Source organism: Pelophylax lessonae (genome assembly GCF_965119305.1).
Source record: "Pelophylax lessonae genome assembly, chromosome: 2".
NCBI lineage: Eukaryota > Metazoa > Chordata > Amphibia > Anura > Ranidae > Pelophylax > Pelophylax lessonae.
The window spans coordinates 371,741,256-371,882,808 of record NC_138769.1 but is presented as its reverse complement, the minus strand read 5'-3'; the positions used below and the strand labels follow the sequence as shown (position 1 = coordinate 371,882,808).

At 42.7% G+C, this 141,553-nt stretch overlaps 2 protein-coding genes across 3 annotated transcripts; one reads left to right on the top strand and one right to left on the bottom strand.

Moving 5' to 3' along the window:
* The first annotated feature begins 31,543 nt into the window (after positions 1-31,543).
* TMEM54 (transmembrane protein 54) lies at positions 31,544-87,268 on the top strand. The gene is made up of 6 exons (XM_082246565.1): positions 31,544-31,665; positions 54,604-54,785; positions 75,810-75,869; positions 77,961-78,149; positions 80,906-81,034; positions 86,908-87,268. Exons 1-6 carry the CDS (start codon positions 31,653-31,655, stop codon positions 86,992-86,994), a joined length of 660 nt encoding a protein of 219 aa, XP_082102691.1. The 5' UTR covers positions 31,544-31,652; the 3' UTR covers positions 86,995-87,268.
* A 4,626-nt stretch (positions 87,269-91,894) lies between these two features.
* On the bottom strand, positions 91,895-138,583 carry HPCA (hippocalcin). 2 transcript variants are annotated; one of them, XM_082245844.1, is made up of 4 exons: positions 138,267-138,583; positions 103,457-103,837; positions 93,288-93,393; positions 91,895-93,123 (listed from the first exon to the last, which is right to left on the bottom strand). In XM_082245844.1, the coding sequence occupies exons 2-4, from the start codon at positions 103,832-103,834 to the stop codon at positions 93,026-93,028; spliced, it is 582 nt and encodes a 193-aa protein (XP_082101970.1). In that variant the 5' UTR covers positions 103,835-103,837; positions 138,267-138,583; the 3' UTR covers positions 91,895-93,025. The 2 variants fall into 2 exon arrangements, with proteins under 2 accessions (XP_082101970.1, XP_082101969.1); XM_082245843.1 differs by having other exon boundaries at positions 138,256-138,581.
* Between the last annotated feature and the right edge of the window lie 2,970 nt (positions 138,584-141,553).

The following is a 141,553-nucleotide window of genomic DNA, read 5'->3' as shown; positions in this document are numbered from 1 at the left end:
ATGAAGCCCAGCTTCTGGTGATGTCTATGCATTCCAGACTTCAGGCTGTAATTGACTGCAAAGGATTTCCAACCAAGTATTAAAAAGTGAAAGTTTGATTTATGATTGTTATGCTGTCCCATTACTTTTGGTCCCTTAAAAGTGGGAGGCACATATACAAACTGTTGTAATTCCTACACCTTTCACCTGATTTGGATGTAAATACCCTCAAATTAAAGCTGAAAGTCTGCAATTAAAGCACATCTTGTTTGTTTCATTTCAAATCATTTGTGGTGGTGTATAGAGCCAAAAAGATTAGAATTGTGTCGATGTCCAAATATTTATGGACTTGACTGTATAGCAGAAAGTGAAAATGTTTTTTTTTTTTTTCCAGAATTGTCGCTATTTTTTTGTTTATAGCGCAAAAATAAAAATCGCAACAGGCGATCAAATACCACCAAAAGAAAGCTCTGTTTGTGGGAAAATAAGGACATAAATTTTATTTAGGTATAGCGTCACACGACCACGCAATTGTCTGTTAAAGTAACGCAGTGCCGAATCGCAAAATATGGCCTGGTCATTAAGGTGGAAAATCTTCCGGTCCAGAAGTGGTTAATAGCATCTTATCACAGTACAATAAGAGCATACAAAAGGAATTTTCAGAAACAGAGGCATAGGGAAAGAACTGTGTGAAGGATTAGAAAGATAAAGAGCGAGAGCAGAATTGGTTTTCTTCTGGACTTCTGTAGATACAATAGTTCTTTGACATCGCCTGACCTTCCTTTTTTTCCCTGCCTGAAGGTCTCTTTTTTTGTTCTCTATCTTGACTAGTAATCTTTTTATGCAGTAAAAAAAAAAGAAACTACATTCCACAGATGTCTGCCTTTACATATAACCAAAATATGTTCTGTAAAAACTGACATCACATATCTAATGCAAGAATGGCGGAAGCGCTAGGTAAACATTCATTTTTTTTCTATGTTATACATTAAACACTAAAGAATGTGGAATAGTAAACTGATTCTTTCTTGGATCTACATACATAATTTGAATTACAAACTGCACAAGAGGTCTACTACTATATTCATACGAGCAAAAAACTAAATTCAATTGGCAAAGAAAAGCCCCTTGTATAGGGAAAAAAGATTGCACTAGCCCAGCCTTTTTCAACAAGGGAATCATGGCACCCTGGTGTGCATCCTGGGTTCTTCAGGGGTGCCTAAAAATTGCAACCGATTGAAACGGTTTTTTACATTGCAGCGTTACAATCCTGGGCACCATGCGGATCAAGCCACTGGCATCCTGACAACCAGTGACATGATGAGAAGAATGAAGGGTGCTTGCAAAGATCCTTCTTTACTTCTCTTCCCCTCTCCATCAGCATTGGGGTCACATTAGCATGTAGAAAAAGAGAAACTAAGGGAGAAAAGAAACGCTAGAATACTAGTCAGTACCAGTTTGCAATAGTGGAAGAAAAAATCACTTTGGATGGCCCATGTGTATGGATGTTGCTGCTATATGTATTATTACTATTATTTATTTATTTATTTTTTTACATTTCCGAATTTTAAAGGGTGCCGACGGTTGAGAAACACTGCACTAGCCAACAGAGTGAGTTGAATTTAAAGTAGTATTAAACCTCAAAACAAGAATTAAATTTTTTCCTTAGTTCACCTGGTGATCCAGCCAGGAATACACTTCCTATCTTAACCACTTGCCGACCAGTCACGTTGACTGTACTTCGGCAAAGTGGTTCGTTATCGTCCAGCGACGTAGACCTACGCCGCTGGACTCCTCCCCCTGTAGGCGGCGCTCACTCCCGCTGTTTTCAGTCACGGCGGGAGTCGGGCCAGGGGAGGAGCGGCGGCGATCGCCGCCGCTCTTCCCCGATCGTCGGGGAATCGAGTTTGGAGATCCGCCCGCTTGTGTAAAAAGAGCGAGCGGCTCTCCTGAGTGACAAGGAGTGACAGATTGCAGTGTTCAGCGTAGCTGAAAATGCGATCTGTCCCTGTCTCACTCAGTCACCTCCCCCCACACACGTTAGTAAGCACCAGGCATACATTAACCGCTCCCTCTCCAAAAAAAAAAAAACCCCTTCCCTGCCAGTGTCATTTTTACAGTAACAGTGCATATATATATAGCACTGATTACTGCAGTAATGTCACTGGTACCCCCAAAAGTGTCAAAAATGTCAGTCAAGGGTCCGATCTGTCCGCCGCAATGTCGCAGTCCCGCAAAAAAAATCGCAGATCGCCGCCATTACTCGTTAAAAAAAAAAACACCAAAAATGACAGAAATCTTTCCCTTAGTTAGTAAACGCAATAACTTTTGCGCAGCCAAACAAAATACGCTTATTGTGATTTTTTTTTACTAAACATAGGTAGCAGAAAACAAATTGGCCAAAAATGTAAAAAAATTTTGATTTTTACATTTTTTTGGGGGGAATTTCATATAAAAAAATGTTAAAGTTATTTTTTCAAAATAAACGCTCTTTTTTTGTTTATAGTGCAAAAAGTAAAAATCGCACAGGTGATCAAATACCACCAAAAGAAAGCGCTGTTTGTGGGAAAAAAAGGACGTAAATTTAGTTTGGGTACGGCGTCGCACGACCGCGCAATTGTCAGTTAAAGTCGCACAGCGCCGAATAGCAAAAAGTGGCCCAGGCGTAAGACAGCAAAATCCTCCGGTGGTAAAGTGGTTAAAGTGTTACTAAACCCAGAACTCTGCATTCACTATATCTGGTCTCCCACAGTACACAGGACATGGAAATTATTTTAGTAAAAATAAATGGATGAATACCTTTTCTCATCACCACTATATTCTAGTTTTATGAGTTCCTAGTAAAGCTTGTAGGAGGAGTTTTCATTCTCCCCTGACCCTCTGTCTGGACAGTGCTGATTGGCCCTGGGCTGATCACAGGCACTCTCCCAAGGAAAAAAACCTCTCTAGCAATACACACCAAACTGAGCATGTGAAGCCCGTCCCCTGGCTCTGTAAATATCAGGTTATTTTTTGGAGACAGTGGAAAAAGGGGAGGATCAGTGTAGACAGGATCCACCAGCCTTTTATACACAATGCAAAGGATTAACCCCTTAGGTTCCACAGTAAGTATAACAAGCATGCTTTACTGCATATACAGACTGATTTTACTGTTGTGGGTTTAGTAACACTTTAAGTTGGCCATAGAGGGCGAGATGGATGAAAGAATTTGAATGTGCTATTGTATTCTGATAGAATACACTGATCAGCTCTGCAGCTGATTATTTACATTCACTGATCAGATAAAATTTTTCTAACATCTTGTTTGAGAGAAGCCGATCATTAGTTCAACTTTTCTTAAAGTGGTAGTAAACTCTGTTTTACCACTTCTACCTACAGGTAAGCCTATAACAAGGCTTATCTGTAGATACTGTGAAAATCTTCTAAACCTGCACTGTTTAGGAGATATTCAGAGAGTGCATGCAGCTTGTGACGTCACCGGTGCATGCACACTGATGGTTCGGCATACCGTGCCAAACCTTCAGAGCCTGCACCATAAACAGCAGCTCCCACAAGGTCATCGCGCCCCCGGCCACTCATGTAGCTGGAGCACACAAACTGCCACATTATGACATTGCCTTGCAGGGAATTTGTTTTTTTTCTTCAACTGTGATTTACTGCCACTTTACGTGGGACCAGCCATAGGTGGAATGAAATTCAACCAGTCGCTGCTAAAAAGAAAACACGATGTGTTGCCCATAGTAAGCAATCACGTACTTAATTCTATTTTCTCAGGTCCTCTTGAAAATTGAACCTGATTTCATTTTTTCCTTCTTTCAGTTTTTATGAACGTTGCCCAGTGAGGGTGGCTATTTTCCAATCTTAGTGTCGAAAGTATGCAAAGAGCACCTTCCTGGGACAGGAAAAAAAGGAATTTTATGGCATTTTTTTTATAGATAAAAAGGCACTCTATATAACATGAACCATCCCTTGCTCCAAAGAAAGCAAGTTAGCAAAAAAACAATGTTGTATGGATTAAGGTGTGATATATTAATACTGTAGTCATGGGGGGCCAAGGGGGGGGGGGACAAGTGCCCCCCCCCCCCCCGGAATCTCAACTTCCCCTTAAAAGTGGTTGTTAAGCCACTTTATACCATCCTGTCTGGTCTGTTTAATAATCCTGTGTGCCCATGCCCCTGTGTCTTTGTGTGTGTTTTTAAAAAATAAGCCGTTCTTTACCAGTTTTTAGAGCGCAGATCGCCGCTCACGTGACCCGCCAGCTCTCTCCTCTCCCTGTCTGACAGCTGCTTGCAGCGGGCGAGGCTGAGGATTCTTTGCTGACATCAATCGGGAGGGAAGGGAGAGGGGAGGAGGAGAGGCCGAGAGGAGGAGAGAGGCAGTGGGTCACGTGAGCGGCGATCAGCGCTCTGAAAACTGGTAAAAAGCAGCTTATTTTTCCCCTTTAAAAATAAATATTTGCGAGTCACGGCTTACGTGGTGACTGACATCAGCAGCCACACAGACCACTGTCCTCCGCTCCAGGCCCCGGTGCTATCATTCCAGGAGAGGAGGAGCCTGGGGCAAGGAAATTGACGAGATTTGTGGCCCAGTGCACAGAGGCACAGCACATGACTTCACAGCTGCCTGCACGAACCCAAAACAGAGAGGGTCAGCTTTGCTTTTGCATCAGGTTTCTTAAACCTTTGAATGTCTGCGCTTTATGTGATAATGACTAAGCCCCTCCTCTTCATGACATTGTTGAAAAGGTGTGAAGCATGGCTGACCTTAAAATGATGCCCCCCCTGGAAAAAGTTCTGCGGACGCCCATGACTGTAGTACAGACCTGGTACTCTAATGACCACTGGCAAGCAGATAGTTACAGGAGTTCTAGCAGGAGCAAGAATTCGGCAGGATTACTTCTTACGGAAAAAAACTGCGCAGACACCCAGCAGCTTAGCTAGTGACTGGTGTGGCACACCGCAGGAATGTAGATCCAAAGCTCTAAAAAGCTAAAGAAGCAGGGTGTGGAAAAAATGTCACAAAAAAAAAAAAAACGTAGTACTTGATAATACTGGCTACTGAATATGTGTCATAATTTTCTGAAATGTTTTTTGATTTTCTGAAATGTTTTTTTTTTTTGAGGAAAAATAAAACTGTGAGCCCATTGCCTACCACAATGGTGCCCTTTTTATCTATTAACCACTTTACGTCTGCTCGCGGTAATACTACTGCGGCAGAGTGGTTCGTTATCGTCTGACGACGTAGTATTAACGTCGTCAGACACTCCCCCTTCTGGGCGGCGCTTGCGCGCCGCCGGAGGCTCGCTCCCGCTGTTTTCATTCACAGCGGGAGTCGGGCCAGGGGAGGAGCAGCGGCGATCGCCGCTGCTCTGCCCCGATCGCCGGGGATCTAGTGTGGAGATCCGCCCGCCTGTGTAAACACAAGCGGACGGATCTCCATAGTGACAGGGAGTGACAGATCGGACTGTTCAGCATAGCTGGACATCCGATCTGTCCATGACTCACTCAGTCACCTCCCCCCCTACACGTCAGTAAGCACCAGGCATACATTAACCCCTCCCTCTCCAATAAAATTAACCCCTTCCCTGCCAGTGTCATTTTTACAGTAACAGTGCATATATATAGCACTGATTACTGCAGTAATGTCACTGGTACCCCCAAAAGTGTCAAAAATGTCAGTCAAGGGTCCGATCTGTCCGCCGCAATGTCGCAGTCCCACAAAAAAAATTGCAGATCGCCGCCATTACGCGTTAAAAAAAAAAACACCAAAAATGACAGAAATCTTTCCCTTTGTTAGTAAACGCAATAACTTTTGCGCAAACCAATCAAAATACGCTTATTGCGATTTTTTTTACCAAACATAGGTAGCAGAAAACAAATTGGCCAAACATTTTTTAAAAAATTGTTTTTTACATCTTTTTTGGGGGGAATTTCATATAAAAAAATGTTAAAAATATTGTTATTTTTTCAAAATAAACGCTATTTTTTTTGTTTATAGTGCAAAAAGTAAAAATCGCACAGGTGATCAAATACCACCAAAAGAAAGCTCTGTTTGTGGGAAAAAAAGGACGTAAATTTCGTTTGGGTACGGCGTCGCACGACCGCGCAATTGTCAGTTGAAGTCGCACAGCGCCGAATCGCAAAAAGTGGCCTGGACGGAAGACAGCAAAATCCTCCGGTGGTAAAGTGGTTAAAAACAGCAAGGATGGCTATTACCCTGTTATTGGCTGCAAAGTGAGTGTGCTGCCCTCCTACCACTAGATGGTGCCCTTTGCACCTTCTAAGTAAGGTTGATTACCATAGTGCAAAGCACACGATTTCGTGTCGAACAGCGCACTCACTGACTTTTTTAACCTTTACAGAATAAAATAAATAAATAAAGGGAATGTACTGCTAACCACAGGATGGTGCACTGTAATCGCTAAGCTTACTGGGCAGGTACAAAGGGCACTATCTTGTAAATGCAGCACTCTTACTGATTCTTTTGTTAACTCAGCATATGGAACAAGAGAAGTGGTCCATACACACAGAATAAGAACAGATACTGAGAATTACACTCGGCATACAGGACAAGAGCCTGGCAGTGTAAATTAACAGTGTGAGTGCCGTGTGCAGCCGCTGACTGACAGAAATCAACTGCATGGTCAGGTGTCCCTTCTCTGCTGTCGGCTACACATGGCACCAGCGACAAGCAGCACAGCAGTGACACAATACAGTTGATTTTTGTCAGGATGCTCGTGGGGGGGTTTGAACACCCCTTACCCCCCTCTTATCTACGTCCCTGTCCCTTAGACAGCAGCATTGTGAGTCAGAGGTAAAGGTAGTGTTAAATTAGCAGATTTAGGCTAGGTACACAATTATAGTTTTTTTCATTGAACCAGTGGGTTAAACTTAAAAAAACTGATCAATCACTTCATCAACTCAAGCGATGTTGATGCAGCGATCTCTCCCACATGAGACATTTTATTTTGATAGGGGAGCTCCCCCCTGCCAGAATACACTGATCAGCACTCGTAGCCATTGGCTGCAAGCACTGATCCAATGCTGGTTTTCCAACTTGCCCTTCTGACACAAGACAGTCGTTGCACTAGCTTCTGTAGATCAGAAAGCTATACACATGGACCGAAAGTCAGCTGGTTCCTGCTGAACAGCCTAATTTTCAGCCCCTGTGTACCAGGTTTTAGCTGGACTTGACTAAAGGGCCATAAACACTATAAGATTTTCTGAAGACTTTTTCCTTCAGATTTACCTTTTCTATGTAGTGCAAGGGCCTGCCAGATTGCATACAAATTGAAAGTGTTTAGTTTTGACCTCATTATATGGTTTTGGTAAGTCTAAAGGAAAAAGTCTTCAGAAAATCTTATAGTGTGTATGGCCCATAACAAATTGAAGCTGAACTCCAGCTAACACTTCATAAGCACTTATAGATATACCCTGAGGAAGTCACATTTCTAGTGAAATAACGTGTCAGGCGGAGTTGGGTTATGTCTTTTTCCAGTGGAGATCAAAACCGGAAGTAGCAGTGGAATGCCATTTTTAAAGCGATGTTTGAGCCTATTTGACTCTTGGCGGTATTCCCGAGTGTGGCTCTGGGTTAACTTTCAGTACCAAAAGCGGTAACCCCGAGCCACACTTGGGATTACCCGCAATGTTTCTCACCTTCCCTGCGCTCCCCCGCCGTCCTCCCCGCCGTCCTTACACACACTCCCCGCTCTGTGCATGGCCGATTGCTGGCACTTGCCTTCCGGTTCCCTTCCCTGCAAGCGTTTTGGTGCAGGGGGGTGGAACCAACGGCAAATTTAAAAAAGTAAATACACAAATGACATGATAGAAAGCTGTGATCCTAACGGATCACACTGTATAATGCCATTTCATCACAGGATTGCACCTGGTCGCTATTCCAGTGCCCTGCCTGTGCTTTTCCAGTGCTTTGTGCCTGTAAAATTTGGAACGACCATGGTGTCCAAAAAGCGTTGTTTTTGAGCAAAAGCGCCTTTAGACAAACTGGAAAACGGCGACAACGAAACTGAGTTACTTGAGTGATAGCGATTCGTGGGAAAATTCATCATCAGGTTCGGAAAGTGAAGACAGCCACTATTGATGTCTCTTTCTAGCACATAGCATGTGGAATTTGGGAAGTATATCAAATGATTCTTCCGAATTTCCAATGGAGCGATGTGCCAGAAAGAGACATCAGAATCGTCGCTGTCGTCACTTTCCGAACCTGATGACGAATTTTCCCACTAATCACTATCGCTCAGTTCTTCAAGTAACTCAGTTTCGCTGTTTTCCAGTTTGTCTAAAAGCACTTTTGCGCAAAAGGAACGCTTTTTGGACGCCATGGTCGTTCTCAATTTTCCAGGCACAAAGAACTGGAAAAGCACAGGCAGGGCAATGGAAAAGTCACCAGGTACATTCCTGTGATGAAATGGCATGATGCAGTGTAATCCGTTAGGATCACAACTTTGTATCGTCATTTAGTGTATTTACATTTTTTAAATTGCCGCCGGTTCCACCCCACTGCATCGCAACGCTCGCAGGGAAGGGAATGAGAAGACAGGTGACGGCATCGGCCGAGCACACAGCGGGAGGACGGCAAGGGATCGCAAGGGAAGGTGAGTTTTAAAATGTAAAACAACAGATTTCCATGCAAAAGAATATACTGCTTTTAGCACAGAAATCTGGACATAATCAGACCGCCAGGGAGGTTATTTAGAGTGCGATCTTTAGTAATTTCACAAAATGCTATACTATTGTGGGACCTTTCTCCTGTCTAAGATTTACAGTAGACTAGAAAAGTGGATATCTTTCAGCCTCCTAAACACACACACACACACACACACACACACACACACACACCATTCCGTAATGGGACTGTTTCTTGAAGATTATATACAGTATATTCACATCACTATTGATTTATGGCACTTTGAATATTAACATATGTCATTTGCTAAATATTTCTTTATTACAGTAGTTGAATGGTGTAATTAGTTGTGATTAAGGGCAGCACAACACTGTATTCTTAGATATATCGTTTTTATTTTTGGAACCCTGAAAGGTAATGTCATAAATATGTTAAACTTACCTGAAAACAATGCCTTCCAATGACGCACTGTCACCGCTGTAGGCGCTCCCATTTTTACCCGGTCTGCCTTCGGCTGTGTGACTGGCTGGAGCCACAATGACGTCACTCCCACACATGCGCACTGGAGCCCCCAATTATGGCACTCAGGATTCTGAAGAAACGACCCGGGTGGCCATTCCTTCAGATCGAATGCACCGGTGACGCCACCAGCGGTATGTGCAAGAAGGCCTCATGCACACTGCTGCTGTTAAACTCAAGTTTTTGTGAGCTTGGGCATTTTTTTTTTTTTTTTTACAGCCCTTAATCTCCCCTTTATGTTATCCTATGTCTCCATGCACACAGGGACGTTTTTAGCAGTTTATCAGCAGGGGAGTTTATGGGCTGTTGTCTGCATGCCCTAAAATCACGTTCAAGAGCAGTTCCTCTGACCACAATAAACGCTGAAAAAAGCTCATAAACCCACAAACTCTAGGCATGTTTAGCACCTCAGTGTTTATCTATTTCAGTGGCTATAATAAATTAAAATTCTGCCCAATGAAATAAATAAACTCCCAAACTCTGATAAACTCTTTTGAAAAAATGCAGCTTAGGTGAGTTTATAACGCTGGTTCTCTCCAGTCAGGGTAAATAACGTTTACAAGAAACCAGTTTGCATGAGGCCTAAATATCTCCTTAATAGTGCACAGTTAGGAGATACTTACAGTACCTATGGGTAAGCCTTATTATAGGCTTACCTATAGGTAAGAGTCAGAGATGGGCGTTTACTCTCACTTAAAATTCTTCATCTTAGGTTTACAACTACTAAAACACCTCCCTCCTACAGCGAGTAAAACAACTAGATTTCCTCTAGCCTTGTAGAACAAATACAAACTATTTCTTATGGGCATTTAAATTTGGACTTTCAGATGTCAATGGCTACAAAAAACTAAGCAAGGTCTAAGCAAAGACTTATGGCAAGTATGAAAAATGGTGCCTTTCCCTCCACTCCAGTACATTAGAAGAGACCCTCAGAAAGAAATGTTTCTATATACACAGGTAAACCACAGCATATGTAAGCAATGGGAGAATGACATAGACTTTCTTTCAACTCCTGTCCTCAGGACCCACTAACAGGCCAGATTTTAAGTATTACCTTGGGGAGATGCAGACTAGAATACTGCAATCACTGAGCCCCATATGATATCACCTGGGATGTATTTCAGTTATCTTGCAAACCTGGCCTGTTGGTGGGTCCTGAGGACAGGAGTTGAGAACCACAGCACTAGAGGGTACTACCACCAGGGTTCTCTAAAGCATCAGAAACATCATTTCTTTATTCTGGCATCAACCAGATTGACCATTGCAAAACTCTCAGACAAAAAGAAAACCTGATCTCACACTAACAATGGTTTATAATAAGACTGCCTGCCACCTCCAGCTTTACCATAAATTATGTCCAAGGGAGGATCCCTAATGTGTAATGTGATATTATGAAACTGTATCTCACTATGAATGTTTTGCAATCTCTTTCATTATTGCTACATGCTGTAAAGATTTGTTGTAAATTGTTGGTTAAGGTCCCTTTCACACTTGTGCAACTTGTCATGCAACTTTGGACATCAGAGTTGCACGACATGTCGTTTGCCATGTTTTCCAATGATACCCATTTATATATGCGCAACTTAAAGTTGCAGCAACTTCAAAGTAGTTCCTGCACTACTTTGGCCCGATTTTTATGCGTTTTGAGGTCCAAAGACATAGACATTGCTTCAAGTCCAGTCAAAATCACGGCAACAAAATCGTGGTAAAATTGCGCGACTTTCAAGTTACACAAGTGTGAAAGGGGCCTAACACTATATAAATAATAATTTTAAAGTGAACCTCTTACACGTATCAACATTATCAAATCTATTCAGGCAATCCTATTAGGACTTTTTATAATATGCTAATTCTGACTTGCTCGACAGTCAAGGCCTGCCTTTTCAACGGAAATAACTAATATTCTCCTTCTGGTCTCACTAGCAACTGCAGTGTCACAAGATTTCATTCAGGCAGCTCTAGAACACATTTTGATGTCTCTCTTGCTTTCAAGGCTTCATCGATGTAAAGATCAAAATGCAAACCTTTCTGTAGATCCTCATCTTGCCTTGCCTAGAGTCCAATGTTTGCACCCTGTGGCTTCAGGAAGCTAGACATACACAGATAGTGTGGATGGACAAATCTTCCCTGCTGGCTATTGTATTTTACAATAGTGAATGATACAGTATATGGCCAGTTTTAGTCTTGTTACCATACCTTTACATGTACTAACAATGACATCTTTGTGGGACCAACCTGAATGGATATACTTTAAATGGAGAGCTTTGGTAAATCTAAAGGAGAACGTACAATCAGATTGTACTGTGCATGGTAACCTCAGCCCCTTCCCGCCTGGCCTGTTGTAAAATGACAGTCGGGCGGGAGCACTGTTGTTCTGGGAGGACGTCATGTGACTGGCTGTGCTCCGGAGCAATCCGCTAAGTCCACTAATGACAGATGACTGTACCGGCCCCCTGCTGGTACCATGTGACCACTGTGGCCAATCACAGCAGGTCACATGACAGTTGTACACAATAAAAGGCTTTGATTCATGCTTTTCATTGTGTAGCATTGTAATGAGCTATGTGATTGGTCACAGTCATCACATTGTACAGATAGGGCCAATCACAGTCTCTCTGTACCATGTGATTAACTGTGGCTAATCACAGCTAATCACAAAAGTAATCAATAAACCATTTTCATTGAAAAAAAAATGGTTGCTAATAACTGTAAAATTCACAAGTGTTAAAAAAATAAATAAACAATGATCACCTCCGCAGAGTAGTAGACTGTTACTATGGTACCCCTGTATTCCTCTGGTCAGTGTATGTAGAAAAAAATGTAATAATAAAAAAAAATATTTTAGAAAGTTGAAGCCTGCTGCTATGACAAGAAAATTATAGGAAGAAATTGAATGGTAAGCTAACAACATAAGAACCGAAAACCCATTAACTAATAACCCAGCACCTTGAGACAATAGGAGGCTCCCCCCAAACCAAAACAAGGGAGGGAGGGTGGGAGAAACTGCCTGATGCTGTGATGAGCTCCGACATGATCCCCCCTCCTCTCTACCCACTACAGGACATACCCTCTGCCTTGAACTCTTCAATCTGCTAAACAGAATGCATCATTCTAAGTCACCCCACTAATACTCTGCCTCTTCTGCAAGTCCCAGTCATGCTGGCCCTCCTCCTAGTTTCCCTCAGCTCCAGGCCATATACTGGACTTTCAACTACGAGAGGAACACATGACCTCCCCAAAGTGACGGGGCTTAGGCCCGAGAGGCCACTCACCAGGCCTCATTACTTTGACATGGGGGTGCCACAACATCACCCCCCTGTCTAAGCTTCAACACTAGTCAACATTGGAGCTTTCACACTTTAACACGCTATGTTTTACTGCACCTTTAAGCATTTCAAAAACCCAAAAGCAAACATTTATTATTTTGCAGCTTACCAATTCTTAGATGTGATGGCTGCATTCCTTTTCTTTTGTAGGGTTTCTTTCTTCTATTTTTATCTGATGATCAGCCAGGAAGTCTGTTGTTTTTCAAAAGAACAAGCTCTCCAGAATGTATCAGTTACAGAGATAGAACAAAGCATTTACCACTGACAGGGGTGCTTAAAATGATCAGCTTTTCTTTCTTTCTTTCTTTCTTTCTTTCTTTCTTTCTTTCTTTCTTTCTTTCTTTCTTTCTTTCTTTCTTTCTTTCTTTCTTTCTTTCTTTCTTTCTTTCTTTCTTTCTTTCTTTCTTTCTTTCTTTCTTTCTTTCTTTCTTTCTTTCTCACAAAAGGAAAATAACTATTTTGTTTAACTGCTTATAAAGAATTAGCTGGAGTTTGGCTTCAATTTGTTAGTGTATTTAAATCTGTTAGTACATCTAGCAACCCCCCCCCCCCCTCCAGGATAACAATGCTCCTTCATCCAGAGTTGGGGCAATCTAATACAGGAGGTGTGTTACTGACCATATCCCCAGGTCACCAGGAAGACTGTTCACCCGAAGACAGCATCTTCTTTAATAAGATGTACTACATATGTTGAAAACATAGACAAGATGCTTGTTTATTTTTTATGTCATTATCTATGGGTAAGAAGCCAGGACAGGAGTCTCCAAACTTTCTAAACTTTAGGGGAACCGGACTGTCAGTGGGAGCAAAAAATGTTCTGGCGTCAGTGGGAGTAAACAATGCCCTGTCATTGGTATTAGCGAGAGTAATAGCGCCCCATCATTGGGGTAAGTGGGAGGAATAATGCCCCATCATTGGTATCAGTGGGAGGAATAGTGCCCCATCATTGGTATCAGTGGGAGGAATAGTGCCCCATCCTTGGGGTCAGTGGGAGGAATAGTGCCCCATCATTAGTATCAGGGGAGGAATAGTGCCCCATCATTAGTATCAGTAGGAGGAATAATGCCCCATCATTGGTATCAGTGGGAGGAATAGTGCCCCATCATTGGTATCAGTGGGAGGAATAGTGCCCCATCATTGGTATCAGTGGGAGGAATAGTGCCCCATCCTTGGGGTCAGTGGGAGAAATAGTGCCCCATCATTAGTATCAGGGGGAGGAATAGTGCCCCATCATTGGTATCAGTAGGAGGATGTAAGATTCTGGTACCTCCGGTACCCTTAATCACCACTTTCTCTGTAATGCGTCCCACCTTTCTCTTCAGGTGGTACGCATATACCTTTAAGAACGATGATGTCACTGCTGAGCGCCGCAGAGCGGCTATTTCAACCGCCGGCGGTCTCACTCACATTGTTCGTTCAACCTGCCTTGTTATCCACATGCTTTCAAGCCTGTCTCTCGATCGGAACCTCCAGCTATTCCCTTTACCTGGAGCAGACCGGAACCTCGCTACTGATCCCTGTATCTCGCTACCGGATCATTCCTTATCTACTGGACCTCTCTAAACTACTAACATTACAAGTGATAAGTACCCCGCAGGGGAACCCTCCATAACCTTATTGCACTATCTACCTATGCACATTAAGGACTGTTACTACCTATCCATACTATCCTATCATCTGCACTGTTACATAGATTGCTAGCTCTTGAGCCTACTACCATCTATCATCTGCACTGCTGCATAGATTGCTAGCTCTCCTGTCTACTACTATCTATCCTTGCACTGGGTTAGTCTATCCTGTATTTGTCATCTGCTGTCCTCACCACCTGTTAGCATACTCGATACTAACCTATCTGCATTCCTAAATACCATCTTGAACTCTCCTATACAAACCTATCTGCATTCCTAAATACCATCTTGAACTCTCCTATACAAACCTATCAAGTGATTACCATCCTTGTCACTGTTCACACCTGTCCCTTCAGCACATCACCTTCATACTATCATATACATCCTATCACTCCAGGAACATCTCATTGAGTGTGTATTTATCTGTATGTTGAAGCTGACAGGCCCACGGTGATGAGTCCTGGAGAGTTGGATCTGGTATTCAACACATCTCTACATGACTACTGAGTGGAGATTTTGCAGCTGCAAATCCAGCCTATACTAAAAACGCAGGAGCGTTACAGAGGAATAGTGCCCCATCATTGGTATCAGTAGGAGGAATAGTGCCCCATCATTGGTATCAGTAAGAGGAATAGTGCCCCATCATTGGTGTTAGTGGGAGGAATAGTGCCCCATCATTGGTATCAATAGGAGGAATAGTGCCCCATCATTGGTGTCAGAGGGAGGGATAGTGGGAGGGATAGTGCCCCATCTTTGGAGTCAGAGGGAGGAATAGTGCCCCATCATTAGTATCAGGAGGAGGAATAATGCTCCATCATTAGTATCAATAGGAGGAATAGTGTCCCATCATTAGTATTGTAGCACCCTCCTAGGTAGGTGCTAGGCAGATAAAGTATAGTTGCTCTGTCTGCTTATCAGGAGAGCCTGATTAATAGTTAGGCCTGCACAGTGTGCTATTCGTGTGGGCGTGTCCCCACTGTATCCATTGAGGAGGTTCATTGGACAGTGGAGGAAACCTGGCCAATGACACACAGGCTTTTTTAACTCCCAGTGGGTTGGCACAGAGAGGTGCATCCTGGGATAGGGTATAAAAGCCAAGAGCACATGAGGCAGGGGGGTCTTTGGGCGGAAAGCCAAGTCCCAGAAGGAGGGTGATGGCTGTCTCCTCTTCAGCAGCTGTGAGGGTGGTCGTAGGCCTAGTGAACCAGTGGTGTGGCTTAACCCAGAGGTCCAGTGAAGCTGACTGTGGAGGTGAAGGCAGAGCAACTCTGGAAAAACAGTGTCCGTGAGTACAGGGGAGCTTGCCAAAGGGTCTGTCCAGGAAGGGGACCACTCCAGTGGCTAGAGTCAGTGGACGGGTGTCAGCACAAAGTCAGTGAGAGAAAAGGGGGTGCCAAGTTGCTAACCCTAAAGAGAATATTCAAAACGGGAATGGTCAATTTAACTTTACTTTAGTGGCAGGGTGAAGCAGTGGCCTTGCCGCATTCTACAGTCATTTGTCCTCAGAATTGTGCATAGTTACTAGTTGGAGTATCCCCCTAATCCCTTCTCCCATCCCAGTTCTAAAATAAAACACAAGAATCAAATCCCCTGGACTGATTATTGTCTGAGCCAAGAACTTTTAATGTCGTGTATCTGCTGTCAGTTTCTAATGGTAATCCAGGGGAACCCAAGAAATTTAATTCTCAGCAGCTCTCTAGGGGGAAGTGCTACAGTATCAATAGGAGGAATAGTGCCCCAATGATTGGTATTAATAGGAGGAATAGTGCCCCATCATTGGTATCAATAGTAGGAATAGTGCCCAAACATTGGTGTCAGTGGGAGGAATAGTTTCCCATCATTGGTATCAATAGGAGGAATAATGCCCCATCATTGGTGTCAGTGGGAGGAATAGTGCCCCATCATTGGTGTCAGTGGGAGGAATAGTGCCCCATCATTGGTGTCAGTGGGAGGAATAGTGCCCCATCATTGGTGTCAGTGGAAGGAATAATGCCCATCATTGGTGTCAGTAGGAGGAACAGTGCCCCATCATTGGTGTCAGTGGGAGGAATAGTGCCCCATCATTGCTGCCACTCAAAATAATAGTGCCTCATCATTGGTTTCATTGGGAGGAAAAGTACCCCATCATTGGTATCGGGGGCAAGAATAGTGCCTCATTGTTGGTGTCAGTGAGAGAACTGGTACCCCATTGTCAGTGTCAGTGCCAAGAACTACACCCCACTGTTTCTGACATTTGGGGAAATAATGCCCCAAGGGCCTGATAAAAGCAAGTAAAGGGCCACACCTGGCCCCCGGGCCACAGTTTGGAGACAACTGCACAAGGAGATTAAAAATTTGACCAGCAGGTTTAGATTTGGCTAACAAATTAAAGCATAACTCCAGCTAACACTTAGTTACAGAAAGTTTTTTTTTTTCCTTTTGGGATAAAGATTTTAAATAAATAAATAAAAGATGATCATTGTATGAACCCCTGTCAGTGGTAAATGGTCTTTCTCAACCCTCCAATTGCCTCCTTTGCTGGCAGTTGAAAAATAACAGGCTTACTGGCTGGAGTGAAAATAAAGTAAAAAAAAAAAGAAACTAATGCAGCCATCACATTTAGACTCGGTCCACACTAGTGCGACTTGTCAGGCGACTTGTCAGCCTGACAAGTCGAGCTCCCTGGCGGTCCATTGACAGCTACAGGAGCCGTTCTAATAGGAGCGACACAAGTCGCTCCGACTTAGAAAAAGGGTCCTGTACTACTTCGGGGCGACCTTGGAGCGACTTGCATAGACTTCCATTATGTGAAGTCCATGCAAGTCGCTCCGAAGTCATGGTGCATGGGAATGCATAAGTCGTCCCTGAAGTAGTACAGAGTCGTGTCGCCCCAGTGTGAACCGACTCTAAAGAACGGGTAGCTAAAGTATAATAAATACATTTTTGGGTTTTGTTACTGCTTTAAGGGTTTCATTTTTTAAGGTTGGCATTGGCATATGCAGCATGCTCGGTGCATTGGATTCCACTTCCATCCATATACAATTTTACCTCAACGCATGTGCATTGCAGCTCATAACCCACAGATGAAATTGGTGTACTGTGGTGCAGTACATTGAAAAAAAAAAAAAAAGAAACATACAGAATCTGTTCTTTTTGTGCATTGTGGGCCATTCAAAATGAATGGGCTATTTTAATGTAACACATAAAATAAAATACTGCACATTATTGTTTATCCTGCATTCCACCACAACACACTGAAGAGGTGGGAGGGGGCCCTAAATGAATGATTTGCATCATCTTTCTGTTGTCTTTAGGCTATTTTCACACAATACTATGCTGACAGTAATTTAAACCAACAGATCTATAGTGTTAACGCATGTTTTTGAGGTGTTTAAAGCACATCAAACAATAACTCTTGCCCTCCAAGAGATGTATTTTGATTTAAAAAGGGGGAAATGCTATAGACGAAGCAATTTTTGTTCCCGCAACCACTGACTATGTTTGCCGTCCCTGCCCAGCTGCTAGCAATAATCACATGTAAAATCTGGCAGGCTGGTTGTACTCAAGTTGATCAATTGATCGATCAACTTGGATATATTCAGCCAGCCCATACATGGTTTGAATCTCGGCAGATGCCTGCTAAAGCAGCTGAGGTTCTAACTTCTAACCATCTACGACCGACTTAACTTTAGACCTAGAGGCCTAGACTTAAAGTGATTTTAAAGTCTTGTTTTTTTTTTTTAAAACAAACATGTTATACTTACCTCCTCTGTGCAGTGATTTTGCACAGAGCAGTCCGGATCCTCCTCTTCTCGGGTCCCTCTTCACTATTACTGGCCCCTCCCTCCCGTTGAGTACCCCCATAGCAAACATCTTGCTATGGGGGCACCCAAGCCGAGCCTCAGCTCCCTGTGTCCATTCAGACATGGAGCTGCTGTTCAGCCCCGGCCCCTCTCTCTCCTGATTGGGTAACTGACTTTCATTGACAGCCGCGGGAGCCAGTGGTGCCGCAGTTGTGTCTCAGCCAATCAGGAGGGAGAGTCCCATGCATAGAATGTATTAAGATAAAAAAACCTTCTGCTTTTACAATTCCTTTAAGCCTCGTACATACGATCAGATTATTGGACAAATTTTCTTTCGTTTTTTGTTGCATGCTAGTCTCATATGGAAAGTGAAGAGGTTACTTTCAAACAAAAATTCTCGTACCACAGAATTTAACTTCAGAAGTGATGTCATGTGTTGAATTGTTTTGTATGTATTCTTTCGTTTCCGGGCATGCCTAGTCTTGCTCTTACGATTTTTTTTTGTGCGAAAACTGTACTAATTAAATTAAAATCAGACTTTCACGCGTACGATAAAAATTTTATAGCCTGCACATTCAGTTTTTGTCATCTGAAAATTAGTAATCGGCTGTCGAAAGCACTGTACTAACAATTCAAAAATCGGCAGTACGTTCGTCGGACGAAATTTTACTTCCGATTTTCTTATCGTATGTATGGGCCTTTATTCCCTGTACACACAATCAGAAAATCAGACTAAAAATACCGCTACCGCTGATCGTTGAATCTGACCACTAGTAGATAGCTTTCGAGAGCCGATCACGACAGTTCATCCGTGACAAGCACAAACAGTTTTCTCATACGATTCTAGATTGTATGATTTTCGTTCAATCAGTACAGTTGTCATTGGAAAATACAATACAAATACAATACAACACATTACATCACTTCCGAATTTTTATTCTGTCATATGAGAATTTTAGTCATTTTAATAAACACTTCATTTTCGATATGAGACTAGCAACCCAAAAAAAAAACAGACGGTCTGTCATACGATTTTGAATCGTATGTGTACAGGCCATTAGGCTAGATTTTGCAAATAAAATTCTGTTACAATATTGTCATTATTTAGATAATATTATTTATATAGTAATTAATTTACATAAATGATATAGTTTATATATATTTATAAGTACATCAATTTTATAGTATATGATTAGGGTATAATATTAGTAGCAAATAAATAATAATAATAAGAAATAATAATTAGTAAATAAGTAACGAGGTGACTTTTTGTACAATCTATAATCTCCTCTATCATTTAGTAGTGTATTCCAGGATATTATATTTTTCCAGCATTTTTTTTTCACCTCACTGATATTTTATAAACGCTTGTCAAACACGCTGTGAATGCAATGTAAAAGCTAAAGGTGCGTTTACGGGAGCGCACTGCTCTGCAAATCACATGCGATGTCTGTGTGATGCGAATTCAGCCATACAGATTGTATGGCTTAATTCACATCGCATTTGGACCAAACTCGCACAGGACTCTTTTTTGGGGTCCGCACCAGAATCGGATCGCATGGGTGTTCACACCTATGCGATCCGATTCATCTCCAAACTGACAGTTAGCACTGCAATATGTGAACTGATCTGGGGGGTGTCCTTAACCCTGTATTGACACCCCCAGCGATTTGCATATGGCAGTGTGAACTGCCTGGGAGTTGAGAGCGATACGGGAACCCGCAGTGGATTCGCAGGGTTCTCGCATCGCATATGTGTGAACCAGGATTTAGTAAACACTTCATTTTTGATATAAGACTAGCAACCCCAAAACACGGACGATCTGTTGTACAATTTTCGGGCCGTATGTGTACGGGCCATTAGGCTAGATTTTGCAAAATAAATTCTGTTACAATAATGTCATTAAATAGATAATATTAATTATATAGTAATTAATTTATATAAATTATATATATATAGAATAAAAATGTAGTAGCGCCAAAACACTATAAAAATGTATAACATTCACATAAAGTCCCAAAAGTCCATAAAGAGTGGAGGAGATAGTGTAGACCAGTTCACAAACTCCAACTGTGCAGAAATGGAAAGCCGACACCCAGACGTGGAATCACACCAGCTGCTTACCAGATAATATGTAATTATGAGCGATGGATAGGACACAAATACGGCATCAATCAAAGGATCAATCTCGCCTTATGGTCACATCAGCCCCATTCAAATAAACAGCCACAATGTTGGGATAACGATATGGGTAGGGTCAAACCACCAGATGGAGTATATGGTCACATCAACTCCGATTTACCTCGATAAAAAAGGCAGGACGATAGTGCAGACCGTATGGATAGTTTATTCATTCATAAAATAAAATAATACTCACATTGAAGTGGATAGGTAAAAGCATTTAAATGAACCGCGGTATAGGATGGCGTGCTGCTCGTGTGTCGGGTCGCCTGACGCGTGTCGTCAAAACCATGACATCATCAGAGGCGGACCCGACTCCAGACGGCAGCACGCTTAAAAGTACCTCAGCCGGAAATGGCGTAGGCGGAAACTAGCCGCCGTTTGCGTTCCACTCGATCACAAAGCGGAACCGGAAGTGACGCGGGCGGAACAATCCGTCCCTGCGTCCTATCAGGCCCCATGTTAAAACCGGAAGAAGCACAGAGGAGACTTAATAGGTCGTAACTATCCGAAAGGTGGTTAGTTAGTCTCCCCCGGCAAAAGCAACTGATTGAATCAGATCGCTATTCAACCGATAATCATAAGATAACATACCAAGAACGGGTGGAATGCAAATAAAACATAATATTCATGCTAAAAAACATAATATCAATGTGATGTTAACTAAGGCTACAAATTTAACCACTTAAGGTCAAAGAGGAGCCCATACACAATTAGACAATTAAAACAAAAAAACAAAAACAAGACAAGTGTTAATGATGTCACAATTGACGGAAAAATTGTGTACACATCATACACACAAGTCCTCTTGATGATACACTCTGAAAACATTATAAAAACATATTCCATATGACATAAAAAGGAATATAAAAAAAATTGATACAAAAAATGTAACATAAAGGCCTGCTTTAGCTATTGTTGATATAACAGTTCACATCCCACTCGACGTTCAACCCCCATGGGGCATAGGTTTTCATATTAAAAATCCAACGAGTTTCCAAACGGGAAATCTCCCGATGGATATGACTGCCCCTCCAATGGGGGGTGAACTTATCGATCCCCCAAATTTTCGTGCCCTTAGGATTTTTATCGTGACAACTAGCATAGTGTCTAGAGACGCTATGATTAGGAAAAGCTTTCCTAATATTTTTTATGTGCTCCCTCACCCTCACTGTCAAAGTCCTTTTAGTGCGGCCTATATATTGTAGGCCACACGGACATTGCAGGAGATAGACAACATTGGTGGAGGAGCATCCAATAAAGGGTTTAATAGGATGTATCCTGGAGGTGGCTGTAGATGTAACCTCGCAGAATTTCCTGCCTACAAGGGAGTTGACCTTACAAACCGAACACCTTCTACACGGATAATATCCGGTTAGGGTGTGAAAGAAGGGTAATTGTTCCGGTTTATCCAAAACGTTCGGAGCAATCTGAAGACGTAACGGCTCCACACCCCTGAACACTACCGGTGGAACTTCAGGGAGTTGGGGGCCCAGCACCTTATCATTTTGGAGGATATTCCAATGTTTTTTAAAAATGCGTTTAACATCCCTATACTGCTTCGAATAAGTAGTGATAAAGGAGAAACCAAAACGATTCGAATCATCTTGTTCTTTGGGCTGCTTCTGTAACAAGATAGACCTATCAATGTTCTCCACTTCCTGCAACACCATATTCAGGTCAACCTCATCATACCCTTTGTCAAGGAATTTATCTTTCAAGATCAGAGCCTGGTTGTGATAAGTATCTGTACTGGTACAGTTGCGACGTAGACGTAAGAACTGGCTCCTGGGTACAGAGCGCAGCCAGGAAGGGTGGTGACAACTTCCCTGCTCGATGTACCCATTCCGATCAGTCGGTTTAAAAAATGTACTAGTCACAACTGCACCATCCTTGATCTCTATGGTTAGGTCAAGGAAGTTGATCTTATTCTCACTAACCTCATGCTGAAGTACAATTCCCAGCATGTTGGAATTGAGTTCATTGATAAAACTATCCAAAGACCCTCTATCACCATCCCATAGGAGGAGGACGTCATCGATATAACGCCTCCAGAGAACCAATTGGGGTCTCGGTCGGCCATAGATGACGTCCTCCTCCCACTTGGCCATAAAAAGATTCGCCATGGACGGTGCATATTTGGCACCCATGGCGACTCCCCTCTTTTGCAAGAAAAAGGAGCCGCCAAACCAAAAGTAGTTATGTTGCATGGCGAAACTGAGTAATGAAAGGATGAACTCCCTTTGTGATGAAATCAGGGAGTCATCTCTTTCCAAAAAGGTCTGAACAGCTTGATGGCCATGTTCATGGGAGATGATAGTGTAGAGGGAGGTGACGTCCGCTGTGGCCAGCAGATATCCCTCCCTCCATTCAACCCGTTCCAAAATATTCAAAACTTGAGTGGAATCTCTTAAGTAAGAAGGGGTATTGGTAACGATCGGCTGTAGGTACCCGTCTATATACCTCCCAACCCTACTAGTGACGGAGTCTATTCCGCTCACTATAGGGCGTCCAGGCGGATTGAGGGCGTTCTTATGCACCTTTGGGAGGTAATATAGAACGGGCACCCTCGGAGCCACAGGTACCAAAAACGACCTCTCTTTTTTGTTGATAATATTGTCCTGATACCCCTGATCAATAAGAGTTGATAAATCCTTTTTGTACCGGTTTGTAGGATTAAACAGGAGTGGACTATAAGTGTCCGTATCAGAGAGTAACCTATTCATTTCTGCATAATAGGAGGATTTGTCCAGAACGACAATACCCCCCCCTTTGTCAGCAGGCCTGACAACGATGTCATTTCTTTTCTTGAGGGATTTGAGACCCTCATTGAACCGAAATTCATTCCTGTCTTTCCTAATTTGTAAAGCCTCTACATCCTTAAGGACCAAGTCCTTAAACACCCCTATAGATGGAGCCATGAAACCAGGGGGGTTAAAGAGTGAGGCATTGGAAAGTCCTGAGTGTCTAATCCCCCCGTTGACAAGTCTATTATCTCTGATAGGCTTAGACATGACATACCTTTTAATGTTCATTTTACGGATGTACTTATGTACATCCATAAAAAGTCCAAACCTATCTAAAGGTTTGGTAGGGGCATACTTCAGGCCGTGTCCAAGAACCAATTTTTCATTATCGGAGAGGTCAGCAGAACTCAGGTTAAAAATCCCTGCATCCCTCAATGCATTTTTCTTTTTTTGCCTGGTCCGCCTCCCCCCTCTGGTCCCTCTCTTTGTTTTCCGTCCTGTTGTCTGTATTGACTGGGATTGTGAAAATCCCCCTGTGGTCTTTGTTGTTGTGCCCCACGTCCACCACCATTCCACTGATGTTGTGGATGATTAGTGATGTACCTATCATCATAATAATCGTCTCCTTGATCCAATGGAGCGAAACGATTATATGATGCCCTATCATCTCTACGTGGTGAACCATAATGAGTGTGACTCTGGCGATAATCATTCTGTTCATGGTAATAATCATCGCGTTGGTACTCCGTCACTTGGGAATTGTTTGGGGGTCTGGCACCTTTGCCCCTCTTATTTTTACCACGTCCTCTACCCCTTCCTGGGATTTGCACCCATTCACGTCGTGTAGGCGTCAGGGGTGTACGCGGTGATGCTACTGTGGGAAAAACTGTTTGAGAGAGGGGAACAGGCAATGGTGCAGTGGGTTGACTCGCTGCCTCAGCCTGCATCTCCTCCTGTTTTTTCTGCCATTTGAAGATTAAATTGGACTTATAATCACCTAAGTCCCTAAGGTACTTCTTTTTCTTTTTGGTTTTCTGGTCAGATTCTTCCTTTTCAAGAACCTTTTTCAGGGCGTTGGATCTGTTGACAAATTCCAAACTTTCAATGGAAGAGGCCATAGAAGTTTTCAAGGCCAGGATTTCCTCATCCAATCTGACCAGTTTAACCTTTTTTCTGCTGACTAAGAACCTAAGCATGTTCAATCCAGCGTCATTGAAATACTTAGCCCAAACCATTGTATCTTTTTCATCCTCCTGTGGGCTGACCTCCCACCTGAGGCTACGCGGGACCATGCCCAATTCTAGATATTTGTCAAGAAGGGCTATGTCCCATTTTGTGTGTATTTCGGAAATCATGATGTTCTTCAATCTAAGGAAGGACCCCCCTAAATCCGTCACAGAGGGTTCCTCCAAATCATTGAAGACATCACTGGCATCAACAACACATTTACTTCTAAATGTGAAAATATCCATATTGCCGTCCAGCTGCAAATAATTGGGTAATCAGATAACAATACGAAAAAAAATGTGGAAGAATCTGCGCTCAGACAGCTAGATCAAGAACATTGAAGTCCAAACAAAGTAATAAGTGTAGGCAGCCAACTAAATAGCAGATTACAGGCTGAAATAGGCATAGAATAAAAATGTAGTAGCGCCAAAACACTATAAAAATGTATAACATTCACATAAAGTCCCAAAAGTCCATAAAGAGTGGAGGAGATAGTGTAGACCAGTTCACAAACTCCAACTGTGCAGAAATGGAAAGCCGACACCCAGACGTGGAATCACACCAGCTGCTTACCAGATAATATGTAATTATGAGCGATGGATAGGACACAAATACGGCATCAATCAAAGGATCAATCTCGCCTTATGGTCACATCAGCCCCATTCAAATAAACAGCCACAATGTTGGGATAACGATATGGGTAGGGTCAAACCACCAGATGGAGTATATGGTCACATCAACTCCGATTTACCTCGATAAAAAAGGCAGGACGATAGTGCAGACCGTATGGATAGTTTATTCATTCATAAAATAAAATAATACTCACATTGAAGTGGATAGGTAAAAGCATTTAAATGAACCGCGGTATAGGATGGCGTGCTGCTCGTGTGTCGGGTCGCCTGACGCGTGTCGTCAAAACCATGACATCATCAGAGGCGGACCCGACTCCAGACGGCAGCACGCTTAAAAGTACCTCAGCCGGAAATGGCGTAGGCGGAAACTAGCCGCCGTTTGCGTTCCACTCGATCACAAAGCGGAACCGGAAGTGACGCGGGCGGAACAATCCGTCCCTGCGTCCTATCAGGCCCCATGTTAAAACCGGAAGAAGCACAGAGGAGACTTAATAGGTCGTAACTATCCGAAAGGTGGTTAGTTAGTCTCCCCCGGCAAAAGCAACTGATTGAATCAGATCGCTATTCAACCGATAATCATAAGATAACATACCAAGAACGGGTGGAATGCAAATAAAACATAATATTCATGCTAAAAAACATAATATCAATGTGATGTTAACTAAGGCTACAAATATTGTAGCCTTAGTTAACATCACATTGATATTATGTTTTTTAGCATGAATATTATGTTTTATTTGCATTCCACCCGTTCTTGGTATGTTATCTTATGATTATCGGTTGAATAGCGATCTGATTCAATCAGTTGCTTTTGCCGGGGGAGACTAACTAACCACCTTTCGGATAGTTACGACCTATTAAGTCTCCTCTGTGCTTCTTCCGGTTTTAACATGGGGCCTGATAGGACGCAGGGACGGATTGTTCCGCCCGCGTCACTTCCGGTTCCGCTTTGTGATCGAGTGGAACGCAAACGGCGGCTAGTTTCCGCCTACGCCATTTCCGGCTGAGGTACTTTTAAGCGTGCTGCCGTCTGGAGTCGGGTCCGCCTCTGATGATGTCATGGTTTTGACGACACGCGTCAGGCGACCCGACACACGAGCAGCACGCCATCCTATACCGCGGTTCATTTAAATGCTTTTACCTATCCACTTCAATGTGAGTATTATTTTATTTTATGAATGAATAAACTATCCATACGGTCTGCACTATCGTCCTGCCTTTTTTATCGAGGTAAATCGGAGTTGATGTGACCATATACTCCATCTGGTGGTTTGACCCTACCCATATCGTTATCCCAACATTGTGGCTGTTTATTTGAATGGGGCTGATGTGACCATAAGGCGAGATTGATCCTTTGATTGATGCCGTATTTGTGTCCTATCCATCGCTCATAATTACATATTATCTGGTAAGCAGCTGGTGTGATTCCACGTCTGGGTGTCGGCTTTCCATTTCTGCACAGTTGGAGTTTGTGAACTGGTCTACACTATCTCCTCCACTCTTTATGGACTTTTGGCACTTTATGTGAATGTTATACATTTTTATAGTGTTTTGGCGCTACTACATTTTTATTCTATGCCTATTTTAGCCTGTAATCTGCTATTTAGTTGGCTGCCTACACTTATTACTTTGTTTGGACTTCAATGTTCTTGATCTAGCTGTCTGAGCGCAGATTCTTCCACATTTTTTTTTATATAAATTATATAGTTTATATACATTTATAAGTACATACATTATATAGTATTTAATTAGGGTATCACTAGTAAAAAATAAATTAAAATAAATGTACAATACATGATCTCCTCTATCATTTAGCAGTGTATTCTCGGATATTATATTCCTCTAGCATTGTTTTCACCTCACTGATATTTTATAAAAGCTAAAAGTGCATTTACAGCGGATTACCACACACATAAATAAAAGCAGTTAACAAGTTTCAATGCCTTCCAGACATCCCATTTAGGGCCATGGGCGCCTCCCCCCCCCCCCCCCCCGGAATCTCAACTTCCATTTTTAAGTGGTTGTTAAGCCACTTTATACTATTCTGTCTGGTCTGTTTAATAATCCTGTGTGTCTGTGTATGTGTTTTTAAAAAATAAGCCGTTCTTTACCAGTTTTCAGAGGGCCGAGCACCGCTCACGTGACCCGTCAGCCTCCCTTCTCCCCATCTAACAGCTGCCTGCAGTGTTGGGCATGTAAGTTAAAAAAAGTAATTTGTTATAGTTACTAGTTACTTCTCACAAAAAGTAACTGAGTTACATCAGTAAAAAAGTAACTAATTACCAGGGAAAGTAACTATTGCGTTACTTTTAAAAAATAATCAAATATGTCAAATAACTTGGATGCCCCCAATATTAAATATGTTAAATGATGGAAATATACACTAAATAGAAGCAATTATTATTATAAAACATTGTACAGTAATCTACACTATTTTAATGTTGCTGTGGGAAAATGAGACACCTATGTGGTGAGTTGAATCCAACCAACTGCGTGGTACACTGGTACGGTACCTGAGTGGTATTTGCTAAGTGGCACTGGTGGTACCTGAGTTTTATTTGCTGAGTGGTACTGGCTGGCTGCGTGGTACACTGGCAGTGGGTAAGTGAGTGGTATTTGCTGAGTGGTACCGAGTGGTATTTGCTGAGTGGTACCGGCTGGCTGCCTGGTGGTGGGGGTACACTTGCACTGGCAGTGGTACCTGACCTGAGACATCCTGAGTAGCTCCTGATGGTGTTTTTTTTTACTCGAGTGGTACCTGCTGCTGGTGGTGTGGCACTGGTGGGGGTACTGGCAGTGTGGTACGGTGGTACCTGACCCCCTGAGTCCATACCAGTCCTGACTGTGGTATTTTATGGGGTTTTTTTTTGGTACCTGCTGGCTAGTGGTGGTGTGGCACACTGGTGGGGTCTGAGACCTGAGTCCTGACTGTGGTAACCGTATTTTGTTTCTTTTTGTTTTTTGGTACCTGCTGGCTGGTGGCTGGTGGATAGTGGTGTGGCCTGGCCAGGCACACTGGTGGGGTCCGTCTGGCTCCGTCCTCCAGGCTGTCTGTCTGCCTGTGCTGCTGTCCCTCCTGTTGTGACTGTCTCCAGTGGCTGTGCCTGACTGTGGACGATGGTGGTATTATACAGTGGGTACGGAAAGTATTCAGACCCCCTTACATTTTTCACTCTTTGTTATATTGCAGCCATTTGCTAAAATCATTTAAGTTCATTCTTCTTCCTCATGAATGTACACATAGCATCCCATACTGACAGAAAAACACAGAATTGTTGACATTGTTGCAGATTTATTAAAAAAGAAAAACTGAAATATCACATGGTCCTAAGTATTCAGACCCTTTGCTGTGACACTCATATATTTAACTCAGGTGCTTTCCATTTCTTCTGATCATCCTTGAGATGGTTCTATACCTTCATTTGAGTCCAGCTGTGTTTGATTATACTGATTGGACTTGATTAGGAAAGCCACACACCTGTCTATATAAGACCTTCCAGATCACAATGCATGTCAGAGCAAATGAGAATCATGAGGTCAAAGGAACTGCCTGAAGAGCTCAGAGAAAGAATTGTGGCAAGGCACAGATCTGGCCAAGGTTACAAAAAGATTTCTGCTGCACTTAAGGTTCCTAAGAGCACAGTGGCCTCCATAATCCTCAAATGGAAGAAGTTTGGGACGACCAGAACCCTTCCTAGAGCTGGCCGTCCGGCCAAACTGAGCTATCGGGGGAGAAGAGCCTTGGTGAGAGAGGTAAAGAAGAACCCAAAGATCACTGTGGCTGAGCTCCAGAGATGCAGTCAGGAGATGGGAGAAAGTTGTAGAAAGTCAACCATCACTGCAGCCCTCCACCAGTCGGGGCTTTATGGCAGAGTGGCCCGACTGAAGCCTCTCCTTAGTGTAAGACACATGAAAGCCCGCATGGAGTTTGCTAAAAAAACACCTGAAGGACTCCAAGATGGTGAGAAATAAGATTCTCTGGTCTGATGAGACCAAAATAGAACTTTTTGGCCTTAATTCTAAGCGGTATGTGTGGAGAAAACCAGGCACTGCTCATAACCTGTCCAATACAGTCCCAACAGTGAAGCATGGTGGTGGCAGCATCATGCTGTGGGGGTGTTTTTCAGCTGCAGGGACAGGACGACTGGTTGCAATCGAGGGAAAGATGAATGCGGCCAAGTACAGGGATATCCTAGACAAAAACCTTCTCCAGAGTGCTCTGGACCTCAGACTGGGCCGAAGGTTTACCTTCCAACAAGACAATGACCCTAAGCACACAGCTAAAATAACAAAGGAGTGGCTTCACAACAACTCCGTGACTGTTCTTGAATGGCCCAGCCAGAGCCCTGACTTAAACCCAATTGAGCATCTCTGGAGAGACCTAAAAATGGCTGTCCACCAACGTTTACCATCCAACCTGACAGAACTGGAGAGGATCTGCAAGGAGGAATGGCAGAGGATCCCCAAATCCAGGTGTGAAAGACTTGTTGCATCTTTCCCAAAAAGACTCCTGTCTGTATTAGATCAAAAGGGGGCTTCTAATAAATACTGAGCAAAGGGTCTGAATACTTAGGACCATGTGATATTTCAGTTTTTCTTTTTTAATAAATCTGCAACAATGTCAACAATTCTGTGTTTTTCTGTCAGTATGGGGTGCTATGTGTACATTCATGAGGAAGAAGAATGAACTTAAATGATTTTAGCAAATGGCTGCAATATAACAAAGAGTGAAAAATTTAAGGGGGTCTGAATACTTTCCGTACCCACTGTATATAATATTTATTTATTTATATTTATATTATTTATATATGGCCTGGCACGCTGTAACTCCGCTGTAGCCTGGCTGCGACTCTCGATCCACTCCACTCTCGCACAGGCCACAGTACCACGGACAGTTCCGGTGTAGCATGAAGATGAGGCAGCTTAGTAAAATTAACCACTTACATGCCGAGTGGTCAGCAGGGCACACAGGACCAGGCTTGAATGGCGGCACAACCGACCCCCCCATCCCATTAACTAATGCCCCCCAATACCAGACTCCCACCACCCCAAACTACTGACCAGCCACTCCTCACTGACAGATGCCTATCCCACTAACTAGTGCCCCCCACTACCAGACCCCACCAACCCCAACCACTGCCCCCCCCCCCCCCACTACCAGAACCCCCTCAACTACTTCAACTCCCCACTAACAGACCCTTATCTCACCAACTAATGCCCTACACTACCAGACCCTCACTGACAGACTACCACTCCATCAATTAAGCCCCCCCACACAACTACTGCCCCCCCACTCCCCACCAACAAAGCCCCTGTCCCCCACTGATAGATTCCCACTCTTCCAACTACTCATCACAGCCCCAAACTGATGGACGAGCGGCACTGACCATTCGGCATTCAATTGGTAATCCAGCCCGTGTACTTACATGTGGAGTCGCAGCAGGGGATAATGTATTTTATGGGATACCCATCTTGCTGCTACACCTGGTCCTGTGTGCCCCGCCGACCACTCTGCATGTAAGCGGTTAATTTTACAAAGCTGCCTCATCAGTGGCATCATCTCCGCACTCGGCTTGTTTCTCTTCATGCTGCACCGGCAGGGTCACAGAGGAGGGAGGAGGAGTTACACTACTGCCATCTAGTGGTAGTAGATGTAATTGCTGTAACGCTGCTTATGTAATGGGAACGGCATTACCACCGGGGGGGGGGGGGGAGTAATCAATTTGATTACTAGTTACCTGCAAAAGTAACGGCGTTAGTAACTCAGTTTACTTTTAACGCCGTTATTCCCATCACTGGCTGCCTGCAGCGGGCGGGGCTGAGGATTCCTCACTGATGTCAGTCGGGAGGGGAGGAGGAGGGGAGGGGGAGAGGAGGAGAGAGGTGACGGGTCACGTGAGCGGTGAGTGGCGCTCTGAAAACTTGTAAAGAATAGCTTATTTTTATAAAACACAGACACAGGGGCACACAGTATTATTAAACAGACTGTAGACAGGATATGAAACATTAAATGAAACTACAGCAGCAGGAGGGGAGGATGCGGGCACTGACACAGGAGCAGACAGGCAGGGAGGGAGGGGGGAGAGAGGACAGAGGAGGACAGGGGGGCTGCGGATGATGGAAGCACGTAAACTGACCATGGCGTCAGGGCTCAGCAGCCATGATATACCATGGTCAGTTTACAGAGGGAGGGACATAGCCAGGCAGGATCAGCCAGGTATTTTAGGTGATAGAAGGGGCCAAATTACACTGCACAAGTACTGTGCTGTATAACATGCTTTAAGAGAACAGGATCCATTATTATTTTTTATTATTTTTAAGTTAACAAATGCTTTAAAAATAATGCTGCTGTTTGCTCTTTAAAAATAAATACTTAAAATAAGTATGACTAAGCCCCTCCCCTTCATGACATTGTTGAAAAGGGGCGGAGCATGGGTGACTTTAAAATGATGCCCCCCCTGAAAAAAGTTCTGCGGACTCCCATGTTTAGGGCTGTGTTTGCCGCAAACCGCCACCAAGCGACGCTAGCACTACATCATTTTTAAATGTGAAGCTCTGTCCGCTGTCTATTCATACTGTACATTGTAGGCTGTGTTTGTAAGGCATCCAGGCACTGTCGAAAAAGCGCCCTAAATGCTTATTCCTAATGCCAATGTGAATGAGGCCATAATGAGGACAAAATGTTTTCGCTTTCTAAGTACTTGCAATGTCCCATTTCATGGAAGAGTGCCTTTTGCCTCCTATTGGCCTATTTCAGTATAATTTTAATGGTTGTATTGTCACTTATAATACTGCTGATAGCACAGAAACATCCTGCTGTGCTGATAAAAAAAAAAAAAAAAGAAGCCAGAATCCAGGTGGAGCCTACAAACCAGTCTGACTGGTTGGAATTTGGAGCCGCCCATAGTGGATCCTACCGAGAGAAATTTAGAAACAAGGGACATGGATTCGAAGAGAAAACTGTGAGAAAACATCAACAAAAGCCATGTGTGGACCCAGTAAGTTTCCCTTTTATTGATAATGACATCATCATCTATTAATGCTGATTTAATGAGATAGAATGAAGAGAGGAATGTGATAGAAATATGTTAGGTTACACTCCCAGACGCATACTTATGAAAATGTCAGTGAATGATGCTGTAACACGTATACTGCGTCTTGTTTTAATTATTTATTTTACTCGATTCTGCTTCACCCTATTATTGGATGTTGTACTTTAATATTAAGAAGCTCAGGATTCGTCTTTGGCTTGGTGGTTATTGGTGACCATGCGGAAGCATCGCACACAGGCGAAGGGGTTAAAAGGGTGAGAGGTTGAGAATTTCTCATCTGAGTGGTTATCGGCCTTCATACAGATTTCTCATTATTCCTTGCTCTCTGTAAAAAAAAAAAACCTTTATAGATCATTGACAAGCCAAACTGTTAAAATGTGCTGACAGGATCTGACCGTCAGGGATCTGTGCTGGGCAGGTGGTATACTCATGTGACACCCGTCTTGTTTAGTGCCAGTTTAGGAGACGGTATATACTGTGTATTTTATTGGGATTTTTTGTGATAGACCAACACAAAGTGGCACATAATTGGGAAATCGAAGGAAAACTAATGTTTTTCAAAATTTTTTTACATATATATATACGTGAAAAGTGTGGCGTGCATTTTTTATCAGCCCCCCTGAGTCAATACTTCGTAGAACCACCTTTCGCTGCAACTACAGCTACAAGACTATTTGGGTATGTCTCTACCAGCTTTGCACATCTAATTTTTGCCCATTCTTCTTTGCAATCTGTCAGATTGGATGGAGAGCGTTTGTGAAAAGCAATTTTCAAGTCTTGTCACAGATTCTCAATTGGATTTAGGTCTGGACTTTGACTGGGCCCTTCTAACACATGAATATGTTTTGAGCTAAACCATTGCATTGTAGCTCTGGCTGTATGCTTAGAGTTGTTGTCCTGGTGGAAGGTGAACCTCAGCCCCATTCTGAAGTCTTTTGCAGACTCTAACAGGTTTTCTTCTAAGATTGCCCTTTATTTGGCTCCATTAATTTTCCCATCAACTCTGGCCAGCTTCCCTGTCTCTGCTGAAGAAAATCATCCCCACAACATGATGCTGCCACCACCATGTTTCACGGTGAGGATTGTGTGTGTTGGGGTGATTAAAGGCACAGAGGTAGAATGGACGCCCAGCACATAGCACAACGGCTGCAAAGGCGTTCAATGTGTCTCCTCACTAGTATACATCAATAACAAACAAAATGGCCCTTGCCCCCACCTATAACTGGCCTTCACAGCAAAGAGCACATGAAAGGGCAACGCATGCAAGACAAAACCAGAAAAATTCCCAACTCAATTCACCAACCAGTTTGCTTACATGCTTCATGATGCTGTATGTTCACTAAGGTTCTCTTAGGCTGGCCATACATTATACAATTTTCTGTACAATTTTCTTGAAATTTACCTTGAAATATGTAGTACAAAGGCCTGCCTAATTGGATACAAGTGAAAGTGTTGTTTAGCTTTCACCTCAAACTATGTGGTTTGTGGTAAATCTAACAGAAAATTGTAGAAGGAAATTGAACATGTATGGCCAGCCTAACAGACATCTGAGGGCTTCACAGAACAGCAGTATTTATACTGAGATTAAATTACACACAGTTGGACTCTATTTTCTAATTAGGTGACTTCTGAAGGCAATTTGTTCCACCAGATTTTGGTTAGGGGTATCAAATTAAAGCCCCTTTCACACACAGAGTCCATCAGGCGGACTCAGTTTTTCTCAGCGGTGGATGGATCTGCCGATCCCCACTGAGCAGGTGGATGACAGCTGTCTCTATGACATTCTTCTCTATGGGGGAATCGGATGGGAACGGACCATCTGTCTGTTCTCATCCGATCCGATCGGCCAGACGGATGGAAAATAGGGTTTCCATCCGTCCGGTTTTGACGGATCGGATTGGATTGGATCAGACATGTCTCCACTGAACTGATGCCCCATAGAGATGCATGGCGTGTCCGTTCAGATCCACCAAAAAAACTGACAGGCGGATCTGAACGCACTCCCTGTGTGAAAGGGACCTAAAGGGGGCTGAATACAAGATGCTAAATACAATGCATGCCACACTTTTCAGATATTTATTTGTGAAAAAGTTTGAAAACCATTTCTCATTTTCCTTTCACTTCACACTTATGTGTCACTTTGTGTTGGTCTATCACATAAAATCCCCAAAAAATACAATGTTTTTGGTTGTAACCTGACATAATGTGGAAAAAGTTCAGGGGGTATAAATACTTTTTCAAGGCACTGTAGTACTGATTGGACAGGGTTTGCTAATGTTATGGCTGACCATACTCTATATAATCTGATTGTGCAATCTCCTTTAGATTTACACCAATCATGTAGTGTATGAGCCTACCTGATTTGGTATTAAAATAACAGATTGTTTTGATTTTCCCTCATATTACATAGTTTTGTTATACTGTATCTAAAAGAAATTGTACAGAGATTGCACAATTAGGTTGTATACACTGCTCAAAAATGAAAGGAACATCTTAAAAACACATCAGATCTCAATGGAGAAAAATATCATGCTGGATATCTATACTGATATGGATTGCGTAATGTGTTAGGAACAAAAGGATGCCACATCGTTTGATGGAAATGAAAATTATCAACCTACAGAGGGCTGAATTCAAAGATACCCCAAAAATCAAAGTGAAAAAATGATGCAGCAGGCTAGTCAATTTTGCTGAAATTTCATTGCAGCAACTTAAAATGGTACACAGTAGTTTGTATGGCCCCCACGTGCTTGTATGCATGTCTGACAACATCGGGGCATGCTCCTAATGAGACAATGGATGGTGTCCTGGGGTATTTCCTCCCAGATCTGGACTAGGACATCACGAGCTCCTGAACAGACTGAGGTGCAACCTGGCAGCGTCGGATGGACCAAAACCTAATGTCCTAGAGTTCTACTGAATTTAGGTCAGGCAAGTATGGGGGCCAATCATTGGTATGAAGTCCTTCATCCTTCCGAAACTGGCTCTCGGCGCATGAGGCTGGCATTGTCGTGCACCAGGAGGATCCTAGGACCCACGGCATCAGTGTAGGGTCTGACAATGGGTCCAAGGATTTCATCCCGATACCTAATGACAGTCAGGGTGCCATTATCTAGCCTGTAGAGGTCTGTGTTTACCTACATGGATATGCCTCCCAAGACACTCACTGACCCACCACCAAACCAGTCATGCTAAACAATGTTACAGGGAGCATAATGTTCTCCACAGCTTCTCCAGACCCTTTCACGTCTGTCATATGTGCTCAGGGTGAACCTGCTACCATCAGTGAAAAGCAAAGGGTGTACCTGCCAATTCTGGTGTTCAATAGCAAATGTCAATCGAGCTTCACAGTGCCGGGCAGTGAGCACAGGAACTATTAGAGGACATGGGGCCCTCAGGCTACCCTCATGAAGTCTGTTTCTGATTGTTTAGTCAGAGACATTCACACTAGTGGCCTGCTGGAGGTCATTCTGTAGGGCTCAGGCAGTGCTTATCCTGTTCCTCCTTGCACAACAGAGCAGATACTGGTCCTGTTGATGGGTTAAGGATCTTCTACGGCCCTGTCCAGCTCTCCTAAAGTAACTGCCTGTCTTCTGGAATCTTCTCCATGCACTTGATACTGTGGTGGGAGACACAACAAACCTTCTGGCAATGGCACGTATTGAGTGCCATCCTGGAGGAGTTGGACTGCCTGTACAAACTCTATAGGGTCCAGGTATCACCTCATGCTACCAGTAGTGACACTGACCCTAGCCAAATGCAAAATTAGTGAAAAACAGTCAGAAAGAATGAGTAGGGAAAAAAAAATGTCAGTGGCCTCAATCTGTAAAATTATTCCTGTTTTGAAAGTTGTCTCGTTGTTGCCTCTCTAGCTGTGGCGGTCGGTGCATTGGGGGCACAGGGGCGCCGCCCCCCCTATCCATGTGTCCGGCCCCCTAATCTGCATGCGGGGCGCTGGACGCATGGAGCTCAATGGGTTTTTTTGTTTTTTTAATCACCTGATTAGAGCCAGAGGCTCTAATAGGCTTCAGCAAAGGGTGGACCCGGGGCGCAGAGCAGTGCGCCCTGAGCCAACCCATTGTGTGACATTGTCACACGGATCCTCCTCCTGGCCAATCAGGAAGCGGGTCCTAGACCCACTTCCTGATTGGCCGAAAGGCAAACCCCATGCCATTGGCCAAGGAGGAGGCGGGAGGATTCGAGGAGATGCCGGGGGACTGAGGAGAAGCCGCCGCCGCTGCAGGTAAGTGCACTGGTCTCGGGGGGGGGGGGCATGATGATCTCTGCATTGAAGGGGGCACACTGATCTCTCTCTGCATTATAGGAGGCACACTGATCTCTCTCTGCATTAAAGGGGGCACACTGATCTCTCTCTGCATTAAAGGGGGCACACTGATCTCTCTCTGCATTGAAGGGGGCACACTGATCTCTCTCTGCATTAAAGGGGGCACACTGATCTCTCTCTGCATTAAAGGTGGCACACTGATCTCTCTCTGCATTAAAGGGGGCACACTGATCTCTCTCTGCATTGAAGGGGCACACTGATCTCTCTCTGCATTAAAGGGGGCACACTGATCTCTCTCTGCATTGAGGGGGGCACACTGATCTCTCTCTGCATTGAAGGGGGCACACTGATCTCTCTCTCTGCATTAAAGGGGGCACACTGATCTCTCTCTGCATTAAAGGGGGCACACTGATCTCTCTCTGCATTAAAGGGGGCACACTGATCTCTCTCTGCATTGAAGGGGGCACACTGATCTCTCTCTGCATTGAAGGGGGCACACTGATCTCTCTGCATTGAAAGGGGCACACTGATCTCTCTGCATTGAAAGGGGCATACTGATCTCTCTGCATTGAAAGGGGCACACTCATCTCTCTGCATTGAAGAGGGCACACTCATCTCTCTGCATTGAATGGGGGCACGATGATCTCTCCGCATTGAAAGGGGGAACGCTGGTCATTCTGCATTGAAAGGGGGCACACTGGTCATTCTGCATTAAAAGGGGGCAAGCTGGTCTGTCTGCATTGAAAGGAGGCTTGCTGTTCATTCTGCATTGAATAGGGGCACGCTGGTCATTCTGCACTGAATGGGGTCACCCTGGTCTGTCTGCATTGAATAGAGGCACGCTGGTCACTCTGCATTGAAAGGGGGCAAGCTGGTCATTCTGCATTGAATTGGGGCACGCTGGTCATTCTGCATTGAATGGGGGCACGCTGGTTTGTCTGCATTGAATGGGGGCATGCTGGTTTGTCTGCATTGAATAGGGGCAAGCTGGTCTGTCTGCATTGAAAGGGGGCACGCTGGTCACTCTGCATCGAAAGGGGGCACGCTGGTCATTCTGCACACTATACCTTGATTACTGAAGGCCCCTTTCACACTTTTGTGACCTCAAAGTCACGCAATTTTTTCCAGCGTTTTTTGCCGCAAAGCAATGCCTATTACATTTTTCTGTTTGCGCCCCCCCCCCTCCCCCCAAAAAAATTCTGAGCACCAGCCGCCACTGCTCTCTAGTGTACTTGTTGTTAATTTAATTAACATCAAAGCAGCTGAAACTGATTATCAACTCCCACTGCTACTTAACTGACCAGATAATTATCCCAGAAGTTTAATTGACTTGATGCTATACCCTGATTAAAAAGTGTTCCTTTGATTTGTTTGAGCAGTGTAGTTGTCCGCCAACCTGTGTTGTCTGCAAGTGCTCTCTAGACATTGGATCATTGCCCAGTCTATTTGTAAATGAGACTGTCACCTAAATGTGTACAGGAACCTTAAGGTCCAATTTTTTCAAATATTTTATTTAGAAAGGCAGAACAGTGAAAATAAAACATAAGTCAGTCTTTGACAGAAAGATACACCAATCACAAAGTGTAAGCACCATCAGTACAAAATAAACAGTCAAAACAGTTTTAAAATAATTGCAAGAAAAAAACGTAAAACTGGCCCCCACGTCCGGGAAAAAGCCCGCGAACCGTGTCCGGAACCCATCAGAATAAGGCACCTGAAATACTATAAAAATATCAGCAGGGTAACAAAACTTTTCCAACTGTCACTACCCAACCTTTTTAAGGTGTCAGGGACACAAAAGAAAGGAAATCAGAGCGCAGAGCGGAAATTCAAAGGGAAAACAAAGAATGCAGGAAACAGAGAGGAGCAAAAAAAAGGGGGGGGGGAGGGGGGGGGCAGGAGGAGAAGGGGGAGGCATGGGGAGACCTCGACATGGACGACACCGCGAGCCACCCAGGCCCTGTCTCTAGGCATAGGTCGGGGACTTCACCTTGTCAGATAAGGCGAAGACGTTCCAGTAACCCCAGATCTTTTCATAACGATCCCGTCTGTGCTGCGCCGTAAGGGTAAGGTCTTCCATCCAGTTAATTTCCTCCATCTTACGCATGCAATCTTTAATAGTGGGGGCCCAAGTCGATTTCCAAAACATCGAGATGCAAGATTTAGCTGCACAAAGCACCAGAGAAGGTCCAATTTTTAATACGGGGCATACTTACAAAGAAGTTAATCTGACAGTAACCGAACATTCACTGCAGGTAAAACTTATCTAGAAACATGCCCCATTTACAGTATGTGTTGTGTTCAAGAATATTTAAGCTCAGTTGCAGCCCTACCTATTTTTTAGTTTTTTTCAGTCAGGCAGCATACCAAGTAAAGAATATGGCATTTTAATTACCGGCAAAAATGTGTCTGTTCTACCAGGGAAAAGGTTAGGCATATAACAAACAATGCTAAAGAAGTGTCTTAGTGGGCAGTACATGCAGGAGAGTAATATGAAAGGTATGTCATTGGGAAGTATGTGAAGCAGAAGAATGTGTGACAGTGGGCAGTATATGCAGGAGAGGAGCATGGTGGGTATGACAACAGGCATTATGTGCAGGAATGAAGAGTATGACAGGGGGAGGTATATGAAGGAGAGAAGCATGGTGGGTATGACAACAGGCATTATAGGCAGGAATGAAGGGCATGACAGGAGTAGGTATGTGCAGGAGAGGAGTGCAGTGGGTATGGCAAGGGCCAGTATGTGCAGGAATAAACTGAATGACAGGGGGAGGTATATGCAGAAGAGGAGTGGTTGAGTTGATTAGCAAAAGGCACTGGCAGGGGTGACTACTCTCAATCCACAAAAAAACTATGCATGGGAGCTGAGTGCACTTCTGGCAAGTCAATATGTTTTATCTGTACTTTCAGGATCTTTAACACCTAGGCTAAAGTGGAGTTCCACCCTATTTTTTCACTTTACAGTGCTGAGAGCGCTGCCCGATATGTTCTGGCGGGGAGTCCCCTTCACCAAAGCACCCCCCCATGTTGAGGGCACAGGATCTCGTATGGTTCAGGAAGGGGGTGTCACTCGCTCGCCCCCTCCCCCACCCACCCCCCTTTCCTGGCCTGCCTGGCTCCAAGCTCAGATAAGGGTCTGGTATGGATTTGGGGCAGCTGATGAGTCACTCGTTGTTAGGGACACGGCGGCCAGCTTCCTGGCCTGCTCCTAATACCACCAGCTTATATTAAAGACACTGGTGGCTGCCGGCTCGAAAAATTAGCATCTTAACCAGATCTAAATTGTAGCTGAGTCGCTAAACAGCTGCTTTAGAAATTTGCAGTGAAAATGGAGGGGAAATTTGCATCGAACATGTGTGAACCTAGCCTAATTGTGAATGGTCCCTGAGACATTACTGATTCAAAGTCTAAGCCTAATTTTACTTACTTCATATGTATTCTAAATATAAATACATACATATACTTTTTTACCTTTCCCTACTCAGTTTAGGATATTATGATACTGTGTACATAATCATATGAGAAATTACTATTTTTACTTATGCTGATGAAGGTGATTGAAATGCATGGCGAATAGTTATACAGGGAAAAGCTGCCTCTTTTCTTTGGCCACCTATGAACAATGTCTGCTGGGCTCAACGGTATATCCAGCCCTGGCTATAATATTGAAAAATGAGCAGATATTTACAGGGTTTTGGGTAATTTGGTGGAAAAAGCATTGATGATGTTCATAGTAAGGGAACCTTACATAAAGACAGACAAATTTCATAATTTTTGGGCCTCAAAAGTCCCAAAAATTGGGGAATTTGTCTGTTGTTATGTATTGAATTACAGGGATGTGGTACCCAGCTGAGTACTGTCACCTTGAGTCTTTGTAATAGTAAGGGAACATTACACCAACCAATCAAATTTCACTTTACCAAAGTTAGCTCAGTGAAAGATTATGGTTCTGTGTTATGGGTAACTGCAGTTTACATATAGTAATTAAAATTAAAAATTAAAATAAATTAAAAAGCTCCTAAAAAGCTAAAGAAGTGCAAAAACCCTGGCAATATCATATCATATGCAAATGTGGCTTGAAGGTAGTCTGCAGTAAGGCAATTATTAAAACACTTATTTAACTAATTAAAACAAACAGCAGTGACAATGCTGTTCTGCACTAACCACCGTGAGGCTTAGCTCTGAAAAAATAATTTCTGGCTGGCTTCTTGGAACTAGTTATGAAACCAATTTCTGATTGCAGTTTGGTCTTTTTATTTTTTTATTTTTTATTGAGGGCAGTGATGTGCAAATTCTTACTGCAAATCTACTGCTAGATATGTTTTGTCTAGCTGAATGAGGCAAAATGTTTGCTTGATGTACCTACTATAATGAAAAAGTGTTTATATGCCTTGTAGTACTTATCGCGCATTAAACTTAACACACGCCTGTGGCTAAATTATTCTACTGGGCAGCATAAACCCTTTACCATTACAGTACTCTTTGTTTACTCTTTCCATTTAGTTTTTTGTTCCACTCATTTTTCCCATTAAAACATTAGTGAAGTGTTGTAACAAAAGGCGATGAGCTTGTTGGAATTGTGCAGTTACGTACTGAGTTTGTTATTTTTTTTTTATTTATATTTGGTACCACTTTACAGTAGGATATGCAATATATATATATATATATATATATATACATACGGAATATTAATACCAACCTTAATATATAAAGAGACCAGAAGGCTATTTGTTCCTTAGATCTTACAAGCTGATTGATTCAGATTACATTTATTTACATTACCTTGGGCAGCATCAGTTCAAAATTCAGTGTATATACTGTATATGTTCAAAAATAATTTGTTTGTGTGTTTCCAAGTTAAAAAACCTGATAACTAGGTCATTAAATGTCATTGATCCATATTGTTACTATTAGCAATATCTAGGGATGTAAAGCATTCTCTTAGGAAACCCATCTCCGTGCAGATGGCAGTTAAACAAATATCCCATTAGTTAACAGTCATGGCCTTGAACGGAACAGATTGTTAATAATTACAATCTGTTTGCTTTAAAGTTAAATATAATTGAAACCCTGTACCTTTAGAAAAGACTCTTTACTAGTCCCACCATGCACATATATACTGAACCTATATCAGCTGATGATTCATAAATCATTTTGCCAAATTGACTCTTTATCCTTCAAAGGAAACCTGTCACAAGAAATGTAGCCTGCCAATGAAGACTTTTCTTTCTAAGAATGGCAATTACCTGAGAGTCATGTGGATCCTGACTTTTCTCTGACATTTATTTGCTTTATGATTGTTGTCCTGAGCAGTGTTGTAGCTGGACACATTCGGGGCACTAATATTTTCAGAAGAAGATCACCAGTGTCCTATTTTTTATTTTTTTTTGATGGGTGTACTTTCAAGTAATAGATATGAATTATTTAACCACATGCCTACGGGCACTTTCACCCCCTTCCTGCCCAGTCCAGTTTTCAGCTTTCAGCGCTGTTGCATTTTTAATGACAATTGTGCGTTCATCATCTGAAATTTTAATAAATCTTTTGAGACAGATAGAAGCCTTCTTTTGGTGGTATTTATTTACCACTGGGTTTTTTATTTTTTGCTAAACAAACTAAAAAAGCCTGAAAAGTTTGTTTCTGTTATAATATTTTGCAAATAAGTAACTTTTCTTCTTCTTCCTAATGTGTGCTGATGAGGCTGCACTGATAGGCTGCACTGATGTGCTCTGATGAGGCTGCACTGATGTGCTCTGATGAGGCTGCACTGATGTGCGCTGATGAGGCTGCACTGATGTGCGCTGATGAGGCTGCACTGATGTGCTCTGATGAGGCTGCACTGATGATCATTGATGGGCTACACTGATGGTCACTGATAGGCTGCACTGTTGGTCACTGATGAGGTTACACTAATAGGCCACACTGATGGGCACTGATATGCTGCACTGATGAACACTGATATGCTGCACTGATGGTCACTGATGGTCACTGATTATCAGGGCCCTGATTATCCATGTAAATGTCCCTGTCACAGGATCACCGGTTATCACCTTTTCTTTCCTCAGACAGTGACAACGCTGAGGAAATGAAATGCCGATAACCAGCGTTTGTATACATGTGATGAGCTGTGATTGGACACAGCTGATCACATGGTAAAGGGCCGCTGTGATTGGCCTTTTACCTCAATCTGCGATCAGCTGTGTCCTAAGGATCACAGAGTGGACCCGATGCACTCCCCAAGGGCATGTCGGGGGAGGGGGGAGAGTGGGGATATGGGAGGACATCAACAGACGCCCTCCCAGAACTGGAAGACTGAGCTATAGCCAGATGATGGCTACAGCGTGGCCGGTAAGTGGTTAAAGTATTTTTGTAACAAGCAGTTAATGAACTTAAAGTGGAATTCTGGGCTTATACTAAATAATCTTAAAACTGCTTCCACCCCCCTTCTAACACCTATACTAACACTACCTTGTGGAAGAAAGAACCGTATACTTACCTATTCCCAGGCTGCTTCGGTCTGGTCACGTGATCGGCTTTCCATCAGCTATCACCAGATTCAGGGGAGAGGAGGGAGCACTGACAACGGTTGGCCCATAGTAAGCTCTTGTTTGGATGCCATCACCACTCAGACATTCTAGCTGATATTGGAAGGGTCTCTACCGTCCCCTGTAGCCAATGCTGGCTGACACAGGGGAGATCATGTGACCAGACTGGAGCAGCCTGAAAATGGGTGTGAATATGCATCTATCTTCCACAAGATAGTATTGGTGTTAAAAGGTGGGTGAGAGCAGTTTTAACATTATTGTAAGCCTGGAATTCCATTTTAAAGCAAGTCCATACTTACCTCTGTAGCTCTAAGCACTGTGCAACAAGTTCTCTCTGCAGCCCTGCTCAGCCTACTTGTGCTGTGCTGTGCTGATGCTACAGTGTAGGTTGAGGACCTGGCTGTGCAGTTTTTCATAGGTATCTGGATTGGCTGCTCTAAATGACAAAACTTTTGGTGGTGAGAAATACCCATATATGTATTTAGTATTTAGCTGTGGTAAGTGCTGCAATCAGTCTATGCTGTTTATAATTTTTTTTGCTGTTGGTCTAAACTTTTAACCACTTAAGCCCCGGAAGATTTTACCCCCTTCCTGACCAGGGCCTATTTTGCGTTTCTGCACTGCGTGATTTTAACGGACAATTGCGCGGTCGTGCGTGACCGAGCGAGAGCGCGCATCCGGCGGCACGCGCTCGCTCCCAAAACCCTTACGTCGCTCTGCCTGTGAGGGGCTGACTGCCGACGTAAATAGTCGTGCGGCAGTCGGCAAGTGGTTAAGTTGCCCATAAATTGATCAAAGTTCAGCAGGGAGCGGATGAATTTTGAACTGTCTATAGCCATCCATGTCTAATAATCCACTCCTTTCGAATAGGACTGTTGGTATATTCTCATTAGATCAGTGTGTGTGTGTGGGGTCATCTGCGTCTGTGCACGCGGGGTACATTTCGTGCAGAGCTTGCTTATCAATGCCCGGGACCAGAAGGAGACTGTGGTAGATTCTTCACATTAATATTAAGACAGTTCCCCAACTTAGAGATGAGCTTTCATTGTGTGCAGTAAAAAAGTGCAGAGTTCCCCTAAAAAATGACTTGTCCCATGTCAGTGCACACTGTAACATGGAAGATGTTGCATTAGGAGGGACATGCTGAGCCTGCGCTCATTCCACCAGTGAGCGTAGGCGTAGCAGCGTACCTCTGTTATCTCACTCCCAGTAATGGAAAGTAGACCCACTGAGTACCTAGTACAGAACGCATGCATGCCCTCCCTTAACTTCTTCCTTCCCGTACCTTGTGACCAGGCCATAGATCTCTGTGACATGGGTTTGGTTCTTGAGAGGAAGGAGCAAGATTACTGACCCCTTTACTACCAGAGAGCCTGTCACCTATACCAGGTACCACGCCGGTTGCTTTGTGTCTTAAACTTGTGCTTGGTTACTCTTAACAACCACACTGCAGTGGTGTTACTTTATACCTCATAGTGCAATTACAGACCCTGGTTCTTTGTATATACCAGATCCAACATGCACCCCTTTGAATAAATACGACCAGTCTCATAACCGTTAATGTAACTTACCTGAACAAATGTGGCATAACCGTTCAATATGAACAATGTCCTTTCCCTAACAACAACTAGAATAGTGTAGTGGCCAATGCATACCTCGGAGAGGCTAGAGTCCATAATGGCATTGTCCATGGCTGGATGTCTTCCAAAACCCCTGGCGTCCTTAGCAGCTTTAAACGATTCCACTCATAGGCAGCCTGGAACCCACTGGACCCCAAGAACCCCCAGACCTAAGCCATCCCACTATTTATAGCACAAGTGGGCTAGCTAGGACCAAAAGCCCGGGAACTGAGCTTGTAACATTTAACCCTTTCTCCAGCCTGGGCCAGTTACTGATTCACTAAACACAGTTCAACATTCCTACAAGTTTATTCTGCCAGCAGAGGAGTCCCACTGTCAAAAACAATTGCACAACAGGGTGGATTCCCTCATCCACCTCGAATGTGTGGCTGATTTTAAAAAAAAAATCCAATCTTAAAGTTCACAGTGCCAGAAATATTCAGATGCTAATGTAAAACTCAAGAAAAAAAAAGCTGTTTCACCTGCCAAAAGTTAAAACTTTTGTTCATGCAGTCCAGAGATTTCCTCAGCTTTTCTAAGCATGATAGTCTGATGACCTAAGTATTTTCTACTGCATACACTGTTATAAAAGAAAGCTAGGTCATCTACTTTACACCAGTCTGCGACTGGACAGCAATTGAGCATCAGCAGTCCATGCCACTGGCTTTCTGCTCTCTTCTCCAGTTAGCATGTTCCCAACACACATGTATATAACACACTGGATTGATTCCTAGAACTGCCATCCCTCTCCTAGCCTACTGCTGTTGCTGTACAGATGCTGATATAGTGGTATACGTGGTGGGAAGTCACATCAACGTACTCGAATGGTCAATAGGTAGAGATCTTAAACCAATAGATTCCTAAAGTTTAGATTAATCCAGACCAACCACACATCCTCCAGATATGCTCTCAATGAATGAAATGTTCAGACAGACTGACAGAATGATTCCCAGCCTATCTAATCAAAACACTCTTAAGTGTATCAGACAGATATCCCAGACTAAGTCACCACTTACTTATAGTGGAAGCTTATTCAGCAGTATTCTATTCATTTATGGAACAGGTTTCTTCTAATTAACTCAAAAGCAGGAAGCTATGTGATGGGTATTTAAATATATAATCAGCTTCGGGTGTGGTGTGTTTATGACACATGAAGGAAATATTAAATAAATCAGAGCATATGATGTTCATTATATGTGGGAGTATTTAAAGTGTACCCACTGAAAGGCACCGTTTTTGATCGTAAATATACCTTTGCTAATGTGTATGCTCCGAATTTGCACCAGCTTCCCTTCCTAGATAAGGCCCTGGAGACGCTTTCCTCTTTTAGGGAAGGTCATCTAGACTTGGGGGTGAGATTTTAATATTTGTCCTGAACCTTGTGTTGACACCTCTACAGGCTGTTCTTTTCACTCCTTTGAGTTCCTCAAACACGTTAAAAAATGCTTCATGACCATCGTCTAGTCGACTACTTTAGCTACTTTTCGGCTATCCACTGTGTTTTTACCCGTACTGATATACTGTTTATGGAGACTGAATGAGAACTTACTAGATGACTCTGCGGTACAGTCTTGAGTGACAGATTTTTTCCCCCATTATTTCTGGGAGAATACTCTGGGCTAGTTGGGGTGAGATTCTGTTTGGGGAAGGACATGAAGTGGTGGTCAGAGGGTAGCTCATTTCTTAAGAAGCCAGGTTCAAGCGTGAGCAGGGGACATGCATAGGCTCCTTGGGCAGGTACAGTCTGCTGAACGTAGACATAAGTGTCGAGATGCTCCGGTGGTTGATTCAGAACTTAAACTTCGGCGAACAGAGCTATCCTCTCTACTTCGGACTTGCTTTAGAGCCTCGTTATGTAATATCTCCCACAAATTTTAGGAACATGGGGACAAGTGCAGCAAGTTGTTTGCCAGGGCATTGCGACGTCAACGAACCTCTATGCATGTCTACAAGCTGCAGTCGACTTCAGGAGCTTCGACGGTACACTCTTCTAAAATTGCTGAGGCATTTCAGGACTATTATGCTCAATTTTATAATCTGCCGGACACTATGCCTTGAGTCTTCGATTCCGCAAAAATGTCTTGTGAATACTTGCCTGAGGTCCAATTTCCTAGGCTGACCAGACAAGTTTTGGGTAAGTTGGATCCTATCACCCCGGAGGAACTTGGAGCGGTCATTAAGGAGTTACCTAAGGGAAAGAGTTCTGGCCCTGATGGTTTCTCGAATGCTTATTATAAAACATTTTTGCTGTTACTTACCTCCCCCATGTGCATATATTTCAATGCACTAGCAATGGGTACTCGTATTCCTAAAGAAGTTTTAACTGCACATATCATGGTTTTGCCCAAGGAGGGAAGGGATCACACTCTACCGCAGAACTACAGACCTGTTTCTCTCTTGAATACGGATATCAAAATCCTGGCCAAAGTATTGGCAAACTGCTTGAAACCTGTTATTCCTGTGGTTATACACCTGGATCAAAGGGGTTTGTACAGGAAGGGAGGCAAGGGACAACTCTAATAGGGACAATCAGATTATACACTGGGTACGTGCGTGGGATGTCCAGTAACCCTGTCTTTTTCTCTCCAGAAACGCTAAAAAAGTGTTTGACAGGGTAGACTGGACATACCTACGGGTAGTCCTTAATAATTTATGGCTGGGGCCTCATATGCTTAAGTGGATAGCGGCACTTTATGACTCTCCAGAAGCACAGGTGAAGGTTAACGGTACCCTCTCATGCCCCTTTCCTATTGGGAATGGGATGCAACAGGATTGTCTCCTATCCCTTCTCAGTTTTGCCCTGACCTTGGAACCCTTGCTAAGTAAAATACGCTTAAACCCGAATATCAGGGGAATGAGTGTGGGCACTGCCGAACATAAACTTTCTGCCTATGCAGACGATGTCTTGTTTTATGTTTCTGATCCTTTGACATCCTTGTTGAACATTATGGCCGAAATACAAACCTTTAATAGCCTCTCCCATTTCAAGAATAATGATTGCAAATCGAAAATAATGCTGCTTACACAGTTGCAGAGTTCTTTTTCTTTTTCCTGTACCAGAGGTCCCTGAGGTATCTGGGTTTTTGTACATACAGTAATTTGACCCCAAAGCTTTGTTCCCCATCTACCCTTTGAGAAGATATGTGCTGACAGTACCCTGGTACCCCACTCTGAACTGTATAAAATGCTTCAGTTTACACGTCACCCACCAACATAGGTGTGCGCAGCCTATGGTATTAGGGTGTGCACCTCAAACCAAAGCTCAAACGCATGTGCGTGTGTGTGTGTGTATGTGTATATATATATATATATATATATATATATATATATATATATATATATATATATATACACACACTTTTAAAAATAAATGTGAACAAACATTTTAAGCGGTATTAAAACATTTTTAATTAAATAAACAATTATCAATGTAATATATATATATATATATAAATAAATAAACAGACACACGCTTTTTTAGGCCAACCTAGGGTTCATATTGATTTGAATTGGCAGGCAGCCCTGCTCAGTGTTCAGTCTCGCACACTGACACTGCTCACCTCTAGCTGCCACCCGCCTGCCGCTATCCTCTGCTGCTTCTGCCAAACTTCCAAAACGGGGCTAGACAGGCCAGAGGGGAGACAGAGTGCAGCTGTATATCACTTCGCCGACGCCGACGGGACCTGCAGTCGGAACTATAGAAGCCGCATCGGAAAATGCGGCTGAAATTACTCGGCGGCTGTGGTCCCCTAGTCCCTGAACAAACACCTCCGACCTCCCACTCGCAGCACAGGCAGCTGTTTTTGCCAGCCTGCACCTGACCACAGTTAGTTATTGGTAATACTGGCACATGTTGTAGCACCAGCTCTAGCACCAGCAGGCAGCAGTGAAAGCACAGACAGGGCACGAGGGTGATTAGGGTGTGCCTGGGCACACCTGGGAAACACCCCGTGTGCAAACCTATGCCCACCAAACCCTTTTAAATTTGTGAGTGGGAGAGAGACTTGCACTATGATTTTCCTGAGGCTCAGCCTGATCATCTTCATCAGCTGACCCATTCCAGCTCTGTTTATATGGGAATGCAAAAATCTAACTGCTGTACAAGCTATTAACATGCTGATACAGGGTGCCATCTAAACTGGCAATGATATATCCTTTACAGTCCATGGTACTTTTTACACATTTGGTGGGAGTGGGCAAGGTTATGTCCCTTCTGGTCTGATCTTAGAAACCAAATCAATCTTAACCTAGATACACACTATACAATTATCTTTAGATTTTTTTTGTTTAGATTTACCAAAACCATATAATATGAGGTCAAACTTAAACACTTTCAAATTGTATGCACTCAGGCTGATTATGACTACATAGTTACATAGTTACATAGTTAGTGAGGTTGAAAAAAGACATCTGTCCATCCAGTTCAACTTATGATGTGTGTGTGTGTTTGCTGTTAACCGTACATTATATACCCCTCTATGTTGTGGTCTTTAAGGTGCCCATCTAATAGTTTTTTGAAACTATCGATGCTCCCTGCTGATACGACTGCTTGTGGAAGAGAATTCCACATCCTTACTGCTCTTAAAGTGAAGAACCCCCTACATACTTTAAGGTTAAACCGCCTTTCCTTTAGTTTTAGTGAGTGGCCATGTGTCTTATTGTATTCCCTTTCTCTGAATAGTTTGTTCCTTATGCTAGGGTCGCCAGTACAGTATTTGTACATTGATATCATATCCCCCCCTCAATCGTCTCTTCTCCAGAGAGAATAAGTTTAGTGCTTGTAGTCTTTCCTCATAGCTGATGTCCTCCATTCCCCTAATTATTTTTGTTGCCCTTCTCTGGACTCTCTCCAGTTCCAGCACATCCTTCCTGAGGACCGGTGCCCAGAACTGGACAGCATACACCAGATGTGGCCGGACCAGAGTCTTGTAGAGAGGGAGAATAATCTCTTTATTTCTGGAGTAAATCCCCTTTTTTATGCATCCCAGCATTCTGTTGGCTTTGCTTGCAGCGGCTTGGCATTGCATGCCACTGCAAAGCCTGTTGTCTACCAGTACCCCCAGATCCTTTTCCATCCTAGACTCACCCTAGTGAGTAGCTTGCTTTCTGGTTTCTGGCACCCAAGTGCATTACTTTACATTTTTCAACATTAAACCTCATCTGCCATGTAGTTGCCCACCCCATTATTTTGTTCAGGTCCGCTTGTAAGGTTTCCACATCCTGCATAGAAGATATTGGCATGTTTAGTTTAGTATCATCTGCAAATACTGAGATTGTACTAGATATCCCCTCCTCTAGATCATTTATGAATAAATTAAACAGGATTGGTCCCAGGACAGAACCCTGGGGGACCCCACTTTTCACACCCACCCAATCCGAGTACTCCCCATTAATCACCACCCTTTGCACTCTCCCCTGGAGCCAGTTCTCTATTCAGGTACTCACCTTATGGTCCATACCTACCTTCCTTAGTTTGAACAGTAAGCGTTTGTGGGGAACGGTGTCAAAGGCCTTTGCAAAGTCCAGATACACCACATCCACAGGCTTACCTTTATCTAGGTGGCAGCTCACTTCATCGTAGAAGGTTAATAGATTGGTTTGGCAAGAACGATTTTTTATGAATCCATGCTGATTACTACTAATAATACAATTTTCATTACTAAAGTCTTGTATGTGGTCCCTTAACATCCCCTCCAAAATCTTGCAGACTACTGATGTTAGGCTGACCGGCCTATAGTTACCCGGGATAAATATCGGCCCTTTTTTAAATATTGGTACCATGTTGGCTTTTTTCCAATCAGCTGGCACCATACCCGTCTGTAAGCTATCCTTAAAGATCAAGAATAATGGTCTGGCAATCACCTGGCTGAGCTCTTTAAGAACCCTCGGGTGCAAGCCATCTGGTGATTTATTTATGTTAAGTTTCTCTAGTTTGGTTCTAAGTCTATCTTCTGTTAGCCATGGCGGTACTTCCTGAGGTGTATTATTTAGTTTGGCCTTACAAGCTGGGTTAGTGTAGCCCCCCAATTCTTTTGTGAAGACTGAAGAGAAGAAATTATTTAACACTTCCGCCTTTTCTCTGTCCTCTGTGGCCATATCTCCTTTGTCATCTTTTATGGGGCCAATGTGTTCTGGCCTCGCTTTTTTTACTGTTTATTTACTTAAAGAATTTTTTGGGGTTCTTTTTACTCTCTTACGATATATGTCTCTCGTGTTGTATTTTAGCCGCCTTGATTTTGTCTTTACATTTCTTATTACACTCTTTGTAATGTTTGAATGCTGCCAATGACCCCTCAGTCTTGTATTTTTTGAAGGCCTTTTCTTTAGCACTAATATGCATTTTTATGTTGGAGTTTAGCCACCCAGGGTTTAGTTTTGCTCTTTTAAATTTATTTCCCTTTGGAATGCACTGGCCAATCCCTTTGTTCAGTATGCTCTTGAAGCACTCCCATTTTTCCTCCGTGTTCTTTGTTCTCAGGGTTCTATCCCATTTGATATTTTCTAGCAGCGAGCGCAGTTTTGGGAAATTGGCTCTTTTGAAATTCAGTTTTCTTATATTACCCTTATGTCTCCTATTACTATGATTAATACTGAAACTAATTGACCTATGGTCACTGTTTCCTAAGTTGCCCCGTATTTCTATATCCGTAAGCAGGTCTGTATTGTTGGTAATCAGTAGGTCAAGTACTGCATTGTTTCTTGTCGGTGCATTCACATCTGACCCATGAAATTGTCCTGCAAAACATTTAGGAACTGCCGAGCCATGGCTGAATGCGCGGTTCCTTCTGCCCAGTCTATATCTGGATAATTAAAGTCCCCCATTATAATGACATTTCCCATCCTTGCTGCCAATCCTATCTGTAAAAGGAGGTCCGCCTCCCCCTCCTCCCTCTGGTTGGGGGGCCTATAGCATACGCCCAATATTACCTTCCCCACAGTGCCTTCCCTTTTAAGTTCTACCCAGAGGGATTCTACCTTGTCCATAGCTCCATTATTAATATCATCCCTCATATTTACCTGTGCACTGTTCTTAATATACAGACATACCCCTCCCCCTTTTTTACCTTCTTTATCTCTGTGATAAAGTGAGTACCCCTGAATGGTCGCCATCCAGTCATGAGAGCTGTCAAACCAAGTCTCTGTTATCCCCACAAAATCTAAGTCCTCCTCAAAAATCAGTAGCTCCAGTTCTCCCATGTTGTTGGCCAGGCTTCTGGCATTGGTATATAAACCTCTTAATTTTGACCGGTTGCATATATTCCCATTTGATGTTTTTAGGCTGCTCTTGAGATTTTTCCCCATACCCACCCTGGGTTTAGGAGCTCTGAACACCCTACCGCTAATGTCCCCATTTGTGCCCTCTGAATCTTGCTTTCCACTGGCTAATTCTACATCTGTACCCTCCCCCCATCACATTGTGTTGTCTGCACCCTTTGAGAAAATTGACATGTGCCTTTTTTTTGAGGGTGCCTTTTTCTTTTGGTTCTCATTGTATGCTTTTATTTCATTATGCATAAATAAAGATTACATAAAATAAAAAAAAGTAAAAAAAGGGTATCCATAAAACAAAACATTTAAATGTAACTTTGGTTTTTGGAGTGGTGCGGATTTAGAACCACTGTTGCTTTCTGTGACTGCTTTATATGTCCCTGGTTATGGTTTCTGGTGGTCCTCCCTGGCTTGGCTTGGTAAATCTGCCTGCTGTTTCTAGGAGCTTTAATCCCTTTTTCAGTCAATCATATGATGACATTTGCCTAATTGTCCTCAGTTGTTTGGGGGTTTATTCTGTAAGCTTCCTCCAATCAGAGTGTCACAGAGACTCTGTACAATAATGTCATGCCTCTGAAACAGGAAATAAGTTTTTTACATGGAGGCATGGTGGGGAAAGGAGGGGGCAGCACTAAGGCCAGAGTGTCCATAATTCTATCCTTAGTGCATGTTCAGCTCCAGAGCTGCACAGCATCACTGGTTACTGGGGGCTGTCAGCTACATAACATCACTGGTTGCTAGTACGCTGTCAGCTGTGTAGCCGGCAGCATCATAGCAACCAGTGATGTTGTGTAGCTTACAGCAACCTAGCAACCATTGACATGGAGTTGTTCTTAATAACCTCTGGTTTCTTTACTCACCTATTGGAGGTAAATTCTTTTTAACTTGTCACGGGGTACTTCCTGTGTGTATGTGATCATCTATACCTTCAGTACGTCCATAGTCTCCAGGACCAGCCGCAAAGATTTAAAAGTTCCTATCCCGCAGCTGATGGAGGAGACCCTGTTGAGACAGCAGATATTCCTGGAAGGGTATGGCCAATTGGTCTAATGACTATTGGTATTGATCAATATGCAGGGAGGACATAGTGGCTTGCAAAGGGGCACAGATGGGTTTGATCGCCAGTAGGGACTCTGCAATGCAGTGCCTGGATACCATGTAGAGGTTCGCTATGATCATGCAGTTCGATAGCGGAATAGAGGTTTGCTCCCAGGTTAACTAGCTGGACCAGCACCTTACCTCAGTGGACCTTGGACAGGGTTTGGGCTGTTCTCCTGAAACCTTGAGGACTCTACAAGATTATATAATAAAGGTAGCCCCATGGAGCTTCCTGTGGATCCCAATAGGTGATAACCAGATAACATCTTGATAGGTAGACATCAGTAACTTTTGCTTAAATTGTGTGTGGATGGCACCGACTTGTTCAGTCTACTGTCTATCTTCTCTGCTGTAGGCCTAGTAGGCCCGAATCACATTGAGCCATATGGCCCGCAAGCCACACCCTCGTTTGTGCCCACAGAACTTCTTGACCTCTGTCAACAAGCGGGTCTAGATCTTTCAGAACATTCATGCTCAAGATAATGGGTACCAAGGAATTCACCAGACTACAGGTAAACTTGACCACAACCATCATTCTACCACTTGGTCAAATACCTGAACCATCACCTAGGTGGTGGAATCAGCGCTAAGGCTGTTCTCAACGGTGCCATGGTGGACCCTGCATCCCCCTCCATGCCAACCACCGTGTGTGGTATATCCTGCTGACTTACGCTAAGTTGTGGGTGGGGCCAGCTAGTTGCTGCCCAACATGGAGTAACTGCCCAAGACATGGGGCATGTTGTATTAGAAAAATTTTGTATTTTAACAAAGTAAAAAACAAATTACACTTGGTACAAGCAGCACAAGCTCTCTTAGTAGTTCCGATAAGGGCCTAAATATCACAGCCAATCCAGTATAATAGTTCCTTCCTGTAGGACTGTTACAGCATGGTCTCTATGCAGTAGAATACACAAGAGCAAGCCTACGATACTGACAAGATCTGTTGAAGGAGGTGGCTGAGAGACAAGAGTGGCGGCAAGAGCATTTGTGGAGGCAAAAGGTAGTTTGATCACCAACCCAACTGAGTATATTGGTTGGCAGAAACAGGCGTGAAGTCCCTGCTCCCCATCCCCACTGGAACTTTCCCTGCTCTAGACACACTGTTCCTCATCAGCTGGTTCCTGTCCCTAACCTAGTAACCTAGCAACTTTGTAAAAGCACATCACCTGCAGTGCATTGCCCTTACTAAAGATGGCCACGGAAGTCATTTAGTTCAGCAGCATCCAATCAGATGGCTGCTTCCCTGATAACACCTATGGAGGCCTCAGAGGAACAAAAGCTCCCCCTTAGCCTTCCTTATATCTGCATAGCGGCTGCTGAAAGGCTAAACTGCACCTGCCTACATACTTTTCATTCATAATAAAGTATTCACAGCTTGTGTGCTCTAATTTTTACATCAGTTCTAGTACTGGTTCTAGTTATTTTTTATCAGACAATATGATTTTGTTCTGTAAAGCAATTCTAGCATTTGTGATCTATACACAATTTTTTAAGCAAGGTCCATAAAGACATGGATGAGCAAGTTTGCGGTGGAGGAACTTGACTTTCCTGCACTCCTGACCTCAACCCGATAGAACATCTTGGGATGAATTAGAGTGGAGCCTGCAAGCCGGGCCTTCCCGTCCAACATCAGTGCCTCACCTCACAAATGCGCTTCTGGAAGAATGGTCAAACATTCCCATAGACACACTCCTAAACCTTGTGGACAGCCTTCCCAGAAGAGTTGATGCTGTTATAGCTGCAAAGGGTGGGCAAACTCAATATTGAACCTTAAGGACTAAGACTGGGATGCCATTAAAGTTTATGTGCGTGTAAAGGCAGACGTCCCAATACTTTTGAAAATCTAGTGTAAATGGTTTTATCCTTAATATTCAGATGGGATACCTCAATTATTACATATCATTACCCTCTTGGGTTATATCTGACCTGACAGTAATCTATAGCTTTAGGCAATACGTGATAGAAATAAGAACTAAAAAGTATTTTTAAGAAATTTTTATAAATTTGTGCTTCATTTTAATCTATATACCCTTATTTATGTGTTACTTTTGCTTACCTTGCTTTGCAGAAGCCCTGGATAATGCCCAGTATGGAAAGATTCTGATGAAAGTTGGTCTTGCACTGATTGTGGTTGGACACCTGAATTTTATTGTGGGGGCTATTGTACATGGATTAGTGCTGAGACACGTTGGACGGAAGTCGCTACATTATTCTGTCACCAACATCATTGCTGTGACAACTGCGATTGTGGTAGGTGCAAAAATTTATATGTACAAATATTGGTATGCATGGTGTGATTATACCAACACTAATTGTACTATATAACACTGTCTATTAAAAATCTATTGCCTCTTTATTTTTCCAGCAAACAAGAAAAGACAGATGTTTCCTGAACTATAAGGCCCCTTGCATATGGGCACCTTAGCTCCAGTGCATCCCTCCTAGCACTTTAGAATGCCTATGAGGGACAGGTACATTGTCCAGCCCCGCTGCAGACAGCCTATCAAAGTCTATTGCAGGCTGTGGCTGAACGCTGTCCCGAGTGGTATCGCCATTTATGGCCCTGTCCATTCAGAAATAAAAGCACTGGGAGGGACGCACTGCAGCTAAACAGCCCCATGTGCAGGGGACCTAAAGAGTCTTCTGACACATCTACACATCTCCTGTAGACTATGGATGTCTACCAATTTTATACCCGTAATATACTCTGTTTGCTTTCTCTCCTTAAAGAAAGATGCTTCTCATGATTCGGGCTCCCATTGAATCTCCTGGGTCGCATTAATATCATGAAAATTATTCTTCTGCCTAAATGTACGTACCTATTTAGGAACTGCCCAGTATGGTTCCCAGCCTCTTTCTTTCAGGACACGGACTGATGTGTTGTTTCTTTTTTTTGGAATGGAGCCCTTCCTCGTCTGGCCAAATCCACACTTCACCTTCCCGTGCAAATGAGTGGCTTGGCCCTACCCAACGTCCTGGTGTATTATTGGGTGGCGGCGTTGGTTACGATGTACTGGTGGTTTGAGGGCTCATGCTCTAATGCTGCGGTAGGTGTGGAGGCTGCCTGTTTGTGTTCTCCGTTAGACCTACAAAACTTTGTTTATAGGGGTACAGGGGCATATGTGGCAGTTCTGGGTCCTATTATGGTGACACTGCGGGTCTGGACTGCAGCCAGGCATCAATTTTTCCAAGAGGGACGTTGGTCTCCTGTTCAGCCTCTCTGAGGGAGTCCCAAACTGGCTCACTTTTGGTTGATCCCAGGTCCCCATGTGTGGGCTCGCTATGACATTAGGACCCTAAGAGACATTATGCCCTAGGGAATATTGTTGACCTTTCCCCAGCTTTCTCGGTTGTTCCGGCTGCCGGGTTGGATGTTTTTCAGCTATGCCAGGGCCCAATTTCCCACTCCTCCAGTTAGATCCTGTTGAGGAACTACTGTCTCAGAAGGATCTTGAGAAGCCTCTGTCTGCTCTCTATGGGACCCTGCTTGTTATTGACCCCCCTAAAATAGACTAATTGTGGGACTTATGGAAAAGGGACATTCCCTCTCTAGACAGAGAGGACTGGGAAGACTGTCTTAAGCATTGCACTAAACTGGTAATTTCCTCTAGGGATAAGCTAATACAAATTAAGTTTCTTCATAGTGTTTACTATACCCGGAGACTCCAAAGAATATACCCAGATAGAGACCCTCACTGTCAACGCTGCTTGACACAGTTGCTTAATCTTAGGCTACAGTTATCAGTCCCTATGTCTCTGGAATTGGCCCTGTTAGGGGTCCACAATAATGCTCATAGGTCCCACTATAGTAAACTATTGATTTTGTATCTGCTTTTCTTTGCAAAAAAGAAATTCTCTGTATTTGGTCCTCCCCTACTCCTCCTGCTCTGTCGTCCTGGGAAGCCATGATTGATGCTGCGTTGCCTCTTTACAGGTTGAAGTACATTAGTAGTGGCTTCCCTTGGAAATCCGACAAGGTTAGGCTGTTGTGGACCTCCCAGTAGAGTGAATTTATGGTGCCCCCCCCCCCCCGATAAGTAGGCAGCAGTGCTCTGTGGCCCCTCCTTTTCCCCTCCCCCCTCAGTTTGGATTCACTCTCCCCTGGGATGCTATGGACTATTGTTTTCTGTAAAGGTTGGGATCGGTCCAAAGGGAATTTAATATATTTTCAAACATATTTGTCCATTTGATGTGCTGCTGGATTATTGTTTGGATTTTGTCTACCATTTTCTCGTATTGACCTCACTGTGTTACACCATGTTATTCAGTTTTGTGTTTCTTTGTTTCTCTATATATACTGTATTGCTGTTCTTTCAATAAAGCAATCCTGATTGTTAAAAAAGAAAAAAAAAATCACATCTTTAGACAACTCCCTTTAATCTTGCTGCACTATGTAAATAAAGTCCTGTATATACGAATAAATAGAAACTTGTCTTTTCATGATCGCCGCTGCCTGGTGTTCCCAGGAACTTAAAGCGTAACTAACCCATGAACAAATACTGATAGTTTTGAAGCTAACCAGTCCTTAGATGTGGGGGTTGGATTAATTTTCTTTTTTCACACTTTTTTCCTTTGATTTAATTGCGTAGTAAACCACTGGCTTTTTTTTAAACCTGCAAGGCAAAGTCATAATGTGCTAGTGTGCATCACTCACTAGCACATTATGTGAAACTTACCTTAAAACGCTGTCACTGCTAAAGGCGCTTCCATCTTCACCCGGTCTTCCTTTCAGGTTCGCAGACTCCAGCTGTGTGAGTGTCCGGAACCACAATGACGTTACGCGCATGCGCGCAGGAGACACCGTTTAAGGCACAGGACTCTGAAGGAACGGCATGGGCGTGCCATTCCTTCAGAGTGTATGCGCCTGTGCCAGTGACGTCACTGGCTGCATCTACAGTAAATGTCTCCTAAATGGTGCAAGTTTAGGACATATTTACAGTACTTATAGGTAAGCCTTATTATAGGTAGAAATCATACATGTGAGTGTAATAGAGCTGGATAGTGAAATGAGGCCTGGTTCTGATGGTTTTACAATAGAGTGCGTTTTCATTAAACCGTTTGCCGACCGCCGCAAGTAAATTTACTGCGGCGGTCAGCCCCTGCCAGGCAGAGTGACGTTAATTAACGTCACAAGCCTGGCAGGGTCTGGGGAGCGAGCGCGCGCCCGCGGAGGCGCGCTCCCGCTCCCGCGCGGTCACGGACCCCCCCGCGCATGTGACTGGCGGACCCGATGTCTGCCGGTCACTCGGCGATCGCCGGGGGAGAGGGAGAAAGTCAGGCGGCTTGTGTAAACAAGCCACCTGTCATTCTCCTTGGTGTAAAAACACTGATCAGACGGATCTACTATGTAGATCCGTTGATCAGTGTCCTTACACCTCAAGCCACAGCCAATCACAGTAGAAAGCACGCCCCCTAGGGACACACACAGCCCCTCCCTCCCAAATAAAATTAACCCCTTTATTACCAGTGTATTTTTACAGTAACAGTGCATATATATAGCACTGATTACTGTAGAAATGTCACTGGTAACCCTAAAAGTGTCAAAAATTTCAGTCAAGGGTCCGATCTGTCCGCCGCAATGTCGCAGTACCGCAAAAAAAATCGCAGATCGCCGCCATTACGCGTTAAAAAAAAAAACAACAAAAATGACAAAAATCTTTCCCTTTGTTAGTAAACGCGATAACTTTTGCGCAAACCAATAAAAATATGCTTTTTGCGATTTTTTTTTACCAAACATAGGTAGGATAAAACAAATTGGCCGAAAATGTTAAAAAATTTTGATTTTTACATTTTTTTTGGGGGGAATTTCATATAAAAAAATGTGAAAAATATTGTTATTTTTGCAAAATGTACGCTCTTTTTTTGTTTATAGCGCAAAAAGTAAAAATCGCACAGGTGATCAAATACCACCAAAATAAAGCTCTGTTTGTGGGAAAAAAAGGACATCAAATTCGTTTAGGTACAGCGTTGCACGACCGCGCAATTGTCCGTTAAAGTCACGCAGTGCCGAATCGCAAAATACCCCCTGGTCGTTTAGCAGGAAAATCCTCCGGGGCTTAAGTGGTTAAAGGAACTGATCTGTAATGAAGGCATACTGTAGGTCAGGGGTCTTCAAACTATGTTCAGGAACTACAATTCCCATCCTGCCTAGTCATGTGTGTGCATGTCAGAGTTTTACAATGCCTCATGGGATGTGTAGTTCTGCAACAGCTGGAGGGCCGTAGTTTGTGGAACCCTGGTGTAGGTGGACCTTGTTCTGGTCCTAGGCTGCTACTCAACAGATGATACTGGAGAGTGCCTAGTACAAAAAATGATATCACTCAGAAGTCTTTGTGAAATGTTTATTGGTTAAGAGGATCAAATAAAGGGTAAAGGCCCCCCTCTTCCTCAGGGCTTGAGCAGTGGATGTTTTTAGAATCCCATCACTATGAGATACAATAGGAGACCTATGTTAGGATTTGATGAAGATTGTCAAATCGTACCCACTTAAGTTCGCCCACCATACATGTACTGCGGTAGGGCGGCTCTTAAGCTCAAAATCACGTACATATACATGATTTTGCTTTAAGTCTCTAGGGGGCACGCTGCCGCCGGAGCCACGCTCCTGCTGTGATTAGACACAGCGGCAGGAGACTGACAGAGCGGCCATCTGCCTATGTAAATAAGGCTGTTCTGTCAAACAAGAAGGGAGAGATTGTGTGTCCCTACTAATCAGGAACACCGATCTCTCTCTTCCTGCAGTCAGTCCATTCCCCCCACAGTTAGAAAACCTTCCCTAGGAGCACACTTAACCCCTTTATCGCCCCTGATGTTAACCCCTTCCCTTCCAGTGTCATTTATACATTAACAGTGCATATTTTTTAGCACTGATCACTGCACTGTATTGGTGTCACTGGTCCCCAAAAAGGGTCATTTAGTGTTAGATTTGTCCACCGCAATGTCGCAGTCCCGCTAAAAATCGCTGATCCCTGCCATTACTAATAAAAACAATAAAAAGCATAAAAAGTCCATAAATCTATCCCATAGTTTGTAAAAACTATAACTTTTGGGCAAACCAATTAATATACGCTTTTTGGATTTTTTTTTTTACCAAAAATATGTAGCAGAATACAAATTAGCCTAAACTGATAAAGAAATTTAGATTTTTTTATTGGATGTGTTTTATAGCAGAAAGTAAAAAATATTGTTTTTTTTCTTTTTTTAATTTGTCAGACTTTTTTTGTTTATAGCACAAAAAATAAAAACAGCAGAGGTGATCAAATACTACCAAAAAGAAAGCTTTATTTGTGGGGAAAAAAAGGATATCAATTTTATTTGGGTACAGCGTCACAGTAAAATTTTCAGTAAAAGCAACGCAGTGCTCTATCGTAAAAAATGGCCTGCCTGATCATTAAGGGGGTGAAAAAAAAAAATTATTGTTGGTGTTTACATACACTTAAGGACAAGATTATCTGGTTTTAACAAGTAGACTATTCACCTGTGAGGTTTGAACTAGGAAATGGTTGCTGTTCGGACATGCACAAAAATTAGAAAGTATGAGAGAAAGAAATCAGTGGAGATATAGGATTTGTTGCTGTGAACATTCAATGGCTAGAAAGTAACTGAATACTTTCCTAGTGTATCCTGTGGAGTAAACTGTGTACTGTATAATTCTTGCACTTTACTTCTGTAAGGAAATAAATAAAAATAAAAAATACATGATATATATATATAATATTCCCTAAAGTGCAAGCCTTTCTTAAAAAGGATATCGGGGAACTTGAGAAAGTACAGAGAAGGGCAACCAAACTGATAAGAGGTATGGAGGAGCTCAGCTATGAGGAACTGAATTTATTCTCTCTTGAGAAAAGGAGATTAAAGGGGGATATAATCAACATGTATAAATACATAAGGGGTCCAAATAGAGAACTTGGTGTTGAGTTATTCACTTTAAGGTCAACACAGAGGACAAGGGGGCACTCTTTACGTTTAGAGGAAATCAGATTTCATCTCCAAATACGGAAAGGTTTCTTCACCGTAAGAGCTGTGAAAATGTGGAATAGACTCCCTCCAGAGGTGGTTCTGGCCAGCTCAGTAATTTACTTGAAAAAGGCCTGGATTCTTTCCTGGGTGTACATAATATAAATGGGTACTAATATTTATAGGTAAAGTTGATCCAGGGAATATCCGATTGCCTCTCAGGGGATCAGGAAGGTATTTTTTCCCCTGCTGTAGCAAATTGGATCATGCTTTGCTGGTTTTTTTTTGCCCCAGCAAAGCATGATTTGCTTTTTTTACAGTCCCATATACACAATTGTAGGATTGTGTGGTTGGGTTTTCTTTACTGTTTTTTTTTTTTTTTTTTGGTTGAGCCAGATGGACTTTTTTTTTTTTCAACCTGACTAACTATGTAAGCCAATGATGGGTCCTATCTTCTATGTAACTTGTTTAAACTGTTGTATATATATCACAGTTTGTGTATCTACTATATATCCTGCTGTAAAACACTTTAGATGATGAAGGTGTGAAAATATTGATAACCTCAATCTGTAGCTAACCAGCTCAAAAAAACTCACCCCCTAGATCATACCACTTTACTAATGTTTTATTGGGTAAAATGAGTTAAGCAAAAAATAAATGGAAAACATATACAAAGAGCAGGGTAATGATAAAATGTTACATTGCCACTCTTATAGCCGTAGGCATGTGTTGTTTAAAGCATGATAAGCACTCTGCATATAAATACGCTTTTACTATAGTAAGTACATGAACCACATTAGATTGAAATAAAGAGGTCTGCTTTTAGGTTCTGTATACTCACATAACCTATCACTGCCTTGCAAACAGTATATACAGTATCTCACAAAAGTGAGTACACCCCTTGCATTTTTGTAAATATTTTATTATATGTTTTCATGTGACAACACTGAAGAAATGACACTTTGCTACAATGTAAAGCAGTGAGTGTACAGCTTGTATAACAGTGTAAATTTGCTGTCCCCTCAAAATAACTCAACACACAGCCATTAATGTCTAAACCGCTGGCAACAAAAGTGAGTACACCCCTAAGTAAAAATGTCCAAATTGGGCCCAAAGTGTCAATATTTTGTGTGGTCACCATTATTTTCCAGCACTGCCTTAACCCTCTTGGGCATGGAGCTTCACCAGAGCTTCACAGGTTGCCACTGGAGTCCTCTTCCACTCCTCCATGACAATATCAGAGCTGGTGGATGTCCCAGACCTTGCGCCCTTCCACCTTCTATTTGAGGATACCAAACAGATGCTTAATAGGGTTTAGGTCTGAAGACATGCTTGGCCAGTCCATCTTCTTTACCCCCAGCTTCTTTAGCAAAGCAGTGGTCATCTTGGAGGTGTGTTTGGGGTCGTTATCATGTTGGAATACTGCCCTGCGGCCCAGTCTCAGAAGGGAGGGGATCACACTCTGCTTCAGTATGTCACAGTACAGGTTGGCATTCATGGTTCCCTCAATGAACTGTAGCTCCCCAGTGGCGGCAGCACTCATGCAGCCCCAGACCAAGACACTCCCACCACCATGCTTGTACTCCTCACCTGGTTGCTGCCACACACACTCGACAACATCTGAACCATATAAGTTTATCTTGGTCTCATCAGAACACAGGACATGGTTCCAGTAATCCATGTCCTTAGTCTGCTTGTCTTCAGCAAACTATTTGCGGGCTTTCTTGTGCATCATCTTTAGAATTCCTTCTGGGACGACAGCCATGCAGACCAATTTGATGCAGGGTGCGGCGTATGGTCTAAGCACTGACAGGCTGACCCCCCACCCCTTCAACCTTGCAGCAATGCTGGCAGCACTCATATGTCTATTTCCAAAAGACAACCTCTGGATATGACTCTGAGCACGTGCACTAAACTTCTTTGGTCAACCATGGGGAGGCCTGTTTTGAGTGGAACCTGTCCTGTTAAACCGCTGTATGGTCTTGGCCACCATGCTGCAGCCAGTGGTGTATTTAGGTTTTGTGCTGCCCTAGGCCTGACTAAACTCATGCACCCCCTCATTTAAATATAACCCTCCCCTTCCTGCCAAGGCCACACCCGTTCCTGTTTAAGACCCCCCCTCTTGTCATTTGCAAACCCCACCCTTTCCTCTTAAGGCTTCACCAATGCAGTGACTGGTGTGAATGGACCCTAAGCTGCGTTGAGAGGCTTTTGCATTCTTCAAATAGGTTTTCCATACCTATGCAAGTCTATTGGAATGCAAAATCTGCATTAAGCACCAGTAAATGCAGATCAAAAGGAGGTCAAGTGCACCTGTCAATGAATTATGAATGATCACTGAAACATCTCAAACTGATGTCAGAAACAAATGCCAGTGTTAAGAGATAAAAAAAAGGACTTCCAGTGGTGGAAGTGCTCATATTCACCTGCTAAAATACCCCTAAATGACATTACATTGGGCCAGCAGATAGGGTTGGGCTAAATCCATATTTGTGGATTATTGGACATACAATGCTGATCTGACAACACAGGTTCTGCTCTTGGCTGCCAGTGTTTACTTATCCCAGGAGGAACACTGCCCAACTACGGTTCCATTTGAAGGTGGTCATGTGACATTCACAAACCAGCTTAATAGTCAATGTATTAGGACTCAATCAGGCCAAAAATTACCCCAAAATATGTCAACACACAGACTGAAAAATCTTTTACCTGTGTATATTTAATTACAATACATTTTGCTAAATAAAACAGGATTAACTGGCATTAACAACCTAAGACAAATCAATAGGTTGCAAAAACCATGAGCAAAAAAAAGTTTATGTTCCAGCATTACTTCTCATCCAGAAGAATACAAAAGCCTGGTATGCTGCAAAGGAGGATAGGCAGAGCTAAGACCTGCTGCCCGTGCCACACTTACTAGTTGTAAGCCATCAGTTGTATTAAGTGCGGCTGCTGGTCTGTTCAAACATCAGGCCAGTCATCGGCCACCGGCCAGTATTATCATACTGACAGCAGTGCGGCCGCTTTATGGGGGCGACAGACCGATTTGCCTCCTAGGCCCAGCCACCCGAGTCATAAGACTGGCACTACACTAAAAGTGTAGTGCAAGCGGTAGGACTCTTTTTGTGCAGGAGTTGAGAGGAGGCTTCTTTTTTCATGCAGGGCAGGCTTTTTTGCCACCCCTCTGCAAAGTGCAGCCCTAGGCCTGGGCCAAGATACAGCATTGGCTGCAGCTCAGTTTCAGGGTCTTGGCAATTTTCCTATAGCCTAGGCCCTTTTTATGCAGAGCAATTTTTTTTCTTTTTTTCAGATCCTCAGAGAGTTCTTTGCTATGAGGTGCCATATTGAACTTCCAGTGATCAGTATGAGACAGTGAAAGCGATAACACCAAATTTAACACACCTACTCCCCATTCACACCTGAGACCTTGTAACACTAACGAGTCACATGACATCAGAGAGGGAAAATGGCTAATTGGGCCCAATTTGGATATTTTCACTTAGGGGTGTACTCACTTTTGTTGCCAGCAGTTTAGACATTAATGGCTGTGTTGAGTTTTTTCGAGGGGACAGAAAATTGACCCTGTTATACAAGCTGCACACTCACTACTTTACATTGTAGCAAAGTGTCATTTCTTCAGTGTTGTCACATGAAAAAAAAAATATATATATATATTTACAAAATGTGAGGGGTGTACTCACTTTTGTGAGATACTAATATACAGTGGGTACGGAAAGTATTCAGACCCCCTTAAATTTTTCACTCTGTTATATTGCAGCCATTTGCTAAAATCATTTAAGTTCATTCTTCTTCCTCATGAATGTACACATAGCACCCCATACTGACAGAAAAACACAGAATTGTTGACATTGTTGCAGATTTATTAAAAAAGAAAAACTGAAATATCACATGGTCCTAAGTATTCAGACCCTTTGCTCAGTATTTAGTAGAAGCCCCCTTTTGATCTAATACAGCCAGGAGTCTTTTTGGGAAAGATGCAACAAGTCTTTCACACCTGGATTTGGGGATCCTCTGCCATTCCTCCTTGCAGATCCTCTCCAGTTCTGTCAGGTTGGATGGTAAATGTTAGTGGACAGCCATTTTTAGGTCTCTCCAGAGATGCTCAATTGGGTTTAAGTCAGGGCTCTGGCTGGGCCATTCAAAAACAGTCACGGAGTTGTTGTGAAGCCACTCCTTCGTTATTTTAGCTGTGTGCTTAGGGTCATTAGCAAACAATCAGGGAAAGAATGAACCGCTCCGGTTAGAAAGCAATCCCACAGCACATCCAACACAGGTGCAGGCGAGGATCCGCAATCCAGGTAGTGGTAGTGTGAGAGTACAAAAAGCCGCACTACTGTTGAAGATGTGAAATGTTAAAATCCAGATTTATTGAAGTCCAAAAGATAAAAACATGCAAAATAGTACCATAACAGTCAGAGACATGGGGAAAAAAGCACAGCAGTTAACGCGTTTCACAGAAACGTCCGCTTAGTCGTAACCATGGTTACGACTAAGCGGACGTTTCGGTGAAACGCGTTAACCGCTGTGCTTTTTTCCCCATGTCTCTGACTGTTGTGGTACTATTTTGCATGTTTTTATCTTTTGGACTTCAATAAATCTGGATTTTAACATTTCACATCTTCAACCAGTAGTGCGGCTTTTCGTACTCTCACACTGCTTAGGGTCATTGTCTTGTTGGAAGGTAAACCTTCGGCCCAGTCTGAGGTCCAGAGCACTCTGGAGAAGGTTTTTGTCCAGGATACCCCGGTACTTGGCCGCATTCATCTTTCCCTCGATTGCAACCAGTCGTCCTGTCCCTGCAGCTGAAAAACACCCCCACAGCATAATGCTGCCACCACCATGCTTCACTGTTGGGACTGTATTGGACAGGTGATGAGCAGTGCCTGGTTTTCTCCACACATACCGCTTAGAATTAAGGACAAAAAGTTCTATTTTGGTCTCATCAGACCAGAGAATCTTATTTCTCACCATCTTGGAGTCCTTCAGGTGTTTTTTAGCAAACTCCATGCGGGCTTTCATGTGTCTTACACTGAGGAGAGGCTTCCGTCGGGCCACTCTGCCATAAAGCCCCGACTGGTGGAGGGCTGCAGTGATGGTTGACTTTCTACAACTTTCTCCCATCTCCTGACTGCATCTCTGGAGCTCAGCCACAGTGATCTTTGGGTTCTTCTTTACCTCTCTCACCAAGGCTCTTCTCCCCCGATAGCTCAGTTTGGCCGGACGGCCAGCTCTAGAAAGGGTTCTGGTCGTCCCAAACGTCTTCCATTTGAGGATTATGGAGGTCACTGTGCTCTTAGGAACCTTAAGTGCAGCAGAAATCTTTTTGTAACCTTGGCCAGATCTGTGCCTTGCCACAATTCTGTCTCTGAGCTCTTCAGGCAGTTCCTTTGACCTCATGATTCCCATTTGCTCTGACATGCATTGTGATCTGGAAGGTCTTATATAGACAGGTGTGTGGCTTTCCTAATCAAGTCCAATCAGTATAATGAAACACAGCTGGACTCAAATGAAGGTGTAGAACCATCTCAAGGATGATCAGAAGAAATGGAAAGCACCTGAGTTAAATATATGAGTGTCACAGCAAAGGGTCTGAATACTTAGGACCATGTGATATTTCAGTTTTTCTTTTTTAATAAATCTGCAACAATGTCAACATTTCTGTGTTTTTCTGTCAGTATGGGGTGCTATGTGTACATTCATGAGGAAGAAGAATGAACTTAAATGATTTTAGCAAATGGCTGCAATATAACAAAGAGTGAAAAATTTAAGGGGGTCTGAATACTTTCCGTACCCACTGTATATATATATATATATATATATATATATATATATATATATATATATATATATATAAAAATATATACACACTGGATATATGTTTTGGGTTTTTTTTTTTGCATGTACATTTTTATTAAAATTTCTTGAGTTGGAGTGTGTGCTTTTGTACATACAACATAGCTAAAAGGTTGTGCAAACCATTGATCTAACACACTTATGTAAAGATGTACAATTTCCTAAGAAATATCATATTACAGTGCAAAGAGCACCAGGAAATAACTATCCCTGTCAAAGGCTAGTAACAATATGATTCCTCTACACCCTCGTTTCTGCCTCCTTTTGTCCCTAAGCAGCCCTGGTGCACAGTATTCCAGGCAAGTCTTCAGATTTTCTGAAATTATATACAGGGGGGAAGGGAGGGGTTCCCACCACTAGAGATTAAAAACCATATATAAGTCTCTGACATGTCAGGCTACCGTCAGAAGTCCTGAATAGATGCATTACCAGCTTACACCAATCATTATTATTTTTATTTTTTTTTACCTTATATTGGCTTTTCAAAATAACAAATGTAGTGATATAGAGGTTGGATAAAACATTTAGTGCAGCATAACACTTTTGGTAGTAAAAACAAAAGTACATTTTGTATAGAGATATACATATTAGATCAAAAAGGGGGACAAATGAGGCTGCCAGAGGGACAGAGGGCTTTGGTCTCAAAAGACATACAGTCTCACTAAATGAGTGACAGTTAGGAGCAACGTCCATCAGGACTACTACCCCCAAAATACTTCTAGCTTGCATACAGTTCGTCAAAGGCGTACCAAGTTTTTCAAAGGCATACCAAGTTGTGTGACTAAAAAAATATCTTGTAATATATCTTAAAAGTTAGTCCAAACCTTGAAAAATTTCTCAATATGTTTGTTCTTCTGTTGACTCGTGTAATTAATTCATAGGAATTTAATGATATAGCACAGTTCTAATATCAGATCAGGTTGGGGAGACGGATTGTAACCAGGGCCGGCCCTACCATAGGTCCCACTGGGTCCATTGGACCCAGGCAGCACTTTGAGAGGAGCAGCAAATTGATGCCCAAGATTTTTTGTTCCAGCAGTTTTGTGTGTCATCAGTTTGCGGCGCGTTACGGACGGCATTTCCCCATCTCCTACTGCCACCTGTAGTGTGCAAACTGATGAATATGAGGAGGCGGAGGGTTCCTTATGTGATTGTGGTGTGCGCAATCATGTTAGACATTCAGACAAACAAAATAATACTGGAGTTTGTGGTTTTGAATTGAACATAATGGTATGTCATATAATTGTGCATGTAGACAAGATGCTGTTGCATATAAATCTGACTTCCTGATACATCATCTTTATTTTTAATTATCATGATATAAAATAAAAATTGTGTGGGCCTTTTGGTGAGCATGATTTTTTTTTTTTTTGGGGGGGGGGGGGGGGGGGCAGCATTTCATTTTTGGACCCAGACAGCACAATGTCTTGGGCCAGCCCTGATTGTAACCATCTATTTAGGATGCACATTTTAATGTCTTATATACAGTACATATGTGATTCCATCTTGTCAGATGCGAAGGTTGGTCTTCCTGAGATTGCGCTATATGATGTAATAGTCCCATCCGAGGTTCGAGGACCCTACATTTATTGGTCACTGTGTTCAAATAATCAACAAAACTCTTTCAAAATGCTGCTTTGACCAGCCATTGTCACATAAGGTGGACCAAGTTAGGTGAAAAAAGTTTGCACTTTGGGCAGTCAGTTATCCAACCCAGGGGTTAGTTTCTAAGCTGCATATTCTAGGATTCATAGGCTCTATGTACAATTTTAAGCTGAATCTCTTTCCAGTTCTTGCGAATTGTTGCATGTCTCATAGCATTCCCACCCATTTATTTTATGTCCACAGTATCCTCCAAGAGCTTGCCTAACATATGTGCCCATTTTTGAATGCCAGAATAGGTGGATACATTGTGTCCTTACCTATAAGACTTTGGATAAATATATAATTTGTATATTGATTTCCTTTGCTGAGGGGGCAAAGTAGGTTGTATAGTTTCGTTTGTTAAGGAAAGGTTGTTCCAAGTGTTAGGAAGGTAAACCAAAGCGCAAAGTGAGAGATCCGAGTTTTACTGCCCGAATTTGATATGCTTTTACAGCATATTGTTGTCCTGGGGAGAACCCCCAGTAGTCAAAATAGCTTTCTAAGTTCACTCCACATTATAATTGTTTTATCTAAGTAACATGTTTTTCTCAATATGATTAGGAAAATGACACATGGAGGTATGCAAGGTCACTAGCAGTGACCAGGGCATGAAAAACTGCAGTTTGGTAATTGTGTAAATGAAGGCCTCTGGATCCCTTTAGGGAAAGAGAGCCTTGACTGCTGGGGGCATGGGATTGGAGTTTTGGTTATGGGGTTGGGCCTGAGCTCAGTTAAATACTTTCCCCAAGGGAATTCTGGGTCTTTAAGAAGAACGTGGTTGAAGAGCTGCCCACCCCCCCGCCCCAATTTTCGGTCGGTATGTCACAGCTGTAGTGGCAGTTTTGACCTTGCCAGTAATGGGTTATGCCCTTATTTGTAAATTGGGGGGTACGCTGTCTGTCCTGCACTGATGGTAACGACAGACCCCCCCCCCCTTTCACCTTTTGGTATTTAAGTTGTTGATGACTAAGAGTGCTCGCAGTACAACTGTGACTGGCACTGGTCTAAAGTGTACTTGTTTGGTATTGGAAACTAAATAAAAGCTGTGGCCTTGCCCTTTCCAACTTAATCGTTGTAAGTCTGGTTTTTATGGGGAGGGGGCAAGCGGGACTGGTTATTATGGTAACATGGTTACTGGACCTATGCACCTCAGCAGTAAAGTAGGTACAGTATTAATAATGCAGTCCCTCACATGTCAGGCTAAGCTTGCCAAATTGTACAGTTGGATATCTGGGAAAATGACCTATTTGCAGTATGACGCTGCTCAGTTTACCTAGGGAGATTTTAGCTTTTTTCCCTTTGCAAATAAAGGTCGGAAAAGCCAGTTCAAGCCTTTATACATTCTTTTGCTTCAGCAGGAAAGGCAGATGGGCATGGGCTATAATAATTAAACAAAACTGAACATTTTGATCTGTAAGCACCTGTCCATGGTAGACAGTTCCCTTTCAATTTGGTAATAGTAGGACCAAAGTTTCTATTGCTGGGGAATAACCATGCCTAGATAGGTGATAGTGTCCGATTGTATCTTGAATCTATACCGAGACAACCCATCCCTGAACACGCCAGGCACCTCTTTATTGTATTTATATACAATCCTGAGAAGGACACAAACAACTCTAGATGGGAAATTAAGGTGGGTATGTTCATCTGAGGTTGAAAAAGCAAGAGAATAACATCATTCACAAAGAGCTCAGATTTGGCCTCCTGGTTGCAACACCTTTCGGCCTCGAGAGAGGCTCCAGAGATGAAGTATAGAGAGGATGCAGGCAACTTTGTTTTTTCCCTTTTTACGGTGAGAAATAATCCAATAGAGTGTTGGAAATAAAGATTTGAGGAGTAGAATTATAGAGCATTAACAGTTTTATTTGTGAAGCCCATATGCTTTAACCACTTTACCACCGGAGGATTTTGCTGTCTTACGTCCAGGCCACTTTATGCAATTCGGCGCTGTGCGACTTTAACTGACAATTGCGGGGTCGTGCGACGCCGTACCCAAACGAAATTTACGTCCTTTTTTTCACACAAACAGAGCTTTCTTTTGGTGGTATTTGATCACCTGTGCGATTTTTACTTTTTGTACCTAGTACCATCCTGAGTTGCTGCAATAGAATTTCAGCAAAATTGACTGGCTTGCTGCATTATTTTTTCACTTTGATTTTCGAGGTGTCTTTGTATTCAACCCTCTGTAAGTTGATCATTTTAATTTCAGTCAAATTATGTGGCATCCTTTCCTTCCTAACACATTACCCAGTCCAAATCAGTATAGTTATCCAGCATGATTCTTTTCCCCATTGAGATGTGTTTTCAAAGTGTTCCTTTAATTTTGTTGAGCAGTGCATATGTAAATGAAATATTGTCTGGGGTTTAGCTTTTCCTACAGGGGTTGGCACTATTATATAGGATTTATGTAGTGCCAATAGTTTGTGCAGCGCATTACAACATGAGGGCAGACAGAATAGTTACAATACAATTAAATACAGGAGAAATCAGAGGACCCTGCTCGTTAAAGCTTACAATCTAAAAGGGAGGGTCAAGTGATACAAAAGGTAATAACTGTGGGGGATAAGCTGATAGAGAAAGTGGAAATACAGTTGTTAGATGGAGGTGGGATAGGCTTCTATGAAAAAGGTTTCAGGGATCATCTAAAAGTGGACTAGAGTAGAAGATAGCTGGACAGATTGGGGTAGGTAGTTCCACAGGATGGGAGAGGCTTGGGAAAAATCCTGGAGGCAAGCATGGGAGGAAGTGACTGTAGTATGGTAAGCAACGGGTTAAGTTGCTGTCTGCAAAATGTTACAATAGTGAATAAAGAAGCAACCTGTACAGCTTGTCTGTGTTAATACACTACAGTGACAAGGGAGCTAGAGAGCAGGAGATCTTGGGGGTAACGAACAGAATGATTTGGTATTTTGAGACTAGGTTAGTTATATAGCTGTTATGGATTGCTTTGTTAGTTATTATTAGCATTTTGAATTTAATTTGTTGGGTGAGTGGCAGTCAATGGAGGGCTTGGCAGAGAGGAGTAGCAGACGCTGAATGGTTGGTAAGGTGGACGAGTCTGGCAGCAGCATTCATGATGGATTGAACAGGAGATTGCTTATGTAAATATAATCCAATGGGGAGGGAGATGATGTCCTTCTAAAAATGTTAGCTACCTGGCTGCTATGTGACCGTATCTCTGCTGTCACTAGGGAAATCAGCCAGAACATCTGCCTTAGAATGTATGGAGTGGCTACCAGGTTTTGCGTGGCCCTGTAGGATTCTGATCAGAGGCTTAACTTGAACCTTCAGGGCCCCGATGCAAAAAAACATGAAGGGCCCTCAGGACCCCTGGTTGGGGCCCTTCCCTTCAAGCCTGGGGCTCTATCCACTGGTCCTGGGGCCCTTTACTCTCATTGGCGGGCCCTTTATTACAGTTCCACAGCGGGATCCTTTCACGTGGGGCCCCCTTCCTGCCATCTTGGGGCCTCCCCACGGTGGTGGAATGCCAGGGCCCGGTCGCAAGTGTGGCCCTTGCGATCCTGGAAGTTCACCCACTGGTGTCAGTCGTTTTTATTTTTTGGTATTTTAATTGTATTATTTTTTGTAATTTTATTTAATTTTTTTACAATGTCACTGACTATGACTGTCCATTCAGAAAAGGAAGGAGCTGGTAAATTACATATTTACTGACCCCTTTCTGGTTCTCTATTGTGACACATCCCCTGCAGCAGCCAGCAGGAGAGGGAAGGGAGCACAGTGTGTGTGTGTGTGGGGGGGGGGGGGACCAGGGGAGCACACAGGGGCCCAGAGACAGCAGAACACAAGTGAACTGGATAGGAGGAGTGGCGGGGGAAACATACAGAGGAACCAATCTCCTCCATTTTCCTCCTGCAGCTACAGGAGGAAAAAGGAGGACAGTGGTTTCTCTACATGCTGCCCCCACCGCCCCTCCTATCCAGGTGTACAGGGGAGCCTCATAGGCCCCCTGGAGCATGGGGCCTGGTTGCGATTGCAACCCCTGCATCCCCTGTAGTTACCCCCCTGACTCTGATCAAAACAAACATGTCTGTGGGTGCCTCTTGTTCATTTTATAAACCTACTGATCTTTTGCATGCAATTCAGTCTTGACTTTGATCAGAGTACTTTGCTGTAATGCTGTGCAACTGACATGGAACAAGCATGGAAATAAGGAAAGCCAGAATAAAGGTAGAAGTCCTCATCTCATGCTTGTTCTAGGTTAGTTACGCGTTGTAAAAAAAGAGTCAGCATAACAACTAGGAAAATGGTCCCCATTTTTCTCTCAGAAAAGGTATCCTTTAATATGAAATTCCATGGAAGAATGTCTATACAGCCAGTTAATGCAATGCTACATACATACTATGTGTGTGTAAATGTACCAATATTGGACTGCCTATTCTCCAGCTATAAAACATAAAAATAACTTACAAAGTTAAAAATTAAAAAAACATCCCTAAAGTTCAACGGAACTTTCAGTTTAATTGTCTAAATACATTTCAGGTGCAACAAAACAAAAACCTCTCCTTTTGTTTTCTTTAGAAAACAGTCACAGCATGGGTAGAAAAATCTCTTCTTGAATGCTACAGAATAGAACCCTTGTTCTCTTGGTGGAAGCAGTGGTCTCTCTGCAGGAGTCTGATAAACTCAAAACGGGGTCAAAGCTAAAGCTCTGCAGTCAACAGGGAGCATGAGCTTTGCTAAATGCTGAGCTATAGATCTGAATGAGCAGGGGGCATGTTGGACCTCTGCAGAGAGACTACTGTTTCCACAAAGAGCAAGGATACTTCTCTTCAGCCTGCTGGCAAGAGGCAGGTTGTGGCTGCTTTCTAAAGAAAATAAATTTGCACACCTTATTTTGATGCATTGAAATGTATTGAGCTGATTTAGGTCCCATTTCCACTTTGGTATCTTTTTGCTCTGTGTTAAGGCAGCCCATTCAAATGAATGTGCTGCCAATGAACCAGAGTGTTCAACAAATCGGACATGGCCCCATTTTGTGCAAAGCAGCACATCACAATGCATAATAGTTGTGCTACATCTCATGTGTATTGCCTTAGTGCAGGGATCCTCAAAGTACGGCCCTCCAGCTGTTGCGGAACTACACATCCCATGAGGCATTGTAAAACTCTGATATTCACAGACATGACTAGGCATGATGGGAATTGTAATTCCAGAACAGCTGGAGGGCCATAGTTTGAAGACCCCTGCAGTGCATTGGGATGCGTTGGGAAGGCAACGCACCAGAGAATGTGCATTGACGCGTGTTGCAGTAATGTGTGTGGTCACAATGCGTGTGAACAGGCCCTTAAACTGCATTGGGATTTAAGAATGCTTGGATATGACATTGAAAACGGATTCCTCTTGTATAATGTTGTCAAATATTTCAAAAATGATTACCAGTTTTGTAATTAACAGAATGCAATGTGAATTAAAGGCATCTGCTAAATCCACTAGTTCTTTAAAACGTACACATTGAATGGACACACATTTATTGTTCCACATTAAATATTTTGTATAGTGTTCAAATAAAATACATTAGGGTCACTTTAATCACTTGCCGTCTGCCCTATAAGTTTCACTGCTACAGGGCAGCCGCGCTGCGCAGGATCACGTATGTATACGTGATCCTGCACTTCTGGGTATCAAGCATGTATATGTGATCCTGCACTTCTGCAAAGCAGAAACATAGATCAATGCCTTCCCCTAGTTATAGCACCTTCCACACAGTTAGAAAATGCTTGCTAGGCACACAGTTAACCCTTTGGTCGCCCCTGATGTTTAACCCCTTCCCAGCCAGTGTCATTAGTACATTGACAGTGCATAGTTTAAGCACTGATCACTGTATTCGTGTCACTGGTCCCCACAAAGTGTCAAAAGTGTCAGTTAATGTCCCAGCTGCAACTGCAATATCCCAAAACCGCTATAAGATGCTGATCACCGCCATTACTAGTAAAAAAATAAATAACAAATAAATAAAAATATCCCATAGTTTGTAGACGCTATAACTTTTGCGCAAACCAATCAATATAAGCTTATTGGGATCTTTTTTTTACCAAAAATATGTAGCAGAATACACATTTTGTCATTTTTTTTATTGGATATGTTTTATAGCAGAAAGTAAAAAATATTGTTTTTTTTTCAAGCATTATTAAGCTAGACAAGCAATTTACTGTTAAATGGGGTAACTACTACTTTTTCATTTTGGATAGTGTAAGGGAGGGTTATAACGTGTCAGGATTTTTTGCCATCTGTGCCCTAGTAGGCCCTATTCACACCTGAGCATATTTCAGCTCGTAAAACGATCATCTCTGAAGTCTCAAAAACGCCAAACAAACAAAATCCTATTCATTTCAATGGCCCCTGTTCCCATCTGAGCGTTTTGTCGCCTGAAGCTCAAAAAAAGTACATGAGCTTATTTTTTGACAGATTACAAGCATTTTTGTTAGATGTCAATGCCTGCCTCCAAACACCTGCAAAAAACGTCTGAAAAAAAGCCAGAAAGAACACCTGAAAACTATACGCTCAGGTGTGAATTGGGCCTTAGGGAGATTCCCCTTTACTTCCTGTCCCATAGCCACCACAGGATTTGAGAGGAAATACCATGAAGTGAGATAATCCCTGGTTGTCACAAGGGTCACCAGTGTCCCTGTTGGAAGATATCCCCTCTGTTACTTTTCTGAGGACAACCCAAATTAAGGGTTTTCTTTTTTTTTCTCTTTTGATGATAATGGTAAACATGACAAATAGAAGAGGGTGAGTCTATTTAATGGAGGCACAGACATCATTAAAACACAACAGGTATTCTATTCCTTCTCAACTCTGTCCAAAACTAAAAATCAGTTTTGCATTAAGTTACACTTAGCATAACATATGCATCTATAGAAAATAGCCCAATTTTACTATCAGCCGTGTGCAGCAGTATTGTTATTTTTACAATTTAAAGACCAATTTCAGGACCACATTAAAATGCCGATTCCCTTTCCACCCTACTTTTTTTCACACCTTGCTGCAATGTTTTTAAAACTACTTTGCATTCTACTTTCCTGTAAATGTCCTTTTTAAAGTAGTGGTTTATGTGACTTTGCCAGTATGAGTAGCCTTCCATCCAATGACGTCCTGTGGACATCCCACAGCAGTATGGCAAAGTGGCCCTCAACCCTGAGAGTAAAAGAAAATCTCACATTTTGAGCAGTTACCAGACCACCAGGGATTTCCCTTACTTTGGAGAGATGCTCTTTATGAAACTTATTCATCTCTCTTTAAAGTCAATGCTTTTTCTGAACACATGGTGTGTGAGGTGATTGACAGAAATGCCAACACAACAATTCCAGAAGTTAGGCTACAAAGCACATGGACATTTGGAGGCCTAAAAATATGCCTAGCCCATCCAGGGAGCCACAGGTGAAATATACAGCTTCCAAGGAATGAATCCTGTTGTGCATCGGCGTAAACATGTGCCTGCACATATGGCAAATTCCCCCAAATGCAGAATATCTGCTTTTGGGGAATACGCCACAGGCGCATGCATGTGTTTACTCCAATGCATGAAATCATTTGTGTTTACCCCAATACAGCCGCATTCACTTCTATGGCCAGCAGTATGCACCACCTTTGACACCCCAGGTGCGTAAAAACACTGGGACTTCATGCTAGGCCAGGTTTAGCCCCAAGATATTTGGGTGCAAGATGCCTTACTTTATATCTGTTTAATTAATATGTATTAATTAATATATATTTTTTTTATAAAAATTTTATACAAGTAATGTTTATCACAGTTTTTTCTTTTTTGTCCCTTAGAGTATATCCTGTGGAATAGTTGCTATTGTTCTTTCACGATACCTCAAACAAACTACACTGGTAAGCAAGAGCATGTGACCTTAGGATAATGCTGGCAATGGATAAAATACAGGATCTCACAAAAGTGAGTACACGCCTCACATTTTTGTAAATATTTTATTATATCTTTTCATGTGACAACACTGAAGAAATTACACTTTGCTACAATGTAAAGCAGTGAGTGTACAGCTTGTATAACAGTGCAAATTTGCTGTCTTCTCAAAATAACTCAACAAACAGCCATTATTGTCTAAGCCGCTGGCAACAAAAGTAAGTACACCCTTACGTCAAAATGTCCAAATTTGGCCCAAAGTGTCAATTGTGGCCACCATAATTTTCCAGCACTGCCTTAACCCTCTTGGTGAAGGAGTTCACAAGAGCTTCAGAGGTTGCCACTGGAGTCCTCTTCCCCTCCTTCATGAAGACATCACTGAGCTGGTTGAGACCTTACACTCCTCCAACTTCAGTTTGAGGATGTCCCACAGATGCTCAATAGGGTTTAGGGCTGGAGACATGCTTGGCTAGTCCATCACCTTTACCCTCAGCTTTAGCAAGGCAGTGGTAGTCTTGGAGATGTGTTTGGGGTTGTTATAATGTTGAAATACTGCCCTGCGGCTCAGTCTCCAAAGGGAGTGGATTGTGCTTTTCTTCAGAATGTCACAGTACATGTTGGCATTCATGGTTCCCTCAATGAACTGTAGCTCCCCAGTACTGGCAGCACTCATGCAGCCCCAGACCATAACACTCCCACCATCATGACTGTAGGCAAGACACTCTTGTATTTGTACTCCTCTCCTGGTTGCCACCACACACGCTTGACACCATCTGAACCAAATACGTTTATCTTGGTCTCATCAGACCACAGGACATGGTTTTTCAGTAATCCATGTCCTTAGTCTGCTTGTCTTCAGCAAACTGTTTTGCAGGCTTTCTTGTGCATCATCTTTAGAAGAGGCTTCCTTCTGGGATGGCAGCCATGCAGACCAATTTGATGCAGTGTGCTGTGTATGGTCTGAGCACTGACAGGCTGATCCCCTACCTCTTCAACCTCTGCAGCATTGCTGGCAGCACTCATTCGTCTATTTTCCAAAGACAACCTCTGGATATGACACGTGCACTCAACTTCTTTGGTTGACTATGTTGAGGCCTGTTCTGAGTGGAACCTGTCCTGTTAAACCGTTGTATGGTCTTGGCCACCGTGCTGCAGCTGTTTCAGGGTCTTGGCAATCTTCTTATAGCCTAATCTATCTTTATATAGAGCTACAATTCTTTTTTCAGATCCTCTGAGAGTTCTTTGCTATGAGGTGCCATGTTGAACTTCCAGTGACCAGTATGAGAGAGTGAGAGCGATAACACCAAATTTAACACACCTGCTCCCCATTCACACCTGAGACCTTGTAACACTAAGGAGTCACATGACACCAGGGAGGGAAAATGGCTAATTGGGCCCAATTTGGACATTTTGATGTAGGGGTGTATTCACTTTTGTTGCCAGCGGTTTAGACAATAAAGGCTGTGTGTTGAGTTATCAAATTTAGAAAATTTACACTGTTATACAAGCTGTACACTCACTACTTTACATTGTAGCAAAGTGTCATTTCTTCAGTGTTGTCACATGAAAACATATACAGTAAACCCCCCTCCATTGCGGGGGTTACGTTCCGGACCCAGCCGCGAAAAGTGAAATTCCGCAAAATAGAAAAACCCTATTAAAATGCATTGTAGGCATGTTTTTTTACTGTCACTGTACGTGTAGAAGCATTTTAAGGTCTTTAAACACACTTTTAAAACAATAGAAACTCATTTAAACACATAAAAGATACTAAGAGACATAGCAAGAGCTATGGAAAACACAAAAATATTTCATTGTTAATGATTTATATAGTAAAATAACATTACAAAAAAAAACGCGAATTACCGGGACCGCAAAAACTGAACCGCGATGGAGCGGGGGATTACTGTAATAAAATGTTTACAAAAATGGGTGTACTCACTTTTTTTTGAGATACTGTAGCTGCCGTTATGCTGCCTTTTTAATGCCACACTAAATATTTATTCTAATTTTATATGTGTCTATGTATATTACTACTGATCTTGTGTTTTGTCTTACAGCGTTGGGCAACAGTGCTTCTTAGTATAATTAATGTAGTGCTGTCTGCTGCCTGCACCGTAGGCATTGCTGTGTCGGTGATTATGACTGTTGCTAATGAAGGTCGCACACTGCTGTCTTCATGTACATTCAGCAACCTGCAACTTGTCCAGATTTCCTATGAATGTCCTTTCGATCCTACAAGAATCTATGTAAGCTATAAGTTATGGCCTGCTAAAACAATTACATGTTTAATACATTGCAGTAAATTAAAATTAATTAAACATACCTCTACTTGCATATTTTAGTCTAAATCAGTTTTCATTTTTTTATACATACAGGGTGCTACTATGTTATTGCTTGTTCAAAGCTTAACAACTAAGGGTCCTTTCACACTGATCAGTTGTTGATCAGTTTTCAGTTAAAAAAGCGAAAGAAAAATGCATGAAAAATGCATCCTTTTAAATCCAATAGAACTCATATATATATATATATATATATATATATATATATATATATATATATATATATATATATATATATATATATATACACACACACTACATATACAGTACTGTGGAAAAGTTTTAGAGAGGTGTGAAAAAATGCTGTAAAGTAAGAATGCTTTCAAAAATATATTTTTTAATTGTTTATTTTTATCAATTTACAAAATGCAGAGTGAACAGAAGGAAAAAAAAAATCAAAATCAAAATCAGTATTTGAGGTGACTACCCTTTGGCTTCCAACTATCATCAATTCTTACACTTGCACGCTTTGTACACTTGCACAAAGTCAGGGATTTTGTAGGACTACAGTCAGGTGTATTATTAACCAAATATGCATAGCAGGTGCTAATGATCATCAATTTCATATGTAGGTTGAAACACAGCCCCTACCTGAAACAAAAACAACCGTGTAGGAGGCTTAAAACTGGGTGAGCTACAGCCAAGCTCTGCTACTAAGGTGAGGTTGTGAAACACAGTTTCATGTCACGGGTCATACACCATGGCCAGACTGAGCACAGCAACAAGACCCAGGTCTCTCCCAGACAAAGTTTTCAAAGCAGACTTGGGTTTCAAGATGTGCTGTTCAAGCTCTTTTGAAGAAGCCAATGAAACGGGCAAGGTTGTGGACCACAGACACAGTGGTCAGCCAAGGAGACTTAACATAGCAGATGAAAGACACATCGTGCTTACTTCCCTTCGACACTGAACATGTCCAGCAGTGCCATCAGCACAAAATTGGCAGAAACTATTGGGACCTAGGTAAACCCATCTACTGTCTAGAGAAGTCTGGCTAGAAGTGGCCTTCATGGAAGAATCCACACTTTTGACGTGGAAACAAGGCTAAGCAATTTAACTATGTAAGAAAACATATTAAATGGGGTTCAGAAAACATAGGGACTGGACTGATGAACTCCTTCAAAATGGTGTGCAAGTGTACCTAGAAGAATTGATGCTGTTTTGAAGGCAAAGGGTGGTCACAGCAAATATTGATTTTGATTTCTCTTCTGTTTGTTCACTTTCCATTTTGTTATTTGATAAAAACAAACAGTACTAAATATATGAACTGAATAAATGCTGAACTACTGCATTTTTATTACATTGTGGCAGAAATCACTCCTAAAGCCTGTAAAGTGATCTCTGCTGAAAATGCCTATCTGGTGCTCTCATCCCTCACCTTGGATTAAGATTCTCACTGCAGTCCTTACGCTAGATCTCAGATGTCGTGGCATACTTGGCTCCACTCCTTGATTTCCAGAATTTTTAGACCCTAGGTTTTAGAGGTTTTAAAGCCTAACTCCATCTTTGCTGTGCCTTTAAAAAGTTTGTTTGGTCAAAGCACATCAACTAAATACAGTATACAGTGCTGCGGTCTGGCAGCGGGATGGAGACTTCCTGTCCCACTCCTGGGACAAAACTCAAGATGTAACCTTTCACAGGAAGCTTTGTATTCTATGAAAGAATTCAAAGCTTCCTCCGATTGGCTAAGTGAGAGTTTATGACATCATCTGCCCACCTCTCTGCCTCAGCCCATAAGAGGAAGCTTTGTATTCATCCATAGAATACAAAGCTTCCTGTGAATTGCTGAGCAAGAACAGGAAGGGAAGTCCCTGTCCCACTGCCAGAACACAGCATTGTATACTGGATGTAGCAGATGCTACATACAGTTTATATAGTGCTTCCAGCAAGCGCACCTGTTAGCGAAGGAAATAGTTTATCTTGGCCAGCTTGGCCCAAACAAACTATTTAGGGCACAGTAAACATGGAGTTAGGCTTTAAGTTCACACTTCTTCTTTCTCTCGCTTGTTCAATCAGTGGCAATACTGCTGCCTTCTGAATGCCTGTTTCTTTTGTTTTTCCTTTTTTTTGTTTGTTTGCCAAAAGACAATTTTTAATGGGACCGAATGGGCTTTGTATAGAGTTACAACCTCTGTCGTGTTTTCTTTGCTGTCTGTTTACCCACTAGGAAGATTAATTTGCTCTCTTTATCCTGGTGAACGCTGTCAAAAATTTTGAGTTGTCATTTGAAGCGGAAAAGAGGTAAAATATTCTGGAAGGGATATGTATTCCAGATGACAACTGTCTATGAGAGAATTTCTTTTACTTTGGGGGGATCACGCTCACTTGTTATTGTGTCTTGAGAACAAAAATGAAGAAAAATCCCAGCGAGATACAGGCAGCAGAGAAAAACCACACATGGATTTTAACTACCGGTATTCTCTACTTTATTTTTATCCTTAGATACAGGTTAAGGTCTAGTGTCATTACCCTTAACGGGGTATCAATTTTGAAAAATATAATGGTTACTCGGAGGTAAAGCACATTGTACAATAAAATCATACTGGTAATTTTTGTAGGCTGTTCTTATAACTGTACATCCTCCTGAGCAGATAATTATTGTACACAACTATCACTGACTTATCATCCATAGTATAATAAATGGTATGACCTCCTTTACTTTGCAGAGTACAACGCTGTGTCTTTGGGTGATCGCTATTTTACTTGATATCATTGAAGTGGTTTTCAGTGCACGCTGTTATGTGACAGTACTGAGGCTGATGGATGTTCACATGTGCCCCAAGAAGAAAAAGAAAGTAAGTGCACGTTATATAATTCATATGGATTTGGTGGATCAATTATCAATGGCAAGGATGGTTTTTCAAGACCTAAATTTATTCAGCATTTTAGGAGGGTGGAACTACGGTATATACTGTATGCAAGGCAGTGATATGTTATAAAAGTATATAGAACCTATAAGCAGACCTCTTTATTTCAATCTAATGTGCCAACAATGTGCCTGTTTATGGAAAGCAAGGATGGTTCCTACAGCTAGTCACTCCTTCATCATCATCATCATCATGTACTCGTGTCTGCTGACATACAATCACTTCTGAATGTCACCCTTATCTCTGCACACTACAAGTGACCAGTGCTACTCTTTAGTTTATTGCAGTGTAAGCAAGCCATGGCTTCGCCTTTCCATCACAACTATTATTGTTTTTTTTCTCATCTATTAAGGGACACACCTATATAGGTAGACTTTACCTGTAGGTTATAATACTACTTACAGGTGGACTGGACACTGGCAAACAGAAAAACTGAAGCTCAAAAAAGCCCTCCCACTACCTCTCAGAATGCACATATGTTTTACTAATATCCTAGGAGGATGGGCATTTTTTCTACTGATTCTGATTCACTCCAGTCCTTCATAGATGAGCTTATCCCTGACGAGTTGCAGTCTAATACTATTAGTCCTAAATGAAAAGAGACATTCTCACAGGCTGTTTGTTCCCCCTAAACGCTTATTAGCCTTGTATCTATTTAGTGAGGATTTTTGTCTATGCCCACTGTGGATCCAGCAAGGTCCTGCCTTAATGGGGCACTTACCATTCCAGCAGAGGACACACTTGTCTTCAAAGCAGTATTAAACACAAAGCCAAAAATATAGACATAGAACCTAGAGAATTTACCTATGAGGCAATTTCCTATGCCCTCTTTCAGGCTTGTCAATTACTTCCGAACCATTGAAAATCCTTGGACGCTCCCTCCCTGGAGTGGACCCATTCCTTAGGCCACAACCTTTGATTGGAATGATATAATATATATACCAGCCTAGGGGATGTCCCAGTAAATATGACAAATTGTGGGCACCATGGCTTAGTGCAAAAGCAGATGTTGCAATGCCCTGCGAGTTAGGAGCTATTTGCGGAATAACTGGTATTTATTGTGCCTTTGAGTCTAATTTGTTATGCCTGTATAAAATACTTACAAAAACAATTGATAGAATTTGTGGCGAGATCTCCAGTGTTCTGCTTTCTCCACCAACATACCATGTCCAACATCCCACTCAATATTTTCCTCCTTTAACCCTGTTAAAACCAAGGAAAATGCCAAACACCTTTCTGAGGCCCACCTCATCATCTGTCCCCTCACAACTACTACAGCCCTCTTCCTCAGCTAACACTCTTTAAGAAGTTACAATAACAGTTTTTGTTTTCTTTTGGGATAAAGGTTTTATATAAATTAATAAAAGCTGACCATTGTCAGCAGCCTTGTCAGTAGTAAATTGTTTCTTTCCTCCCTGTAACTGCATCATTTGCATGAGCGCTTGTTATTTTGAAAACAAGCAGATTTATTGGGTGGATCACCAGGTAAAAATAAAGCCACCACATCTAAAGTTGGTAAGCTGCAATATAATGTTTATTGTTGGGTTCTAATACTGACTCAACCAAAAAGCAGTAGGAAGCCCTTTCTAGAGCATTTGATTCTGACTGTGAGCCTACTTTGTCAAACCATGATTGACTGGTCAACATCCTTAGGAGCCAGTTCACATACAGGCGACCCGACTTGCCGGGGCGACCTGTGAAGTTGCGGTGCACAGCGCGCACCGCGACTTCGGAGAGACATGCACGGACTTCATATCATTGAAGTCAATGCAGGTCGCTCCAGGTCGCCCCAAAGTAGTACAGGACCCTTTTTCTAAGTCGGAGCGACTTGTGTCGCTCCTATTAGAACGGGTCCTGTGCTAATCAATGGCAGGCGACTTGTCAGGCGACCAGGTCGCCTGACAAGTCGCCCCAGTGTGAACCGGCTCTAAAAGAGATCTAACAAAATACTTTTTTTTTTCTCATATTCAAACTCTCCACTTTTACATGTGAGCCTCTTTCGAGGCAGTGTCTTTTGTCCAGTTTCACACCAGACCTCTTCAACACAACTTTCTCTTGTCCTGAGACAAGTTGATCTGGTCTCTGGACAGACTCATTTGTCTATCACCGAGCTCTAGAATGTCTCTGGCCTGGTGGCTCAGGAATTAGGCTCTGGAGTCAGGAAAATGCCATTTTACCTTCGCTTGGAGGAATTTCACAATGAATGCCAACCTGTCTCTTTCCCCTCCGACATACTAGGCCCAACATCGCACTCTGGCAATTTCCTTGGTTTAAACGGGGTCAAATGAGGAAAGTACTAATTCCTTTCTGAGGCCCACCTTATCACCTATCCCCTGACAACCACTACGGCCCCCTTCCTGCTCTATCCTATACTCTCTAACCCCACATTTTCTCTCTCCCCACCAGCACATTTCCCTCCCCCTCAAACATGCACTGGTTAGCCCATTAGTTAAAAAACCCTCACTTGACCTCCCACCTTTTTGAGCAACCCAAAGTGATTGTAAATCACACAGCTCCCGGTGGCCAATCAGAGACAAAGCTGTGGCCCGGCGCTGCCCCCTTTCTCTCCTTGTTGGCTGACTGACATTGATTAACAGCAGCGGGAGCCAATGGCACTGTGCTGCTGTATCAGCCTATAAGGAGGGGAGTCCCAGGCACCTGGGACACACCTGCAACAGCTCTGGATCTAGATGGGCTCAGGTAAGTATTAGGGGGGCTGCTGCACACAGGTTTTTTTTTTAATCTTAAGGCAACAAATTGCATTAAAATGAAGATTAAAAAAAAGCCTTCTGACCTTACAACCCCTTTAAGACCCATTTCTCTGCTTCCGCTTGCCTCCATATTTCTTGAATGCCTTTGTCCATTACTGTATGAGTTTCAACCTCACTGGTAGCAACCTTCTGGACTCCCTACAGTCTGGTTTCTGCCTGCAACATTCCATTGAACCTGTTCTACTAAAACTCGCTAATGACCCACTAACTGCTAAAACCAACTGCCATTACTTCATACTCCTAAACCCTTCCGCTGTCTTTGACACAATCGACCACCCACTCCACCTCAATAAATTCCACTCTGCTCTTTCCTGGTTCTCCTCCTACCTATCTCAGTGCACTTTCAGTATCTCATACAACTCGATCTCCTCCGCTCTTCTTTCTGTTGAGGTACCGCAAGGCTCTGTTCTTGGGCTTCTCCTATTCTCTCTCTACGCCTCTTCCCTGGGCCTCCCACGGCTTCTAATACTACCTCTGTGTCAACAACACCCAGATCTATCTCTCTTCTCAACAGCTCACTCCCCCAAACTTATCACAAGGTTACTGAGCGACCTGTTAGTATATAATACTTTTTGTAGTTTGTAATATTTCCTCCTCAATTTTCCCTGTCATGACCACACCATTGAGATCAACAGCACAAATATTGGTACCTCTATACATGCCAGGGTGCTAGGTGTAATTGTAGACTCGGACCTCTCCTTCATGCCTCACATAGAATTACTTTCTAAATCATGCTGCCTTAACCTCTGCAACATTTCGAGAATTCACTGCTTCTTAACTAACAACACCTTATTACAACCTATTCATCTCCCTCCTTGACTACTGCAACTCCGTCCTCCTGTACTTTGGCCACCTTCGTCAGATTATCCCCTGCAGCTATTTCCTTTTGAACCACCTCCACTTCCCTTTAGAGTGTAAGCTCCATGAGCAGGGCTCTCCTATTTCTTCTGTGTTGAACTGTATTGTATTCATACTGTATCCCTTTATATTGTAAAGCTCTGCACAAACTGTTGGCACTATATAAATCCTGAATAATAATAATAATAATAATAATAATAATAATAATAATGGAAGATCATCTAATCTAGAATCAAGCATAAGAAAGAAAGCAGGAAGGAAGGCAAGAGAGGTAGACTGGAAGTTTTCCAGGGCAGAACTTTATATCCCAGCCTTGTCAGCTGTGTACATTACAGGCATAGACAGTTGGCTGGTAGACTTCCTCAGCCAGTAGTGCTTGAATCAGGGAAAGTGGTTCCAATATCTGGAGTTGTTCCAGGACCCGTATCACAGTTTGGAGACACCAGATGTAGACCTTCTGGCATCCATGTTTAGGAAAAACCTAGTCAGGTTTGTCTCCAGGTACAGGAATCCTCTAGCCGAAACAGTGGGTGCCCTGGTGGCTCCGTGGAATCACTACACCCTGACCTCTGCCATTTTCACCTGAAACGGCATCCTTGTCTGCTTTCCAGGAACAAATTGGAGGTGCATTTATGTGATCCTCATTGCGCCAGATTGGACTAGGCAAATGTGGTGTGCCAACCTCGTAAGATTCCTGGCAGATCCTCAGTGGGCTCTACCTGATCTCCCGATCTTCTGTCCAAAGAACTGATTTACTATCCTGCTTCATGGTTGCTAGTTTTGATGGCATGGCTTTTGAATCCCAGGTTTTAAGGAACAGGGGCATCTCTGTGTGATTCTTACAGTAGTAAAAGGAAAGATACTACTCACAAGGTCGATCATTGGACATGGAAGGCAAATTTCACTTGTGTGAGTCTCTGGGCCAAGAGAATCTTCGTGGAATGGATTCTTCCCTGCAGCTTCCCCCATCCACTCTAGTGTGACTCCACAGAATTTGAATTTGGTTCCTTCTACACTTCAGAAACTGCTGTTTGAACACATTAGAGACATTCCTCTCTCCTCTTTCACCCACAAGGTGGTGTTTCTTGTAGCCATCACCTCAGAAGCAAGTGTCTGAAGTGGTGTCCTTATCCTGCAAAAAATTGTTTCTGGTTTTGCATAGGAAGAAACTGGTGTTGAAGCCCAGAACTTCCTTCATGTCGAACGTTATTCTCTTGTCCCTTTGTCTGGCTCCAGTTCACCAATAGGAAATTTCCCTCCATTGTCTGATTCAGAGTTAGGCTATTAGAGTCTATCTTTTAGCCACTGCTTCTTCCAGAAAGACAAATTCCTTTTTTATAACCCAGCATGGGCCCCTTTTAGCAAGCATAGGCCTCTTCTTTCCATCATCTATAGGTTAAGACTTCTTGTGTGATACGGAAAATTTGATTTTTGCACTCACTGGAAAATCCTTTTCTTGCAACCCATTGAGGAACATGGGTCCAATTCCTCTGAGTTTTATCATCATACAGTCATTACTGCTCTGCTATAAAACTGAAGAATGCTAGTAGTGGGAGGAGTTATCCTGTTATGGATTACAGTTTTTTATTTGCCAATATCAAATCCTCCTGTAGGTAGCAATATAACACAAATTTTAGGACTTCCTGTGTCCCTCAAGGGACTTCAAGTAATCATTTTATGGTGAGTACAAAAAAATATTTGTTATCTCTAGCTACAAAGACTCTTAAGAGTCTAAATTCTCATGATATTTCAAACTTTCCTATTGTTTAAAAAAATTTGAAGACCCTGAAATAAACATTTTCCTTAAAGCATTGACTAGTAGATGGTGCTCATCTTCTAGGTTTCCTTTTAATTGCTGTTGTGTCTCAGAAAGTAAGGTAGGGGAAATATCCCCAGATTATCATAGCTAGAAACAGACACAGAAGTATTAAATCTATTTTGTGTGAGGCAAAAAGATTTCAACTGGCCTGTCATTTTGGGGACTCTTTACATATACATCTTTATATTTAGTACATTCATATTTTGGTAAGAGGCAAAAATGTAATCCCCTAAATTCTGCAGTGTTCTGGTCTCCACTATTTTATGCCATAATAAGTGCATTGCTTGAAAATTGTGGGATGAATCATTACTCTCCTTGTAATTTCCAATTTGTCTTGTGACATTTTTCTATAGGTCAGAATCCACTTTCCTGTTGAAGAAGAAAGTAGAACAGAGCAAGAAGTTCTGAATGCTTCAGGCAGCTACAATGAATGTGTTTAATACTCAGGTACCAGCTGGACAAAATATTTCTCATATCAAGGCTCTAAACTTTGCTATGAACACTTGAAGACCTATCAGCAGAGAATATACGCAGCAAAACTCAGACTCTTACATATCCCGACAGTATTGTTATTATGAAAAGAAAAGCTTAAACCATGGCGATACATTTGTCTTTACGCTAGCAGATTTGAGGGTGTGGCTCCTGGCACCAACAGGAACAAATAACTCTGCAGCTTCCGTAAAGTGAATAAAATAGCACTTAACAATTAAAACCTAAACTGTTCCTTAGCCCTTAATTATAAAGAGAAAAATTAAAATGCAGGGCAAAGCTTCAGCTTAACACGGCCACCTACCCCCCCCCCCTCCTTTTTTTTCTTTAGCTCCCCCACCAGCCTATTTGTCTAGTGGAGTGAAAGGAAAATGTCCTGTGTAAGCTCCAAGCAAGGACTCCCTCATAAGGTCTGGTGACTGGTTGCTCAGGCACCCAGTGTTGCATGGTTTCCTATTCCCCCAACAATTAATTCTAAAATAAGGCCTGAACGCTTCTTGTCCTCCTATCCTTCTACTATCTAACACTTAACATCTCCAATCCCTATCCTGCTAGAATCTCGTCTCTGTGCTAGGACCATTCACCTCCTATGTCAGTGGTAGTCAACTACTTGATCTATGGGGCCTCAAATGTGGTCTCTAACATCCCCAAAAGGTTGCACATCATGTTCAGTAAATGCAAGGCTATGGTCAAAGACTGGACATATTTTAGGGCATGGGTGCTCCTACTGTGGCACTCCAGTTGTTGCAGAACTACAAGTTCAACTTGAGTTATTGCAAGGCTGACAGAAAAATCACTCCCAAAGGCAGAAGCATGATGGGATTTGTAATTCAGTAACAGCTGGAGGGCAACAGCTTGAGCACCCATGCTTTAGGAGATGGTCAGAAACAGCAAACATTCTACAGCTGTACTAAAATTCCAAGACTAAAGATATACTACAGTTGTGTATAGAGACATGGAAAATGCTTAAATAGACTGTCAGAGATAGATGACACGTTACACTGATAAAGATCACTGCCATTAGTCTCTTTTAACATCAGTGCCCACTACAGCCCCCTTAAAATGCTGGCATCACATTTGGTATTCCCCTCAGTAAAATCCAGCATAATTACAAAGGTACATTTTATAAAAATACACAAAAATAGAAGCGAGAATGGTCTGCACAGAAAAAGTAGGAATGTGTGAATAAAAGAAACCAAATTGTTTATCTAGTAGAAACCAATATAATTCATATTTTCCTTCACTGGCCCCCGAGTAAGCAGCTAGGCTAGAAAAACAATGACTACTGAGGGCCACAAATGTATTAAGACTTCTAGCTTTCAAGGCTTAACGAAACAAGCTGAAGTTAGAAGCTGATTGGTTACTCCAGATTTTGTCTGCTGCAGTTTTAGTAAATTTCACCCAAAGGACTACAGGTTAGGTACAAGGATCCAATGTCAAAATCAAGACCCCAGGACTAGAAAAAAACAGTTTCACCATGATGATTTTTAAATGTGTCTAATCTATAGTTATTGTGCTTTCAAGATTACGTTGGGCACCAAAAGCAAACTGGAAGATGCTATAGTAACCATCAACTGAGAAATGTGCATGGTAACTGAAGCAATACAACATTTAGACATGGATACAAGGCTTTATTTGTTAGTTATAGAAAAATCAGTGTTCCCCCTGTTCTGGGGACTTAACAGTGATACAAAATTACCAATAACATAATTGCTGCACTAAGCCAGCCTCACCGACAGAGTAGGTTTTGTGTATTGCAGACATACAAGGTTCAGCCTTTGACCTCAGCACACACCATTTATGTTTTTTTCACAGCCTCAAGGTCCATTCATACTTGTTTGTTTTTCCTGTAGTAAAAAACATGTTTACTGCATTAAAAAGCAGTTCAGGTAGAAATCCCATTGAGTACTATGTGGTTACTTTGCATTTCTGTGCTCCTACTTAAGACATTTTTGTTCACATTAAAGAGACACTGGGGTTATTTACTAAAACTTCATGGTGCAAAATCTGGTGCAGCTCTGCATAGAAACCAATCAGCTTTCAGGTTTTATTGTCAAAGCTCATTTGAACAAGCTGAAGTTAGAAGCTGATTTGCTACCATGCACAGCTGCATCAAATTCTGAGTGCACCAGTTTTAGTAAATCTCCCCCACTGTCACTTTGCCTAATTAGGGCAAGTTGACAGTGTCTGTGAGAATCCAATAAAAAAAAAGGGCACTGGGACTTTGATATGAGTTTAAACATGGTAGTAAGATGGCAATAAACATTTGAAAAGCCCACTGGCTCAGGTTAAGCTGCTCACAACAGGCAAGGCTACACTACTGTGGGTACTCCAGCAGGTTACCAGGAAAAGACATGCCATATTGACAAGCACAAATTAATTTATTGATATTGTGTTAAAAGACAGCCAATGCGTTTTGGGGGGTCAAGAGAACTCCCCCTTGATCACGGCTTCAGTTAAAAATGAGAATCTTGAGTGGACTCAAGATAAGGCTTTCCTGTTTGAATCTGTGCAGGAAAGAGGATTGCTGGATTAGGATTCCTGGCCAGCAGTGTCTGCATCAGCAGTCCAATTAAGCTATCAGCTTCCCTGCACAGATTCAAAAAGGGAAAGCCTTATTTTGAGTCCACTCAAGGCTCTCATTTTTAACTGAAGCCTTGATAAAGGGGGGAGTCCCTTTGACTCCTGAAACACATTGACTGTCTTCACACAACATCAATAAATTAATTTTGACTTTTATTTTTTGGTCTGGTGCTCCTTCCATATATGCAGTGTCTGTGAGAAGGGGGACCCCCTAACTAACCCAGTGATGCTTACCTCTGCAGCGATCCCCTGCTGCTTCCTCTGTTGCAGAAGCCACCTAAATACCTGGCATCAAAGGTGTTGAGTGACATCACCAAATCCATAATAGTATTTAGGCCTAGATTGACTGTTAGCCCAAGGTAATGTTACATGGTAGACCAGAATACTGTTACATGGGAGGAGGTCTTATGCTGTCCAATACCAGGAATCACCATATGAGCATTCATGGAAATTTATGTTAAATGCATAAAAACACGTGTCATGCATTTTTGTGCGTTTTGTTTTCCTAACACATCTTAATCATGGAAAATTTCAATACCAATACCCAATGTTCTTTCCTTACTTTGAATAATGCATCAACAAAAAACACATGTTTAAAAGGCACAAAAGCGCACATAAATGCATATATAAAATGTACAACGTGCATAAATATATGCAGTGTCAAAAAAATGCATACAATACTGCAAATGTGTAAGTGTGAAAGGGCCCTTACTCTGCAGAGGTCAGCTGTGCATGGGGCAGACTCCCAATGGTCAAATGGGCACTTAACAATACAAAACCAAGTCAAAAGGCTGTTATATGTGGGTCCATATTACTCACAACAGAATATGACAAACATAATAGTACTCAATATAGTAGCCGTCATAGCTTTGTGTATATTCTCAATAGGTTATAGCTGGCACAGATGTCCGTCCTTCTTTCACTGGCTTATAGAATGGCTAAACAAACATTCAATGTGGCTCAAGAAAGAAACTCCAGTTAATATACAACAAATTTTTTAACTTTTTATGAAAAAACAAAACAAAAAAAAAACACCGTGAACAATGCCATCCACGCATGAGTGTTATTTTTCAGCAAATGCTCTATGGCATAAGGAATGTAGTTAATGTTAAGACTAAATAACTAGGACTAAATGTCCACATGCTCCAAGAATGTATTGTATAATACATACATAGTATCAGAGTTTCTAGGCTGTCTGCTCAAATTGTGTATCTAGATAGCTGAATTAACTGCTGAAGTGCTAGTTACTGAAACGATATGTGGTTTCTGCGTCCTCGTTCCATAACCGCCAATCAGAAATCAGAATACTAAAAGCTGATTCCTAATTGGTTTTTACAAGTTAAGCTGGCCATAGACGGATTCCAACCATGTATGGGTAGGCTGAATGTACCCAAGTTGATTGATCAATCAACTTGAATGTACCCAAGTTGATTGGTCAATCAACTTAGGGACAACCAGCCTGTCGCATTTTACATGCGATTATTGCTAGCGGCTGGTATAGCCACTAGCAATAATCACTGTGTTCTCCTAGTTGGCAAAATTGCTCTGCCTTTGACTGGCCTTACTGTACTCTTTAGTATCTTTTTTTTTTTTTTGGAGTAAGGCCTGCCATACACAGTTTGAATCTTAGCCAGTTCAGCAGGAACCGGCCAAAACTCGAACCATTAATGGTTGAATGTACCAAGTTGATCGATCGATCAACTTGGGTGCAACCAGCCTGCTGGATTCGCTTCCGATTATCGCAAGCAGCTGCTATAGCCGTTAGTATTAATCATGGTCTTCTCCCAGCAGGGACAGCCTCCCCCGCCTTCTCCCGCAGGGAGAAGACAATGTCTTGGTAGGAGGGATCCCCCTGAATTTCTTTCCTGCAACATGTGGCTACAGAAAAGAAATTTGTACTGTCTATGGCCTGCCTAATCAACCAGCACAGTGGTTACACTCCTTGTTCAGGCATTTACTGACAAAATGTGTCAGTAAGCTCTACGAAAATTTAAGCTGCTTTATTAGGAAATACTAAAGTAATACTGGTGGTCGAGAAAGTAATTCCATGTTACTTGCTCTCTTTATAGTCAAGCTCCTGTATGAAAATGCTTCATCTTCCAATTGCAATTTTACTAGTACAACCTGTTGCACTTTGCAATGCAAAGTCACTGTACAGCACCTTTACAGCAGCCTCTAGCTGATGTAATGAAGTCAGACCCCCAAACACAAATGAAATGTGACCTAATCGCGCAAAGCCTTGCCCTGTGCCCGCTAAGCCTCAACCTCAAAAGTATGTGGTGGCTGTTGCAAAATGCTGCAATACCAATTCAAAAATGCAAGGGAAATTATGAACAGTTCATACATGACCCAAATATATCATACCTAATCATCAATGCCTGCAAAGTGAATTAATGATCATGTAAGACAGAACAGTCAAATGACAATCCTAATGATTTACCACTTTTTCACAGGTATGGGAGCATTCTCATGTTACTGAGCATATAAAATTATACAGCGATATGGAAGCACTCATTTAAACCATTGGAGAATCTAAAGACACCTGATCTTATGTTATCTCTTTATATAACATTATATTTTTTGTGACAGGCAGTTAGTATAATAAAAACACATCAATACTATTAAAAAATATTCTTTCCTATAGAAGCAACTTTTAGTGCAGCTAGGTTTCTTCATTCTATTGCTGTAAGGATGCACACATAATATACGTACAAATAATATACCTGGCAATATATGCATGGATGGATGGTATGTCACTTTATACTGAAAAGTTACAAGTATTAAGAGCTGATTCAGTAATAATAAAAATGAAGAACTAGGGTCTAATTATATGCAGATCCCCCACCGAGAACAGAAGGACACTAGGTCAAACGGGTTCCCTCTAATGAGATGAAGGAAGAAGGATACAAAGGAAAGTGCATATCTAAACAACATAATAATCTAATACCATCCCTCTCATCCCCTAATAAATAAATTAAATATAGCGTGCATAGTTACTCCCTGCTTTAGTGCAACCAGTTCCACTTATGCCCACTTCAGTAAAGACCACCTTGACTCACTGCCATGAAGTGAAATTTATCAAAGCAAGGCAGCTGGTGGTCACTTACTCTATTTCATAGCATTCCTTTACTATTTCAAAGTGCATCTGGTCCCTTTAGACACTTTATTATGCCCTACCCACCCTTGTGCCCCAAATCTCCATGCAACCCATGGTTACTCCATACAATAAACATAATACAAGTTTTATAGTAATAAATAAATAGGGGGTAGGAAGTGGGCTGATTGACTGGCAGTGCTTTCGAGTCCATCTAATGCCCAAAAGGATTCTGGGACAGGCCGCTGTGCAGAGGCGAGGCACAGCCACTAGATGAATTGATGGTTCCCAGGCTGCGAACAGCTTTAGAACTGTGATGCTGTGCTGGGGTCACACTGCAGTAACCGCACAATAGATGGGTCACTTTTGGCACCTTTAATGAACTCCTCCAGCGATAATTTACCTAGAACGATAAGCAACACAGATAAAAGGTAAGCAGAAATGGTATTTTAACCAAACTTGGGGACAGACCACAGAAAATCTTCAACATGGCAATCATAAATACAAAACATAGCTCATTAAGTCATGGAGAAAAGAATAAATTACTCAAACATGTTCCCATCTTACCATCATTATTTGTGTCCATCTGTCGGAAGATTTTTTCTGTGCGTTTCTCTGGCGTGGACTCGTCCTCTGGCATCTTCATTACAGAGGAAACCATTTTATAAATTGCCTGAAAAAAATGCATGGGAACTCAGTCAAAAATCAGACATCACATGCCCTCCTTATCAGAAAGAATACATCTCTGCAGAAATGGAAATGTACACATTAACCAAAAGCCCTTTCATTGCTGAATTCAGATATTGACTAGACTTTGTTACCCATGATGTTTAGGTTTATGATGTTTAACAGCTAAATAGACAAATGAAATACTGTACATATATGGGAGCTGGTTTACTTGGATACTTATTTCAATTCATATAGTTTTCAGATTAAGGCCGGGTTCACATATGTGCGAATTGGATGTGGGTTCCTCCGCATCCAATTCGCATGACATGTGAGTGTGACCGGCTCCCAATGGAACCGGTTTACACATGTCCAGGACGGGAGCGGTGCAAATTCCAAAAGGGTCCTGTTCATTTTTGGGTTCAGTGCAGGTGCGAATTCAGGCAAAAACTCAGACTTGAATCACACCTGAACTAGTGAACAGAAACGCACCGGATGACAGGCTGAAAACTGCGTCTGCGCATATGTGAACCCAGCCTTACGCAGCTCTGCCACACACCACAGCCAGGAAGATAGCAGCCCTTGGTTGGTTATAGTTAGGACACCACCGTATCTCCTCTATGGTCTAGGTCTCCACCCCCAGCCTGTTTGGATAGTGAAACAGCAGTAGGAGATGGATTAAAGCTGTTGTAAAGGAAGGTTTTTTTATCCTAATGCCTTCTATGCATTAAGATAAAAAGCCTTCAGTGCGTAGCAGCCCCCCTGATACTTACCTGAGTCCCCAGCGATGTCCACGAGTGCCTCAGATGTCCGGGATGCTCTCTTCTGATTGGCTGAGACATACCAGTGGCACCTTTGGCTTCCGCTGCTGTCAAAGTCAGTTAGCCAATGAGAAGAGAGGGAGCGCAGGGCCGAACTGTGGCTCCGTGTCTGAATGGATACACAAAGCTGCAGCTCGGCTCAGGATTGGCCCTGTGCTAAACACATGCACCCTTCCAATGGAAAAGAAGAAAAAAAAAAAAAAAACAACCTCTCAAGTAATACACACAAATTGAGCATGTGCAGAGTGCCTCCAAGGCTCTGTATTATCAGCAGATGGATTGGGGACAATAAAAGAAGGGGAAGATCAGACAAGACAGGATCAAACAGCCTTTTTACACAATGCAGAGATTTAACCCTTTGGGTTCCACAGTGAGTATAACAAGCAGCTTTACTGCATGGGTGCTCAACCTGTGGCCCTCCTGCTGTTCCAGAACTACAAGTCCCATGAAGCATTGCAAGGCTAACTGTTAAAAAAATGATTACCTAAGGCAGAGGCATTATGGGACTTCTAGTTCCACAACAGCTGGCAACAGGTTGAGAACCCATGCTTCACTGCATATGCAAACTGATTTTACTGTTGTGGGTTTAGCTTTGAAGTTTAAACAATACTTAGTGATTTATTAATTAAAGCAGAACTCCAGGCACAGGTTTTATAATTTTCAGTTGTTATACAAATGTTACCCCTGCTAAAGTAAATGCCATGGCCACATAACTACTCTGTCCTTCAAAATCCCTACTTTTCTATATCCAGAATATTACTCATGTCATTTATACACCCTATCTCCACTTTGCCATTCACAGAACACCGTGTAATGAGTGAATAGTTCACAAAATAGATAACATTCTGTGAATAGCCAACAGGAAAGGGGGTGAATAAATGACACCAGTGCTTCTATCTCAATGTTTCAGAAAATGAAATTGTTCTGCCTATCTAAAAAAAGAACATATTACTTAAAGTGTTATGCAGAAAAGCATGCTTGTTAAACTCACGCTGTAACTTAAAGAGGAAGTAAACCCTCCTCTACAACTTGTACCTATAGGCAAGCCTATGATAAGGCTTACCTATAGGTACTGTAAATATCTCCTAAACATGTACCGTTTAGGAGATATTTACCTTACATGTCGCCAGTGACGTCACTGGCGCATGCGCTCTGAAGGAACGGCCGATCGCGCCGTTCCTTCAGAGCCCCGTGCCGTGACTGTCGGCTCCCGCGCGCGTGCGCGGGAGTGACGTCACCGCGGCTCCGGCCAATCAGATGGCCGGATGCCGCGATCCCGGAAGACGGGCGACTAGACATGTCGCCCGTCATAGAGGTGAGTGAGCGGCACGGCGGGGGCTCGTTCTGAGGTAAGTATTGCATAATGAGCTAATATGCGATGCATACTAGCTCATTATGTCTTTCTTTTGCAGGGTGTAAAAAAAAAAAAAAAAACTCAAACGAGTTTACAACCTCTTTAAAGGGTAACTCCACTTTTGTGGGGGGAAAATAAAAAGCAAATATAGAAAAAACACTATAGTGCAGGGATTCCCAAACTACGGCCCTGCAGCTGTTGCAGAACTACACATCCCATGAGGCATTGTAAAAACTGACATTCACATATAGGACTAGGCATGATAGGAATTGTAGTTCCTGAACAACTGTAGGGCCATATTTTGGGAATCCCTGCTATAGTGTATACAATTGCGACACAAATCATATTGTAATTGAATATTATAAAAAATGACCTTTCCTTTTCAATCTGCAGCTGTTATAATTTTCTGAAAATGCAATGCAATATGGCTACCTGGAGCTGTTCTATACACAGAATGTGTACTGACCACATCCCCAGAAACATAATTTCCTGCTTGTGTGATTGGCTCACCAATTTTCCCAGAAGTCTGAACTAAGATACAATCTGGCATCCCTTGCAAAAAAAAAAAAAATTTTAATTTTTGGTGCAATACTTCTAAAGGGATGCAGGCCCATCAGCCTTCCTCATTAGAGCCCTGCAGCTGCCACAGCTGAAAGATAATTATGAAACCACTCCCATTTTACCCACTCATCACAGAGGCACAGAGGAACACACAGTGATTTCTTCAGAATAACAAAAAGGTAGGAATCTGCAACAAAGTTTGTTAAAATCCCTGCAATGTACAGAGATCACCCGGAAGGGAATGTTATTTCTCAACAAAAGTGAAGTTACGCTTTAAGTGATTAATCCTCTGCACTGTGTAAAAAGGCTGTGTGATCCTGTATGCAAAGATCCTCCCCCTCCTGCACGTTCACTCTGGACAAGTCCAGATAAGACACAGTATGTGTAGTTCACAGCTGTACGTGCTCAGTTTGGTCTCTTTTGATCAGAGAACACTTCCTGATTTTAACTGAGGTATTCAGGTCACATGGTATTAACATCACACATGTGGGCATGTATACAGATCCTAAATGACAGCCCAGTCCCTCCCTCCTCCTCCATGCCCAGTAACTAAAAAATAAAACAGTGGGTGGGATGTCACATCTTGATTGATGGATGATTTTTTTTTTTCTTGGGAGGGTACATGTTATCAGCACAGGGCCAATCAGCACTATCCAGACACGTTCAGACAGAGAATTAAAGATGTTGTAAACTCAGTAATTTTTTTTTTTTTACAAGCTGAAAGAGAAAGACATAATGAGCTAGTATGCATCGCATACTAGCTCATTATGAAATATTTACCTTAGAACGAGCCGTCCGCTCACCTCTATGACGGGCGACATGTCCAGTCGCCCGTCTTCCGGGATCGCGGCATCCGGCCATCTGATTGGCCGGAGCCGCGGTGACGTCACTCCCGCGCGCGGGAGCCGACAGTCACGGCACGGGTCTCTGAAGAAACTGCACCAGCGGCCGTTCCTTCAGAGCGCATGCGCCAGGGACGTCACTGGCTGCATGTAAGGTAAATATCTCCTAAACGGTACATGTTTAGGAGATATTTACAGTACCTATAGGTAAGCCTTATCATAGGGTTACCTATAGGTAAAAGTGTCAGAGGAGGGTTTACTTCCTCTTTAAGGGTCTTGAAGCCTGACAGGACAATCGTGGGAGAAGCGAAAACTCCTCCTACAAACTATCAGCACTCACTGATACAGGTCACAAGATTGCTCTAATTGCTACATACTACTGATGAGAAAAGATATTGATCGGTTTATATTTACTAAAATAATTGCATTTCCATGCTCTGTGTACTGTAGGAGACCAGATATAGTGAATGCAGGATCTGGGTTTAACAGTTGCACCATTTTCATTTTAGATTTATAGAGGCAGAGGTCTGTATTCTACCGAACAGACCTGGAAAACATGGAGACCAGCTATAGCATGGTAATTATTTAAAAAGGCCTAGAACAGCTTCTGCTGCAATGACATTCTTGTCAGAAGGCGCACATATGCTATAAACAATAAAAAAAAAAAAAAAAAAAAAGATCACTTAGCTTTTTTTAAAAAGATGTGGGCGAATGGAGACATGTGCTCAGTGGCCAGAGAGTAACGAGAGGGTACCAGAAATAAAGCACTGAGAAGAAAACCTCATGGAAGGAGAAGTTTAGGAACTGCAAAAAAAGTGTGCCCAATATTTCTAAAATAGAAAAACATCTCTACTATGGTGATATCTTCTTAAGGCCTCATTCACACGGGCGTACTACAGTGGGATGCAGCAGCTGCATGGATACAGCCGCTGCATCCCACTTTGACAAGAACACAGGTGCATGGCTGCAAATGTACAATGACTGCATTAGGGGCTGTGTGCCGGCACAGCTGTCAATCTGAGATCAGAGGCTGGGCCTGTGCATCCCTGTGCGGACAATCACGGCCGTCACACGGGTGTATGCTGTAGTACGCCCAGGTAAACCAGACTTTATAGTTCAGCCATTTAAAATATTGTATGTTAAAAAGGATGGCGGGGAAGCTAGATTTTACATTATTTGATACATCGGAGAAGTAAACATAGGCAGAAAAATTCTGCTATTTCAAAAGGGAAGTCTTAAAGGCTAAATTCACCTTTTTAAAAAAAAAATCCAGCACCCCTATGTACCAATATAACATTAATGTACCTCAGTGGTAGAAGGATAAAAGCTTTATTTGATTTTCAGAACAAGGCCTTACCTTAGCCCTTGCTGTGTTCCATAGAAAACTTTAGAGACTTCCTGGTATGTAGATTTGGGATGTGAGAGCCAATTAGATAAGGAAGCAGTTTACCAGCTGACTTCATTAGCACACGCCCTGCACAGCTTCCTGGCATCCCTCCACATGTCCATTTGCCTGGCTTGTCAATGTAAGCTGCCACAGCTGCTATGTTTGCACAGCATCCCCAGTGTCCCCCCAGACGGGCCCGGGCCGCATGCTAAACTCTCTGGGGCTGCATTGTACAATTTCCTTTAGATCAACTATGTAGTGCAAGGGCCTGTCTGATTGGATACAGAGTGAATATGGCAAATGAATGATCACTGCCTGTGTATTTAATGAGAACGATTTTCACTGATTGCGTAGGAAAAATGTGCGCCTGATGGATGGTAGTAATCTGCTGGAAGGGGGAGGGCAAATGCAGGGTATGTGTTAATGAGGTCAATTGATTAACTCCTTCCCACGTTACATCCTAAGGTCTGTTCAGGAAGTAATGGAGAAGTTTTTTTTTTATACAGCAAGCTGCTGGACACAGAGGTGTGTAAGATAAATAGAAAGCTTTTTTTTTTTTTTATATCTGCAAAAGAAGTACATTAAGGCTGGGTTCACACACGTCCCGTGTTAATTGTATGTTTGTTTTCACTGCAAATAAAAAAAAAAAAAAAAAAAAGCATTTTTTCAGCGATCAGGTGTGTTTTTGATGCGGTTCTGATTTTAATTTGCAAGGCTCAGGACCGGATTTTTGTCACAGCTGCGATTTTAGTGCTGGACAATACATAGTAGATAAAGGGTGCCAACGTAAGTTTAAGTTCACACTGCAGATGCATCACATGTATTTTAACATTTTTAATGAAAATCAACATTTCACATGTCATGCAAATCAGATGTGGCTCAAAATGCATCCAATTCGCATATATGTGAACTGAGCCTAATCGTATATTGAGAAAAAAAAGGTGAATTTATCCTGTAACCTGATTCAGACTCTGCGCAGAATCAGGTACAGGTACGTGTTTCTGCACTTCCGATTCTGGAGCACGCACTCCACCGGCGACCTGCTCCCGCTGTGACTGGACAAAGCAGGAGCCAATCAGCGGGTCCGGTGGACACGATGTCCGCCAGGACCCGCTTATCGTTTGAGGCACAGGCATAACGGGGAAGGCAGATCGCAGTTCTGTGACAAGGGAAGGCCGTGATCTTGTGTTTCTGCCATGCAAAAAAACGGGTCTCTGACCTCCCACACAGTTAGCAAGCACTCCCTAAGAACACAGTCAACCCTTTGATCACCCCTGATATTAACCCCTTCCCAGCCAGTGTCATTAGTACAGTGACCGTGCATATTTGTTAGCACTGATCACTGTATTAGGGTCACTGGTCCCCAAAAAGTGTCAGTTAGGTATCCGATTAGGCCACCGCAATATCGCAGTCTTGCTACAAGTCGCTGATCGCTACAATTACATGTAAAAAACATTTAAAAATTCCAAAAATATATCCCATAGTTTGTAGACGCTATAACATTTGCACAAACCAATCAATATATGCTTATTGGGATTTTTTTTACCAAAAATATGTAGCAAAAAAAATATTGGCCTAAACTGATGAAGAAATTAGATTTTTCACATATTTATATTGGGTTTGTTTTATAGCAGAAATTAAAAAATATATATATATATATTTTTTTTCTTATGTATGTCTGTCTTTTATTGTTTATAGTGCAAAAAAACAAACAGAAGTGATCAAATACCACCAAAAGAAAGCTCTATTCTTGGGGAAAAAAAGGACATACATTTTATGTGGTTACAGCGTCGCATCACCGCGCAATTGTCAGTTAAAATACTGCAGTGCCATATCGCAAAATTGGCCCAGTCATGAAGGGAGTACAAGTAGTTGAGCTGGATATACACTTCCTGCTGAATCAGCCAAAGTTCAATCAGTGGGTAGATTTGTTGGCAACGCCCCACTCGACAAATTTCGATTGAAAAAAGTGAAAGAAGAAATATATCAGCCAACTAATAACTGCTTCTAATATGATTCAGTCATTGCTCTAATATTCAGACAGCTGCAGGTACTGTTTAACGTATATGGCCGGCCTTAGTCCTAAAGATAACCCTTCTGCTCGGCTTTACAGCTCCCTGTATGACCTCCCTGCTTACTGGACAGAGGTGATGATAACAAGGATTCAATGCTCAAAGGGCAGGCTGCATATAGAGAGCCAGCAAACTGCAAAGATGAATTAGGGCATAGAGTTGTCACTTGCCTGGCTAGGCAGTGTGGCAGGGGTTTATGAATTACAGGCTGGCTATGCAGAATTACATTGGAACATATTAATGTTTACATGTGTGTTTTCAGCTGTGTATTTCATTTGCCTGGAATTCCTTAAAGCAGAACTGCAAAAAATACAAAGTTGCAAACAGGCAGGCCTTTTTTTTGCAGAATAGACATGCAATGTCTAATCTGCAGTAAAATAAACTTTCCTGCCTGTTTGCAATCTTTTTCAGAATGTACACAAACTGCGCATGCACAGATCTGTTTACATTTCCAGCACAGTGCCCCAAATGAATGATTCCTGCGCATTAAAAGGGGCTTGCCGACGCTTCAGGCCCCTCCTCGGAACTAAGCCGGATTCGGTTTTGATTAGGTCTCCGATGATGTAACCCGGAAGCGCCGTCCGTGACGTCACGTCTGGGTTACTCGGTGGCTAAGGGCGCCGAATTTAAAAAAGTGTCAGTATTCAAAAATGCAGTTTTCGGCATTTTGAATACATTGAAGTGCAGTGGAGGGGTCTGGGTTTTTTTAGACCCCTGATCCCTCCATAAAGAGTACCTGTCACTGCATATTGCTGTCACAAGGGATTTTTACATTGATTGTGACAGCAATAAAAGTGACCACATTTTTTTTTTTTTTTAAAACCTGTTCATAAAGTAAATAAAATAAATAGGAAAAATAAAATTGAAAGCGCACCCGTCGCTGTGAGCTTGCGCACAAAAGAAAACGTGTACAGAAGTCGTGCACACAAATGAAAGCGCTGTTCAAACCACACGTGAGGTTTCGTCGCGATCGCCAGAGCGTGAGCAATAATTAAAAAAAAAAAAAGAGCTACTCTGTAACTCTAAACTGGTAACTGTTAAAAAATTTGAAAGCGTCGCCTATGGAGATTTTTATTGACCATAGTTTGTCGCCATTCTGCGGGTTCGCGCAGTTTTATACCGTAACATGTTAGGTATCTATTTACTCGGCGTGACATCATCTTTCACAATATACAAAAAAAAAATGGGCTAACTTTACGTTTAGTTTTTTAAATGCAGTGAAATGTATTTTTTCCAAAAAAATGGCATTTGAAAGACTGCAAATACCGCGTGACAAAAAATAATTATTATTTTATTCTCCAGAGTCTTTGCTAAAACAATATATATAAAATGTTTGGGAGTTATAAGTAATTTTTTAGCAAAAAATACAGATTTTAACTTGTAAACAACATGAGTCAGAAATGGGCTTGGACCAGAAGTGGTTAAAGTGTATGTATCACAAAAACTTTTTTTTCCTTTTTATTTTGGATAGGTTGGGGAAGGGTTAAAACCCCTGCTAGGTTTTTTTTTTTTGTTTTTTTTTGTATTATTAAGAAAATTTCCCTGCATATCCTGTTTTGGAGAAAAAAATCTAAGGTTAATTTCCCTCTTGAACCGTTGTCGCCAGAACAATTGTCCCCATTAAAAGATTGTTCTGGGGACAATTCTAAAGTTTTGGATTTCCCCTCCATTCCTGTCTCGGTGACAATGCTACAAAATAGAGTGGTGAATCATCCCAAAGGAGACACAGATAGTGATAAGAACTAGACAGATGGTCTAACTCTTCCCCAATCTATCAAAAACTAAAAAAAAAAAAAAGGTCTTGCCTAGAGATACAATCAGGAAAAAGTCATAGCATGCAAGAGCAATGTATTTGGTTGTTCTATTTTTAGCCCTGGTTCACACCTATGCAAATTCTATGCGGATCAGATGGGATCCGAAAACCATAGATAGATTCGCATGTCATAAAAAAGTATTATTTCCAATGACGGCTGTTCACATATATACAGTGCGAAATCCAGTTAAAACAAAAGTCCTGTGCGAGTTTAGTGCTGTGCAGTGCGAATTTCAGCTCCACTCTTCTATTGGACTGGAATCAATTTGCAGTCCAGTGCTGATCCCTAAATACTGGAAATAATCAATATGTCCCACTTTGCTGGACTGGAAAAGGGAGGTTGATGCTATCTTGGAAGCGGAGAGGTGGATACACATGGTCAAAGACCAACAAGACAAATTTAAAGCCATTTGGTCAGGCTGGGTGTATTATTCCTTGGATATACCTACTAACTAATTGTGATCCCTGTACCTACCTCAGATGTGGTTGTAATTGCTACCTGATTACCCTATAGCCGTACCCTGCATTAGTTGTTAAATTGATTTCTATCTTTCCTGTATTGTTTTTTCCTGAAGATTCGTTTTCCTTCCCCCACTACCCTTTCCTTCCCTCATTTTACTGATGCTCTATTTAAGCCACATCTGCCCACTATACGCATAATGTACATGATGGGTCATATCAGGTGTCTGTATAATGGGGACTCCTATCGTGCCTTGGTTTACCACCGCCTAGTCGCCCACACCCGTAATGACGATGGTGTCGGGATGGGTGGAGAACCCGGGGGCATTTGGTGTCTGATACACGCTTGACTTATATGTATGTAATGTGCATCCTGTACTTGGTGGATTATTTTAAATATGTATATCAGATGTAGAATTTATGTTTCTACTTTTTTGTGATTCTTGTTGCATTTTGGATTTCTGAAAATTTAATAAACTTTTATTATAAAAAAAAAAGTCCAGTGTTCACATCACTGCTAGTTTTCTTATTTTGCCTAGATATTAGAGAAAATTAAATCCCAGATGTGAACACTCCCTTCACATATTCACACTAAATGTGCATTGAGATCGCACATGGCAAGTAGAAATCACAATGAGAATTTGCACCGTGTACGGCTTTAAATTTGCACCAAATTCGCAGCGCATGAGTGTGAACCGGGGCTAAATCAATCAAGTTCCACAGTTTTACATTTGTATAAATGTTTCTAAATCCCCGTTTACCTGTACAATTTCCAGCATTTCATCCCGACTGATGTATCCATTCCCATCTAGATCGTACATACTGAACGCCCACTTTAGTTTCTGCTCCAACTTCCCCCTGGAGGTGACGCTCAGAGCAATGATAAACTCCCGAAAATCGATGGTCCCATCACCGTTGGTGTCAAATGTACGAAAAACATGCTCAGCAAACTTAGAGGCATCTCCATATGGGAAAAAATTGGCGTAGATCTTCTTAAACTCTTCGACATTGAGAATGCCAGATGGACAGTCTTTTAGAAAACCTTTATACCACTCCTGTAGCTCATGATCTGAGAACTCTGTATTTTCACGCAGGTCTTGTAGCATCTCTGGGCGCAGCTTGCTGTTTTGCTTACCCATCTCCTGCACAGGGCCAAAAGTAGACATGGTTATAAAAATTTCAGAAAGGTATAACAGCGGATTAAAGGGGTTGTAAAGTCAGAAGGTTTTCTATCATAATGCATTCTTTGCAATAAGATAAAAAACCTTGTGTGTGCAGCAGCCCCCCTCATGCTTACCTCACCCTCTGGATCCAGCGATGTCCACGACTGTCTCAACCGTCTAGGACTCCCCTACTCATTGGCGAAGAAACAGCAGCGGCACCATTGGCTCCTGCTGCTGTCAATCAAAGTTAGCTAGCCAATCAGGAGAGAGAGGGGGCAGGACAGAACAGCGGGTCCGTGTCTGAATGAATACACAAAGCTGTGATTCGGCTCAGGTGGCCCCATGGCCCCATAGCAAGCTTCTTGCTGTGGGGGCACTCAAAGGGAGGGAGGGGTCAGGAAAGCCGAAACCCAGACCCGGGAAGAGGAGAATCCAGGCTGCTCAGTGCAAAACCAAATGCACAGAGCAGGAAAGTATAACATGTTTGGTATTTTTATTGGAAAAAACAAGACTTTACAATCCCTTTAAATGTGAACCAGGTTTTCTAAGTGCCTTGAAAAAGTATTCATACCCCTTGATATTGTCCACATTTTGTCATATTACAACCAAAAACGTAAATGTATTTTATTGGGATTTTATGTGATAGGCCAACACAAAGTGGCACATAATTGTGAAGTGCAAGGAAAATGATAAATGGTTTTCAAAATGTTTTACAAATAAATATCTGAAAAGTGTGGCGTGCATTTGTATTCCGCCCCCCTGAGTCAATACTTTGTAGAACCACCTTTCACTGCAATTACAGCTGCAATTCTTTTTGGGGATGTCTCTACCAGCTCACATCTAGAGAGTGAAATGTTTGTCCATTCTGCTTTATATAGATCAAACTCTGTCAGATTGGATGGAGAGCATCTGTAAACAGCAATTTTCAAGTCTTGCCAATTGGATTTCGGTCTGGGCTTTGACTGGGCCATTCTGACACATGAATATGCTTTGATCTAAACCATTCCATTGTAGCTCTTCCTCCCCAGTCTCAAGTGTTTTGCAGACTCTAACAGGTTTTCTTCTAAGATTGCATTATTATATTTGGCTCCATCCATCTTCCCATCAACTCTGACCAGCTTCTCTGTCCCTGCTCAAGAAAAGCATCATCACAACATTATGCTTTCACCACCATATTTCACGGTGGGGATGGTGTGTTCAGGGTGATGTGCAGTGTTAGTTTTCTGCCACACATAGCATTTTGCTTTTAGGCCAAAAAGTTAAATTTTGGTCTGACCAGAGCACCTTCTTCCACATGTTTGCTGTGTCCCCCACATGGCTTCTCTCAAACTGGACTTTTTATGGCTTCCTTTCAACAATGGCTTTCTTCTTGTCACTCTTCCATAAAGGCCAGATTTGTGGAGTGTACGACCAATAGTTGTCATGTGGACAGACTTTCCCACCTAAGCTGTGGATCTCCAAGTTACCATGGCCCTCTTGGCTGCTTCTCTGAATAATGCTCCTCTTGCCCAGGCCTGTTAGTTTAGGTGGACGGCCAGATCTTGTTAGGTCTGCAGTTGTGCCATACTCTTTCCATTTTCGGATGATGGAGTGAACAGTGCTCCGTGAGATGTTCAAAGCTTGGGATATTATTTTATAACCTAACGCTGCTTTAAACGTCTTCACAACTTTATCCCTGACCTCTCTGATGTGTTATTTGGCCTTCATGCAGTTTTTTCACTAAGGTTCTCGAACAAACCTCTGAGAGCGTCACAGAATAAATTACACACAGGACTCTATTTACTAACTAGGTGACTTCTGAAGGCAATTGGTTCCACTAGATTTTAGTTAGGGGTATAAGAGTAAGGAGGCTGAATACAAATGCAAGCTGCACTTTTCAGATAATTTGTAAAAAAAAAAGTGAAAACCATTTATCATTTTCCTCCCACTTTACAATTATGTGCCACTTTGTGTTGGTCTATCACATAAAATCCCAATGAAATGCATCAATGAAATGCATTTACGTTTTTGGTTGTAACATGACAAAATGTGGAACATTTCAAGGGGTATGAATACTTTTTTAAGGCACTGTATATGATCGCTGAATTATTTACCTGCACTTTCCCCAAATAATAGTCTATAGTTGTGCACAAAGTCTGCATACCCTTGGAGAATAGGTAATATACATTATGTACCATTTTTAAAAAAAAACATGAGCGAGCAGGCAAAACACACTTCGTTCATTTCTTATAGGGTTTAATATTCTGTAACTGTAGGTAATAACAAAGAGGGACAATCATAAAACAGAATATGGCAACAAGTAAACTAATGAAATGACAACTATTCAGAAGTCTGCATACCCTTAATTCCTAATACTGTGTATTGACCCCTTTATCATCAATGACAGTGTGCAGTCTTGTAATAGTTGTCTATGAGACCCCGAATTCTTGCAGGTGATATAGGGGTGTTCCCACACCTAATAGAACCAAACAGTGTAGTGCTGCCTTAAAAAAAAGTGAATAGTGAAATCTCTATTTGTGGGGGAAAAAAAGACATAGATTTTGTTTTAGGTACACCTTTTCACTAAATCCCCTATGTGAATGTAAATCACCAGAATGCTATATCCAATTTATGGTGCCGAAACCAAAACTGGTATACAACTCAAAGGAAATAACAAAGTGATATATACCACATAAACAAATATACCCCATGCACAATATACTGTATATATGTTGTATACTGTATATCATATTTGCAGTACACTTAGTTATTTCCTTTCAGTTATATACCAGTTATTAGGGTTTCAGCAGCATAAGTTGGATACAGCATTCTGGTGATCCACATTTACATATGGGGGTTTCCACCACTATTCACAGTTGTTGATTTAACCAATCATTGGGGTTGATTTACTAAAACTGGAGAGTGCATAATTTGGTGCAGCTCTGCAAAGAAACCAACCAGCTTCCAGGTTTTATTGTTTAATCTTAATTGAACTAGCTGAAGTTAGCAGCTGATTAGCTACCAAGCACAGCTGCCCCAGATTTTGCACTAGGCTTACTAAATCAATCCCATTGCCTTTTTAATTATTTCTCCATGGACAGGTGTAACGGGGGGCATGGCGGGGGCAGGTGGGGCAGTTGTTCACCTGCCTACCTACTTTGATCTAAAAAACAAAACATTATTTAAGGTGTCTCTGATTAACTTCAAATAAACTTCAGCTGTTCTAGTAGGTCTTTCCTGACATTTACTTAATCACATCCTACAGCAAAAGCCATGGTCCGCAGAGAGCTTCCAAGGCATCAGAGGAATCTCATTGTTAAAAGGTATCAGTCAGGAGAAGGATACAAAAGAATTTCCAAGGCTTAGATATACCATGGAACACAGTGAAGACGGTCGTCATAAAGTGGAGAAAATATGGCATTACCAAAATCTGGGCGTCACCCCAAAATTGATGAAAAGGCGAGAAGAAAACTGGTCAGGGAGACTGCCAAGAGGCCTACAGCAACATTAAAGTAGCTGCAGGAATATCTGGCAAGTACTGGCTGTGTGGTACATGTGAAAATCTACCGTATTCTTTATATGTCTGGGCTATGGGGTAGAGTGGCAAGATGGAAGCCTTTTCTTACAAAGAAAAACATCCAAGCCCAGCTAAATTTGGCAAAAACACACCTGAAGTCTCCCAAAAGCATGTGGGAAAATGTGTTATGGTCTGATGACACCAAGGTTGAACCTTTTGGCCATAATTCCACAAAATAGGTTTGGCGCAAAAAAAAATACTGCACATCACCAAAAGAACACCATACCCACAGTGAAGCATGGTGGTGGCAGCATCATGCTTTGGGGATGTTTTTCTTCAGCTGGAACAGGGGCCTTAGTCAATGTAGAGGGAATTATCAACAGTTCCAAATAACAGTCAATATTGGCACAAAACCTTCAGGCTTCTGCTAGAAAGCTGAACATGAAGATGAACTTCATCTTTCAGCATGACAACGACCCAAAACATACATCCAAATCAACAAAGGAATGGCTTCACCAGAAGAAGAAGAAAGTTTTGGAATGGCCCAGCCAGAGCTGAAACCTGAAAATCTGTGGGATGATGTGAAGAGAGCTGTGCACAGGAGATGCCCTCGCAATCTGACAGATTTGGAGTGTTTTTGCAAGTCAAGATGTGCCATGCTGATAGACTCATACCCAAAAAGGCTGAGTGCTGTATTCAAATCAAAAGGTGCTTCAAAAAAGTATTAGTTTAAGGATGTTACCACATATTATTTTCGTTTTTTTTTTTTTTTTTTTTTTACTTCCCTCCACCTAAAATATTTCAGTTTGTTGTTCAACTGAGTTGTACAGTTTATAGGTCACATTAAAACGGTAGAAAAAATTCTGAAACTACGGTATTTATCTTTGTCTCATTTTTTTTACATCACAGAAACTTGACATTTTAACAGGCGTGTGTAGTCTCTTTATATCCACTGTATACGGCGGCAAGGCGGCTCGCCTGCGCTGGATCACGTACCTAGTACGTGATCCAGCACTCCTGGGTTGGGGGCACACAGGCCCGCTGTCGCTGGCCAGCTTCAGCTGTGATTATTCACAGCGGGAGCCGATCAGTGGGTACCGCAAACTCTATGTCTGCCGGCACCCGCCGATTATTCGTTACACAGGCAGAATGGCAGTCTGCCAGTGTAAACAGGGGAGACTGCCGTTCTGTCAGCGGGAAAGACATTGATCCTGTGTTCCTGATAAGCAGGAACATGGATCTCTGCCTTCCCCTAGTACAAGCACCTCCCACAGTTTAGTAAAGCACAGGCTAGGCACACAAATAAACCTTTGATCGCCCCTGATGTAACCCCTTCCCAGCCAGTGTCATTAGTACAGTGTCAGTGCATATTTTTTAGCACTGATGACTGTATTGGTGTCACTGGTCCCCAAAAAGTGTCAAGTGTCAGTTAGTGTCCCGACTGTCCACTACAAAATCGCAGACCCGAATAGTTTGTAGACGCTATAACTTTTGCACAAACCAATCAATATACGCTTATTGGGATTTTTTTTAACCAAAAAATATGTCGAAAAATACATATTGGCCTACATTTCTGAAGAAATTAGATTTTTTTTTACATTTTGTTTTATAGCAGAAAATAAAAAATATTGTTTTTTCTTTTTCAAAATTGTCGGTCTTGTTTTGTTTATAGACAAATAAAAACTAGAGGTGATTAAATACCACCAAAAGAAAACTCTATTTGTGGGGAAAAAAAAGAACATACATTTTATTTGGGTACAGCATCGCACAACCGCGACATTGTCAGTTAACCACTTGCCGACTGCCGCACGACTATTTACGGCGGCAGTCAGCCCCTCACAGGCAAAGTGACGTAGGACTATGTCACTAGCCTGTGAGCCTCTAGGGGGTGAGCGTGCACCGCCGGAGGCGCGCTCCCACCCCCGCTCGCTCCCTAACATGTCCGCGCGTGTGACCGGCGGACCCGATGTCTGCCGGTCACTCGGAATCGTCCGGTACAGAGGGAGAAAGGCAGGCGGCTAATGTAAACAAAGCCGCCTGTCATTCTCCCTAGTGTAAGTGCAGAGATCATACGGTCCTGCTATGTAGGATCATATATCTCTGTAGTTACACAAACAGCCACATCCCTTTACAGCTAGAATCACACCCCTAGGGACACACTTAACCCCTCCTTCTCTAATAAACTTAACCCCTTCCCTGCCAGTGTCATTTTTACAGTAACAGTGCATATGTATAGCACTGATTACTGTAGTAATGTCACTGGTACCCCCAAAAGCGTCAAAAATGTCAGTCAGGGGTCCGATCTGTCCGCCGCAATGTCGCAGTCCTGCAAAAAAAAAAAAAAAAAATTGCAGATCGCCGCCATTACTCGTTAAAAAAAAAAAAAAACAATAAAAATGACAAAAATATTTCCCTTAGTTAGCAAACGCAATAACTTTTGCGCAAACCAATCAAAATACGCTTATAAATACGCTACAAATCTAGCAGAAAACAAATTGGCCTAAATTTTTTTTTGGGGGGGGGGGGGGGGATTTCATATAAAAAAAAATGTGAAAATATTGTTATTTTTGCAAAATTGTCGCTTTTTTTGTTTATAGCGCATGAAAAAAATAAATAAATAAATAAATAAATCGCACAGGTGATCAAATGCCACCAAAAGAAAGCTCTGTTTGTGGGAAAAAAAGGATGTCAATTTCATTTGGGTACAGCGTCGCACGACCGCGCAATTGTTCGTTAAAGTCACGCAGTGCCGAATCGCAAAATAAGCCCTGGTCAGGAAGGGGGTAAAATCTTCCAGGGCTTAAGTGGTTAAAGTAATGCAGTCCCGTAAAAAAAAATGGCCTGGTCATGAAGGGGAGGTAAATCTTTCAGAGGTCAAGTAGTTAAACATGCACATTATTGTGTTAATATTTTTATGCAACTATGAAAACAAAAAGGTCTTATGCTGTTTTAAAGAGGATGTATAGTGGTTTTGATTATTTGTACATATTTTCTTGTTTTATTTGTTATGGTCAGAGATTAAAAAAAAAAAAAAATTGAATTTTTTAAAAGCTTGTTACCATTTTTTTTTTCTTTTAATATTGTGTAAATAGAAAATATTTCATATGAATATTATGACATTCTCTATCAACCCAGCAGGTGGCCCTCTCGGTCCCGCTCATTGTTCTCCCTCCCTTAGTACATGTTGAGAAAAGCCTGCTGTGAATAGATCAAGATGAAATTTACACAAAGGGCTGGATGACTCAGAACAATCGTTCATCCCTTAATAGACAGCTCAGTCCGAGGTTTCAATGACAGACAGCTGTGGACAGAAGGGAAAGGCCTGCTCAAATGAATTGCAGTCAAAAGAAATGGAAGATAATAGAGGACAGCCTACAGGGTTGTAACTGCACTGAGCTACTCTGGCAGCAGATTATATGCAGTATTCTGAGTTTTCCTCTTCCTCTTTCCTTTTAGAACACATACATAAAAGCCAGCTAAGAAAAAAAATGTTCAGCTTTTGCCCAAGCGTCTACACACCAGGCTTCTAATTCATGTTTGGTATTATACTGGTACTTACTGTCAGATAAAATGAAGCTAGGTCCCCAGTTCAAATCCCAGCTAGGACACTATTTCCATAGATATGTGCATTTTCTCCCTGTGCTTGTGTGAGTTTCCTCCGGATACTCTGGTTTCCTCCCGCACTCCAAAAACATGCTGGCAGGTTTATTGGCTCCTGTCTAAATTGGCCCTAGTATGAGATCGGGACCTTAGACTGTAAGCTCCTTGAGGGTCGTACAATGCGTAATGCCCTGCCTATATTGTCTGTGCTATATAAATACCTGTTTAAAATAAATAAGTTAGGCCCCTTTCCCACGAACGATCCGATCAGATCCGCCTGTCAGTTTTTTAGGCAGATCTGATCGGGTCCTCCATGCATCCCTATGGGGCAGCGGATGTCAGTGGAGACACCTCCGCTGACACCCGCTGCCATCCGCATCCGATCCTGTCCGTGAAATCCGGACCGATGGAAACCCTATTTTCCATACGTCCAGGGGATCGGATCGGGTGAGAGCGGACAGGCGGTCTGCTCTCATCCGATTCCCCCATAGAGAGCAGCGGGGCTCTGACACCTCCCTCTCCGCACACAGAACGGAGAGGGAGCTGTCATCCGCCTGCTCAGCGGGGATCGGTTGATCGATCCCCCGATGAGCAGAGAACAGTCCGCACCGCACAGCGGACCGTGTGAAAGGACCCTTAGCCTACCAAAAACTTTTTAACATTGACCCTAGGTAAAACATTTTCAGATGTAATTTGTTTTTGAACCTTTTCGATATGGAGATGCAAATGTACCATTCTGTATGAGCCAACTTGTGTTTTATTCATTATTGCTGTAAATGTTTTTAAATAGATTTTCTTTTCCTAAAAAAAAAAAAAAGTCAACACTTCATATTCAGATATGTGCACCTTTTTGCTATTATCATACACTACCGATTTTGTATAATAAATGTGCTGCTATAAATGCAAAAAATAATTTATGGCATGAAATAAAAGAAAAGAAAAAAAAAATGTAGTGGTTTCAAATGCTTAACTCGCACGATTTCAAGCCGGCATGTCAGTCCGACTTCGGAAGTGATTTCACAGACATCTATCTGTGTGGGTTCCTGCACAGATGTCAATTGAAATCGCCCATTGAAGTCACCAAAAGTAGTACAAAAACTACTTTTGGGAATCGGTGCAGCGTCCCAAAGTCGGCGCCGCATTAATGCGGACAGTGTCATTGCCGGCAATTGGCTCCGATTTGACATGTCAAATCGCATGTCAAATCGGACCAATGTGAACATGGGCTTAATAATAGAATTGCGACAGCTGCCATTGCTGACTTGTTTATGAAAGTGCAAACTCCAGGGCTGTCATCCTGATCCTTCCTTCACTATAATGGGTTAATAAATCACTAAGGCCCCTTTCACATGGGCTTTCCAATCAGGTTCGCCTATCAGTTTTTTCAGGCAGACCTAATCAGATGCTCCATTTACCTCTATGGGGCAGCAGATGTCAGCGGTGACATCTTCGCTGACAGCCACTGCTATCCAGTCCGATCCTGTCCGTGAAATCCAGACAGATGGAAACCCTTTCCATTTTCCATCCGTCTGGTGGATAGGATTGGATGAAAATGGGACAGGTGGTCCGTTTTCATCGCATCTCCCATAGAGGAGAGCGGGGCTCTGACAGGTCTGTCTCTGCAAAGTAAGCGGAGACGGACCTGTCATTCACCTGCTCAGCAGGGATTGGCAGATCGATCCCCGCTGAGCAAAACTGAGTCCATCAGGTGGAAAGCCTGTGTGAAAGTACCCTCACCCAAAAAAAGCATGTGCATGTCAGGTGCTTCCTTGGCTGCATGCCTTTATTTGGTTAGTGGCTCATTTAGTAATGACAGATAAAGTTGGCCATACAGCTGAATGGCAGGGCCACCCTCTTTTATATTTTCAGCGGTTTTTGAAATTCTAACAGTGTATGGCCAATGTATGAATAGCATCCCCCAGGGTCCAAAAAAACAATTTAACAGTTGGGGGTCTTATGCTTCTACCCAGACAGGTTCCTTGTAAGCCCCTATCCTATATAAAAGGCCAACCACACTTTGTGGCACTGCCCTAAACAAAGCCTGATACACTTGTTGCCAATTTAACGTAGATCTGTGCCCAGCCTACTGACATTTAACCACTTAAGCCCCGGAAGATTTTACCCCCTTCCTGACCAGGGGGTATTTTGCGATTCGCGCACTGCGTGACTTTAACAAACAATTGCGCGGTCGTGCGACGCTGTACCTAAACGAATTTGACGTCCTTTTTTTCCCACAAACAGAGCTTTCTTTTGGTGGTATTTGATCACCTGTGCGATTTTTTGATCACGCGCTATAAACAAAAAAAGAGCGTCAATTTTGCAAAAATAGCAATATTTTTCACATTTTTTTATATGAAATTCCCCCCAAAAAAAAAAGTAAAAATCAAAATTTTTTAAAATTTTCGGCCAATTTGTTTTATGCTACATATGTTTGGTAAAAAAAAAAAAAAAAAAAAAAAAAAAAAAAAAAAAAAAAAATCGCAAAAAGCGTATTTTGATTGGTTTGCGCAAAAGTTATCGCGTTTACTAACAAAGGGAAAGATTTTTGTCATTTTTGCTGTTTTTTTTTTAACGCGTAATGGCGGCGATCTGCGATTTTTTTTGCGGTACTGCGACATTGGGGCGGACAGATCGGACCCTTGACTGACATTTGTGACACTTTTGGGGTTACCAGTGACATTTCTACAGTAATCAGTGCTATACATATGCACTGTTACTGTAAAAATACACTGGTTGTGAAGGGGTTAACTTTATTTGGAAGGGAGGGGCTGTGTGTATCCCTAGGGGCGTGCTTTCTACTGTGATTGGCTGTGGCTTGAGCTGTAAGGACACTGATCAACGGATCTACATACTAGATCCGTTTTATCAGTGTCTTTACAGCGAGGAGAATGACAGGCAGCTTGTTTACACAAGCTGCCTGACATTCTCCCTCTCCCCCGCCGATCGCCGAGTGACCGGCGGACATCGGGTCCGCTGGTCACACGCGCGGGGGGGGGGGGTCCGTGACCACGCGGGAGCGGGAGCGCGCCTCCGGGGGCGCGCGCTCGCTCCCTAGACCCTCACAAGCTAGTGACGTAGCCCAAGTATTCACATGTTTAAACAAATATTAACACCTTCCCGCCCAGTCTATATAATAAAACTACAGCCGGGCTAGAGCACTGTTGTTCTTAGACATCATATGATGTCGTCCCAGAATGCGGCTCTCGGGGAGCCACGCAGCGGCGCAATCTGCCACCTGCTGTGTCCACTGGATACAGCCAATGACTAAACACTGCACCGCCTCACTGCCAGTGTAATGTTATTGCTGTGAACAATCACAGCAGATCACATGACAGTTATAAACAATGGATTGCTTCCTTTTATGCCATCCATTGTATACAACTGTGTTGCTTGATGTGATTGGTCACAGCTATCACATAGTACAGATTGGCCAACCATAGCTCATCTGTACCAATTACAGCACTTTGACCAATCACAGCTAATCACATTAAAATGACACTAGTTTCATTTAGGAAGAATGGTTGCTCATACCAAAGAAATGCATCGGTATATGCAATCATAACATGTAAAAAAATAGTGGTACTGGTCACAGTGTGTTAGAAAAAAAAATGTTTAGAAAAAAGGAAAAAAAAAAAATGTAATAATAGAAAAATATATATATTTTTTTACTTACTGTTACCAGTCAGTGTCCCTGATGACCGTCTCCCCAGTTATATGATAATGCTGTAGTGCACTGGTGACAGTATGTAAAAAAATATATATATATTTGTTTTTTATTTTCTTTTTTTTAATTTCTTCATTTTCCAACTAATTGTGACAAAAAAAATGACAACTTCAAAGAACTTTCCATGCCTCTTACTAAATACCTGGTCTGTCTACTTTCTAAGAAGGAGTCATTTGAGGCTATTTGTACTATCTTGCCATTTTCAGGCCTCAAAAAATGAGATAGGTTGTCAGTACATCAGGATTGATCAATTTTCAGATACGGTATATACAAAATATATCATAGTTTGTGGACTCTTTAACTTTCCTAGACTAAATAATATACACTGATATGTCTATTTTCACCAAGGAAATGTAGCAGAATACATTTGGGCTGAATTTATTAGAAAGATTTTAATTTATTTAGCAAAAAATAAAAAACCCAATGGTGATTAAATACCACCAAAAGAAAGTTCTATTTGTGTTGGAAAATCTGATAAAAATTTCTCATGAGTACAGTGTTGCACGACTGCGCAATTGTCATTTAAAGTGTGACAGCGCTGAAAGCTGAAAATTGGCTTGGGCAGGAATAAGCTTTGAAAACAAGCCTTCACTGACCTCTCTAGCTGCCGCCATTGTAGAGCAATTCATCTTTCAGTTCAAGACAGACATGCTATAGTTGTCCATCCACCTCTCAGCAGCTCAGCTCATCCTGCTCCGCTCACCCACAGCACCTGCTCCACATGTCCACATTAGAGATGAGAAGACTGAATGTTTGCCTAGTCACCGCGGGGAGTGAGAGTAAGGTTAGCTGAGCTGCTGACCTGCAAGACTCCAGTGCGTCTGTTGTGAACTTTGAGGTTGAACTGCTTCACAATACCTGTAGCAACAGAGGTTACTAAAGGATTGCTTTAAAGCGCATTTAAAACTTTAAAGAACATGTAAATGCTAGACATTGGCTCAAGCATGTTCAGGGTCCTAGTCCCAACCCACCTGCCCGATCCCACCAGGAAGCCCACACTGCACACCACCAATCACAGGCAGTGAGACTTTTCCCGGTCTGTGCAGTTGTGGACCAGGAAAGATCTCACTGCCTGTGATTAACGGTGTGCTGTGTCTGCTTCCTGGTGGGATCGGGCAGGTGGGTTGGGACTAGGATCCCGAACACTCAAGCCCATCTCTAGCAAATGTCTAAATGTCTATAGCGTGGCCATAGGTTCACTTTAGGTGAGCTGGATCTATACTTATAACTGGATTAACTAGACCAACTGCTTAAAAAAACTTTCCTAACACAAGTTTCTGTGCTCAGGCACTACAAGTTGTGTTCATGTACATTTCATTATGAGCGATTTGTCTTTGGTGCAAAACCTGGGAGGTCCTGAAATGCCCCCTTCCCTCCACGTCCCACAAAGCACTTCAGGCTCTCCAGTGACCAGTACAAACATATATCTATTGTTTCAAACTACTGGTATGTGCATGAATCTTGTGGTAAAAGAAGTCCAGAATTAACAAAATCTAATATCCAATTAAAACGTAAAATAACAAAATCAGCTTTTGCTGCAATATTCACCTTGAATCCAGAGTTTTCCATCATAGTACTTTTTTGCTGCCACTTTTATCCTGTCACTAGATCTATCCTCTGTTTGATGGCCAGCATCATTCAACCCATTTCTTCTGAGCTCAGGTCATCCTGGACCCACCCCTAACCTGTGACTGGACAGTGAAACGAGAAGCAGCACAGCGATGAGCTCATCTCATCTCTCTGTCACTCTGCTTTTGCCTTCTATCACTGTGCTTCTTGTTAGCACCTGAACTAACTGGCTACTTGCTGCTACACTTGAGCTCTGCTGCACAGGGACTGCAAGAGGCTGATCCAAGGTCAAATTCAGGTACGTGCATTTAAAAAATCTAATTTATTGATGTATTTACTAATTACAGAGCTGCGATAGTTTTTGCATGTTATATCTGTCCAAAGTTTTAAGCACTGTTGAAGAGCAGGTACTACAAGTGAACGCTATTACTTTTTTAGTAAAGAAATAAATTAAAAATCCGGATCACTTCCTCAGAGTAGTACAGTGTTACTATGGTAACACTGTATTGCTCTGGTCACAGTGTGTTAGAAAAAAAATCGTAAACATTTTTTTTTTTAAATGGAATAAAACATTTAAAAAATAAAAATAAATAGATTATAACATTTTTTTCTTCTTACATACTGTCACCAATCAGTGTCACCAATCACCGTCACACAAGTTATATGATGATGCTGCACTGCACTGGTGACAGTATGTAAAAAAAAAAAAAAAGTGTGAACAATTTTCTTCATTTTCAAAATAATTGTGACTAGAAAAATCACAAAAAACTCCTTTACAGTGCTTCCCTAAGGCCCCTTTCACATGGGGCCAACAGCCATCCACTTGCTCAGCAGGTGATCTCTCATGACAGGTCTGTGTCTGGTGTCCATGTACTTTGGTGGCCGGATGTAAATGGACCACCTGTTTTTTTACTTTCGACAGCCATTCAACTCAATGCGCTAGACGGAAGAGGAACAGATCCAACAGAGCAAAAAAAAAAAAAAAAAACATTGATCTCTACTTTATAGGGGGAAAAAAATGACACTGTTTACATCGGCCAGAGCTGGAGTGACATTGCTTCCGGACTCCCAGGGTCATGGAGATGGTGGGAAACCACCATGTCCTCGGCCAGCTCTGTGGTAACCTGTCAGATCAGATATCCGGCTTCCCGATCGCACGGGAGAGCCCATAGAGGCGCCGATGGGTGGGGGGTGGCGGTCATAAGCAAAAAAGCTGCTAGAATGGCTTTTACAATGTAAATGATCACTGGGGAAAAAAAAAAGTGCCGGAAGTGGTTAAGGATGATGTAACGTTTGTTTTTTAAAGTATATGTCCACTTTTGCACCTACACCTAATTCTACGCTTGCTGATCTCTTCATTAGTAACTAAATTTCAACACTATGGGGGGGATTTACTAAAACTGGAGCACTCAGAATCTGGTGCAGCTCTGCCAATCAGCTTCTAACTTCAGCTTGTTCAACTAAAACCTGGGAAGTCATTGGTTGCACCCTCCAGGTTTCCAGGTTTAGTAACCCCCCCCCCCCCCAAGCATAACAAAGAGTTAAAGGGTAAGTTCACCTTTACAAAAAATCTGTAAGATGAACTTACACTGGACCCCCTTCTCCACCCCCCCCTCCCTGATCCCGCCGCTGTCAGGCACCGGGAGGTCGCTCTACTGCTCTACTGGTCTGAGGATCTGAAATCCTCCTGGTTTTCTCTCCTCTCCTGAAGCGATGACAGGACGGGCTAGGCCGGCTCTGATTGGTCAGCACCGTCCATGTGAAAGCTTGACCAATTAGAATGTCTGCCTCTTATCTGTACACGCTGAGAGGTACAGATAGGGGATTAAAGAGATTTATAAAGTCTCATTTTTTTTTTTAAAATAACAAACATGTTATACTTCCATCCTCTGTGCAGTTGGTTTTGCACAGAGCAGCCTGGATCCTCCTCTTCTCGGGTCCCTCGTTGCTGCTCCTGGCCCCTCCCTCCTATCGAGTGCCCCCACAGCAAGCAGTTTGCTATTGGGGCACCCGAGCCGAGCTGCAGCTCCGTGTGTCCATTCAAACTTGGAGCTGCCATTCAGGCTCACCCCCTCTCTCTCCTGATTGGCTAACTGACTTATTGACAGCCGTGGGAGCCAATGGCGCTGCGGCTGTGTCCCAGTCAATCAGGACGGAGAGTCCCGGACGGCTGAGGGATTTGTGGACATCGCTGGATAGAGATGGCGCTCAGGTAAGTATTAGGGGGTACTAGGGAGGCTGCTACAACCAGAAGGTTTTTTTTAATCTCATTTGAAAGAATGCATTAAGATAAAAAACCTTCTTGCTGCCTTTACAACTCCTTTAAGCCGCAGGAAATTTCAAATCCTCAGACCGGTGAATTGGTGACCCGTTGTCTGACAGCAGCGGATCGCGGGAATCCGGTACAGCAGGACCGGGGGATAAGGAAAGGGGTCCAGTGTAAGTTCACCTTAGAGATCTTCTGTGAACTTACACTTTAAAGATCTCAGGGTTGGGATTCTGTATTGTATTATGGGGAAACTGACTCTGTTCCCGATTGTGTTGCTATGAAATTGTTCAGAATATCCTGCAGCTCTGTGTATAATCCTACTCCAAAGAAATAAAGAAAGGTAAAAAAAATATATATTTAATTCTTTTCAGGTATGCTGTGTAAATGGGAACACATAAGAAATATTTAGTGAGGGTTTTCTTAAAGTGACACTAAATTCTGCTTTAAAAAAAAATTATATTCTTAACTCAAAAAATAATCTTTTTTAGCAATTCCATATTTTTTTTTTTTTTTGCTGTTGCTGCGATCTGCCTTTCTTTTAGAAGGTGGCTATGCTCACTCTCTATAGTCCCACCATATGTAGGAACGTAGCCACTGTCTCTTGCTTGCTCCGGAGATGAACTAGGTACTATGAACTATGGGATTTGTAGAGCGCATATAGCAGTACGCATGACTGCAACTAACGTGCACTGCTTTTTCCAAGCAAATGGAAGTGGGGGGAGGTGAGGAGAGGTGATGGAGCTCATGGAGGACTCTACAAGGAGGTAGAAAAACACAGTAAGTAAAGCAATTTCATAAAAACAAATAAAATCGAAAATAAATCCTCCATGCCAAAGTATGTAAAAAATAAATAATTGATGAATGACTAAAAAACCTTTTTGTGTCAAGCTGCCAACCCAGTGTGATGAATTAACATGAATATAAGATAAATATAAAGTTGAGGCACTAATGAATAAAATAAAATTACTGCACTATATAGCGCTTTTTATCGCCTACATTTTAGTCGACTAAAATCTCCTACATTTTATTAGAATAAAATCTGCCACGCTTTAGTAGAATAAAATCTGCCATGTTTTAGTTGAAAAAAAATCTGCCACATTTTAGTAGAATAAAATCGAATAGGTTTAGTTAAATTGTAATGCATTATACACTGCTCAAACAAATTAAAGCAACACTTTTTAATCAGAGTACAGCATCAAATCAATTAAACTCCTGGGATATTGATCTGGTCAGTTAGGTAGCGGAGGGGGCTGTTAATACAATTAACACCAAAGCAGCTATAACCGATTAACAGGTGCACTAGATGGGCAACAATGAGACAACCCCCAAAACAGGAATGGTTTTAAACGTGGATGCCACTGAAACTTTTTTTCACTGACTCATTTTTCAGACTATTTTTCACTAGTTTTGCATTTGGCTAGAGTCAGTGTCACTACTGGTAGCATGAGGTGATACCTGGACCCTATAGAGGTTGCACAGGCAGTCCAACTCCTCCAGGATGGTACATCAATAGATGCCATTGCCAGAAGGTTTGCTGTGTCTCCCAGGACAGTCTCAAGAGCATGGAGGAGATTCCAGGAGACAGGCAGTTACTATAGGAGAGCTGGACCTTAACCCATCAGCAGGACTGGTCTCTGTTCCTTTGTGCAAGGAGGATAAGCACTGCCAGAGCCCTACAAAAGGCCACTGGTGTGAATGTCTCTGACCAAACAATCAGAAACAGACTTCATGAGGGTGGCCTGAGAGCCTGACGTCCTCTAGTGGGCCCTGTGCTCACTGCTCCGTGGAGCTCAAGTGGCATGTGACATTGAACACCAGAATTGGCAGGTCCGCCACTGACGCCCTGTGCTTTTCACAGATGAGAGCAGGTTCACCCTGAGCACATGTGAAAGACATGAAAGGGTCTGGCGAACCCATTGAGAATGTTATGCTGCCTAGAACATCATTCAACATGCCCAGTATGAAGGTGGGTCAGTGATGGTCTGGGGAAGCATATCCATAGAGGGATGCACAGACCTCTACAGGCTAGACAATGGCACCCTGACTGCCATTAGGTATTGGTATAGAATCCTTGGACCCTTTGTCAGACACTACGCTGGTGCAGTGGGTCCTGGGTTCCTCCTGGTGCAAGAAAATGCCCTGCCTAATGTGGCAAAAGTATGCAGCCAGTTTCTGGAGGATGAAGGGATTGATAGCATTGAATGGCCCCCGGCTTGCCTGACCTAAATCCAATAGAACACCTCTGGGACATTACGTTTTGGTCCATGCAACACCACCAGGTTGCACCTCAGTCCGTTCAGGATCTCAGTGATGCTCTGGTCCAGATCTGGGAGAAAATACCCAAGAACACCATCCGTCTCATTAGAAGTTTGCCCCGACAATGTCAGGCATGCATACAAGCATGTGGGGGCCATACAAACTACTGTGTACCATTTTGAGTTGCTGCAATAAAATTTCAGCAAAATGGACTAGCCTACTGCATCATTTTTTCACTTTAATCTTCGAAGTGTCTTTGAATTCAGCCCTCTGTAGGTTGATAATTTCCATTTCCATCAAACGATGTGGCATCCTTTCGTTCCTAACACATTACTCAGTCCATATCAGTATTGAACATCCAGCATGATATTTTCCCCATTGAGATCTGATGTGTTTTAAAAGCGTTCCTTTAACTTTTTTGAGCAGTATATTGCCAACAATAACTATTAAGAAAAAAAATAAGAAAAGCCTTTTTCTTAATTTTTATGAATTCCAATGAATACTTAATAGATGCCCCTTACTTTTTCTTATGTGGTAGTACAGTGTTCATTTTGATGTCAAATTTCTATTTAGTTTTAGTCGTATTTTAGTCTTTTTACTAAAATGCCATTTTAATTTTAATTGTATTTTAGTCATCTGAATTAGTTTTAATCAACTAAAACAGTGGTAATTTAGTCGACAAAATTAACACGGTCTGCAAGTTCACGTTAAGAGACTGTTTACTTGTTATGGATTGATTCATATTTTTATGGTTGTAGATGTAGAGAATTGTTTATTAGGACTATATTGCATATATTTATGGTCAGAATTAGGTATAACTCTGCGCTAAGGTAGATTAAATATATATATATATATATATATATATATATATATATATATATATATATATATATATATATATATATATATATATATATATATATATAAACAGCTGCTGTGCACCATGTTTTGCTACAAAACACTATAACATACAATAAACTAATAGTGCAGTGCTCCAGTGTTACTATAGTACATATAAAATTGTACCACAGTAATCCATAATGTGAATACAAAAGTGAGAAAAGTGATATACATGTGATTCCAACAAAAAGTCTAAAGGAGAAAATAGCAGTTTTGATAATCCTACAGCCATGATGGAAGTATAAATCTTTAGGTAAGCCTGGTGACACCTCACACACCCATGATTAGAGTGGGCTTTTGTGTGAAACACAATCCAGCAATCCCAGCAGGTCAGAGGATTCCCCTCACAGAAATGGCATCAAGAGCGGATCCCAGTCATACATAAAATCAAAAGCAGTCGTGTAATATTGCTAAAATCTGTATGTTTTTATTTAAACGAAAGAGGATACACTCACATATTTCACAGGCAAACAAAGCATAAATTCCAGCGTGTTAGAGACCTACAAACCTGACTTTCCCAAAACAAAGATAGCCGACTCGTGGCTGCGCATGCTTGGTAGTGTGCACACGTAGCTATGCCCGACACGTTTTGTCACATCTGACATCATCAGGGGCACAGATATTAGCAATATTACACTATCAAAACTGCTTTTTTCTCCTTTGGATGGTTTGTTGGAATCACATATATTTAATATTTTTAACATTTGTATTCACATTTTGGAATATTGTGGTACAATTATTGGTACTATAGTAACACTGGAGTGCTGGACTATTAGTTTATTGTAAATATTTATGGTCGCACAAAATTATTTTATGATGTGTACTTTTTATTGACATTTTTCACTATTGATGTTTTTATGTGACTTACTGTTATATTTAAATTTAAAGTACACACACACACACTTCAGCATACTACTCATTAGTGTCCCCTTTTTACATTTATCATAAAAATAGATTACAGGGCCATTAAGTAGTGGATGTACAGTGGGTACGGAAAGTATTCAGACCCCCTTAAATTTTTCACTCTTTGTTAGATTGCAGCCATTTGCTAAAATCATGTAGGTTCATTCTTCTTCCTCATGAATGTACACATAGCACCCCATACTGACAGAAAAACACAGAATTGTTGACATTGTTGCAGATTTATTAAAAAAGAAAAACTGAAATATCACATGGTCCTAAGTATTCAGACCCTTTGCTCAGTATTTAGTAGAAGCCCCCTTTTGATCTAATACAGCCAGGAGTATTTTTGGGAAAGATGCAACAAGTCTTTCACACCAGGATTTGGGGATCCTCTGCCATTCCTCCTTGCAGATCCTCTCCAGTTCTGTCAGGATGGATGGTAAACGTTGGTGGACAGCCATTTTTAGGTCTCTCCAGAGATGCTCAATTGGGTTTAAGTCAGGGCTCTGGCTGGGCCATTCAAGAACAGTCACTGAGTTGTTGTGAAGCCACTCCTTCGTTATTTTAGCTGTGTGCTTAGGGTCATTGTCTTGTTGGAAGGTAAACCTTCGGCCCAGTCTGAGGTCCAGAGCACTCTGGAGAAGGTTTTTGTCCAGGATATCCCTGTACTTGGCCGCATTCATCTTTCCCTCGATTGCAACCAGTCGTCCTGTCCCTGCAGCTGAAAAACACCCCCACTGCATGATGCTGCCACCACCATGCTTCACTGTTGGGACTGTATTGGACAGGTGATGAGCAGAGCCTGGTTTTCTCCACACATACCGCTTAGAATTAAGGCCAAAAAGTTCTATTTTGGTCTCATCAGACCAGAGAATCTTATTTCTCACCATCTTGGAGTCCTTCAGGTGTTTTTTAGCAAACTCCATGCGGGCTTTCATGTGTCTTACACTGAGGAGAGGCTTCCGTCGGGCCACTCTGCCATAAAGCCCCGACTGGTGGAGGGCTGCAGTGATGGTTGACTTTCTACAACTTTCTCCCATCTCCTGACTGCATCTCTGGAGCTCAGCCACAGTGATCTTTGGGTTCTTCTTTACCTCTCCTTTACCAAGCCTCTTCTCCCCCGATAGCTCAGTTTGGCCAGACGGCCAGCACTAGGAAGGGTTCTGGTCGTCCCAAACGTCTTCCATTTGAGGATTATGGAGGCCACTGTGCTCTTAGGAACCTTAAGTGCAGCAGAAATCTTTTTGTAACCTTGGCCAGATCTGTGCCTTGCCACAATTCTGTCTCTGAGCTCTTCAGGCAGTTCCTTTGACCTCATGATTCTCATTTGCTCTGACATGCATTGTGATCTGGAAGGTCTTATATATAGAAAGGTGTGTGGCTTTCCTAATCAAGTCCAATCAGTATAATCAAACACAGCTGGACTCAAATGAAAGTGTAGAACCATCTCAAGGATGATCAGAAGAAATGGAAAGCACCTGAGTTAAATATATGAGTGTCACAGCAAAGGGTCTGAATACTTAGGACCATGTGATATTTCAGTTTTTCTTTTTTAATAAATCTGCAACAATGTCAACAATTCTGTGTTTTTCTGTCAGTATGGGGTGCTATGTGTACATTCATGAGGAAGAAGAATTAACCTAAATGATTTTAGCAAATGGCTGCAATATAACAAAGAGTGAAAAATTTAAGGGGGTCTGAATACTTTCCGTACCCACTGTATATGGATTATATTTGGAGAAGAAAGAGATTGTTTATTGCTACTTCAAAGTTGTTTACAAAAGTAGAAATACACTTTAAAGTGGGAGTAAGGCCCCTTTCACACTTGTGTGACTTGTCCTGCGACTTGGGACTGCAAAGTCGCATGACAAGTTGTTCCACTATGATTTCCAATGAGTACTGTGCGACTTCAAAGTAGTCGATGCCCTTCTTTGGCCCAACTTTGATGCGACTTGAGGTCCATAGACCTAAAGATTACACAGGCATTGCTTCAAGTCACATCAAAGTGTGAAAATGGCCTAAACCCTTTTTACTTGTACCTACAGGTAAGCCTATAATAAGGCTTACCTGCAGGTACTGTAAATATCTCCTAAACTTGCATGGTTTAGAAGATATTCACACTGCATGCAGCTGGTGATGTCACTGGCGCATGTGCTCTGAACGGAGCATACCTGTGGGAGGGCACATACCTGTGCCGTCCCTTCAGAGCTCTGTGCCGCTGTCCACTGACTCCTGTGCGCATACACAGGAGTGATGTGATCGTGGCGAGGCCAATCAGACGACTGGAGGATGCAAACCCTGGCAACGGTGACAGAACGCCACTGGAAGGCTTTGTTCTAAGGTAAGAATTTTATAATGTGCTAGTATGTGATACATACTAGCACATTATGCAAATGTCTTGCAGGCTTAAAAAAGTGTGGTTTATTATCACTTTAAAGGCTTTTTCGCACCGTATCAGATGCAGAACGGAAACCAAGGTAAATGATAAGCATCCACTGTCCAGATGCTACAGACACCAAACGCTTTTCCAAAATCTATTTTTTAGCAGCTTTAGCAAGTCGCAAATATTCCTGTCTGATCAGAAACCACCTCGGTTGAGGTACGAGAATACCAGTAAACTGTTCCCTCTCAAAAATAAATAAAAAGGGAGGGGGATCTCTGCTGAATAAAGACTAGACATCGCTGTGTCCACTGGAGGACTGGACAATAATTTCCAACCTGTCAATCCAGACCCGGATTCCCACAGAACATCTGATGATCATGCTTACTCCACACAGAATCAGACTATCATGCCAATTGCGTGGAATCAGTCTTGATGTAAAGCAGCAGCGCATAAAGCTATAATAAGCTATGTGACAAACTATACTCATTAGGCTGCAGTAATGGAAAGTTAACATATTTTAACTTGTCAATCTGCATTTAATTGCTGTGCTGTCAGAAAATTATATTAGGTGACATCAATAAGAGTTTCAGATAAACAGACAAACATAAACCTGCACATCTAAAAGGAAAAAAAAAAAAAAAAAAAAAATCACGTTGCATTTCTCTGTAATCCTTCTACAGGCTCAGCAAATTTTAATTGCAGTAATTGAATGCATTATGCGCAAAACAGCACCTAGTGGATAATGTGTGCATTGTTCTAGGCTGTAATTACAGGGGAGGGGGTAGAAAAGGCAACTCTTCCACGGATCATTTTTAACTATATTTCTCTTCATTATCCCATGGAGAATATTCATACTACATTGTGTGCTGAATCATTTTTGCAGTCACCCATCGTTTATTTTTCTTCTATTAGCTGCATATTGGAAAGGAAACAAAATGAGACTCAATTTTATTTCAAATACCAGCCAAAACAGAGCTATGATCATTTTCAAAAAACTGATTTTAACGGATGCGGATATAAACAGATAAAATTATCCAGTTACATCCATTTTTCCATAGAAAATATTGTTTTATTTTTTTTTAATTATTTCTTTTTTGTGTGTGTGTGTGTGTGTGCGTGCGCTGTTTGGGTATTAAGTTATAGACCAGATGGTACCTACATCCTAAATGATATGGCCGATAACAGAAATGGGGAGGGGCTAGAGGATTTTCTTGGTGCCGATAAACACACAACAGAATGTAAAATCAAAAAGGTATTTTATTACAAACATTTACAAATAATTAGCAGAAAGACAAGAACATTATACTACAAAGTGTCAGACCCCGTTCACACTGGGGCGACCTGTCAGGCGACCTGGTCGCCTGGCATAGAGAAGCTGTGGACCCGTTCTAATAGGAGCGACACAAGTCACTCCGACTTAGAAAAAGGGTCCGGAGCTACTTTGGGGCGACCTGGAGCGACCTGCATTGACTTCAATGTTATGAAGTCCGTGCCGGCCGTTCCGAGGTCGTGGTGCGAGCAGCGCGCCGCGACCTGTGAGGTTGCCCCGGGAAGTCGGATCGCCCCAGTGTGAACGGGGCCTAAGTGTGCATTAAAAGAAATTGGTTCTCATTGCCCCCTGATGTTCTGACCAAGCTGTGTTATCATTTATGGTTATGCATAGTATACCAAAGCTGGATACACACTATACAACTTTTGTTGTTCGATTTCCTTCTAACTATGTAGTGCAAGGGCCTGCCTGATTACATACAAATTGAAAGTGTTTAGGTCTGACCTCATATTATATGGTTTTGGTAAATCTAAGTGTCGGTTCACACTATGGCGATCCGACTTTGGGGGCGACTAGTGAAGTCGCCGTGCACCGCGACTTCGGCGCGACTTGCACGGACTTCACATAATGGAAGTCAATGCAAGTCGCTCCTACTTCGGTCAAAAGTAGTGAAGGAACTATTTTCTAAGTCGGAGCGACTTGAGTCGCTCCTATTAGAACGGTTCCCATTGCACTGAATGGACCGCGACTTGTCAGGCGGCCAAGTTGCCTGACAAGTCGCGGTAGTGTGAGCCGGGACTTAAGGAAAAAATCTAAAGACAATTGTATAGTGTGTATCCAGCTTAAAACTATTATTGTAGAACAATGAAATGATATTATAAAGCCATAAAAGCAATGTTACTAAGTACTCTGTAGAGACACTGCTGGTCAGCACTGGTCAGAACATCAGGGTGCAAGGAGAACAAATTTCCTTTATTGCACACTTTCACTTTGTAGTACAATGTTTTTGTATTGCTGCTAATTTTTTGTAATAAAATTCCTTTCGGTTATATGTTTATCGGTACCAAGAAAATCATCTATCCCCTCCCCATTTATTTTATTTGCCATTTGTCCATAGGCACGCATTGCTCTCCGTTTTTCATCTGTCAATGGATGGACTAAAAAGGGACAAAGATCCGCCTGCGTGAAAGGGGCCCGGCTATACTTGGATTGAAATTGGGCTAGTTCCTTATGAATCGGCTGAATTTCAATCCATTTGTGGCCACCACAGTTAAACAGAGGTTGATATACCAATCAACTTCGGTTCAACGGCCCTTTCTGATTTTAGCCGCTGAATCAGCGCATGCAGCCAATGGCTGCAGCACTAAACTGTGTATTCTAACCGCAGGGGGAGTCTCTCCATCTTCCCACTGTCACAATACGACACAGAAGGTAGGATTCCTCCATCCACCTCAAATGTGTGGATGGGGAATATGGTTATGCTTTTTCCTTCAGCCATGAACCACGTTTTGCCAGGCTTAGATAGCATTCACATCTTAGCATTGCATAAACTTGTGGTTTTTTAGCTTCGCGCATAAAGTAGCCCATTCATTTTAATGGCTTCTGCATCCTTTTTTGGGTATTGAGCTTCACGTGTTTTTGACACACGTGAAAGCACGCATCTGCTGGCTGCGTTTGGATTGCCATTAACAGTGAATGACACCATAAGTGCAACATGTGTTTTTCAAGCGTTTCATGGATGTACAGATGTATATAAAGCCTTAAAGCAGTGGTAACCCCCCAAAAATGTAATATTTTGCAACTTACCAATTCTTAAATGCCATGGCTGCATTAAATTAGCTTTTCCCTTATTTTCACCTACTGACTCGACCAGTAAGTCTTATTTTTCAACTTCTTTTACCAGACTAAGCTGTCCAGCAAAAGTAGCAGTTAGAGGATTGAGACAAACCCTCTAACAGCGGTGCTTACAATGATCAGCTTTTATTGATTTAAGGAAAACCTTTAAACTTGGTTCACACCTATGCAGTTTACGATTGGTACGTTCTACAGTGCATTTCACGTTTTTACACATGTGATTTTACCACAATTTTGTCCCGATTTTGCATTTTTAATGGGTTTTTTGGCCAATTTGTTGTTGGGCAGATTTAAAAATTCAAATCGCAGTAAAATCGAAGACAAAACACAGAACATGCTCTTCTGCAGCTTCTCCATTGAAGTCTAGTAGAGGGGAGCTTGGACATCCTCTGAACTTATTTCTAACCGAATGCCAAACTCATGCCCTGCAGGGTGCCTCTTTCTTTAGCCGAGCTGTGCCTTAGGAATAACCCAGCCTGCAGCTCATTGGAGTAAAAAAAGGAGTGCAAGTTTTGAATACCAAGACATTTTGGACAATTTCATGCTCCCAACTTTGTAGGAACAGATTGGGGATGGCCCCTTCCGGTTCCAACATGACTGCACATTAGGGTTGCCGCATAATCCCTTTAAACCAGGACACACATTAATTACACAGGTTCTGTGGCTGATTAAGGTGGTAATTAAACTCACTTAGTGCCTTATGTGCATTATATCAGCCTCAGAACCTGTGTAATTAATGTGTCCTGGTTTAAAGGGATGATGTGGCAACCCTGCTGCACAAACAAAATCCTTAAAGACATGGACGAGCGAGATTGGGGTGGGGGAACTTGACTGGCCTGCACAGAGTCCTGACCTCTACCCGACAGAACACCTTTGGGATGAATTCGAGCGGAGGTTGTGAGCCAGGCCTTCTTGTCCAAAATCAGTGCCTGCCCTAACAAACGCACTTCTGGAAGAATGGTCAAACATTCCCTAAACCTTGTGGACAGCCTTCCCAGAAGAGTTGAAGCTGCTATAGCTGCAAAGGTTGGACCAACTCAACAAGGAACCCTACGGGCTAAAGGCCCGTACACACGTGCAGATTGTCGGCCGAAAAGCTTCGGCCGACGACCGATCGGCCGATTTTCGGCTTGTTAGTATGATGCTTCCGACAGCCGACAGCGCACTTTCGGCCGAAAAGAATCTGTCGTGCAAGCATTAAAATTTTTGTATGCCGACACCAGAGCGGCCGATTGTTCGCCAGTCAATACAGAATTCGGCCGACAGACAGCAGATTTGCAAGACTGGGCATGCTCAGAAAAGAAAAAACACAGGGAAAGTTAACCATCACATGACATCACTTCTGCAGTCGGCTGTAGTCGGCGGACAAAATTCTTGTGCAGTCTTTTGCACTTTTCAACAGACAGGACAGCACCGGACAAAAGACGGCCGATCGTTCGGCCGACGATCTGCACGTGTGTACGGGGCATAAGATTTGGGTTGCCATTAAAATTCATGTGCGTGTAAAGGCAGGCGTCCCAATACTTTTGACAATATAGTATACATTAACATGATTATTAAATTGTGAAATGTTTTTAATAAAAGAACAAGAAATTTAGCAATAGATACAGAATTTAACACCTATTTTTTTTAACGTAGCCCTGCTCTATAAAACACAACTATTTTTTAGAAAAATAATAATGCCCAGTAAAGAAACACGGACATAGACATTAGGAATAATTGATCTATAGTGGACAACCCATTCAGTCGATATGTCGCACACAAGGATATGGATTTTTGAACGATAATTGAAAGATACAGTTGTAAGTTATCGATCACATCTCTGTTGTCACCGTGCAATCTCATGATCTGATTGATCAAAATACAATCAAATTTATGAATGCAGCATTCCAGTGATACAGATAAAGGTAACGCAATCCATCATTTCCTGCCTTGGTTTATCGACACAGCTTGATTGAATCCAATTTTAACTGAATTCAACTTGACTGGAAGTTATATCTATTCAACTGTTTTGATCGTTTAAATCAAATTGCACATCGATGGAATAAAAAAATAAAAGTGTGTATGGCCACCATTACGCTTTGTGGTCAATATGCTATTCTGTTAAAATGTTTAGTGTTAGCAGGTGATAAATCTGGAAGTGCTCTAGGGACTGTAATGGGCCATACACACTACAAGATTTTCTGAAGACTTTTTCCTTTAGATTTACCAAAACCATATAATATGAGGTCAAACCTAAACACTTTCAATTTGTATGCAATCTGGCAGGCCCTTGCACTACATAGAAAAGGTAAATCTGAAGGAAAAAGTCTTCAGAAAATCGTATAGTGTGTATGGCCCATTAGCTCAGCTCTACAAAGAAGCCATCAGGTCCATAGAAGAGCACAGCCATTATACGAACATCTCCAGAAGCTTGTGGGATTGGTTTACTAAAACTGGAGAGTGCAAAATCTGTTGCAGCTGTACATAGAATCCAATCAGCTTCCAGGTTTTATTGTCAAAGCTTATTTGAACAAGCTAAAGTTAGAAGCCAATTGGCTGCCATGCACAGCTGCACCAGATTTTGCACTCTCCAGTTTTAGTAAATCAACCCCTATGTGTACTACCCCCCTCTGTTCCAGTGCTGCATTCTCCATCATTGTCTTCCATATATGACATGTCAAAGTGTTGAATGTCTGCGCCTCCTGGCGCACAGCATGGTTCTTCTCATACCCCTATGTTACATGCTGGGTCCTGTAGTGACATAGGATTTAGGGCCAGTTCACGCCACAAAAAATCCACTTCAGAAAGCATTTTTGCTTACAGTTCACACTACAAAAAGCTCACTCTGAATGTGTTTCTGTATGTGCTTTTTTTAAGAGTTTTCAATGCATTCTAGTACATTTTTTCCTATCTTGTTTTTTTAAGGTTTCCTGGAGGTGTTTTTCCACTGTAATGCATTCTGATGCATTTTTGATGTGATTAGATGCAATTCTGGTGCATTTTTTAGGTGTTTTGCCGCATTCCAGTACAGGTCAGTGCAGAAAAAAAATGCATGTTCTATTTTTTTTTTTTACTGTACTGGAACGCCCGCACTGGTGTGAACTATGCTATTGGAATCCATATAACCTACTGTTTGTGTTTTTGATGCAGAAAAAAAAAAAAAAACACTGGACTGCATCTGGTGTGAGCCGGCCCTCAGAGGATGGAACCTTGTCACATGACGGAAATAGTTAAAAACAGAGGGCGCACTGGCCTAGTGGATTATCCAACAACAAATGTATAAGTGCCGGTTCACACTTCCGCGTGTGCGGCGATCGCATGTAATATCGGAGCGCACTGCTCCTTCATTACATGCGATCAGATGTGCAGTGCTAATTCAGCCATACACTTTGTATGGCTGAATTCGCACTGCACCCGCACAAAACTAGCACATGAGGCATTTTTTCAGCCGCATCAGGATCGGATCGCACAGTGGTTCACACTTGTGCGATCCCATCCTGTGCGAACTGTCAGATCGCACTGCGATATGCAATCAAACTGGGGGTGTCGTTAACATTTCATTGACACCCCCAGCTTATCGCATATGGCAGTGTGAACTGCCAGATGCGCGTTTGCGATGCGGGAACAGGCTGCGAATTCGCAGCCTTCCCGCATCGCACAAGTGTGACCCGGCACTTAAAGGTAAAATATAAAAAGTATCTACTTACAAACATAGGTATTTATGCGCTCATCTGGCTACTACATGTGGCTACAATCTCCTGGCTTTGCTAAAGCTTCTAGCTCAAGGAGGACCTCACCAGGGGTTGGATGTATGTACTCCTTCAGCGTGTCAAACGTATGTCCTCCATCATCAGAGACCTTCTTCATCAGAATCATCTGAGGAAGGACATACTTTTGAAACGCGTCAGCCAACAGGGATCCTGGTGAAGTCCTCCTTAAGCTTACAAGCTTTGGCAAAGCCAGGAGACTGTAGCCACATGTAGTGGCCAGATGATTATGTGCGCTACCTATGTTTGTGAGTAGTTTCTTTTTATATTTTATCTTCAATAAAATTGTTGTTGGATAATGCATTAGGCCAGTTTGCCCTCTGTTTTTATCTATTTCCTACAGGGTTCTGATGACAACCCCAGCCCTAGAAGGCAGCATGGTTCTAAAGTAACACTCACCTCTGACTACAGAGTTCTTTTCTAACTTAGACTATCACACCTATATTGTCGCTGTTGTACATGATGGAGAACACCGGCATCCAACACAATGTTTCTAATGCTGAAGACACTGACGGAGGCTGCAAAGCTTGACTGAAGGGGAGATAGGACACAAGGGTCACCGGAGAAGCAAGTGTAATGGCTCCTCTCCTCCTGGGATTTGACGGTCTGATTTATTTTAGAGACCTGGGGAGGGTCTCTTTAAAGTGAACTTTTACTAACAGGAAGATACAAAGTGGCCATATGTTGTGCATATGGAAAGATCTTGAGTTGGGAGTAGTTAGGGATCAGAGCAGGGTAGACAGTGGACTGGGTGAGGATATCATTCGTATGATGATGTACTGAGAACCCCCTCATACCCAGAGGGGCAGGGAAATCCATCTAGGTATAGTAAATACCTATAACAAAATGTTTTTCGGCTGTGGGTTGTAAAGAAAAAGCACCAAAACACCTAAATAAAAAACACCAAGCTTTTCAAACAGGTGGTGTTCCCTGTATGCATTTTGTGGCCTAATGCATCTTTAACCACTTAAGCCCCGGAAGATTGTACCCCCTTCCTGACCAGGGGGTATTTTGCGATTCGGCACTGCGTGATTTTAAGGGACAATTGCGCGGTCGTGCAACGCTGTACCTAAACGAATTTGACGTCCTTTTTTTTCCCACAAACAGAGCTTTCTTTTGGTGGTATTTGATCACCTGTGCAATTTTTTGATCATGCGCTATAAACAAAAAAAGAGCGTCAATTTTGCAAAAATAGCAATATTTTTCACATTTTTTTATATGAAATTCCCCCCCAAAAAAATGTAAAAATCAAATTTTTTTAACATTTTCGGCCAATTTGTTTTATGCTACATACGTTTGGTAAAAAAAAAAAAAAAAAAAAAAAAAAAAAAAAATCGCAAAAAGCGTATTTTGATTGGTTTGCGCGTTTACTAACAAAGGGAAAGATTTCTGTCATTTTTGTTGTTTTTTTTTTTTTTAACGCATAATGGCGGCGATCTGCGATTTTTTTTGCGGGACTGCGACATTTGGGCGGACAGATCGGACCCTTGACTGACATTTTTGACACTTTTGGGGTTACCAGTGACATTTCTACAGTAATCAGTGCTATACATATGCACTACTATAAAATTACACTGGCAGTGAAGGGGTTAACTTTTTTTTTGAGAGGGACGGGCTGTGTGTGTCCCTAGGGGCGTGATTCTAACTGTGATTGGCTGTGGCTTGGGCTGTAGGAACAATGATCAACGGTCCTACATAGTAGAACCGTGTGATAATTGTTTCTACACAGGGGAGAATGACAGGCGGCTTGTTTACATCAGCCGCCTGACTTTCTCCCTCTGCAGCGGCGATCGCAGAGTGACCGGCGGACATCGGGTCCACCGGTCACATGCGCGGGGGGGTCCGTGACCACGCGGGAGCGGGAGCGTGCCTCCGGGGGCGCGCGCTCGCTCCCTAGACCCTCACAGGCTAGCGACGTAGATCTACATCACTTTGCCTGTGAGGGGCTGACTGCCGACGTAAATCGTCGTTAGGCAGTCGGCAAGTGGTTAAAGAGGGCCAGTTACATTTGGGATTATGCATAAATGTAATTATTTTGTCTGAAATTAACTATGTAGGTATTGTTATGAAAGAATGTGAGGAAAAGGGGGATGAGTTTCAAGGCCCCCCTTTTCCATATGGGAACACTGCAGCCAGAGGTTTCAAGGCTCCCCTCAGGTGAGGGCGTGGTCAAAGCACCTCTCAGGTGAGGGTGTGGTCTCTGGGGGGCTTTGTTGCCTGATAGGTGGGATACAAGGAAAGGTCTGGAATGTTCTTGAACCCCTTTGGGAGCTTTTAAAAGAGGGGCTCTGACTGGATTTTAGCGCCAGTCTTCGCCGGAAGGACATGCTGCGGAGCTCATGCTTCATTCTATGCATTAAGATAAAAAACCTTCTGTGTGCAGCAGCCCCCCTAATACTTACCTGAGCCCCATCTCGATCCAACGATGTTGCAAGAGAAAATCAGCTGTCCAGGTCTCTCCCTCTCATTGGCTCCTGCTGCTGTCAAAGTCAGTGAGCCAATGAGGAGAGAGAGGGGGGCGAGGCCGAGTCACGGCTATGTGTCTGAATGGACACAAAGAGCAGCGGCTTGAGTGGGGTGCCCCCATAGCAGCTGCTTGCTGAGAAGAGTGGAAACTGGGCTGCCCTGTACAGAACCATTACACAGAGCAGGTAAGTATAACATGTTTGGGAATCAAAAAAAGAGTTCCACCCGTTTTTGTGTTTATTAAAAATCAGCAGCTACAAAAAGTGTAGCTGCTGACTTTTAATAAACACACACTCATCTGTCCCACGGTCCAGCGATGCGGCCGGCGGGAGCTTCGGTTCTCTCCCTCTTCTCCCCACGGCGCTGGCATCACCAGTGTGGGCACCCGGCTGTGACAGCTTGCGGCTTCACAGCTGGGTGCTCGCTGTGCATGCGGGTCCTGAGTGGCCAGGAAATCTGGGACCTGTGACGTGTCCCAGAAGATTGCAGGGGGAGGGAGGGGGAGAGGAAAACTTCTGCTTGAGCTGCCAAGGCGGCCCGAGCGGAAGCGATAGTGGGTAGCTGTCAAATATAGCTACCCGCCCCCCCCCCCCCCCCAAAAAAAAATGACATGGCAAATGTGGCATGTCAGGAGGCCTTAAAGCGGAAGTTCCATTTTTGGGTGGAACTCCGTTTTAAGGTAGCAGCTATAGGTCTTTTATAAGATTATGAATATTCAGGTTCTTGCATCATTCCATTTGAGACTCATCCTGCTTAAAACTGCCTATACATATAAAAGGGGACATTAAAGTGGTTGCAAACCTTTGATTTTTTTTTTTTTTTTTTTTTTTTAATAAAAATAACAACCATGCCAATACTTACATTCTTTGTGCAATCATTTTGAACAGAACAGCCCTGATCCTCTTCTTCTGGGATCCCCCGCTGGCACTCCAGGCCCCTCCTCTTCATCGGGTTCACCCACGGAAAGCCACTTTCCCTGGGGGGGCACCCCTGCGGGTTCATTCCTGAGTCCCGCTGCTGTGTCCATTGACACAGGCAGCCGGACTTGGCCCCGCCCCTGCTTCCGTGTCAGGACTTGATTGACAGCAGCAGGAGCCATTGGCTCCTGCTGCTATCCATCTGTCCAATGAGGAGAGAGACAGTGGCAGGAGCTGCTGTGCTCCTGCACATCGCTGGATCAGATCGGGTTCAGGTAAGAAAAACGGCTGCAGCACAGAAGGTTTTCCACGTTAATGCATAGAATGCGTTAAGGTGAAAAATCTTAAGGCTTTAAAACCACTTTAAGTCAAATTAACACTCCTGGCTACCCTACAAACTCTGCATAATATGTTATGCTGAAAGTCCTTTCTAAAATCAAGTCTTTGAAGTAAAAGGAAACTATAATAATAATAATAAGTAAAGTGACACTAAACAATATCTTTATTCTTCAAAAATAATTGTTACAAACCCATACTTATTGGCCCCGTAATCTAAATTTTATGAAATTGATTCTTGCTTTGTTTTTCTGCCTCTGAGCTCTGTAACCTCTCTTTTTTCCTTCACTTCTGGTTTTTGGAGCAAGCGATGCATGCTAAATGCGATCATGTGTACTTGCTTTATGCACACTACACATCCCATATTCCATTGATTGAGGATCCAATGAAGAGAGAAGGGTCGCTACGTTTCTACATGCAGTGGGACCATGGAGAATGAACATAACCACCCTCTAAGAAGTCAGATCACAGCAAGCAAAAAAAAGGAATTTGGAGGAGGCTGAGAGCAATAGAAGGGACATTTTTGAGTTAAGAAAACATACCTCAATAGAATGTTCTTTCTAAACCAATATAGTGCAAGAAGATGTCACATAACACAAGAAAACCTGGAGCCCCAAGGGAAAAAACCTCTAACCAACATTCAGAGACACAAATGTTGTATAAAAAATGGTTTGTAAATTTTCATTTAATTAGGGTAACTGTTGTTGGTGATCAAAAATGCAGATATAGGACAATGACTATGGAGTGTTTTTTAGAGTTCCATGTTAAAAAAGGAAGTAGATGACTCATCAAAATATACAGAGATGCCAAGCTTCTCAAATATTACACATGTAAGCCATATCTCTAAACCCCGGCATACCCTGATCAGAAGGGCATGCTGTTACACATAGGGTGGCATGGTCATATCGAGTGTTTCTTACAGTTCAATGTAAAAAGGAAGTAGAGGGCTTATCAAAATATACAGAGAAGCCAAGCTTCCCAAATATTACACATGGAAGCCAAATCTCGAAACCCCAGCATTACCCGATCAAAAGGGCGAGATGTCTCATATGGGGCGACATGGACTAATGGAGTGTTTCTTACAGTTCCATGTTAAAAAGGAAGTAGAGGACTCATCAAAATATACAGAGATGCCAAGCTTCTCAAATATTACGCATAAAAGTCATATCTACAAATCCCAGCATACCCCGATCAGAAGAGCGTGATGACACACATAGGGTGGCATGATCATACCAAGGGTTTCTTACAGTCCCACGTTAAAAAGGAAGTAGAGGACTCATCAAAATATACAGAGAAGCCAAGATTCTCAAATATTACGCATGTAAGCCATATCTCTAAACCCCCGGTATACCCTGATCAGAAGGTCATGCTGTTACACATAGGGTGGCATGGTCATATCGAGTGTTTCTTACAGTTCAATGTTAAAAAGGAAGTAGAGGACTCATTAAAATATACGGAGAAGCCAAGCTTCCCAAATATTACACATGGAAGCCAAATCTCGAAACCCCAGCATTACCCGATCAGAAGGGCGTGATGACACACATATGGTGGCATGATCATATCAAGGGTTTCTTACAGTCCCATGTTAAAAATTAAGTAGAGGGCTTATCAAAATATACAGAGAAGCCAAGCTTCTCAAATATTACGCATGTAAGCCATATCTCTAAACCCCGGTATACCCTGATCAGAAGGGCATGCTGTTACACATTGGGTGGCATAGTCATATTGAGTGTTTCTTACAGTTCAATGTTAAAAAGGAAGTAGAGGACTCATCAAATCATACAGAGAAGCCAAGCTTCCCAAATATTATGCATGGAAGCTGAATCTTTAAAACCTGGCATTCCCCGATGTCACATATAGGGCAGCATGGTCATGATATAGGGCATGAGCCCCTGCTCCTGACATACTGGTGTGTTGAACACAGGCATGTCACCTCCTCCCTGTGTGTGATGGAGAACTCATTACCGGCTGGCTGATCTCGGATTATCCCAAGGTCTGGTACAGCTGTTCAGCACAGCTGGCATGTGCAGACTATCTCTGGACACCAAACTCAGCAGATGTGACCCTTTCGGGAAAGGGGGATCCTGGGGGGGGGAGACCTGACAGTCATGACTCATTCTTGGTTAGGGTCGAACACTACAACTCACCAATACCGCTTACAAAAAAAAAAAAAAAAATCTATGTCAACCCCTCCCCAAATAATTTCTGCTCATTCCCGTACTACATGCAATCAAAAAAAGCCTATTGACATATATCCTTTACGCATCCATGGATAAATGGTGACGTGTACATGGCTTGGCATAGCACCAAAAAAAAAAAAAAAAAAAATTGCAATCCTTTTTCTTATGCATATGGAGATATGAGATATTATTTATTTATATATTACATAATTCATGTTATATAAGATGTGCACATCTGCATGCAGGATGATCCCAGGGGTAGGGGATGGGGAATGGAGAACACCCTGTCATGCAGAGCCCCAGGTGAGTTGAAGGCTTGGCTATCCTCTACTCAGTGGTCTGATCAGACAGGTGCTGGGGGGGAGAGGCTTGGACAGTCCTCCCCTTTTATATAGTGTGATCGGATCCATCATCAGATCCCTGCACACACACACATTGATGACGATGGCGATAATGATCGTATAGAAGTGTTGTGATATATTCCCCGTGGATTAGTCATAAGGAAGCAGACTGATCGTTGCTTACCTTTAGGTTACCTGATCGCGGTGTCCTGTGCTCGGATGAAGGTGTGATCTTCCAATGCCGCGCACACACACACACACACTCACAACAATGGTCTGCCTGTGATCCGGAGCTGTCACTATAGTGCCCGTCCCCCGGTGAGCCGGTCCCGATCGCAGCCCCGTTATCTCTCCGTGCAGATCTCTTCCCTGGAGCACTTGAGCGGATTGTACAGCTTACAGACTGGCCGGGACTCGGCACTGTGCTGATGGCGGGGGGATCCCTGCTGCCAGCCTACACACTAATATCAGGGGAATCCTTCTAGGACGCCCACTGCACCTCCCGACTCTCCCCACCTCATTTATTTCACTATAGGAGGGTGACATCTACAACCTCCAGCATGATGACATCACACGGCCCAGTGAATAAAACATTGCACCCCCCCCCCCCCACTCGTCGTGAGGAATGGTTCAGTCGACTGCTCAGCACAAACTGAATGAGTCTTTAGGCTGGAAGAGAAGACGAATGATGCGTGTATGTTCCTGACATATAGAACACATATGTACACATGGTTGGCACCCAGTCTTGCAGACACACAATAAACATGTACTCCCAGCACTTCTCATTGCAGATCATTGCTGGTTCTGTTTGTGCCAGCTTGTCCTGTGTCAGATCAATGTATGGATGTCCTACATGATTTAGAAATTATTCATGGATAATGTCTGATGTCTCCAATCTAGGTTAATATGATATTATCCAATTCCTGCAGGGAGCTCCAAAATACAACATTGACTTCTAACCAGCAGATGGCCGGGGACAAGGTCCTTTAGCGTCCAAGGGGAACAGTCCAAAGGGCACACCCCACCTCCCATGAGCTGAAAGGTCCGTTCATACCATGTGCAGTGTCGAGACAAGGTCCGAAAGATAACATCCAAGCAGGGCTGGTGCTAGACTATTTTACGCCCCCCCCCCCCCCCCAAAAAAAAATAAAAAGGGAAGGGGTTAAAAACTTCTCTATGTCGTACCCAGTGACCCTGATCTGATGGTCCCTCCATGTTATGCTGTCGTACCCAGTGACCCCCATATTCCTCCATGTCACACCTGGGGACCCTGATGTCCCTCTATGTCACACCCAGGGACCCTGATGTTTTTCCATGTCACATTCTGGGACCCCAATATTCCTCCATGTCTTGCTGTCATACCCACTGACCCCGATGTTCCTCCATGTGGCACCCTGGGACCCCCGTGTTCCTCCATGTCATGCTGTCATACCCAGTGACCCCAATGTTCCTATATGTCACCGCAGGGGCCCCTGATTTTCCTCCATGTCATACCCGGAGAGACCCTGTTTTTCCATGTCACGCCTGGGGACCCTGATGTTCCTCCATGTCACACCTGGGGACCTCCATCCCCCATGGCACACCCAGGGACCCCAATTCCTCATGGCACACCTGGTGACCCCAAACCCCTGTTACACCCAGTGACCCCTATTCCCCATGTCACACCTGGGGACTCTGATTCCCCATGGCACACCTGGTGACCCCAATTCCATTTCACACCAGGGATCCTCCATGTCGCACTCAGGGACACGGATCCCCTGTTCTGGGGACACTCACTGGGCAGAATGAAGAGAGTGGCCTGCACTCTCCCCTTCTTCACTGTGATTCCTTTTCCCAGGACACTCCTCTTCTGGACCACAGTGCTCACCACAGCTCCAACAGGCTCCTGGTGGAGGAAGAAGCAGCAGTCAGAGAGCTCCGCACATCCTTCATCACCAACCTCCTCAGACCATTCCGGTGCCTCGTCGGCCGTCGCTTCTGCTCCAGTAAAGGTGTTGCCCTCCAGTGCCGAGCTCCGGCTCAGGTTCAGCTCTCCTCCGCTCCCTGCTTAGTACCGACCCAGGAAAATGACGGCTGCCCACCAGCTCTGTGCAGAGAATAACTTCCTGCCCGGGGTTTAGGCCGCTCAGCTCCAGCCGAAGAGGATCATCATGCAGGCAGCACTCTGGTGGGCTCCCTTCCTGCCTTCTGGGGCCCCCCCAAAGCCAAGGCTTGGTAGTTCCGCCACTGCCCCAGACACCTGGCATCTTCCTCTGTCCCTTCTTCCTCCCCCACTGCCGCCCCTCTCCTCAGCTCACAAGGATCATTAATAAAGGAGAGAGTGCCGACTCCTGGCTGCACCCCTAGGTGGCAATGCGCTCTAGGCTGCCTAGTTTGCCTAGTGGAAGCACCGGCCCTGCGTCCAAGGCGAACAGTCCAAAGGGTGCACCCAACCACCCCTAGAGCTGAAGGATCTGTTCATTACATATGTAGTGTCGGGAAAAAGTCCTTTAACCTCCAGGGTGAACAGTCCAAAGGGCACCTCCATGAGCTGAAGGGTCCGTTCATACCATATGCAATGCCGGGACAAGGTCCTTTAACGTCCGGGGTGAACTGTCCACAGGGCGCCCCTATGACCCGAAGGGTCTGTTCATACCATCTGCAATGCCAGGACAAGGTCCTCTAGTCTCCAAGGCGAACAGTCCAAAGGGCGCACCCCACCCCCATATGAGCTGAAGGGTCCGTTCATACCATATGCAGTATCAGGACAAGGTCCTCTAGCGTCCAAGGCAAACAGTCCAAAGGGTGCCCCTATGAGCTGAAGGGTCTGTTCATACCAGTGCCAGGACAAGGTCCTCTAGTCTCCAATGTGAACAGTCCAAAGGGCGCACCCCACCCCCATATGAGCTGAAGGGTCCGTTCATACCATATGCAGTGTCGGGACAAGGTCCTCTAGCGTCCGAGGCGAACAGTCCAAAGGGCGCAACCCCCCTCCCACCCCACATGAGCTGAAGGGTCCGTTTATACCATCTGCAGTGCCGGGACAAGTTCCTTCAACGTCTAGAGCGAACAGTCCAAAGGGCAACCAAGAACAGTCCAAAGGGCGCACTCCACCCCCCCCCCCCCATGAACTGTCAGGGTCCATTCATACCATTTGCAGTGCCGGGACAAGGTCTTTGGCGTCCCCATCCCCCCATGAGCTGAAGGGTCTGTTCATACCATATGCAGTGCTGGGACAAGGTCCGTTAGCAATCAAGGCAAAGAGTCCAAAGGGCACCCCCCCCCCCCCCCAAGAGCTGAAGGGTCTATTCATACCATATGCAGTGCTGGGACAAGGACCTTTAGCACCCAAGGCGAACAGTTCAAAGAGCGCCCCCCACCTGCAAATAGGGGCTGTTCATACGTGTCCAGAACGAAGATGCCAAATGGGGGTGGGTCTGGCAGGGGCGGGGCCTGAGCATGTTATGTCATGATGCAAGAGAGCCAAGCGAAGCGGGCAATGC

Coding starts and splice junctions, on each gene's coding strand:
- HPCA (XM_082245844.1), bottom strand. CDS start 103,834: ATGGGTAAGCAAAACAGCAAGCTGCGCCCAGAGATGCTACAAGACCTG. Junction 93,394..103,456: donor AAATGCTGGAAATTGTACAG/GTAAACGGGGAT, acceptor CATTTTTTTCAG/GCAATTTATAAAATGGTTTC. Junction 93,124..93,287: donor GATGGACACAAATAATGATG/GTAAGATGGGAA, acceptor TTATCGTTCTAG/GTAAATTATCGCTGGAGGAG.
- TMEM54 (XM_082246565.1), top strand. Junction 75,870..77,960: donor ACCTCAAACAAACTACACTG/GTAAGCAAGAGC, acceptor TTTGTCTTACAG/CGTTGGGCAACAGTGCTTCT. Junction 78,150..80,905: donor TCGATCCTACAAGAATCTAT/GTAAGCTATAAG, acceptor TTTACTTTGCAG/AGTACAACGCTGTGTCTTTG.